Consider the following 124,415-nt stretch of genomic DNA (forward strand, 5'->3'; position numbering starts at 1 on the left):
CCCTGTTGGTCAACACTTCACAAGGCCAGGACTCAGCCAAGCATTTAAATCACCCTTTGAGTTCCCAGAGCCCCTGAGTAACACCTGCAGAAACAGTACTTTCTGCAACCACTATTTATTAGAAAAAAGTTTTCGTCTCTTCTCCAGTAACTTTGAACTATTGTCTTACAGCCTGGGATATAGTGGAGTCTCAAATACATGTTTTAAAATGGATGAGTGGATGATAGACGAACAGATGACTGAATGGATGGAAAAATGGATGGATGGATGGATGGATGGAGAGGTGGGTGGATGGGTGAACATATGAATGAATAGATGGATGAATGCATGCATGAATGGATGCATGGATGGATGGATGTACTGCTTTATCTGACATTGGATCCCCCAGCAGGGAGCCAGCCTGGTGTGGCTATGTGAATGTGAAGAAGTTACCTAAACTTTCTGTGTCTTGTGTCCTTATCTGTAAAAATGTCCATGATCCCTCTACCTGAAATCCTTGTGTATTTGTTAGGAGTTTACAAGTTTCCAGATTTTAAGAGGGCAATATAGTATACTACCACATTTTTTGACATCAACTAAATTATAAATTTTTTTTTTGTTTTCAAAGCACTTTGGATCTTAGCATTGAACATAAGAGAATGTGAATTTGTCCTCTCTTCCTTACGGTTCATTTAAAGATGATCATAGAATCACAAGCCCATATATTGGTTTACTTGATTACTTTCTGTCTTCCCCACAATGATAACTATAATCATAATGAAGGTGAGGGCCATGTTCAATATTATACACCTGACACACCACAGGTGTTTAATAAAGACAAGGGGTACAGAAGGTGGGAGGGAGGGAAGGAAGAAGAATCCTGACTTCTACATTTCCCTCCATCATGCTCTAGCAGCATCACAAGTGGATTCATGTTCTAAACTCAGCAGGCACGTTGATTCTTGTCTTCCTTAACCATCATCAGTGTGAACCCCCATTGGCCACTTCCTTCTTCTTGAAGCACTTCCTTGCCTTCCTTGCTTTCCATGACATGGCATCTTCCTGATTTTTCTTTTTTATCTCCATCTTCTCTTGGAGTGCTTCCTCATCCTTCTTGTCCCCCTAATGTCAAAAATGTATAAGTTTCTGCTCTCAAAGCTCCTCTCTTCTCCCTCCACAAACTCTCCTCAGGGAACCTCACCTATTTTCTGATGTTAACTGTCAGCATGTCTGCTGTTGACTTCCAGTCCAAGTCTGTCCCTGACGGAGAGCTCTCATGAGCTTCAGACTCACATATCTATATCCTCTGAGATGTCGGATAAGCATCCCAGTTCCAACATCCTCAAAAGAACCCACCTCGTTTTGTCTAAACCTATCTCTCCCCTTGTGCTCTGTTATGAACGGCACCATCATCCACCCCAGCTAGAACCCAAAGGGGCATCCTTTCCTCTCTCCTTAAATCAAACCAGTTCCCAATCCCCCCAGCAATGCCACAGCTACCATCCCTAAGCACACCTCTTCTTTTCACCTCCTTTTGACCACTTCCCTCACTCAGGTTCTTGTTGGGACTTCTTTGATTTACCACAATGATTCTCAAGAGGTGATCCATAGACCCTTCCCCGAGGCCCAAGATGCTTTGGGGATTTCTGCAAGGTCATGATCATGCATGGATAAAAGCCATTCCAACTGCAAAAGATAGAACAATGGATTTTAGTGTAACAGAATATTTTTATTTGTATGGTTTCTGTTCCACTTAGCAACTGACCTTTAAGAAACTACCGCTGGTTGAATTTTGATTTAGTGTTAAAGAATAATGTGCAGTTGTCTAAAAAGACTGCTAGAATACCCCTGCTTTCCCAGATGTAGGTCTTTGTAAATCAGATTTCCTTTGCATACGTCAACTAAGAGTACTTGCAACAGACTGATTATGAAAGTAGATGAGACTCCATTTGTCCTCCATTAGGCCATATATTAAAGAGATTTGAAGAAAAGTAGAATAATACCATTTTTTCTCTAAAGTCTTTTTGGCTTTTGAAAATATAGTTTTGCTTCATAAAAATGTATATGTTAATATGTAATGGGTTAATCACTGTTATTTTTAATGAATTAAGTTTATATTTTGAAAATTTCTAATTTGGCAAATAGTGCCAGACACAACTCATGAAAACAAATGGGGTCTTCAATAATTTTTGAGTGCAAAGGGGTCCTGAGACCAAAATGTGTGAGAATTTTTGATTTACTGAGACGGTCTCCTGACCAGTTTCCTTCTCTGCAATCCTGCCCCTCTCTGATCCTCCCTGAGCAAAGTGAGTCTCCTGAAAGGCAATGCCATCGTATAACTCCCCTGAACAAGCCGTGGGTGGGCCCCCACTTCCCTGAGGGTAAGACAGCCAGCAGGCTCCTTCACAATCCTTCAGTCTTACCTTCTTTAACTTCTCCCTCTCTCTTAAGTCACAAGTCATTCTAAGTGCCTCACATTCTCTTGTCACACTTGTTCACTCTCACTAGAATTTCGTTTGCATTTTACCAGCCCCTCTAATGAGTCGGTTAGGATGCTGCCAATCACAACAGCTTAGAAAAACCAATTTAGACTGAGCAACAAAGGACATTTACTGGCTTGTGTAGCTGAAGAGGTCAAAGTTAGGGTTGACTTGTCAAGGGCCGAGCAGCGGCTTGGCAGTGTCACTTCTCATTCGTCTTTTGCAGAATAGGCTTCATCATAAGACTGGCTCCCTTCGTGGTGCAGGATGGGTGCCCGAAAACTAGAGATACGCACTTCCTTGTCATGCCCAGTGGTTCACAGTCTTTCTTCTCAAGTATTGCACAAAAGACAGAGCTTCCCTTTGATAGGAACATGTTAAGTCCTTGACCCCTGATGACCAGTAACTTGGATTCCCCGAAGTCCACAGCAGATGACCCCCATGGATTCCCGTTGCAAACGTACTACCCTATCACTGACACTGACATAGTGAATAGACTGAAACTTCTTGAGTAATTATCTTTCTCTTGTTTGACTCTAAGTTATATGAAGTCAGGAACTGTCTGCCTTGTTTAATGTTGTGTCTCCAATATCTGATGTAATAAGGGCATGGTATATATTTTTTTTCTTTTGTTTTTTTGGAGGGGGAGGTAATAGGTTTATTTATTTGTTTTTATTTAATGAAGGTACTGGGGATTGAACCCATGACCTCAAGCAAGCTAAGCATGTGCTCTGCCACTGAGCTATATCCTCCCCCCTCAAGCTACCTTTTCAATGGAAGTCACCTCCTGAGCTGTTGGTTTCACTATAGCTCACATTTTCTACTAATACATTGTATATTAAAACAACCAATGAAGGAGCTTTATCTACATGGAGGAACCAAGGTGAAAAGAGTCACTCAGTAAGAAGGCTCCTTCCTTAAGTGCAGGTACCGAACTAAGAAGGACCAAACTGGGCAGATAAGGCCTGTTTCTACGGGGTTCCCCACTCCTTGTCACACAGCACCTGACAGAACAAGCATCTGTCTGAACACCTCTCCACGTGTCCCCAGTTAGTGACACATTCAGATCTTCTTATTGTGGTTTTGAATTTCATGATAATCTTCATCTGTCTGAATTAGGAACAAATGTCACAATAGGACTCAGCAGGAAGACCCACATTTCTGTCACAGACTGCAGCAAGGCTTCAGGCCAACTGGGGGAAAATCGATGCTAGTATCTGTGATTGTGTGGTTGCTCTCATTTCCAAAACACTTTGTGATGTTGCCCAGAAACAACTGGTTACCTGTTTTCTCACTTTGGGATGAAGAGCCTGCAGCCCTAAGTGGCAATAAGTCTATACCTATCAATAATTACTCTAAATATCAATGGACTAAATGCTCCAATCAAAAGATATAAGGCAGCTGATTGGATTAAAACAAACAAAAAAAATAAGATCCATCTATATGCTGCTTACAAGAGACTCACTCCACAGTTCAAGACACACACAGACTGAAAGTGAGGGGATGGAAAAGATATTTCATGCAAATGGAAATGATGAAAAAGGCTGGGGTAGCAATACTCACATTACAAAAACAGACTTTATTTAACATAGTATTGGATGTCCTAGCCATAGCAACCCAATAAGAAAATGAAATAAAAGCATTCAAATTTGAAGGGAAAAGGTAAAATTGTCAGCATCTGCAGATGACATTATATTATATAGAGAAAACCTCAAAGTCTCCACCAAAAAGTTATTGGAACTAATAAATAAATCCGGTAAAGCTGCATGACACAAGATTAATACATAGAGATCTGTTGCATTTCTATTCACTAATAATGAGTTATCAGAAACAGAAAGCAAAAAAAAAATCTGATTTAAAATCACATTATAAAGGATAAAATACCTGGGAATAAACTCAATTAATGAGGTAAAGGCCTATACTCTGAAAACTGTAAGACATTAATGAAGGAAATTGAAAATAAGACAAATAATGGAAAAAATACCCTATGTTCTTGGATTGGAAGAATTGTTAATATTGTTAAAACATCCATACTTCCCAAAGCAATCTACAGATTCAGTGCACTCCCTGTCAAACTACCCATGATATTTTTCACAGAACTAAAACAAGTAATCCTAAAATTTATATGGAATCACAAAGACTCTGGCTTGCCAGAGTAATATTAAGAAAAGAGAACAAAACTAGAGGTGTTATGCTCCCTGCCTTCATTCAGATTGTACTACAAAGCTACAGTAAATAAAACAGCATGGTACTAGCACAAACACAGACACATAGATCAACAAAGCAGAGTATAAATAAACCCACCCTCCTATGGTCATCTAATCTACAGCAAAGGAGGCAGGAATACGCAATGGAGAAAAAACAGTCTCTTTCATAAGTGGTGCTGGGAAAACTGGTCAGCTACATGTAAAAGAATAAAATCAGAACATTTCCTCACACCACGTACAAAAATAAACTCAAGATGGATTAAAGACTTAAATGTAAGACCTAAAACAAAACTCGTAGACGAGAACATAAGCAGACCATTCTCTGACAAAAATCGTAGCAATATTTTTTGGATGTCTCCTACGGCAAGAGAAATAAAAGCAAAAACAAACAAATGAAACCTAATTAAACTTAAAGGCTTTTGCACAGCAAAGTAAGCCATCAGCAAAATGAAAATACAACCTCAGAATGGGACAAAATATTCACAAATGATACGACCAGTAAGGGGTTAATATTCAAAATACATAAACAGCTCATACAACTCGATATCAAAAAAAATCTAAACCTAGGCAGAAGCCCTGGGTGGATAGTTTTCCAAAGAAAACATGTGGATGGTGAACAGGCACGTGGAAAGATGCTCAACATCACTGATGATTAGAGAAATGCAACAAAACCACAAGGAGGTATCACCTCACACCTGATAAAAGGGTGGCTTTTATCAAAAAAAGAAAACAAAACAAAGCAAAATCTGTGCTGGCAAGGACGAGAAGAGGGAATCCATGTGCACTGTTGGTGGGAATGCAAACTGGTGCAGCCACTACGGAAAACAGTATGGAAGATCCTCCAAAAATTAAAAATAGAAATTCCGTAAGATCCAGCACTTTGGGGTGTTTATCCAGAAGAAATGAAATTGCTCTCTAGAAGAGATGTCTGCACCGCTGTGTCCACTGCAGCATTATCCATAATGGCCAACACATGAAAACAACCTAAATCTCAATCAAACATGTGAGATAAATACATATATATACGCATATATATATACATATATACATATATATGCGTATATATATACACACATATATACCATGGAATATTATTCAGCCATAGAAAGTATGAAACTCTGCCATTTGCAACAATGTGGATGAACCTAGAAGGTATTATGCTTAGTGAAATAAGACAGATAGAGAAAGACAAATAGTTTATGTTACCATTTATATGTGGGAAAAAACAAACAAACAAACAAACAAATCAATATAACAGAACAGAAACAGACCCACAGATATAGAGAACAAACTGGTGGTTACTAGAAGGGAGAAGGAAGTGGAATGTGGCAAGATAGGGGAAAGGGTTTAAGAGATACAAACTACTATGCGTAAAATAAATAAGCTACAAGGGTAAGGAAATAGAGTCATCATTTTATAGTAACTTTAAACGTAATGTAATCTATAAAAGTATTGAATCACAATGCTGTGCACCTAAAACAGATATAACATTGTAAATCAACTACACTTCACTGTGAAAAACAACAAAAAAAATGCCCTGCAGCCCAAGCAGAAATAGCATGTACGGGTTGTCTCAGGTGGGAAAATGCGCCACCAGAGCAGTGGGCTTAGCCACCTGACAGGGCCAGCTCCCGGCTCCATCCTGTGCCAGCAGACGGGAGCCAACCCTGTTCAGACCCCACTGGGGACAGGCAGTTTATGGATATTGTTTCATTTCAAACTCAAAACAACCCTGCAGTTTAACTATTATCTTCCAAACTTGTAGATGAAGAAATGGAAGCTGAGAGAGACTAAGAAAGTGCAGAATTACAGAGCCAACGAGCACGTAAGCAGGGGTTTGGACTTGGGTCTACTTGGGTCCAAAGTCCACGTTCTTGTCGCAAACAGAGGGTGGCCTTGGGCTGGTTACTCAAACGCTGTACGCTGCTCTGAGGTCTGAACCTACTTCCTAAGAACACCGTGCGCATCAGATGAGACAGGAAAACCACTTTGTAAAGTGTAAGTCTATGCCCCCTTGTAAAGCATTTTTATTATAACGATGTCACCTTTGTCACAAAATTTGTCAGCATGAGTTCCCCACGAGGGACCCATGGCAGACTTCTGGATGAACTCCACGCCATCAGCAAAGGAGGCCAGCACAGCTTCCCGGTTTCAAGACTATAATTTGCAAAGGATCGTTTGTCTCTGCCATGTCTCTGGTCAGCTAGAGGCCAGCCTGCTGCCTCTTAATTGCATGGTCGGAAGCCACAGCTAATTCAGGACAAGCTAAACCATTTTAAGTCAATCCCAGAGTGCAAGAGCATCAGGCGGTATTCCCAACAGTGCCACGTTACAGAGAACAGTGAAAGGCAGAGCGAACAGAACACCTCGGGGTGTGGCGAACGCCCACCTCATGCAAAGACTGGATTCAGACGTGACTGTTGTGATTCCATTCGAAGCAGGAATTCCTTTTTCATATGACTTTCTGGAAATCATCTGGACAGGGCTCACATCCCACTGATATTTAACTTTATGAAGGCACGGAGGCTGGGGGAAAAGCATGTGGCTGTTAGAAAGGCACAGCCCAGCTCAGCTTGTGGACTGCCTTCTTCTAACTAAGGATCGGTGTCTGACTGGTCCTCCCTTGTTCATTATCCTGTTCAAGTTCTTAGGAAAAAAGGCAATCATCACGTAGCCTTTAAACAGAAGGCATCTTTTTGACCAGAATGTACTATGCTGTGTTTCAACACCTTGGACACAGGAAGCTCTCTGTTGCCTAAATGAAGTGAACATGCTATGGGGTGACATTTGTCAATTGCATTGTTACAGTCCTTTCCTCATGGTCCTCACTTCTAGAGGAAGCCGTGATGTTTGCTGAGGGTATCCTCCACACCAAGATCTCCACTTACATCCATCAGCTGAGTGATTTTTTTGGCCCACTTTGTAACCGTGCAACATTCTTTACTGAGCACCAATTAGGTGCTGACAGCCCCAGGATACGGGAGACACCGTCCCTGACCTCGGGGAACTCTTATATCAGGAGGGGTAAAGGGGCATGTAGACCTTTGTTTACAGCATTAGAGAGGATTCTATCATTTCTATCATAAAATTATATTCAGAAGACTACAAAGGCCAAATTTGGGTATTTATCCAAAAGAATTGAAATCAGGGTCTCAAAGGAGACCTGAACAGCTATGTTCATAGCAGCATTGTTCACAAGAGGCAAGACATGGAAGCAACTTGCGTTTCCATCAGTGGATGAACGGACAAACAAAGTGCACACAATGGAATATTCCTCAGTCTTCAAAAGGCAGGAAATTCTGACACACGCTGCAACATGGGCGAACACTGAGGGCATTGTACTAAATGAAATGAGCCAGTCACTAAAGACAAACCTGTATAACCCCACGGACATGAAGTACCTAGAATAGTGAAGCTCACAGAAGCGGAGAATGGAACAGGCTTGCCAGGAGCTGGAGGGCGGGGAGTGAGCGTTGTTGCTAAAGGGGTCGCGCAGGACGGCTGGGTTCCAGAGATGTGCAGCACAAGGTTGTCATACGGTCAACACCACTGCGCTGTCCACTTGACAATGACTGAGAAGGCGTGGGTATAGTACGTGGTTGTTTTAATCACCCCACAAAAGGCAGGGCAAGGTCAGAGATGACCTTGAAAACGCTGGGCCTCCACTGAGTCTTCCCAGGAACCTGCGAATGACAACACCATCCCATTTTACAGGAATGGGAGTCGAGAACTGAATTTCAGGTACAGGTGACACAGCAGCCCATGATTTTCTGTCATCCCCCAATGTCGCTTCTGCAGGACACAAAGTCCACATGACCCATCTTGGAAAATTCGCACACGGAAAATCAGAAAGAACAAAAATTGTTACAGTTACCTGTTGTTTCTGCAAACCCAAAGCTGACTAAATCAAGAATCAAGAGCCAGAGGGAAACGTACTAAACACTGAATTTCACCTACATAGATTTGTTCACTTAACCGCTAGTGGAAATTACTTTAAAATTTTTTTAACATTTTTTATTGATTTATAATCATTTTACAATGTTGTGCAAATTCCAGTGTTCAGCACAATTTTTCAGTCATTCATGGACATATACACGCTCATTGTCACATTTTTTTCTCTGTGAGTTATCATAACATTTTGTGTATATTTCCCTGTGCTATACAGTGTAATCTTGTTTATCTCTTCTACAATTTTGAAATCCCAGTCTATCCCTTCCCACCCTACTTTAAAATTTTTTAAAAACCTACAAGTTTCTAAAGCTGTAATGTGAAAACTATCTTCCAAACAATGATTTCAAGCAAATGGAGCCAATTTATAGAGTGAGGCTTCCCAGAACATGCTGCTTAAACTAAACCAAAAACAGCTTTAAACAGACAGAGCGCCTCCCAGCAGGCAGGAGAACGCAGGGTTCTTAGGAACCTTAAAAAAGGCCCGAAACACCGCTTCATGAAGAGATGTTTGTCTCCCCTCCTAAAGCAGTATTTTTGAATTTTTGTTCATTATTGTCTTGTTTGAAATTCAGGATGGTATACCAGTAAAACACACTTCTCTTGTCCCCTAAAGAGGAAACAGGAATTCTTAAAAAGGCCTATAAATAAGATGAGTGACCAACAGCGTGTCTGGGGATCGGCCACCGGGCTGTGTTCGGTGCTCTTCCTGGTGATCAGTCCATCACAGTGGAGGCGAAGTGTTCGCGGGGCGGTACTGCGTGAATGGCTCTCAACTGGGGGCAGCTGTGCCCCTCAAGGACGTTTTGGACCGTCATGATCTGGGGGTCCTACCAGCACGTGGGGGTCAGAAGTCAGAGACGCTGTTAAACGTCCTTCAGGGCACAGGGTCGCCCCCACGATAAATATTTAGTCCAAAACGTCCCTAGCGCCGAGGCTGAGAGGCCCTCTCTCACGCTGATAAATAAACCGCTCAGTCCTGCTCACAATGTCTCAGATCCACAGGGAGAGTGAGCGACTTCATTCCCTGCTGGGAAGGAGATCCTCGTACAAGGGGGATTAGGCAGGAAGCACGCTGCTCGTGGCTGGGAGATGTTTATTTTCAACTGTGGTATTTTTACACAAATGACATCAAGTCATCCAAAAGGAGACAGAAAGAGAGAACGCAGGCGCCCAGGGAGACCCAGCTCTTCTCAGAGCCGTGTGCTGGTTTTGCACTGTATCAGAAAGACAGCACCTCTCGGAAGAGGACCAGCACGGCACATTGTGAGACCTGAGAAGGCAGACGAGTCAAAACCAGTCTTCAAATCTCCACGTGAGTAAACTGTGTTCACTCACCATGGAAGTTTTGTGTATTTAAACATTTTAATATGTAATTGAGTTATCGCATTAAAGGTTTCACTTGATAGACAGCATAACAGGATTCAACTAAAATTAGAAAAAAAAATCAAGTCCACCAAACTGTAAGTAAGGAGGGAAATAATAGGAACTCGACCCGAGGGAAAACCTGTCACGTGAATTTGCACAACCAAGGTTGTCCCCGAGAGATGACAGCACCCGACCCAGGCCTCTCATCCCACCGGCCCGTGCGTGCGGGTGGCACGCAGTTACCCTGCCATCTCTGGCTGGTTTCAGGCTGTCCACCCATCCTCTCGTTCACACCGTCGTCCTTCCACTTCTTCAGTATTTTCGTGCTATTGTATCATGAACGTTTGAGACCCTTGATGTGTGTCCTATTAATCCGCTGCTGAAGAACTAATTACTCCGAAGTTTAGCACCTTAAGGCACGCGTGTTCGTGATCTCACAGCTTCTGTGGGTCTGGGAACGGGCGTGACTTATCTGGCGCCTCTGTTTCAGGGTCTCTCACACGACGCAATCAGGTGGCAACTGGGGTGGTCTGGTCTGAAGGCTTGACCGGGGAGCAATCAGCGTCCAAGCACAGCGGCACGGCTGTCAGCAAAATTCAGCTTTTCAAGGGCTTTTTTAAAAAATCCTCACATCTTCCTTGGCTGCTGCCCAGAGACACCAACAGTTCCTCGACAGACGGCTCGCTTCATCAGGGCAAGTTTGCGGAAAAGTCACAGGGAGAACGCCGACAGGATGTGAGGTCCCGTCTTCTGTAACCTAATCTCCGATGCGCCATCCCGCCACGTTTGCCGTGTTCTATTTGCTGGAAGCTAACCTTGAGGCCCACGCTCGAGGGGAGGGGACACTCAAAGGTGAAAGTCCTGGAGTTGGGTCTCACTGGGGGCCATCTAACGAGGCCGCCTCCCACGAGGTGCTGAGGGGGAGATGCTGAGAGTGTTCAACGCTGGGGGACCGTCTTCCCCTAGAGGCGGAAACAGGGACAGACTGAAAGCTCCCAATTTCCCTTTATTTCTTACCAAATGTGATGCTAAGCAACGCGTGGTTACAAGCACTGTTTCAGTCGCAGCCACTGAGCTGGTGTGGCTGTGTGCCAGCGGGGCGGCCATGCGGGGTTTTGCCTTCCACTGTCCCCCCACCCTGTAGGAGCCACCGAGGGACCCACGGAGCAAGGTGTGCGTGCGTGATGGGGCCGGGGTGGGGTTGCGTGCGACCGCATTCGTCACCTTCCTCGGAGCTGCTCAGAACGTCCAGCACGACTTTCCCTCCGTCCACTTGGGAAGCAGTGTGACAGCCTTCTCCATTCTTATTTATAGAAATATACACTCAAGACACAAAGCAAGTCAGTTTTCTGGGGATCTGTAGATGTTCTGTCTTCGCGCTTAGGGCAGGTAGGCAACCCATCTTTTTGGAAGTGTTTGAAACTATCCTGTTCAACAATACTCACCAGTAACCACAAAGTGATGGCCCTGTCTGCTTCCCAGGAGGAGGACACGGGGAATTTCAGGCTCTGCTTAGGGGAGGGGCCGGGGGGCCTCCCACACTTATAAAACCCTCCATACCAAAATCATCAGCAGGTGGCAGCCCAGGTCCCGGGGAGAGGAGCCGGACGCCTGGGTCCAGAGTGGAGCCCCTGGGAAGGAGCGCGGGCAGGGCCAGGGATGGAGTGAGTCACAGACAGAAGAACAGAGGGAAATGCTTGCCCACGCTGGCCTCACCTTCTCAGGAGCACAGCTGAGAGCATGTTCACCAGAGGCCGCCTGAGATGCCTGCTCCGCCATCGGGGGGAGGAAGGAAGAGCAAGTCCTCCCATGGAGGACAGACAGAGGCCCTTTACCTCTGGCCAGCAGACAGCCCCACAGGGCCAGGCACACAGCGATGGAGCACAGCACGGCTCCCCCCAGGGAAGAGAGGAGCCCCCCCTCTGCAGCGCATGGGAATTTAGTTGTTGCCCGGCCGTCTTCCTGGGGAGGTCAAATTATATCAAGCAGGAAACCTAGGGGTGCAAATTTAGGAAGCAGGGCCAGATACAACGACAAAGCCATGCGTTTGCTTATGGTACCATAGCTTGGAGGGCTCACGAGGCTAAGGACTTTGGATGGGCTGGGGCCGCTGCAGCAGGCGTCAGAATCAGGTACAGACAGGGATCCCACGTGTGTGGCAGCCGACGGGATACAGGAATCACCTGGTGCCTGGGAGCCCAGATCCCTGCAGCAGACCTCTCTGGCGGCTCAGGTAGAGGTAAGGAGGTGAGACCAGGGTTGCAGGAAGCCAGGCACAGCCAGGTGACTGTGAGCCCCACTGGGAACGCGTGCACAGGGCCTGGACTGGGGAGATGCACCAGCAGGTCTCAGCTGTCAGCGGCGGATCTGCACGAGTCTGTCCAGCACGCAGCTGTACCAGGCTCTGCCCTGGGTGGAGTTAGCGATGATAAGATCAGTAATGATAAATAAAGCATCCATCCCAGTCTGCAGTAAGCACCAGATGGGAGGTAAACAGGGGCAAGGGAAAGAAGGTAACCAGCCGTAGGAGGCACCAGCAGTGACCAGCCCATCCCCTCGCTTCTGGCCTGGAACAGCTCCCTGCACGACCAGGGCTCCTGCCTGGGGGCGTTCTCTGGCTGCAAGGGCGTGCTCAGCTCATTTGCAGGAGAGGCCAGAACTGCTGAGAGCTGTCGCCGCAGGAGTGACCCCCCAGCTGCCGCCCTCCAGGGGACAGTTGTGACACTTGTCTACATAACCACTCGAAGGGTTCTCAGCAGGCCTGAGCAGCATTTGCCCACAGTACTCCCTTCCTTGTTTCACTTCTGCAGCCTTCCCGGGGCTTCCGGGAATTGCACCCACCCAAATTAGCCACTTGCTTCTAAATTCTTATTTTGGGAGGTGCCTAAGTCAATGCCCTGCACGCCCCAATGATGCAACGCCAGAGGCCTAGTTCATGGGTTTACAAACTCTCCCTTGCCCCTGGGCACTGTGCGTGCTGCTCCTACTTAGAATGGACTGTGTTTGCTCAGCTGTCAATCTGGAAGCTTCCTTCTCACGTCCAGGGACTCAGCTTAGTTGCTGCTGCTGCCAGAGTGTTGGGGAAGACACTCGTGTTCAGGAACTCCTCCTCCTCACACCCCCCAGTCCGAGGCACTGCACACTCTATTACATATCTTTGTCTCCTCTGCTAGAACGTGGACTCCATCGAAGACATGACCACATACTTGCTGTCCTATTATTGTAGCATGTTATTGTTGTAACACAGAGTTAAGGGCTTCCTTTGTACTTAATAACCAGTTAGGTGGATGGGTGGATGGGTGGATGGATGGAAGGATGGAAGGATGGATGGATGGACGGAGTCAAGGTAGAACATGGGGATCTGATAAACACCTGCTATTTAGCGATGGCTCTAGAATTTCTACTTAGAAGGGACTTGGAAGTGGCAATTGTATTGGAAAGAAAATTTCTGCAATTCTTTCTATAATACTTTGGACAAGATTGAGAACATTATTCAGTTTCAAAGATTGGCAGAGATCTGGTGGAGATCATGCAGCTAAGGACCAGCTCCCTCTGAAATGAGTATTTTGTGCAACCACAGTCCGTGAGAGATTCTTCACTAAATGCTAGAGATAAAATGGGATGTGAGACTATGGGTGTGGCCCTCAAGGATCTCTCAGACTAGATGGGAAGGGATACAGAACTAGAAAGGGAAGCACGTCTACAGGGAAATCTATACTGAAAGCAGATTGTCCTGAAGAGGGACTGTTTCTCAACCAGTGACAACTGAAGCCATTGGAGAAGCTGGTGCTGAAAGGACTTAAAATCCAGCCCCAGAAAAATTGGGAGAGAGGAAGAAAGGAAGAGTGTGAACAAGGCACCGTGAAGAAAAATGTTCAGTGTGTTTGGGGGCTAATAAGGGAAGCAGAGAGCTTACGTGGGGAACGTGTGAAATGAAATAAAAGAAGCCAGTCATGGAAGTCGCTCAGAGGAAGGACTTGGGAGCCACAGTGTCCATTTTCAAAGTCTAGCTCTCCTTTCTCAGTCCTGGGCAAGCTGTTTCACCATGTTGTGACTCAGCTTCCTACTGTGACATGAGGTGACAGTGGCACCTGCTTGAGGGTGGGTGGGAGCACTCTGCACGGTACACGGTAGCGACGACTATGATGACCACCAGCACTGGTGTTTGTTACTGTGCACACAGCCAGGAACCACAGGAAGAGGTAGGAGAGGGGATGAAAAAGCACAGAGTGATCGTCTAGGGAGGTTCGTGGACCCGAGTCTGCATCCCTGGTGACCAGAGTGGGATGGGGTCGAGGCACTCACCCAGGCAGGAGGTGATGTGGATCAGCGCTCATAGAGGCACAGTGAGAATGGAGGGAAGCCCAGGGATGCGGGCAGGTCAACGGAGACCAAGCAGGCTTGAGGGGCGGCCTGCACATGAGGGTCAGGGAAGGGACAAGACTCAGGACGGTTGCTAGGCTGACGACAACTAGTTCCTCCTTCCGTGAGTGTAAAGAGTGCACAATAAATGCTGATAATTCAAAGTGAAATTTTCTGAAGTCTGGGAGGGTTATTCCTCCAGCTTTGTTCTTTTTCATCAGTAATGCATTGGCAATTCTGTGTCTTTTGTGATTCCATATAAATTTTAGGGTTGTTTGTTCTAGTTCTGTGAAAAATGTCCCAGGTAATCTGATAGGGATGGCATTAAATCCGTAGATTGCCTTGGGCAGTGTGGCCATTTTAACAATATTGATTCTTCCAATCCAGGAGCGTGGGATGTCTTTCCATTTCTTTAAGTCATCTTTAACTTCCTTAATCAATGTCTTGTAGTTGTCCATGTATAATCCTTTCATCTTCTTGGTCAGATTTATTCCTAAGTATTTTATTGTTTTTGGATGCAATTTTAAAAGAGACAGTTTCTTTACTCTCTTTTTCTGATATTTCATTGTTAGTGTAAAGAAATGCAACTGATTTCTGTATGTTAATCTTATATCCCACTACCTTGCCAAATTCTTTTATCAGCTCCAATAGTTTTTGTGTGGAGCTTTTTTTTCTATAAATAGTATCATGTCATCTGCATATAGTGACAATATGGATGGACCTGGAGATGTTATTCTAAGTGAAGTTAGCCAGAAAGAAAAAGAAAAATACCATATATAATCACTCATACGTGGGATCTAAAAAAGAATAAAGAAGACACTAATGAACTCATCTACAAAACAGAAACAGACTCATAGACACAGTAAACAATTTTATGGTTTCCAGGGAGAAAAAGGAGTGGGAAGGGATAAATTTGGGAGTTTGAGATTTGTAAATATTAACTACTCTATTTAAATATAGATTAAAAAATAAATTTATTTTGTATAGCACAGGGAACTATATTCAACATAGTTGTAAACCTTTAGTAAAAAAAATATAAATTAATATATATATGTATATGTATGACTGGGACAGTGTGCTGTACACCAGAGATTGACACATTTTAACTGAGTAAATTTCAATTGTTAAAAAAGTGAAATTAAATGCATTCTAGCCATCTCATGGTCCATCTCAGCACAAGGCTGCATTTTAAAAAAATCAATTCAGCCCCAAAAATAATTTAAAGGAGCTCAACATTTCATCCCATCCTACTGAGGATACTGTAAAGAAGGTACAGGCATAGTGCCCAAAAACTTTGTTAAAAATTCTCCATCCCTCTCACTTGCAACGGTTCTCTTACACCAGGACCAGGCTTGTTTTCCCAGGCTCTTATTTCTCTTCCCTTACTCCTTGACTCTTCAATTTTTGTGCTTTTGTTTCAAGTGGGGCTTTTGTTTTGTTTTGTAATATTTTGCTTTTTTCAATTTTCCTGTTCTCACATTTCCTGGATTCCACTGGTAAATACTAAAACAGTCAAGCCATGATGCTGATCCAAGGATCTTTTCTTTCTTGCTCTTCCTCTCCCCTACCCACCTCATGATGCTGGTAATAACAAACACTACCAGTCCCCATAAATTAGCATCTTTTCTTTCTCCCATCACAGAAGTAAACCCCTGGCTCTTATTTCACCTAAACTGCTGAGACCTAGACACAATCAAATCCAATCTGAATATTCGTGTTTACTTAACCTTGAATGGAAGCTGCCAAAAAGAAAAAAGTCCACTGTTCTTGTGAGCCATTTTGAACTATAGCCAAACTCATGATAGCAAAGTCAGTTTCATGCTTCCAATTGCCACTCAAATTGGGTTTGTCCAACCCTGGGAAAGCCGGGAAGATAAACAGCCAGGGACATTGGAGCTTTTAGGCTGAAACCAGTGGGCAGGGTATTAGGGAAATCCCTGGAGGGGCAGGAATGAATTCTCCATGTGCACAGAAGTGTGTGCGCACACACATGCACACACACACACACACACAGCGTTCCTTCTTCGTGTGCGCCAACTCTATGTGTTATGGCTAGTGCACCTAAATAATTCACATGGATGCGTTTTTTTCCAGCTGCACACCAATTACCAACAGAGTGAGTCAGCAGATTCCTGTTGGCCTCGTGGAGTTTCTGGATTGCCTTTGCTCCTCCTGTGCTGCGGACTCCAGCTGTTTGCTCTGAAAACCAATCAGCTGTCCCCTCCGTGGAAGTGTGTGGAGCATCTCCGCTGATGGAACACTCTTCTGGACAAATTAATTGGGGGAAGTTCTGCTACTGGAGGTGTAGGGGTCACCCAGACAGCACTCACGCGGGGTGAGACTTCAAGCGCTCCCCCCTGGATGGGGGCCCCTTGATCCCCATGCAGCACACACTGACCAGGGAGCAGTGACCCACCCCATCCCGCCTCCACCTCACGCACCTCTCTTAGCATCCTGTCCCTACCAAACCCGGCCAGCTGCCAGGCTGGAGCTGCGGCGACTCCCTGCACACAGCGGGGGACACAGCAAGCTGCTGGAAGCTTCCACTGCCTTTATGCTTGAGCCTGTAGCATGAGGTCCCCTAAACATGGGGTGGCTGGTGTCTAGAGGGGCCTCCACAAGGATGGACGGGCCCAGGGCCTCTTCCTATAGATTGCCACGGTGTGGGGGGGTGTCACAGGTCAGCACAGGGAGCCCCTCGAAGCTCTCGCCCTCGCAGGGACCTGAGCTGCCTGAGCAGGGTTGCTGCCCGATGCCATTGCCCCTGTGAGGGGGGGTGTCACAGGTCAGCACAGGGAGCCCCTCGAAGCTCCCGCCCTCGCAGGGACCTGAGCTGCCTGAGCAGGGTTGCTGCCCGATGCCTTTGCCCCTGTGAGTCACCGAGGGAACCACAGAGGGAGGTGGGCGGGATGGGGAATGCAAAGGCTGAATGCCCAGATGTGACTTCTCACCCGGAAAGTTCTCCAGGCAGCTGCTGACCCACTTGGGACTGCGCTTTGTGCATTGATGATGAACATTCTCAAAAGACCTGTTGTCAAATTCTTCTGCGATTTTGCAGTGTCAACAGACATGGTGCTCTGAAGTGGCAAACGAGGGCCAGCTTCGACAAAGCTCCTTTATCCCCCGTGAGGCCGAGTGAGTCAGACGCACTTGGAGAGGTGAAAGGTCCCAGAGAATCAGGACGCCCTCCCGGTGCTGGCAGGAGGGAAGCCAGGAGCCTGAACGTTCCCAGTTCGTCACAACTGTCCTGGGCCTGTCTTGGGGGGGGGGGTGTTAATATCACATCGAAGAATTTGTCTTGCTCCCCTAGGAAGCACTTGACACAGTGCAGTGAGGACAGAATCCTGCACTCACACAGCTGCAGGGCTGCCAGACTGAGCCACGAAGCACGACGCCAGCACAATTTAAATTTCAACTAAGCACGTTATTTTTTGGTGTAGGTATAGCCCAAGCGTACTTTCTTAGTATAATGATTTTTTTGTACTAAAAACTCACAGTGCTGACAACGCCACATGTCCAGTGCTGGCAGGAGGGCTGGTCGAGGTAGAGCCTTGGTAATTTATAGCTTCAATCATCACCGATTAAAATTTATAGCAGAACCTCCCCCCTCACCAGAAGCAAAGCTCATTCAGAGACCGTTCGGTGTCAGCTAAGCTAGAGGGCCCTGATTCTTGATTTAATATTGCCTGTCTTTGAAGTAAACTTTTAGGGTCTCTAATTCAGTAAGTTGTCACAGCATCGCATCCACATGTGGGTAGTAAAAGGAACAGATAAACAGATCTCAAGGTCACGAACTTAAGCTTAAAAAGGAACACTTGGGAAGGACTGCAGGGGGCATGAAAAATAAAACTGAGTGGAGGGAGTCTCATGTTAAGGATAAAGCTCAAAGACACATTTTTATGGTGTATTTTTATTACTTAGGACAATATTTACACACGCCTGTTACTCTTGCCCTGGGACTGGCCACTACAGGAAACCACCCCCACGGATTCTCCATTTACAAATTTTGTACAAGGCCCCAAACAGCGGCCAATGTCCACTGGAACTTCCAGCTCCAAGACCCACAACCAACAGGAACCCTGTTCAAAACCCAAAAAAGTGGTCCGGTGGCCTTGCCTGTCCTTTAGAGGACAGCCACACGGGCTTCAGACCAGCTCGTGAATGGGCCCCCGTGTGGCCGAATCCACTCCTGCACAGGAGGCGGGTAGAGACAGTTGCTCTGAGAAGACTGTCCCCTGTCTTTTGTCCCCCACATATTATGTCCCCCCAAATAGCCCCCACAGTCCAATAAATCGACTGCAGAAATATACAATGAAGGGGAATAAACTGCAGCTTGCCACTCGAAAATTGGCTTGAAGGTTTCATTAACAGTAAACCCGGGAGGAGCCGAACGAGAGGCCTCTGATGAAGCCCAGCGTGCCTCCCTCTCGGTGTCTGGGTCCCTTGGGAACTCCGGGGTGCGGTCGGGGCTCTTCCCAGCCCATTCCGATGGCCACGGTTTGCCACCTGCTGATTTGGTCATGAAGGGCAGGCACCCCTCTCTGCCTGCTGAAGGTAAGGCCTCATCCATCATGTGTTCAGTTCTAGGAGCCGCTGCACTCTCAGAAACAGAGACAGGCCCAGCCAGAGAGAGACAGGGACGGCACGGTAAGTCTCAGCCCTACGCCACACTGGCATCTTCGGCAAAACGGAAGACGAGGCCTCCAGAGAGAGAATGGGAGACACAATCGCTGGGTCCAGTTACTTAAATGACTGCACACAGGAGCATCGTTCCACTCACAGGGGCAGAGCCCGTCTCAAAGGGTGTCAGCTACCAGAACATTTCATCTTAAATTAGGAGTCATTAAGAGCAGTCTGAAGAAGACGAACAGAAATGCAAAACAGAAACAGACTCACAGACACAGAACACAAACTTGTGGTTGCCGGCGTGGAGGGGTGTGGGAAGGGACAGACTGGGAGTCCGAAATTTGTAGATACTGACAGGCATATACAGAATAGAGAAACAAGGTTATACTGCACAACACAGGGAAATACATGCAAGATCTTGTGGTGGCTCACGGTGAAAAAGAAGCGACAATGAATATATGTACTGAAAAACTGTGCTCTACACTGGAAATTGACATAACATTGTAAGCTAACTATAACTCAAAAAAATAAAATTTAAAAAGAAAGAGTGGGGTGAAAAGCAAATCGTCTTTGCAGAGCCCCTACCCAGAGGCTCTGAGATTCCGTGACTTCATTCCCATCTACTCTTCAGTTACAATCCTCTTTAAAATACCAGCCGCCCCGCTCACTCCCTTCTCTAAACTCACACAGCACTTGGCGCCCGGCCACGCATCTGGGCACTTCCCAAGTGCGGCCTGCACGTCCGGTCACCGTCAGCACGTGCAGGCGCCCTGACTGGGCAGAGGAGCCCGGACGACGCTGGCACTGGCCTCTGCTCCGAGGGGCTGGTCCCCCGCCAGGCGCAAGCCATGGCTTCACTCCCTGCCCAGCCCCTCGTCATCAACGCCATCACTCCTGCTATGTCTTTACTTCCAGAGGGATTAATCAGTCTTCTAGTTTGCATCCGGTGTTGACGAATAATCAGACGGGGGTACGACTGTCATAGTCAGCTTTCTGCTTTGTTGTTAATAACCATGCGTGTGTTACAAGGAATTGAAGGATTTCTGAGCCTCAGAATGAAACATTCTTCGTTTGACGCTTCCCTTCCCAAACCAAAGTGTTTATTCCGTCGCAGACACTAGCATGTTCCCGGGTCAGACAGGGTGACGACCCCGAGCCGTCCGGACCTGGGCTTGGGGGGGGGGGGGTCTCACCTCCTGGTGGGCCCAGTGGGCCCCAAGTGATGACGCTCAGCTCCTCCCGCTTTGGCCCCACCGAGCCGCCAGGACCCCAGCGCCTCCGTCCCTCACTCAGGGCCTGGGTCCGGGGCTCAGGGCCGCCCCCGTAACTCCGCCCTGGGGCCGTGGCTGCCTGCAGTCTGTCTGCGGGGAGGCGGAGCTCAGCGTGGAGCTGGCCGGCCTTTGCAGCCTACCTCCCAGCTGCCGAGGTGGCGTTCACGGGAGCTGCTTCTCCCTGGGCGGCCCACCCGCCTGCGGTTCTCCTCGCCGTCAGCACGAGCCGACGAGCCCGAACAATGGCGATGCTACCGCACTCTTCCCCATAGAGTTTCTTTCCTGGTCTGCCATGTTTACCACGTGGCCCTTTGCAGAAACCGCTTGTCGAGCCTGACCTGGGCAGCATTTCTGCGGAGCCTAATGGACGTAACTCACGAGTCAGGTTCCTTCTTCGCGGCCCTCCAAGCCCTCCCGCTCACGGCCCTGCCGCAGCGGGCACGCGGTCCCAGGGAGCAGACGCCCACTGCGCATGCGTGCGGCGCCTCCCGGTTCCGCGCATGCGCAGTGGGGGGCTCGCTCCCTCAGCACGCGGTGGTGTCGTCTTTCCTCTTCCGTCTCAGTCACCTGCTCCCTTCCCGCCACCTGGAGGGCGTTCAGGGGCCGCTGAGGAAAGCTCCTTCCTCCCCCTGAACTGAGCGCGCCGCCGTCCTGCGGGACCCGAGAGACGCCCTGCCGCCCAGTGTGTGAAGTCGCACTTGCTCTTTCGAAAAGGCGCTGCGGACGCAGGCCAAGCGGGAGACTCAGCAGCGAGCAGAAGGGAGGCCCGCCCCGCCTCCGCGCGTCGCCAGGGCAGGCTGCGCGCGCAGCGGCGCCGGGGCGCCCGCCCCGCGGGGCCGGAGCTGCCCGCCCGTGCCAGCGCCGGGCCGCCCAGCCCTGCTTCGGCTCGGAGTTCATTTTGGACGGCAGCGACTGGGCGTCTCTGCAGAGATGCCCTGATGACATCTGGGACCCTCATCTCAGCAGAGCAAGAAGACACCGAGGGAAGAAACCGGGAGCGGCGGGGACGGACCTACTCGTTGAGCCAGGAGGCGTTCTTAGGAACACGGACGCCAACGAGCCCAAGCACGGCACTGGAAGCTTGTCCGAGGACTCGGGAGAGCCAGCTCAGAACCCGCAGCAGCAGGGAGGTTCGGGGCCACGCGGCGGGGGGAGCCCCAGCTCCGGGGGCGTCCAGGCGCCGCCCCACCCGCTCCACGGCTTCTTCCGCCGGGAGGGACCTCTGCGCGGTGGCCCAGCACCGGAGCCTGGCCGGTGCAGAGCCCCAGGCAGGAGCCGCCGGCTGGCCCGGCCTTAACTCTGTGACCAGACTGGCTGCCGGAGAGCAGAGAGCGTGAGGCCGCCCTGCGCTTGCAGAGGAAGTGGGCCCGCCTTCCTTCCCCCGAACCCACACAGTATCAGATCCCTGCCCCACGGCGGGAAGATTCAGGAACTGGCTACCAACCTAACACCCAGCGATGACCCACCGCAGCCCATCCTGTCGGCCCCGATCACCCTCAGGCACCATTCTTGCCACACTTCTGCTGCACGGGAGGGAAGACTTCTGCATCAAACGCCACCTACTCCCACTGCGATTCTCACTCGTACAACCAGAAAGCAGGTGCGCTGCCCAAGAAAACCCCCAACGTCTCCTATGGCTGCCATCCAACACCAGTCAGTGGCTCTGTTGACAAGATACTTTCCATCCAAGCAAAGGGTTTGCAGGAAGTGAGACAAGAAATCTCGAGGGGGCCTGGCCACGTGGGGCTTCGTGAAGCTGTGGCAAAGCCCTTCTCTGGCTCCCAGAGCTGGGAGCCCTCTGGGAACGCCAAGCAGAGGTGTGACACGAGGGGACCTATCATAAAAGAGAAGTCTGTGTGGAAAACAGACCTTGGGGACAAGTGTGGAAACTGGAAGATCAGGAAGGAGGTCACTCCAGGGCTCTGGACACCACGTGTGACAATGGCTGGGACATAAGAGTAAGCGTGGGTGCAATAAGAAGAGGTCAGACTCAGGACATGTTTTCAAAGTAGACCTTGGCCAAGGCCCCTTGTTAAAGAGATGAGCATTCAGTTACTTCACCAGCTTCTCCCCAACACACACACACACACACACACACACACACACACACTCACACACACACACACCCTCTTCTCACACTCCTAATGCAGTTAAATCACAAATCACAAACTTGGGTTTAGTCAGTATGCCATATTTTCCCATTATGCATCTTTAAGTTCCATATTGTTAACAGCCAAGTCAGAGAGACTGGAACTGAGCATCTTGAGAGAGAAGCACTGTCCTTCATCCAGTTCTCAGAACTGATGCCAGCCCCTTGTGCAGAACCATTGGTAAACCAGGCTTAAATATCTTTATCCTCAGTCTGCTGGTACTAGAGTGCTCTCCTGGAAAGCACAGCTGTGCCTGAGCAAGAGCTGACAATGTGGGAAAATCAGGCATGGTGGGAGTGAGAAATGGGGGGTGAGTGTCGTTAGGGTGCCAGCAGTCCCACCCAGGATTTGCCACTTGACAGTGAGGGTTGGTGCACACTCTGAATTGAAGGAAAAATGAATCAGAAGATGCACAGCTCTTAGTAAGCAACTAAGGCTATGTGGTCACTTAGGGTCTGTATCAGCTACCTCCTGCTATGTAACAAATTCCAGCAAACTTAGCCTAACACACTCCAGTGCTATCTCACAGTTTCTGTAGGTGGGGTGCTGAATGTGGTGTAGCTGAGTGCTCTCCCAGGGTCTCACAAGACTGGGACAAAGGTACCAGCCAGGACTGGGGCTCCCGTGGGGGTCACATTCCTCTAGAAGCTCATGCAGTTGCTGGAGGACTTCCATCACTGTGGCTAGAGCACCTCCTGTTGTCAAGGCTGCAATGGCTCCGCTCTGTTCCAAATGCCACAGAGATGCCCTGGACTTTCTGTGGGGCTGCCGCTGACCCCAACCGGGACCCTACACCTGGTGGACATGCAGGGTCTCCAGCCCAGTCTCCAAACCTCCTGGTCCAGCTGGAGGATCTCTGTGTCTCAGCCCCTTACAGCTTCCAGGTTCCAAGTCAAACCACACATGTGACCAGACGTGGCGTTTGTTGTCTCCACATTTCAGAGAAGCCCAGCCAATCCTGTGTTTCCTTCTGAGTGATGAGGATGTGAGGACCAGCAGCATGTTCTTCCCTTCCCTTTGCAGAGGATGTGCTGGCATGACCCGCAGCAACTTCATTCACATGCCAGGCTTCCCTGATACAGCACCTGGGGCTCTCCAGAGAAACAGAACCATACCATCTCTACCTCTATTTCTGTCTCTATCTCTATCCCCACCTCTACCTCTGTCATATCTATATCCATCAATCAATCTAGAATGAGAGACTGATAAGCAATTGGCTCACTCAGTTGTAGGGGCAAAAATCAGTAGGGGCAGGCCAGCAGACTGAAAATTCAGCCAAAAGTTAATATCACAGTTTTGAGTCTGAATGTGAGGAACTCAGGCCAAATTTTCAAGTTGCAGTCTGGTGGCAGAATTCCTCCTTCCCTGAAAGAGTCCTCAATCTTTTGCTCTAAGGACATTAGCTGACTGCTTGAGGTCCATTACAGAGGATAACCTGCTTTAATTAAAGTCAACTGGTAGTAGGGGAGGGCATAGCTCAGTGGTAGAGCATGTGCTTAGGATGCACAAGGTCCTGGGTTCAGTCCCCAGCACCCCCATCTAAAAGAAGTAATAATAAATAAAGATAAAACCTAACTACCTCCTTCCCTCTCGGAAAAAAAAAAAAGGCAGGATAAAATTCTGGGCTTGAAAAAGACATAGAAAAAAATAAAAGGTAAAAATATAAAATGATAATACAGGTTGTAAAATGAAAAAATTTTTTTTAAAAAGTCAACTGATAGCAAATGTCGGTCACATCTACAAAATACCTTCACAGCAACACCTGGACTGGGTTTGACCAAACGGGCACAACAGCCTAGCCAGGTCGACGTATAAAGTGATCCCTCGTGAGACGTCCCTCTCTCTCCTCCTCAGGACAGCAGACAGTGGCTGCTGCTTCCCCCTCAGCACCTGCTTACATGCATGTTCCCAAGATGCTCCCAGTGTAAAGTGATGTCACATAACCTGTTTGGTGGGGGCGTGCTCCAGTTTTGTGTTGCCGTGAAACCAACTGTCCCAAAATAGTGGCTTGAAACAATACAGTCTCATATTATTATTACCTCCTTGGCTCTGGGTTGACCAAGGTTGGCAGGACGGTTCTCAGCGGGGTCTTTCACGTGGTTATCGGTGGGTGGTAGCCACCCCGACGGCTCTTCACGCCCACGTCTGGCTCCTGGGCTGGGAGCTAGAAAGCAGCTGGAGTCCCCCGACCACTTCTCTGTGTGGTCTCTTCACATGGTGGCCCCAGAGTAGCCGGAATTCTTACAAGACAGCTAGAGTTGCTAAGAGAGTAAATCTTAAATGTTCTCACCACACACACACACACACAGAGCTATGTAAGGTGATGGATGTGTGAGGTAATCACTCCACAATACATTATACATATCAAATCATCACTATGTACAACTTAAACTTACACAATATGTTAATTCTATCTCAATAAAGCTGGAGAAAAAAATATATATATAAAAGATGGTTGGAGACTCCCAGAGTGAGTGTCCTAAGGCACAGCCATGTGACCTCTTCTGTCCAGATCTCAGAAATCACACAGCACCACAGAGGCCCACCCGGGTTCAAGGGGAGGCCACATGGAATCTGAGGACATGTGTTCAAGCCACCGCAGAAAGCTTTCTGCTCTGTGATTTGACTCTGAGATTCACCCCCAGGATCTGAGTGTAATTGCAGGTCTCTGCTCCTGCGGAGCAGTTCCCTCCTGCAAGGAAGCTGCAGCGACTTCAGAGACGGGGGTGGATGCGAGCTCCTGCGAGGTGCCCCGAGCCTCCTCATCCTCCCGGGTACCCTGGTCCAGTGCTCGGTGGCATCGCTTCCCATCTGATGCTTTAGCGGAGGGCCCTTTAAATTCCATCGTTACTACAGTTTGGGAAACCACTGCGTCTAACTTTGCTTTTGATTTTTAGCTACTGTCGCCATGTGGGAACAAGAGACTCTATTAACACAGCTCAGGAGGATCCTGGATTGGGGCTTATGTTAGGATTTGAACTTCTTCTCCCATCTTCCCAGTGTCAGTAAAAGCTGTCACTCTACACCACAGAGCTGGAGGCCCAAAGGGCTAATATTCTATATACTGCCTTATAATGGCAGCTGTAAAGTCAGCTGCAAAAGCCTGGCTTTGCTGAGTCCTTCAGTCCAAGTGACCGCAGGCAAACATGTAAGATGTCATTTTCTGTTTAGTCATAGATTCTATTTCAGCTTTCTCTGCTTGTATACAAAACCACCCCAAAACTTAGCGGCTTAAAACAACGCTTTCCGTTTCTCACGGTGAGCTCACTTCTGCTGATCTTGGTTGGGGTCACTCAACGTGGCTAAATTCAGCTCGTGGATGGACTGGGTGCTGGAAGGTCCCGGGCACTGACCGGCGGCTGGGGCACTCAGCTCCCATCTGCATGGCCTGATTCTCAGAGCCTTCCTTGGGCCCCTAGAAAAGTTCTCAACCTTGTTCAGCGTCTTAATGGCTTTCTGCATCTCTCTCTTGTTGTACTGAGCACAGTTGCAGTTTAATGCTTATCATGTACATGTTTGTCAAACATCTGTCCTGTCACTCTGATGCGGATCACACAGGACAGGAGCTGCGGGTGTCTGGTTAGAACTGTATCCTCAGCGCTGATCACGGTGCTTGCCATTGAGCAGGACTGGAATACACAGCCACTGAATGAAGACATAAAGGGCGAAGATGCACATCCTTGTCCCCTTGTTTGGTGGCTGCGTGGCTTGACAGTCGGGGTTCTCATCCGTAAAGCAGGAACGGGCGTCACTTTCTTGTTGATATGAAGATGAAAGCAGAAGGTATACACACATGAGCTGAGCACATACTTCGGGTGAGAAGGATGTGGTCAGCCAGTCAGCGCGGGGTTAGTTACATAGAAGGATTGTTTAATATTTGACCATTAACTGATTCCTTCTGAGCAATTCAGAAACTACTGTCTGCTTCAGGGGAATTAGGAGGAAAAGGACTGGATGATGCAAAGAATTAAAAATAGAACTATTACATGATCCAGCAGTTTCACTTCTGGATATTCATTTGAAGAACATGAAAACACTAATTCAAAAAGATATTTGCACCCCATATTCATGGCAGCACTGTTTACAGTATCCAAGATGGGGAACAGCCTAAGTGACTGCTGATAAATGAATGGATAAAGAAGAAGTGGCATGTCTTTCATGGAGTACTACTCAGTCATAAAGAAGAATGGAGTCCTGCCCTTTGCAACAGCATGGATGGACCTTGAGGGCACTATGTAAAGTGAAACGCCAGGTAACGAAAGACCAATAAACCTATGACCTCCTTTATACGTGGAATCTAAAAAGCGAAACGAAGCATAGATACAAATAAACAGATTGGTGGTTGCCAGAGGGGAGGGGGGGGTGAAGGGCAGGTGAAATGAGTGAAGAGGCCAAAAGGTACAGACTTCCAGTTATGAAATAAGTAGGTCACACGGATCCTCAGTACAGCAACTATAACTAATAATACTATATTGCATATTCGAAAGTTGCTAAGAGTAAATCTTCAAAGCCCTGAACACATTCAAACTTGTGTAACGACGTATGGTGACAGATGGTAAACTAGACGTTATGGTGATTATTCCACAATGGACACAAATACCAAAGCATCCTGTTGCACACCTGACACTAAGATAATGTATCCATTAAGCCTCGATTTTTTAAAAATTCATTCATTCGTTCACTTTTTAAAAAAAGAGTAGAGTGAGTTTTAAACAGGAGTTGGGAACGAGTGGATTAGCCGTAAAGTCAGTATCTGATGCGGGACAACAGAGAGCAGACGCAGGCGAGGAGCGGCGACCAGGAGCCACGCCTGCGCTGGGCGTGAGAGCTCGCGGGCCGGGCCTCCCGGCGAGGAAGCGGCCGGTCCCCCGCGTAAGGGCGGAAACGCAAGCTGGCGTAGACCCTCGGGGGGACGGCCGCACAAGACCCGCCAGAAAGCGTGGCAGCCAAGCCCACCTCGGGAAGGCGCTCGCCCTCCGTCAGGGCCGGGAGCCAAGGGGTCGGAGCTCTCCCGTCGGCACCAGCAGGGCTCCGGCCTCACGAGCAGACTCTCGCTGGGGAGCCGCCGCGGACAAGCTCAGCGCTAACTGGCTCCAGCCTGGGCATGTATCAAGGCAGCCCTGAAGGTGAATTTACACGGCTACATGTCAATTATAGCCCAATAAAACAGAAAAACAGCTGTTACGAAAACCTCTTTTGAGACGAAGATAACAGAAGGCGGAGGCGAGCTCTGGCGAGAAACGCGAGCGGGCTGTGACGCCGAGACCGGCGCGGGGCGGAGTCACGGGCGGGGCCGGGCGCGGGGCTCCGTGGCGTGGCTTGCACGGGGCGCCCCAAGCCCGGGGCCTGGGGTGAGCGAAGTCCGCGTCTCGGGGGACAAGGAACAGGCCACGGGCGGCCGGGGCGCGGCAGGCGAGGAGCGGCGGGCACAGCGCCCAGGCGGGGAGTGCGCGAGGGGAGCCGTCCCGCCGCCAGGCCGGGGCCGTGGGCTTCGTTCTAAGCGTCGGGAGGGGCGTAAGCAGAACGGGTGCCTCACGGGCGAGGCAAGCGAAGCAGGTGCAGACCCACTTTCTTGTCACATGTCCGGTTTTGTAACTTTTTTTTTTTTGCCATGAACATATTCTTTCTGTAGCAAGAAAAAAATAAACAAGAGCTATAGAACACCAACCACTAACATCACAGTCGCGGGGCCGCCTGTCACGCGGGCCGGGAACCCAAGCTCCTGCTTCCCTGGTCCTCGGGAGCAATCGCCCAGAGCCCAAGGCAAGGTGAGTCCGAGGCCAACAGACGGGGCGTCTCAGGTGGGGGGGGGGGGGCGCCGGGTCCCAGAGAGGGAGGCTGGAAACCAAGGGACCACACCTGGGGCACCCGACGACCCCTCCCGCTTCCACCCCGAGTTCTGTGGCCGGAGACACTGCCTGAGGTGGGAAGGCCCTGCCGGGAGGCCCTAGCTTTGAAAGTGCCCCGCGATGTCACTTGTGTGAGCTTCCCTAACCTCCCCTGTGAGTCCCACATATGCCCAGAGGGAAACATTCAGGCCAGCTGTCCCTCGTGACCGTCGCCGCGGCTCGGCTGAACAGGAGTGTTGCACACCCGCACGTCACGTAGACATAGCTCTGCCAAGCTCCCTCCTTCTGCTTGGAAGGATCTGGGGTGGGATCTGCTTCGCTGACGTCCCAGTGTGCCCTGGACGACACGTGCAGCTGAAGGAAGCATTAATTTGGAATGTTCTGGAGCCCCTTCCAGCTCACTTTGAACTGTTCTCTCCAAATCATCTCCCCCCCCCCAGCGATAACCCACAAAATTACCTTACAGAAAACCCAGCTTCATTCCTGGCACTTTGTAAGGGTGGCAAGTCATTTGCATCCGGAAGCAGCTGGATGTGGGTGTCAGGGTCCCCATCGCAGAGGGTCCGTGAACTTCACCAGCCACGCTGCAGGGAAGAGCCTGGCGAGTGAGACCTTCTGCGTCTGGAGGACGGTTTCCCGAGGCTGATGGCTGGAGCCTGGGAGTTGTCCAGCCGGCCTCAGTGATGAACTCTCCCTGAAATGCCTGCAAAGGGAGCTGCAGTAAACTCACGTTCCTGCATTGACTTCCATGATAAAAATCAGAAATTCTTTCCCATGGAAAAGTTTTAGCCACGAGTGGCAATAAAATATTATACTTTAAAATGAGCTACTTTAGAATGAAAATTACAATTTTCCCAGGAAACCAACTAAAAATAAATCACAAAACACACACTGTGAAAAGTTTAGGTTTCCTGCCAGGAGTTACATTCACTTGGGCAAAACTCGTAAGAGGACAGATGTTCTTTATTTTAACATACTGAACGTTTAGCCATTTCTCTTGAAGGGGTTTATCTTTTGAATGTGACCGTGTGATCTTTTTATTGTTTCCCAGATGTATTATTTTAAGGCCTTTTTTTGGCCTTCCTTTAAGTTTTGCCATGCCAGTGGTCTCTAATTTTTTAATGTAATTTTTTGATGGTTTTTTGGGGGTGGGGGGATTGTCGGTATTTGCACAAAATCAAGTTTAAAAATCCAAGTCCAAAGAGATTTTAAGGTAATATCGTTCTATCTTCCACCATTAAAAGGAGCTCTCTTAGCAGCACCCCTGGCAGACAGCGACCAACTCCATCTGAATGGCCGTGAGGGACCCTGTGATGTCCCAGGGTGTCCCAGGATGTCCACAGCATTGCGGGGAGAACTGGCACCCAAGTGAGCTTTTCCCCACCCGGACTAAATGAAGTCTGCCTCCCCGCTGGAGTCTCTGGCTTTTTATACTGACATGGGACACGAGCGATGCTCACGACGGGACAGCCACAGGGCCAGAACTCAGGGGCCCCACATCTCAGGGGGCCAGAAAAGGCTGTGCTGGTAAGAGCAACGGGAGGCTAGCCCAGAGGCCGCCCCCCACCCCACCCTAGTGCACCAGCACCAGGGCTCTCAGGCCTGGGAAGTTCCAGGAATGAAGCAGGACGGTGGATTTCTTGCCGCCTGTCCCAGGTGTGCTGGGAAGCGAGTCCAGCACATCACTCAGACCCAGGTGGGCGCTCGGGGCTCTCTGTCAAGCAGAGACAGATGGCACTCGTGCGCCTCAGCCAGCTGGACAAGGCTCCTGCGACTGCTGTTCCTATTTCTTCTTCTTTTTTCTCTCTCTCTCTTTTTTCCCCCTTAACAAAGGTAGTGGGGATTGAACCAGCCCCTCATGCACCTCGGGCAAGCCAAGCACGCACTCTACCACTGAACTATACCCTCACTCCTCTCATTTCTCCATGTACCTCGACGTTATGACTTATTCCGAGAGCGTACACTGCCCCTTCCTGGTACCACTGCTTTCCACGGACAACTTCTGTTAACTGACGGCCAGTTTTCTTTCTAGAAACAGACTTCTCAGCGAGTTCCACCTGTTTCATCATTCTTACAGCTGAGGTCTCCTCTTGGCAAACCGTTCTCTTTTTTTTTTTTTTAAATAAAAACTGCTTTTTGTACCCAACTGTTGGGTGCAAAGGGGTTCTGTTGGGAGGGCAACAGGGAGAAACATCCCTGCCGGGCCCACCACCTGCCAATGTCAGGAGGCTGGAGGCGCAGGCAGGGAGAGGGCTGTGTCTGTGCTGCCCCAGAGAACGTCGGACCAGAGGTCCCTAAGTGGACTCCCCAGAAGAGCAGCGTTGCCCACCTGGGAACTCGTTACAAACGCAGGTCACCCAGTCGCCCCGCTCCCGCTGAGTGAGAGACTCCGTGGAGGACCCTAGGGGCCTGTGCTGTGACAGAGCCCCAGGGGTTCTCCTGCGTCTCAGGTGTGACAATCAAGCTCCAGAGGGAAGTGCTTCTGTCTGGTGGTTCCACCTGTCACATGCAGGTGACCGCGTACACCGGCAAAAGTCAGATCAGAGGTGACAGTCTCAACCATTTCTGTCAGGAGACCCCACCAGGATCTGACAGGCTTCTCATCCTGAGCAGCCTAGAATGTTCCCTCTTCCCCGGGACCACCGCCAACCTCAACCCCACCTGCCGCCCTCCGCGGTGTGTGAGCTTGGAGGGTGAAGCCAGGGGGCGCCCTTCCTCCCTGGTCTGCATGTTCCTTAGACTTTAATTTATATATTTTCACTTTCTGGACTTTAAGAAAGTATGTTTCTCATTCTTTACACACATCATAATTGAATAGTTGGCCACAGTGTGGAAAAATACACAAAGTGGTCTAAAAAAATCTGATTCTTTTTTTAACATTTTTTGTTGATTTATAATCATTTTACAATGTTGTGTCAAATTCCAGTGTAGAGCACAATTTTTCAGTTATACATGGACATACATATATTCACTGTCACATTTTAAAAAAAAATCAGATTCTTTAAGCCAAAAAAATAAAAAAGAAACCTTGTGAAAAGAATGACACTTTTTTCTTTTGGTGTTTTTCTCGTGCAAACAGCAAGGAAGCGCGTCTACCGCTCATGCTCTCCATTATTCCAAAAAGAATGGAAGGGGCTTAGAGATACAGCCAGCGTAAGAAGACAGACACCAAGGCAGAGGAATCAGCCGGACGGGAAGCTATTAAAGGAAACATTCTTCACGGAACAGCTTTCCCTCAGGGACGGCATTTCAGGGTCACTTAGTCACTCCTGTACGGTGTAACCCAGCCGTTCCCGGAGGCCTCAGGACTCCACAGCCGCACACGCACCCGTGAGAGCCTCGCAGAGCCAGCCTACCCCTCCTCCCTGCCGACCCAGCGGTGCTCAAAGCAGCCAAGGACAGGCCTCCTTCCTGCCAGGGCCGCCCCGCCCCGGACCCCAGCAGAGGCGCCACCCACCACGCTCTCCTGGCCTGCTTTCCCGTCGGCTGAGCTCACTCAGCTTTGGGCGACGCGTGTGGCCCTCTGGCTGTGCCGGGCTCGCCCCCTCTGTGACCTGTGAGTGTAATAAGTCTCTAACTTCTGTGCCTCTCCCAGTGTGACTTCCGTGGCCATGGAGAAGTGATCCTCAGAGGGGAGGGTACAGCTCAGTGGCAGAGTGCGTGCCTAGCGTGCACAGGTCCTGGGTTCCATCCCCAGCACCTCCATTAAAAATAAACAAACAAACAAACTAATAAATAAGTAAACCCAATTACCTACCCCCCATAAAACATTTTTTAAAAAAAGAAGAAATGATCCCCAGGACCCCAGCCAAGGGACCTGGCCCCTTTTCCACCATAATTGGTGACAAGGACAAGGTCACCTCTAAGCATGGGCAGAGGATCCCCCGACCCCCCCAGGGACCCTCACCAATTGCACGTGGCTAAGGGACGGGCTGTCCGGCTGGGACCTACCCGCCGGCCTGCGTGTGCTGCTCTGCACCGCCGTGCGCTACCTCACCCCGCTCCAGGGACACCCCACCCTGCCTCCACTTAGGCCACCAGACACCCGAGCAGGCCCAGCACTTACTCAGACCTCCCACATTTGGAGACAGCATATTCCACACCTTGCTGCCTGCTTCAGCTCACTCATCAGATTACCAGGAAGGCTCCTACGGTGCCCTGGGGGAGCCCCGATGAGCGTCTGTGGGACCAGCACGCAGGCTGCACAACATGCCCTACCACCACTGCCCGGGAGCTCAATGCTGTTCAGCAACGTGGGCCGCGTGAGACCACACCTCGGTGACTGAACCAAACGTGGCCTTGCTGGTGCTCAGAGGCTTCGGGGTCAAATGGCTTCCTTTGCCCCCAACACACCCATGGAGCGTCGAGCTCTGGCCTCCTGTGGGCTGCCAGCAGAGGCTGAGGCTCTTAACTGGCCCCAGTGAACGCACTGCATAGACTCCTGCTCTGCCCCGGGTGAGAGGTGGCTCCTGTAATAGTCAGGGCTCTCCAGAGAAACAGAGCCAACAGACACAAGGAAGGAAAAAGATGTATCATAAGGAACTGGCTTCCATGATGACGGAGGCTGGGAAGTCCCACAGCCTGCCATCTGCAGCCTGCAGGCCCCGGCAGCAGGCAGTGTAGCACAGTCCAGACAGAGTCCTGGGGACCAGGAGCACTGAGGGCAGGGCAAGACCAACACCCCAGCTCAAGCAGTCAGGCAGGACAAGCTGAATTCTTCCTTCTTATGCCTTTTTTCCCTACTCAGGTCCTCAACTGATTGGGTGAGGCCCACCCACCCTGGAAAGGACAATCTGATCTACCGAGTCCACCAGTCCAAGTGCTGACCTCATCCAGAAACACCCTCACAGACACACCCAGAAATAATGTTTAGCCAAATAGCTGGGTATCCGGAGGCCCAGTCCAGTGGGCACATAAAATTAACCATCACATCTCCCAGCAATGGCTCAACATGGCCACAGAAGCCTCCCTGCTAAAGTGGAGGTGGTACCCACCGGAAAGTGCCAGATCTGACACACAGGGCCTCTCCAAACTGTAGAAGGACGTGGCCCCCCCTGTGCTCAGCACCTTGTCCGCAGATTTACAGATCTTGACAAAGACACCTCTGCTTTTCCCTTCCTGGCTGGGTGGCGGGCTCCTTGGGACCACATGTCTGACATGGAGAGGGAGCTGGTGTTCTTTACCGATGGCATCACCTCTGTATGTGAGGCAACCTGTTGGTGAGCAGTGGGCTGCCATCTGGCCTTCACTTCCTCTCTAAAGATGGGTCCTAAATTCTGCCCAGTTGACTGAGTTAGAAGTTGTATTTCTGGCTCTGAAAATGCCATACATAGGCAGTCACCCTAAACTCACATATTCACCAAGTCGTAGCGTTGCCAGCGGACCAGTGCTGTGGCCTGGCCAGTGGCAGCGAGGAATTCTTTAATACAAGGCTGCTGGCCTTGGGGCTCTTACGTTTGGAAAGAACTCGCCCAGCCTCAGTTCCAATAGTTATCACACAGACACCTGCCCTCACCCACCGAGAGACACCGTCTGGCCAATCAGCTCTCCAGGATGCAAACTGTCTCACTGGCCATGGTCCCCTCAAAGGAGAGTCCTCATCCTCAGCTCTTAGGAGCACAGGTACCCTCAGGTCCCAGGGACATCCATGCCCTGGAAGAACCAACAGGACCGTGCGGACTCGCTCTGGGCCCCTCACGTACTAAAACGTCTGCTGAGGGCTGTAACGTCAGTGCCAGACTGAACACTGTCAGCTGCCCCAGTGGGGTGCCGCTCTAAGATATGCCCCCCCGGTGGCACACAGATTACGCAGGACGACTGCCATCTGCCTCTGGGGCCCCTCCTTATGCGTTAACGTGGATCGACTCCTTTATGGGACTTCTGCTGCCGTTTCCCACGCACAAGTCAACACCGGGACACCCACCCAAGGGCGGACTGAAGCTATTCTGGGGCCTCCAGGTATGACAGATCCAGGTTGACGGGCACGTTTCACCCCCAGACAGCACCCCAGTGGGCCCTGGGGCAAGGCGTCTTTGGAACCACCGTCCCTCATGTTGCCCACAAGCAACTAACTGAACGTCATGATGGACCCCTGAAGAGCTCCTGTTAGAGTCGGGGGGAAGGAACCCTGATGAGTCCATCACCACAGGCATTAATATGGCCAAGTTCACACCTCCTCGAGGAACACACAGCCCACACAGATTTCTCTGACCCCCTAAAAGTCTCCTTTTCAGTTATAAGACCCCTGTTATCTTCAACAGGGGATGACTGCGTCTGGATTTCATCCAAAAGCAAAACACCCTCAAATCAACCTGATTTCTCAGCCAAGTCCCCACCCCCTTCAGCACGGAAACCCGATCAAGGGCCAGTCAAAAGCTTTGACCCATTAACTGTCAAAAGCCCAGAATAAGGTCCTGCTTGCCTGGTCTGGACACACAAACATCCAGATGTGCTCAGGCGCGAACCCGAGCAGCTGCCTGTTTATTCAGGTCACAAGTGCTGGTTCATGCACCCAATCATGCAGTTTCCCGCAGGAGGCAAAGGTCAGAGCAGCAGTGGAACCGTGAGGCTGCCATCAAAGGAGATGGCGAATTTCATCCCCTCAGTGTCAGTCACACCTGGAAACGACCAACACCAAGGATGACCCTGCGCAGCCTCCCTCTCAGAGGCCTCTGGGGGCTTCGACAAACTGGGAGAGGGGCCTGTGGCCTCAAAACACCGTCCTGGAGGTTGTACGACTCCCTCAGACCACAAACTCTCGAGGCCCCACGGTAAATCGCTGTCGGTGCTCAGCTGGCTGTGGTCATTGGTCTCCATGGGTTTGGCTGGGAGCCCCTGGGACGGCTGGCAGACCCGCGGGGCTCTCCGTGACCAATGTCCGCTGCAACCAACTGGCCCCAGACACTCCAAATTGCGCTCCAGAAGGGGGCAGCTGGGAGCTGGACTGCAGGGACCACCCGTCAGGCCCACACGCCATCCAGCCTGGGCGGCTCGGAATCTACTAGAAGTGACACCGATGGCACAGACGTCCGGCCCTTACAGGGCAGGATACTGATCCGGAACACAGTTTTAACTGGCCAGAGGGTCTGTGGCTGGCTTGAACAGCAACCCCAAATCCATCCCCTCTGCAGACCACTCTGTTCAACTGCCCCTAATGTTGTTTGTAGAACTCAGTCTGTGGACTGTGTCCCCATTATACCCAGGGCCACTGTGTCAGCTGAGTGTACAGGTGACCAGAAGATTTATTCTCTGTGGATGGAATGTCAAGGTCAGACCATAAGAGAAGCTACCCAGGCCTTGGCCCATTATGTCCCAATGATCCCCAAGAGTTACTGAAACTTAGCGTCAGTTCAGACGCTTCTGGCAGGATTCCAACAGAGGTCTGCAGGCCTCACTAAGCTGCACCTCCACACGGGGCCCCAGGCTTCTGGCCGTGGACCTGGGAGGGCACTCACTCTCAGGGCAGACCCCCGCTCCACGCCCCCGGAGGTGACAACGCTTCATCCGCCTCCCCACTGGAACTGAACATGACGTCCTGACCCGCCTTCCACCTCTCGCCCACGCTGGTCCCCGCGGGCTCCTGTCAACCCCACGCTGCTTCCCCAGGTCCTGCATCACTGTCTGGATCCACACGATCTCCTGGGTTCTACTCCCCTGAGATTACAAAACGCCCGACCTTGGTGCCCGCGGCCTCCGCAGGCTCCACAGAACCGCGAGTCACTAACCTCACGGTGACGCCGCTGAAGGCGGGGCAGGCCCCTGTGGGGTGCAGTCGCCACCCGCGTTCCTCACATCACTTCCCCTTGCCCTGCTCCCCAGACCAGGCCCTCCCCATCTGCTCTTTTCATGGGGGTTGATAGACATGTCTCACAACTTCTGCTTCCCTAAGCTACTAGCCAGGACCCGGAGCCCTCCCACCGCCAACCCTCTCATGCACCGCACTTCTCAGGCTCCCGGCCTCCACAGCCGCTTCCCAGGGCCCCACGGCACTCACCTCCCTGCCACCCCAACCCCCTCGGCATCTGCCCAGACCTCAGGGTGGCACCCCACCGCGGAGGTGGCAGCACACAGGTTAACCCGATAGCTGGGTCTGCTGCACAGACGTGCACCTGCGCACACAGCACTGAGGCTGTTCTGAATTTGGCTAGATGGTCCCAAGTCCTGGGGCCGCAAGGCTTCCCTGGAGACGTGAACATCTGGGGAAAGTCAGGGCCTCCATTATTATCCAGCTGAGGGGACCCAAATTCCAGGCACCTTGTATGTTCGCCCAGATCCCTGCACAGTCCAGCCAAATGCCTCTGTCCTCCCAGACCCCACAACTGTCCATGCACGGGACAGACCTGGAGATTATTACGCCCTAGTTGCTGCCTCCAGGGGACTAGACTGCGGCCCCAAGGAAAATGCACACCTGCTGTGCTTTCCTTCCCCTAATGGTGTGAGCCTCCCCTTCACAGCTCGTGGCATCGGGAGCGCCCACGACATCTGCCCCATCGCACTGTCTCCGTTCTCCTCACACGGGCAGAGGCTGAGGCATGCGGCCCCCACACCTCCAGTCATAGGTTGTAATAGTGGAGGCAGCTGCAATGGGGGCAGGTGCTGCCCCCTCCCCGGGTCAAACTACATCAAATATCTCAGCAAGTCGACAGCTGTCTGCTGCCCACACAGAGCATGTTCCAGAAATACCCAGAACTCATCTCCAGTTCAAGAAGCCCGCGAACCTCTGGCCCAAAAGGTCACTGAGAGACCCGGAGCCCTTCGGCACCTGCTGGCCAAGGAAGGCAGGGTCCAGGCCACTCAGAGACCCTCCTGTGTGAACGTCAAGCGCTCTGGCGAGGACAGATACCCCTCCAGCCACTTGGAGAAGCTGGGAAATCTTCCAAAGCAAAACTGAAGGGTTTTGGTTTTTAGCAATTTTTTTTGGTGAAGTACAGTCAGTTACGATATGTCAGTCTCTGGTGCACAGCACAGTGTCCCGGTCACGCATACATATACATGCATTCATCTTCATACTCTTTCATTAAAGGTTATAACGTGATACTGAATATTGTTCCCTGTGCTGCACAGAAATTTGTTTTTTGTCTGTTTTTATATATAGTGGTTAACCTTTGCAAATTTCAAACTCCCAAATTTACCCATCCTATCTCCTTTAAACATAAAATTGTTTACCAAGTCCGCAAGTCTGTTTCTCTTCTACAGATGAGTTCACTAGTGTCCCCTTCTTCCTTTATTTCAGGTTCCACATATTGTGAAACCATGTCGTCACTCTAAGTGAAGTTAGCAAATTCCTTAGACCCTCAGGTACCAGCCCGGTGCGCCTGCCTCTGCCCTGCTGAGTGCGGAGACTGGCTGCACACCGGCTGCTGAGCGCCAGCCATCAAATCGGGGGAGCCCGCTTCTACCCTCTGTTTTCACACTGATTGTCCAGGACCTCGGAGACACGTCCTGTCTACACTCAACATCTCCCCCACTCGGTGGCAAGAAGAATCCATCCTGTTTGAGAGCCACTGAGGCTCAGGTGGTCAGCTGTAACACACCTGTGGCCTCGGGACTCCACAGCCACCCGCCCACCTGTGAGAGCCTCACAGAGCCAGCCTCCCCGCCTCCCTGCTGACCCAGCGGAGCTCAAAGCAGCCAAGGACATGCCTCCTTCCTGCCAGGGCCGCCCCGCCCCGGACCCCAGCAGAGGCGCCACCCACCACGCTCTCCTGGTCTGCTTTCCCGTCGGCCGAGCTCACTCAGCTTTGGGTGACGTGTGTGGCCCTCTGGGCGTGCTGGGTCTCCTCTCTGGGACGTGTGCGTATAATAAATCCTTAATTTCTACTCCTGTCCAAGTGTGACTCCCATGTGCGTGTAGAACTGATCCCCAAAGGACCCCAGCTAAGGGGGTTGCCCCGTTCACACAGCAGTCAGTGCACGGTCCGTTCTGGATTTTTCTCTGATTTTGCCTTCTCTAGCCAAGGCCCTCAGACGGCGAAGGGGCCAGGAAGTCAGTAAAAAGCATCCACATGCTAATTTTCATATTTCAAAAAGCCCAGAAGGAATCAGACCTGACCACCAACACGCTGACTGAGACCTTAAGTCTTCCTCTTGAAATCCTGTCAACTCTGGGCAACGAAGCTGCTCTCGCTGTGCTGCCGCCCAAGGCTCTGAGGATTCGTTAGAAAAACGAAAAACTATTAACTAACGCTTCTTTCAAAGCATAACAGTGTAAGAGAGAACAACAACAAAGGCCCACCGGACAGCCCGGGTGGGGCCCAGGCTCCCTGAAACCCCCTCCCCCGCAGCGCGGGGACGCAGGGCGGCTGGAGGGAGGGCGTCTGCGCGACGGTGCGTTAGTTTTCTCAGGCTGCGTAACAAAGCTCCCCAGCCTGGGTCTGAACCCACAGGCATGTACTGCTTCTCCCTCCTGGAGGCTGGAAGTCGAAGGGCAGGGCGGTTTCCCCGACGCGGCTCTCCGCGACCCCCACCTGTGCCGACAACGGAGGGGCCCCAGCCCTGCGAAACAGCGCCCTTGCAAGCAGCCACTGGTGCCAACAGACGTCTTTCCCTGCATCCTTCCCGGCAAGCTGCTCGCCCGCCCCGGGTGCAGCGGGCCCTGCTTGCGAGGCTGTGCTCTCCCCCTGTTTCTTATCTTCTAAGGAAAGGTCCTTCTTTTAAAGGAAATCTCCCTTTCACAACTTATCACACCCACGACTTGAGGCCTGAACTTTCTGTGTGAAAAGATAAACAGTGATACACGGGCTGGCATGTTCCCAGCCTGCGTCCAGATGGCCCGCCTGGGGACCCCGGCCTGCGGTGGGACGGGGAGGCGGCAGGGGACCGGACTCTGCAGAGGGGGCAGCTCCATTCCTCCCCCGGAGCAGAACCATAAACCATTAGCATCACCTCGTGACATCTGGGATTTGTTTTCAGGAAGTCCAGAGCAAAGGGAAGACAAGAAGCAAGTTTGGCAAAACCTTGATAATTTCTGAATCTGGATTGGAGGTGTCCTGGTTGGATGCCCCAAAGCTGACTCTAGTACAGGAACTGAGAGGTGAACAAGGCACGTGAGGGAGGCAGGAAGGAAGGCGGGAAAGGGAAGGAAGCCAAATGTGGGGGGCAGGGTTCAGGAGTGTCACCTGGGGCTGTTCTGAGAAACTGTGGAGGTCCCACGGGCCACCCCCGAGGGCAAGGGCGCGGGCTCCTTGTCCACCAAGTCCTGAGCCCTGGGCATCTGGCCTGCCTCACACCAGGGACAGAACCACGGGCATCTGAAGGGACTGTGTGCGCGGAACTCCAAAGCCCGAGGGGGGTGGGCGGGGCACCGCGGGCTCCGTCACGTCAGGAAAACATCGACCCTTACGTTATTTTCTCTATTTCTGCACGTCTGAACTGCGCTCGGGTAGGAAGATGGGCAGGCTGATCACCGGAGCAAGAGCTGCGGTGATAATTCACACTCTTCCAGGGAAGGAACTCGCTTAAATTCAAACCGGTTCACCCCCAGGACCGCGTTCCACGTTTGCTTGTCTTGGAGAGCTGTCTCCACCCTCGTCAGCTGGACTTTCACGCTTTATTTGCCTTTAAACGGAAGCAGAAGTGCATGTCCCTGTCCCGCCATCCCGGTGGCCGGCTGGCTGGGCAGCCGGGACGCAGCCCAGTCCAGCAAAAACGCAAGTGATGGGCGTCCCTTCGAGGCTGTCAAATGGTGTGGGAATTTCAGGTGCATGAAGCCAAGTCCTTGCACTGAATGAGCAACTTGCTCGTCGAGGAAACAAGAAATGCACAACAGAACAGTTAAGGGGCAACAACAGAAACCAACAGACAGGTTTCAGAATCTGAGTCTAATCCAGCCATCCCTGACCTGGGAGAAAGCATGGGCCCCGCGGTTTTCCAGCCTGGTGAGGCCCCGAGGACGGAGGTTCTCCGGCCTGCGAACAGGTAGCGTCAGGTCACAGGAACGAGGCGAACTTAGCCACCAGGGAGAGAAACCGGGGGCTTCCGACTTCTCTTGTTGGATTTATTGTCTTGGCCTGGGAGATGGCCTGAGCCAGAGGACACAGGATGGCCCACAAGCTGCTGGGAACACCAAACTAGGTGAGGCAGTGACTCCAGGTCAGAGAAGGAGACCCACTGCCCTCTTGCCCACCCCACTGCCCTCTTCCCCACCCCACTGCCATCCCATCTCCGCCTCACCCATCTTAGAACCACCATGTCTTCTGGGGACTCTGAGAAATTATCTTAGTCAATTTGAAGGGGTCAAAGAATTAATTGGAGATGCCCTGGGTAGCCTGCAGCCCTGTCCTTACTGTTTCTACAGCCTGTGAACAACCCGATACCATTCCTTCATCCATTCAGTCACTGTGATGGCTAATTGTCTGTGTCAGGTTGATTGGGTGCCCAGATATTTGGTTAAAACTGGTTCTGGCTGTGTCTGTAAGGGTGTTTCTGGATGAGGTTAGCTTTCAATCAGTAGACTGAGTGAAGCAGATTGCCCTCCCCCATGTCAGTGGGCCCCATCTAATCAGTTGAAGGCCTGACTGGCCCAAAAGGTGGATGAAGGCAGAGTTTGCTCTCTCTGTGTGACTGTCTGAGCTGGGACATCAGTTTCCTCCTGCCTTCTGACTGGAATTAGGCCTGGACTTAGACAATTGGTTGCCCTACTTCTCAGGCTTTAGGACTGAGGCCAGAACCGCACCACTGGGACTCCTGGGTCCTCCTGTGCCTCCAGCTTGCTGACCGCAGACCTGGGACTTAGCCTCCACAACCACATAAGCCAATTCCTTATAACAAGTCTCATAATACATCACCCCAGTGGTCCTGAAGGCAGAAGTGCTGCCCCCGGGGGCCCAGGAGGCAGAACATAGAACCAAAGAGGGTTATTCTCAAGTCTTAAGATCTTCTGGAGTCTTTCTCACCTTGTTTTGTGCTTGGTTGGGAACTGTCCCCCCTCCTTCTCCCTAATTCTCTCCTTTTGCATGGGGAGCATCTATCCTAGGCCTGCACCATTGTTGCACTTTGGAAGCACATAACTTGTCTGGCCTCACGGGTTCACAGCTGGAGAGGAATTTTGCTTCTGGGTGAATTATACTCAGGTCTAATTCATACCTGATTTAGACAAGTCTTTAGACTTTAGAGCTGATGCTGAATGAATGAAGGCTTTGGGGCTGTTGGTATGGAATGAATATATTTTGCATGGGAGAATGAATATATTTTGCATGTAGAATGAATTGTGCCCTCTCAAAATTGCTATGTTAAAACCCTAACCCCTGGTGGGCTGGTATTTGAAAATGGGGCCTTGAGGAGGTAACTGGGTTTAGATTAAGTCATAAGGGTGGGCCCCTCATGATGAGATTAGTGTCCTTTCAAGAGGAGACCAGAGAGCTTGCTCTGTTTCTCTGCTCTGTGAGGGCACAGCCATAAGGCAGCCATCTGCAAGCCAGGAAGAGAGATTCACTGGGGAACCACACTGGCTGGCACCTGGACCTTGGACTTCTAGCCTTCAGAACAGTGAGAAATAAATTTGTGGTGTTTGAACCACCCAGTCTGGGACGTTTTGTTATGGCAGCCCCCGCTGACGAAGACAATCACTTACTACTTACCCCACTCCAGAGTCCTCGGTCTCTGCAGTGCTAATGCTGGGACCCCGGATGGGTGCCCCATCATTCAGCTGCTGTAGCAAAATTTCCCACCAATCAGGTGACTTAAACAGCAGACATTGATTTCACACGTCCTGGAGGCTGAGAAGTCAAGACCATGGCACAGGCAGGTCTGGTGTCTGGTGGGAGCCCCCTTCCTGGTTCAGAGACGGCTGTCTTCTCGCTGTGTCCTCACATGGTGGAAGGCTCTGTGGGGCCTCTTTAGAATGACACTGGTCCCATTCCTGGGGCCCCCACCTCATGACCTTCTCACCTTCCCAGGCCCCACTCCTGACACCACCACACTGGGTGTTAGGTTTCAACATATGAACCTGGGGGGACCCAAACATTCAGCCTACGGCAGTGCTGCATGGCTCGGCCACATGGGACAGCACAAACCAGGCGGTGTCCCAAGCATGCATACCGCCCCATGCTGTGCTGTCTCCTGAGGGACCAGGACCCCCACCCTGTGTCTGGGGAGGCCCAGTTCTTGCTCTGAGCCTGCACCTGCCTGGGAGAATCAGTTGCCTGATGAATTTTTAACAATCAGATTGTGTTTTGACTAGAGAAGGACCTGAAATTCTAATGAATCTCTAGTGAGCTCTTATCCAGCAAAAGCTGTTTAAAATATAAAAATCACCCCGCATGCTTGGATCCTTTGTAAAAGTCCAGCTTTGCATAACGTAGTTTGCGTGGAACAGAGGATATCAAACACCACCTCCCCCCCATTTTCCTCTGTGAGGAAATGACTCAGTGGCTAGAAAAGCAGATCACTTTCCAGGCACGGGCCTGGTGCAGCCCGACGTTCTGCTCCAAGGGTGCTGACCATCAGACCTCTGCCTGTGCTGAGCCGCTGCGCCAGCTCACCTCCAAGTTAAAGCCTTTGTTCAGCCACAGTCGTCAGCTATGGCAGAGTGACAGAGCACTGAGGTTACACATTAAATTACACATTAATATCTGAACGCTACCCCTACCTTGGAGAGTCGCTCTGTCCGAAGCTGGATTCTCAAGCAGTAGGCTGGGAGACATGTTTATGGCGTATGCCACAGAGAAGCGTCCGATTGTTTTACTCTGTGAATATCACGTGTGCATTCGTAAGGAGGAAACCTACTGCCCGGCCCGAAAAATCTCCCCGAATAGTCCTGCCCAAGGCTTCCCTACACACGTCACCGCCAGTGCATGGAGGTGGACAGGATGTCCCGAATCTCAGGGCCAGTAGCCTCAGAGTCCTTCTGGCCCTACCAGCCACATAATCCTCACTGCCACGATTTTCACTGGCCTTCATGAATTTCACTGACCCCCATCATCTTCAATGACCCCACAATCCTCACTGACCCCCATCATCTTCAGTGACCCCACGATCCTCACTGACCCCCATCATCTTCAGTGACCCCACGATCCTCACTGACCCCACGATCCTCACTGACCCCCACGATCCTCACTGACCCCCATCATCTTCACTGACCCCACGATCCTCACTGAGCCCCGTGTTCTCATCAGCTCCCTTAGTCATCTGCCGCAGACCCTGGCTTTATTCCCCTTTGAGAATGTCACTTTTGCTGGGAAATGGGCATCTGCATATGGCCTTTTGTCTCCAGATTCCCCACTGGAGTCAAGAATTCGACCTTGGCTTCAGGAAGACACCACTCAAGATCGATTTTCAGAATGTAGCTCTTGACCCGGTTGCCCTGCCCCCCCACACAGCTGGGGGTGACAATGACTCAAGGCTCTGTAAGCATGGGACCAAAAGACACTGCTACCATGAGAAGCGCTCAACATCATTAATGCAACTGCAATCAAAACGAGACAGACTCAACGCCCCCAGAAGAGCTAAACATGCAAGACTGACAATTTGAAATGTCGGTGAAAACACAGGCACTGCTGGTGGGAGTGGGATCCAGGGCAACCCCCGTGGGGAAGGTCTGGTCCCTTCACAGGAACTTAAACATAAGCCTACCGTGCGATAGAGCAATTTCAGTCCTAGACAGTAACCCAGAGGTGAGAAAAACATGCATCCGCAGACAGGCTCCTCCAAGGACATTCACAGCAGCTCTATTCACAATAGCCAGACACCACCCGGACACCCATCAGGAGGAGGACATATACACAAGCCGTGAGGTGTGTGCCCAAGGAGATGCAAAATGGGACAAGCAACTGACACACTGCACAGCACGGATGACCCCCAGAAACATCGTGCTGAATGCAAGAAGCCAGACACATAGAATATGGACCCTGTGATTCTGCATCGATTAATTTCTTGACTAAGGAAAACTAACTGTGGAGGGAAAACAGTCAGCGGCGGCTTCTGGGGTGAGAAACAGAGGACTGGGAAGGAGCATGGGGGACGCTCGGGGCGATGCAGATGCCTGTGGGGGAAGCTCAGGTCACGCAGCTGGAAGAACCTGCCAAAACGCGCTGAATGGCCCACTTCAGATCTGTGCGTCTCATTGCGTGAAACTTTCCTCAAAAAAAGAGCTATCCATTAATACTACATTTTACTTAATAATGTACCTGCTGCAGCACTTAGGGAGAAAGGTGTTAATATCTGCAACGTGCCTTGAAATGCATCAAAAAGTAGCACGGGCTGGTGGACGAGGAGAAGAATATATGGATGGATACGTAACAGAGGTGGGTGTGGTGGAACTTTAATGGCGGAGTGTAGCTTGTACAGGTGTTCACTATAACCGTCTCAAATTTTCTGTAGTTCGAACATTTTCATAATGAAATGTTGGATGGAAGGGGACAGACATATCTAAGATGCCTCCTGGTTAACAGTTTCTTTTCCATCATTGACTTTCCTCTCTATGCCGTCTGCCCAGGTGGCTCCAGGGAAAAGTGGAGGATGGGCTGTACATAAAGTCCCTTCAGAGAGGAACGGGAAAGGGGGTGGGATGGAGTGGGAGGCAGATGAGGAGGGCACTGGGGGGGTGCCAGCCAGGGTTTGATCACTGACACAGAAGCAGTAGGAAATCTGTATTAAGAGGTCTGTCATAAGGAAATGATTCACGTGGCTTTGGGGTCTCATTGGACAAGTAGGAACTGTGTCAGGTAGACAGTGTGAAAGAGAGGGAACCCCCAGGCAGGGACTGAAGCTGCTGTCGATGGTGGATTTCTTTTTCTTCAGAGAAGCCTAGGCTCTGCTCTTGGGGCCCTTCAACTGATCGGATCAGGCCCACCAAGGTCATTCAGGATAATCCTTTAAGTTGTTACTTAAAGACAATTGATGAAAGACTTTAATCGCATCTACAACCCTCACAGAAGCACCTAGGTGGGTGCTTGATTGAATAATTGGGGACGTCGCTCAGCCAATCTGATGCAGAAATCTCTGGGAAGCTGTGAGTCAGAAAGATTTTGTCTCTGTTCTCATTCACCTGCAGGACATGGTGACCATCCAGACACACCTGAGGCGTCTCAGCCACACTTTTCCAGTTTCTTAAACAGCCTTCTAACCAGCTTGGGTCAGTATTCACTTGTCTTCCCTGCTGGCTACATTGTTAATGAGTTCACAATGAACTCAAAAACCACAGCACATGAGCCCCATCTATTTCATGGGAATTAGTTTTACAAGATGAACCAGCGGAAGCCCCAGGAGCCAGGACCAGGCCAGGATCCCGCGGCGTCTGTGGCCACCAGCAGAGGAGAGCTGGGATCTGACCGGCACTCGAAGTAGCTGAGCACAACCCGGGAAGGGGCTGTTCTAAGCTACAGGTGTGTCACTCACTGAAAGTTTTAACTTCTCCCTCCCACCTTGTGAGATGACAAGGTCAGTTCCAGGGAACGAGCTCCCCAGCCTTCTCTGTACACCAGACATGGCAACTGAAATGCACACAGCCACTGTCCCTGAAGGAGACTCACAACAGAGGTCCAGCCGCTGGTCAGTAAACACACAGGAAGATGTTCAGAATCATTAGCGACCTCAAAGCACAGAATCAGACCAAGGATACACCGTGAGGGTTTAGGGGAGCAGGCTCTGCTGAGTGCAAACGGGCACAGCTCCTCCGAAGGCAATCTGGTGACAGGCGCAAAGGCAGAGCCACGGGAGGTCCTGCCCTGGGCTCGTGGCGGGCTGCGCAGAGGTGTGGCCATGTCAGCATTTCTGGGAGCAAAAAAATGGCTGCATCCTAACAACCCCGCACCATGGGGAAGGCAGAAGGCAGTGGGGTCTGCCCCCGACGGACCACCAAGAAGAAGACAAGCAGCGCTCACGAGGACGACGTAAATCCACGAGAACGACGCTGGGAGCGGCCAGAGCGCGCAGCATCCTCTGAGTCACGCGGCTGCGGACACAAACGTGCGCGCGGATACAACGTCCTCTCTGTCGCCGTCACAGGGGGTGCACTCGAAGAACGTGCAAGACAAGATGGCAAGCTGCATCGGGGACTGGGATTGTGAGTCACTGCCGTCTCCTTTCCAAACATTCTGCGGGGTGGTTATTACTGCTTTTACAATATGGAAGAGAAATCACGAGCCTGCCTAGCTCATTACAGCTTCTTGCGGTTTCATGCCCATGGGATCCCCGAAACCAAACTTCAACCGAGGCCCATGAAACCCGAATTACTTTTTAAATTAACTGGCAGGAAACCTTGAACACATATTTTGCCTCCAATTTGGCTAATAGGAACCAGATGCCAGGCTTCAATCAAACTGCCGTTGTCTGGCGGTCTGGCACCCATTTATCCGTTTGCTCACTGAGCTAAAAATATTTGACTCAGTTGCACCTTTGGTTGGTTAGCACCTTGGATTCCTCAGTCATTGCCTGAGACATGCTCTTTCTATGTAATAAAAATGAACGTGCAAACATTAACATGGGGATGGAAGAAATGTCTCATTATTTTTTCCAAAATCAAATGAAATCTGAGTCAAAATCCCTGTCGCACTCGGCTGGTAGAAAACTCAGTCTCCGTCTTCATGGGAACCTCTCCCCAGCTCTCCACGGGGCCACGTGGTGGTCCTGGGAGCCTACTACCAAGCAGATTATTCTGAAAGGTCTTCTGTGTTTTGGTCAGCAAGACTCACTGCTTGTGTGGGTGGACGGCTGTTTCCCACAAAGCTCTGTCAGGGATCTGGGCCTGCCCAGCCCGGCTTCTCATCACAGCCCCTGGGATTCCCTGGGCTGGGAAATGTTTCTTCCTTCAGGGTTAGAGCTTCCTCTTTGTCCCAAGAGCCTGTCCCTCTGTGCCTACAGCCTCCTTCCTGGCAGATCCATGTCCCAAAAAGTCAAGTCTGGTTCTTAAACACACACACACGCACGCACGCGCACACACACACACACACATGCACACCAAGAAGGTGGAACAGCTGTGCAACTCATTTCCATCCTGAGAACGGCCCTGAGGCAAGGCCTTTGGGGGGATGGAAAAAGAAAATTAGGAAGCCAAAGCAAAAATTGTACTTTCATAAATTATCCAGTGATGCTGGTGGTTTTCTCGTTAGTATTGCAAGCTTGCCCCCCATGCAATGTGCTAACCTCTGGTTAACATGAGTAAACCAAGCGGCTACCAGTGTTGCTATATTAACCTTGGAAAAGTGAGTTACTCCCTCTAGGGCTCAGTTTCTCACCATGAAATGGAGCTAAATCATAGTTCACCTCAAAAGAATGATGCGGAGAAATGATGGAGACAACGGCGGGGAAAGTACAGCGCCCCACACAGGACGCGATCGGCAACCTTGGAAGAGCCCCTGGGTCCAGCACGAGGCGGCAAGTCCCGCAGGAGCCCGCCAACTCTCAGTCTAGCAAAGGGAGCTCTGAGAGCGGGCTGTTCCTTGTTTAAAAGCACCCAAAGCGCTAACAAGCAGTTCGTGGAAGAACCGTAACGGGATGACAGTGATCAGAGAAGGCACATTAGAGAAACAGGGTCACCTTTCTCTGCTGAGATTAGCAGGAATGCGGAAGACAGGTAGTGCTCAGGGCTCACAGGATGAGGAGAAAGGTGGGAGTGGAAATTCAAAGACCCTGTGGGAGGGCAATTTGGCAGCAATTTGACCACAGGAATGCATAGTTCAGAAATATCTGCACAAGTTCTCAAGGCTACAGGCATGAAGGCAAAAGGAGAGAGACCGTTTAGATGTCCATTCACCAGGGATCTTAGTAAATCATGGTTCAGCCATCCTGGGTGATGCCACACAACTCTAAAATGAATGAGAGAAACACACACTCAGGCTTATTCCATTTTCCTTTGCTCACAGACTGACTCATTTCCGGGTTAAAACAGCATCCTCTCTGTGATGGTTAAGTGTGAGTCAACCTGACTGGGTCTCAGGGGGCCCAGATATTTGCTCAAACATTTTTATGTCTATGTCTGTGAGGGTCTTTTGGGATGAGATTAGCATTTAAGTTGAAAGTCTAAGTAAATCAGATTGCCCGCCCTGACTTGGGTGGGCCACATCCAATCAGTTGAAGACCCGAGTTAAACAAAAAGACCAACCCTTCCTAGAGTAAGAAGGGATTCTCCAGCAGACGGCCGTCCGACTTCACGTGCACCATGGGCTCTTCTGAGTTTCCAGCCCGCCAGCTCTCACTGTAGATGTGGACCTGCCAGTCTCCATAATTACATGAACCAATTCCTTATAATAAATAAATACGTATTTTAAATATATATATATATATTACATGAGCCAATTACTGATAATAAATAAATGTTTGTGTATGCATCCTATTGGCTGTTTTTCTCAAGAACACTGACCAATACACACCCCTTTGCCGTGACTGAAGCACAGAGAAGCTACCACTTTGAATCAACTTGCAGTGTTGACATCCCACCACATTCATGAAGTGGAACCAACAGAACATAAACACTGGACACAAAACACTGTTTTGTCAATGGAAGGACACTAGGAACTGGCCAGAAATGATTCTTTAATTCACGTGCCGCATTTTTGTCATTGAAATCCCTGATTCTTGGCAAAACTAAATCTCCAGAGCACATGATAAAAGAGTTCATGACCTCCAGGCATGAGAAGGGATTCCAAGATCACTAACAAGCATGCGCCTGCCCTGAAAAAACCAAAACAGGACAGCGGTTAAGTATCTGGAAACGTTAACTCTGCTCCTCCACGCTCGTGACAAGAACACGTATTTGGCCCTTGGGGGTTAGTACGGTAGCCTGGTTATTTTTTATTAATGTTAAGGGCACACTGAAGAGGAGGAAACCAAAGGAGCAACTGCTTCAGTGAGGATGTTTCCAGATTAGCTCATCTATAAACGAATTAATTTCCTGGGGTCCAGACACCAGAGGCCCCCGTGGTATTAGTGTGGCGAGTGGCTTCGCTGTGATGATGCAGACGTGATTCTCGTGCGCGTGCCTCTTGGTGGGCAGGCGCCCCCTGGGCGAAGCGTTTCCTGAAACTTCCGATGTGCAGCCTTCCGGACGCACTGTGAACAGACTCTCCTCGTGGGCCCCAAGGTCCTGTCCACTTTCCCACCTGAGGTTCCTCTACTGTCTGATCCGTGTTAATCTGGATGCTTGAAGAGTGATGTTTTGGGAACACTGTTTATTTTCTGGAAAAGTATTAAGGAGTAGAACTTTTTGGAGTAAAAGGAATGGATTCCTTTCCTGAAAAACATTTCTCATCTCTATGAGCTGCTATTCGTTGGCACATGTGGTACTAAAAGTTTGGGTTTACAGTGACCACTTGGCACTTCAGGTCACCATGAGAGGCCACTGTGAACGGAGGGAATCAGTGATACACAAGAGGCCAGGGCGCTGGCTTAATCTGGGCACTTGTGCTGTTACTCACGTCCCAGGTCTACGCCAGTTTCTGCTTTGTCGCTGGTTGGCCGACCTCAGAGGGTGGCTGAACATCAGCCTGGGAAGGGGAATGTGTTCACGCGTCCATCACACAGGGCCTGGCACCCAGGAGGACCCACCACACTGTGGTAATATGGTTTCTACGTCCGGTACTTTCAGTCTCCTTTGGTTACTCCTGTAGCTCAAAACGATAAACTGCATTCCCACAGAATTATCACATAAAGCCTTTCCCACGTCTGTTACTTCACCCTGCTGTCCCTGAGGACACGCCTGTCTCCTAAAAGCGCAGTGCCACAGTGCTTTCTTTTGATTCAAGCCATTTTCTTGATTGACCCTATTTGACGTCATCACGGTTTCCCTGTTGAAAGTAAATTAACACGTATTCCAGGAGCATAGTTACATCTACAGAGAAGAGCAATTCATCAGGTGACCAGTGGAAGGTGCGTTTCTAAAAGATGGAAAGTCCTAGACCCACTCTCTTTCCATCTCATTCAGTCCCGCATTTCATTTTAGGAAACCATAAATTAAAGGGAAACAAGCGTTTTGTGACATCGTGACGTTACTGAGAAATTCAACCACAGACGTAATAAAAGAAAGGCAAATGGCAGTGAGACCTTAGTATCTGCCGATCGGATTGGGAGTATTTGAAAGACTGGCCGCACCCGGTGCTGACGGAGTCTGGCCAGTGCCCACCGCCACGCTGACGGGGGAGCATCCGCCGCCCCGCCGGAGACGGCAGGTGGAGGAGGGGCAGCAAAACGTTAACAGGCATCACAGGTGAACGGACGCAGGGTCTCGGGGTGGCTCACAGCGAAAACAGATGTGACAATGGATGTATGTACGTTCATGTACACCTGAGAAGTTGTGCTCTGCACTGGAATTTGACACAACATTGTAAAATGACTATAAGTCAATAAAAATGTTAAAAAATTTTTTAACAGGCATCAATTTCTTCCAGAGGATCACTTCTAGAATCTACTCTAAATAGACAATCAGACAAATCTGGGGGTGAGTAAATTATTTTCATTGCTATGTTGTTTTACAGTAATCTTAGAAATGGGGGAAAGCTACATCTTAAACTCAGCTTCACTCTAGATCTCCTCCCACCTTGGTGGTCTAAGCCACCGCCACCCCTAACTCGACATGCTCATCCCTCCCTCACCGATAGCAAGGTTCAAAACCCTTGAAAGACTGACATGCCACATCCGGTCTGGCCCCTCCCACCTGCAGTGCTGGCCACTGGCCACACTGGCCTTTTCTCTGCTCCAACAAACAGGAGAAGGCCGCGTCCCTCTCTACCGCAGAGCTTTCTCTGTCCAGAAGGCTCCTCCCCTTTTCACTTCCAGGTCCACTCCAAGTCCCCTGTAGGTCTTTATGAACCCCAGCTCCCCAGACCACTCTAGCTCTGTGCATTATGGCCTTACAGCCCTTCTGCTGTTCCTACAAAGCACTTACATGTTTCATGAAGCCAAGGGGCCATGTCCCTCCTGCCTGAACAGAGTAAATGCTCAGTAAACACCTGCTAAAATGATGGCTAAACTGCAGAACGAGGCTTTAAAAATGGTCTTAGCATCAGCCACATTCCACGCAGGAAGCAGGTGGCATCGGAAGAGGCTCAGGCAAAGGCCACTTCCCCTCTGCAGAGTCGGGCCCACGGCCGTTCTCAGCTGTGAAGGCTCTGCCAGGTGAGTCTGACCTTTCCACCACCGACAGTGGATAAAGAAGAGCCAAAGGGGATTGAAAACGAAACTCAGACTTCTATATCCACCTTTATCCACCCCACAGAAACAAAAATGCAAGGACATGTATGATTCCAACTCCTTGATGTTCTAGAAAAGGCACAACTATGGAGACAGGAGAAAAGTCAGTGATGGCCAGGGGTTAGGAGGGAGAGACGAGGGCGGAGCACCGGGGATTTTTAGGGCAGTGAAACCTCCATATGGTTCTGCACTAAGGGATCCGTGTCAGTACACATGTGTCAGAACCCACAGGATACGCGACCCCAAGAGTGAACGCCAGTGCAAACCATGGGCGCTGGGTGGCCACAACGCGTCAGTGCGGGTTCACCAGGCGTAATGAACGCCCCACTCCCGTGGGGGAGGTTGACGGTGCAGGAGACTGCGCGTGTGTGGGGCCAGAGGGTATGTGAGAAATCCCTGTACCTTCCTCTTAATTTTGCTGTGACCCTAAACTCTTCTTTAAAAAGTAAAGTTCTTTTTTAAAACTGCAAGGACATAAGCATTTCTTGCAGCACTGCTCCTACTGGCCAAAGGGAGGAACTCAAATGAATGCCTATTAGCAAAGGAATGGTTAAATAAATTCTGGTGCATGCACACCACAGCCATCAGAAAGGATGAATCAGAGGCATATTTAATGACTTTGGAAGATGTCCCTGAGCAATTACAGAGGAAGACCAAGTGCAAAATAGGGTATATTGTATTATCTCATTTTTAAAACAACAAAGAAAAGCCCTTTGCACCCATGTTCACACATGTGAGTAGGCATGTGTGCGTGAACAGCAGCAGTGGAAAACTCACGTGTGCCATGAAAACCAAAGACCGCGTCCTGTGGTCATACCTGCGCATGAGGCAAGGAGGAAGCTTGCAGGACAAGGGGGTGAGATAAGGAAAACACAAAAAGAAAATTTCTGAGAAGCAACATTGTGTGATCCATCCATGTACTGATTCCAAGTACGTGTGTTTGTATGTATAAAGGGGAAACTTTAGCTTTATATGTTCCACCTTCCCCTTGTCTCTCGCATCAGGCTCACAAGACAATGGCAAACTTGTTTTGATTCCTCAGAAACTGTCCTCTCTCTCTGCAAAATGCACAGAAATTGGCCAGATATCATTTCATAAATGGACTTCCAGTGACTGTTTTGGATAAGAAAATGTTCCTACAGTCAAACTGCCAACTGCCATTTGAATCTCATCAAATGAAATTTTCCCTTTTCTTTCTAGCCTGTGCTTTTCCTCGGAGAAACAACTCTATAAATGTTTAAAATTGGCACTGCTTTTCATGCTAAATAAAGCACGGTTGCCTAGAAAACTGACTCCAGCAAATTAAAAATCAATACACTTCGAGAACTAAAATAGGACGGAAAAAGCTGTGCTGCCCGTATGGAGCTGTCCAGGCAACGCAAAAAAAAAAATCACTATCATAAAAGAAAATTGCAAGAGAGAATCAGTCACCCTTGCACGAGAAACGTGACTGAGTGAATGAGCAACGTTAACCTCGTCTGTGTCTTCTTCAAGCAGCCGCAAGGGCAGCTCAGTGCTGATCTGCTGCCTTTGAATTGACCGCTCTCAGCGGCCCATCGTTCAGGACCTCCCAGCCTGAGGGTGAACTTTTCTAATTAAAGATCCTCACTGAATATCCTGAAGTATCATTTCAAAGTTACGTTAGTTTCAAAGCTTGATTCAAGATCCCCAATCCTATCTTAAAGAGTTTAAATACAGTTTACGTTTCTGTTATTAACTCTCCAAGGTTAGGGATGTTTAAAAACAAAAGTGCAGCGCAGAATATGGATTTTAAAAATTACAGTGGAATGATTGCTTCTCTCTGGCTCTCAGTTCCCACGGAGGGCGCGCGAGCCTCTGGAAGGCGCTGTGCCGTCCCCCCGAAGGCCGCCCGGACAGATCCGGGCGTGGCGAGCCGGTCGCTGCAGAGGCTGCCCCACGGTCAGCCCCGACGGCCGACCCCCGGCGAGCACAGGCTGCGGCGCGGCGGGAAGCGGAAAGCGGCCCTTCCGAATCCCTAAACACACACCCGCCGCCCAGAGCCCGCCGGCGTCCGCTCGCAACGGACGGAGCCCCGACTGCGGGCTCTGCCGCCGGTAAGACCCGCGGGGCCTGGGCGGCGGCTGCCTCGAGCCCGCGCGCGGCAGGAGGCCGCGGGGCCGGGCTAAGCGCGCGGGGCAGGCCGCCCCCTGGTGGCCGGTCCGGCCGGTGCCCCTCGGCAGCCCTGCGCCCGGCCGCGGGAGCTTGACGACAGGCGCCGCGTGTCCCTGGTGGCGCCGGCGCCTCTGCCTGCGGCATCTCGGGGGCCCCAGCGCCTCGGCACGTCCAGCTCACAGAGGGCGTCGGCGGGCGCCCGCCGTCGGGGCCTCACAGATGGGCCGCGGCCGCAGAGAACCGGCCGACGGCGCCTCCGCAGGGCCGGGCACCGGCACGGGGCGCCCCGCGGCCCGCTGCCTCCGGAGAGCCGCCGGGCCAGCCTCCCCGCAGGTCCGGTCCGCCCAGCAGCGCCTCTGCGCTGGGCGCACAGCCCGCGTGGGTCCCGCGGTGTGGGTCCCCCAGGGCGGCGGGCTGAGGGAGACGCGAGTCAACGATACCGCGACTTCCCCAGCGTCTTCTGGTAAAAACTATCAGATTCATTTCAGTATCTACTTTCATTTTTAAGTTAAAGCTTTGGACAATTTTCGTAATTTAAAGTTTATCATCAGAGGTGAGGAAACACTAACAAGCGATTAATCACTGACAGCAAATAAAACCAGCAAGCACGCATTTACAAAAGCCATGCGAAGCAGTGAGGCGGTCCGGTTTTACTACTTAACTGAAGGAAATACCCTTTAGCTCTTAATTTCTAATCATAACACGTTCTCATTTTGACATAATTTACGCTTTTTCACCCAATTACTACTCTGCCAAACAAAATCTGAATTCTCTGCTAGGCCTGGGATGACCTACTGCTAAGCGGGCAACATCTGAGACGTTAAACAGGCCACTCTCAGGTCTTTGGCTCAAACCATCGGATGCTTTGATCATACTTCGGCCATAACAGGAAACACCATTTTTGCTGCCCACGCAGATAACCGGCATCTCCCCAAAAGGAGCTTTCGTTAGGCAGGGCCACACCGACATGCAGGTGAAAACGAGGTCACGCAGAGTGAAGGGCAGAACCTCTGACACGAACGTCACCAGCTCTCCAGGCCCTGACGCTTGCCTCCATTCCCCCACAGAGAAGCAAGCCCCGAAGGACTCAGAATTCAGTCCTCACGTCCCGAACACGAAGCCCACGACTCCTCCAGGCCAGAGCCAGGCCAAGCTTTAAACACGTTCCCATCGTGGGAACTCGACAAGTGCTGCACGTTAACCACATGGAGAAAGGCAGCTCCAGAGAGGACTCATCACGTTCGGACATCGCCCAAAGAGGGCACAGTGCCCGAAGGCCCAGGTAAAGGGGTGCATTCTCCCTGCCCCAGGTTTAAATTGAGGGTTGAGAAGACCTAATTATCGAGCCCAGCTTCTCTCCTGCAGCCCACAGTTTGGATTTCACACATTCTTCAGAAGCTCAAAATGAGTCTACACCAGCTCTGCCTTACCTCCCCCAGCTCCACCCTATACCCGAAGGCTGACTGAAGGGTGGTTTCAGCAGAAGCTAACCTGTCTTCTGGTCCTGTTTTATTCCACCCTGTCCTCTGGAAAGCGACTAGACTCCCATGTGCAAGTTCCCAGTAAAGAACATTCCAGCCTTTATCCATGGAAATCTTAGAGCTGGGATGTGCCGGTGAGCCATTTATTGCTTAGTGCTAAAGAATCTGGGAGCACTTAACATTCAGATGACAGGTCTCCATGGGTCCCCTCCTCCCAGTCCCTCCTCTTGACACACCATGATTGTCCCCATGAGGTCAGCCAGGAGCCAGCAGATGCGGCCTTTCCTTCTGTTTCAGAAACTCGTGGCTCGTGCAACCTGGGAAAACTTGCCCACAGCTGCCTTCCAAGAGCATGGGTGAGTCAGCTCTCTGCCTCCTCCATCAACTGCCTGTTCCCAGAGGAGACACCCCGCCAAGGTCGCGGGGATCAGAGATTGGGGAGGGGTGGGCAGCCACCTCGCACAGTCCTGCCGGGAACTCACCAGCACTGAGCAGGCAGAGACAGAGCAGAGCTAGGTTCCCCCGCGAGGCTGCTGACTGAGGACCTCTGTTATCGCACTGAACTCTGACAAGCATTTCCCAAGAATGAACTGAGTCATTGGTCCCACTTCACACTGAGACTTGCAGCATATTGTAGGCACGTAAAATTCATTTTCTTTTTAATAAAAAAATGTATTTATATTCGTTGTGTGCCCGCCCTAAATTTATACACACTCCTCATTCTAATCCTCATCAAAGCCCAGGTAAGGAAACAGAGGCACAAATGGGGGAGGGATCTGCCCAAGTCCCGTCACCAGGAAGGGACAGGGTCTTGTGTCCAGCCCCAGAAGTTCTCCTCTTGGCTACCCCACCACTAATTCTCCAGCGGGTCCTACGCGAGTCCCCAGGCCAGCAGCGCCTGGGAAACCTGATTTAGGTGGAACACATCGGCCCCAACCCGTACTTACTCAGTCAGAAACTGGGGGTTGGGCCCAGAAGCCTGTGTTTGAACAAGCTCAGCAGATGATCCCGATGCAGCTGGGGTCTGAGAGCTGTGGGACTCGGCCTCTGCAATGGCGTTCTTCACTCTGAGGGTTTCAGGGGAGTTCTTGGTCAAATATCAGAAGCGAGCTGTGAGGGTCCTTCCCGGGAAGAAGATGATAAACAGCTTCCCTCTCTAGGACACTGTGTGCAAGATTCAGAACTCTAACTATATACATATCTGTTTATGACCATTCTTATAAGAAATACACTCACGCTGTGAAAACTGCACTTCCCTTGGAAGGAGGTTTACGTGAATGTGGTGATCAATCTGACAGAACGCAGACAAGAAGGGTCAAGAAGCACCCTACGCTTGCTGTCCCAGGCCAGGCCCTCTCTTTCCATCTCACTCCCACCCAAGTACAACCAGGCTCATCTCTCATCTAAATGTACCCTCGTCTCCTAGCTCGTCCAGCCATGAAACCCCATTCAAGGTGTTCTCCATGTGGAAACTGGATTGATTTTTCTGAAAAATATGAGCGTGCTCCAAACCCATAAATGATTCCAATACCGCTTAGGACAAAGGCTAAAACGCGTAACAATTGTACGGAACCACAAAACACCCCGAGCAGCCGAAGCAGCCTTGAGGAGGAAGAGCAACGCTGGAGACAGCACGCTTTCTGGTTTCAAACTACACGGCAAGGCTAGTACTCAAAACACTGGGGTACTGGCTTTAACAACAGACACATCTGTCAGTGGAACAGGTTAGAAACCCCAGAAATAAACCCACGCATACACAGTCAACGAATTTCTGATGGGGAGCCAAGAATATACAACAGGGAAGGGACAGTGTCTTCAATAAACGGTGTTGAGAAAACTAGACGGCCACATGCAAAAGAGTGAAACCAGATTCCCGTCTTAAATACACACAAAAACCAACTCAAAATGGAGTGAGGACTTAAAATAAGGCCTGAAACCGTGAAATTCCGAGAGGAGAAAGCAGATGGTAGGCTTCTTGGTATTAGCTTGCCAGTGGCTTATTTGGACTTGACACCAAAAAGTAAAGGCAATAAAAGTGAAAACACACAAGTGGGCTGATGAAGGGAGACGCTCCCACACAGCAAAGGAGCCAGCGGCAGATGAGAAGCCAACTAACGGATGGGAGCCAATATTTGCAAATCACAGACCTGATAAGGGGTTAATATCCAAAATATATAAAGCTCTCACATAACGCAATTACAAACACAAAAGCGATCTGATTGTAAAGCAGCCAGAGGAACAGAACGGATACTTTTCCAAAGAAGTCATGCACTTGGCCAGCAGGTGCTGGAAAGGCACGCCGCTTCATCAGGGAGATGCAGATCAACCCACAATGAGACGTCACCTCACACCTGTGAGGACAGCCGTCACCAAAGAGACAAAGGATGACATGTGCCGACAAGGATTTGGGGGAAGGTGACCCTTGTGGGCTGTGGCAGGAATATAAATCCATGCAACTACTATGGAACAGCACGCTGCTCCTCAAAAAATGAAAAGTAGAACCACCATGTGATCTCAGCAACCCCACTTCTGGGTGTTTATCCAAAGTAAATACAGTAGCATCTCAAAAAGACAGCACACTTCCATTCTTGTCGTAGCACTGCCCGCAGCAGCTTAGGGAAACAACCTGAGTGTCCATTAGCGCACGAACGGATAAAAGACATTGTATGTATATCACAACAATATGGGTGGAACTTGAGGGCATTATGCTGAGTGAAATCAGCCAGAGAAAGACAAAGACTGCAAGGTGTCCTGTATATGAGGAAAGCAAGAATGCAAGAAAGAAAAGAAAGAGAGAGAGGGAAAAAGAAAGAAAGAAAGAAAGGTAGGAAGAAGAGAAGAGAAGAGAAAAGAAGAGAAGAGAAAAAAAAGAAAAACGTCAAACTCCTAGAAACCAAGAGTATGAAGTGGCTGTCAGGGGCTGGGAGCTGGGGGGGTGGGGGGGTGGGAGAGTTTGATAAAAGGGTGCAAACTTCCAGCTATAAGATGAATACACTCTGAAGAGCTAATGTGTAACATGATGAGTACAGCTGATAACACCATACTGTACAATTGAACTTAAATGTTCTCTCTCCTCACACACACACACACACTCACACACACACACACACACACACACACACACAAAGATAAATACGTGAGCAGATGGAGGGAATCCCTTCACAATGTCCGTGCAGATCAGATCGCCACCAGGTAAGCTTTAAATCTATCTTACAATTTTATACATCAATTATACCACAATAAAGCTGAAAAAACCTTTAATGCCTGACAAGACCCCTGAAGAAGGCAGGACATGATCTGCTCATGCCTTTACCCCCAAAGACACTTAATATAACTCTTCTTTCTATTTATTTGTTCCAATCACAGTTTCTCACTTTCTCAAAGGCACAAGGACGGACATACTCAGGACCTTTGCGCATGCTCATCCCTCTTCTCTAAACGCTTTCTCTGATAACTCTTTAACCCGTTCATATCCTCCAATATTCAGCTCAACCATCACTTCAGGAAACCTTTCTGGATTCACCAGGAAATGTACAATATCTGACACCCAAATCAAAGACAGTAGGCATGCAAGGGAGCAAGAAAACATGCCACAAATGAAGATTAAAAATCAACCAAGTTAAACTGAGCTGAGTGCTAGCATTCGCAGAGAAGAACATTAAGCAGTTGCAACTGTAATCCAGGTGCCCAAAAACTTAACTAGAGACATGGAAGGTATTTGTTATTAAAGACCCAAACTGAACTTCTAAACATGAAAGCTAGGTGTCTGTGATGACAAATACACTAGGTTAGATGAATGGCAATCAGGTACTGGAGAAGAAACTTGAAGACAGCGATAGAAACTATTCAAAAAGGAACAAAAGGGGAAAATAATTTAAAAGGGAAGAGCAACCATGGGTAGGTGGGCACATTCAACCAACCCTCATGTTTCTTGTGTGAAGGTCTCATTCAGCTCCTTTCATCTGGGGGTACAGTTTCATCAAATAATTTTTAGTCATTATTTCTTCAAAGATTTTCTCTACTATCTCCCCCATTTATCCTTTTTAGAGACTCTAAGTTATTTGCATATAAGATTTTAAAATGTAAAGGAAGTTCCAGGCAGAAGGAAGATAACACCAGATGAAATATTAATTTACACAAAAGAATAAACAGCACTAAGAAAAGTATCCACATTGGCAAATACATGAGAAAAAAAAATATTATTTAAATCCCTTTAAAATAAAGTTGTTTAAGCAAGACTAATACCCATGTATTATGGAGTTCACAACACACATAAAAGTAAAATGTGCACCAACAATGTCACAAAGTCTGGGTGAGTGGAAGGGAGGATAACGTCTACTCCCGGAAGCTTCTTACACTGAAAGTGAACGTAACATCACTTGAAGAGACTATGATACGTTAAAGATGCACATTATAAACCATTAAGCAACTAACAAAATAATGGAACAAGGAGCTACAGCAATTAAGACAACAAAGCAAATGAAACAGAATCATTAAGGAATTCAGTTAGTCCCAAAAAGGCAAGAAAAGAGGGACGGGGTAGCACAGAACAAACAGGACAAGTAGAAAGCCAATGGAAAGATGAAAGATTAACCCTAACCGTATTAATGATCACATCAAATGGTTTAAACAACCCAATGAAAAGCCAGAGATTTTCATATTGTCAAAAAGCAAGAGCTAAGAAACACAGGAAATTCTCTTTAACTATAAAGACACAAAATGACTAAGAGGATCATGAAAGATACAGCATGCTAACACCATTCAAAGAAGACTGGAGTGGCTGTATTAGTACCAGGCAAAGCAGGTTTCAGAGTCAAAAATACTGTCAGGGACAAAGAAGGAGGAATTGATAATGACTGTATACACTTTTATATTGCTTGAATTTTTTTCAGTGAATGCATGTACTTATTTAGTACTTTAAGCATTCAATAAAATAGATCATTCAGTCCTAGAGAATGTTCCATGTGTTCCATTTATATGGAATCACAAAAGACCCAGAATTGCCAAAATAACACTGAAGAAAAAGAATAAAGCTGGAGGAATAACCCTCCCAGACTTCAGAGAGTGCTTCAGAGCTACAGGATCAAAACAGCATGGCATCGGCGAAAAAACACACATATGGACCAGCGGAACAGAACAGGGGGTCCAGAAATGAACTGACATAATTACAGTTAATTAATCTCTGACAAAGGAGGCAAGAACACACAATGGTGAAAAGACAGTCTCTTCGGCAAGTGCTGGGAAAACTGGACAGCTGCATGTCAATCAGTGGAGTTAGAATACTTCCTTACCCACACACAAAAATAAACTCAAAATGGCTTAAAGACTTACAAATAACACAAGACACTATTCACTTCTTAGAAGAAAACAGAGGCAAAACATTCTCTGACATAAATCTTAGCAACGTTCTCCTAGGGCAGTCTACCCAGGCAATAGAAATAAAATCAAAAATAAACAAATGGAACCTAATTAAGCTTATAAGCTTTTGCACAGCAAAGAAAACCATAAGCAAAACAAAAAGACAACCTACAGAATGGGAGAAAATATTTGCAAAAGATGAGACTGACAAGGGCTTAATTTCCAAAATATATAAACAGCTCATACAACTTAATAACAAAAAACAAACAACCCAATCCAAAAATAGGCAGAAGACCTAAACAAGCAGCTCTCCAGTGAAGACATACAATGGCCAATAGGCACATGAAAAAATGCTCAATATCACTAACTATCAGAGAAAAGCACATCAAAACTACAATGAGATATTGCCTCAGACCAGTCAGAATGGCCATCATTCAAAAGTCCACAAACGATAAACACTGGAGAGGCTGTGGAGAAAAGGGAACCCTCCTACACTGTTGGTGGGAATATAGTTTGGTGCAGCCATTATGGAAAACAGTATGGAGATTCCTCAAAAGACTAAAAATAGACTTATCTTATGATCCAGCAATCCCACTCCTGGGCATGTATCCAGAGGGAACCTTAATTCCAAAAGACACATGCACCCCAGTGTTCATAGCAGCACTATTTACAATAGCTAAGACATAGAAACAACCTAAACATCCATCGACAGATGACTGGATAAAGAAGCTGTGGTATATTTATACAATGAAATACTACTCAACCAGAAAAAAATGATAAAATAATGCCATTTGCAGCAACATGGATGGACCTGGAGAATGTCATTCTAAGTGAAATAAGCCAGAAAGAGAAAGAAAAATACCATATGAGATCACTTATATGTAGAATCTGAAAAAAAAAAGAAATGAATTTACTTGCAAAACAGAAACAGACTCTCAGACATAGAAAACAAACTTGTGGTTACCGAGGGGAATGGTAGGGGATAAACTGGGAGTCAGAGATTTGCAGATACTAACTGATACGTATAGAACAGATAAACCGCAGGTTCATGCTGTGTAGTGCAGGAAACTATATCCGATACATTATAGTAATTTATGGTGAAAAAGAACATGAAAACAAATGTATGTAGATTCATATACGACTGAAGCATTGTGCTGTACGCCAGAAACTGACACAGCATTGTGAACTGACTCTGTATATTTTTATCCAGTCCTGGCATCTCCCAGGTATCCTGGACCGTCACTGGCAGGTGGGCACAAATGGACTCACGTTCACATGGACACTGGGATCTCACTGGCTTGAGCAGGAGCGTGCACAAGACTCCCCTCCCACGATAATCTTGGGAGGCCTCAAGAAAGCGGCTTCCCAGCGTCCACACCCGTCTCGGCATTGCCAGCAGCCCTTGTCCCTGGCCATCTCTCTAACTGGAGCTCTACCACTGAGGTATCACTGCGCCTAGAAAGTGCCCACCACCAGCATCGGTCCTTAGGAGCTCAGCTGTCTCTGGAAGGTGGAAGACAAACACTCCCTCCCTCAGTGGTAAACTCACTTATGGGGTCTCAGGCTGGGTTGCTCAGCCCCTGGCTGTCAGTGAGTTACTGGGATGGCCTGTGGTTCACCCACACTCTCCACTAGATCGGGGAGCTCGGGCAGTTCAGCTGCAGCGGCAGCCATTCCACTGGCCCTAAACTCCTGTTCTCCACCCAACCACAGCAGACTCGGGCTGGCTGTGCCCTGGGGGCCTGGCCTTCATATACCCTCTTCCTGAAGTTAGGTGATTCTCTGCCCACCTCTAACCAAGGGATCCCAATACACACCTCAGCCGCACAACACACTGACCAGATTTCAGCTCCAGCCCAGTTTCCCCACTGCCTGAAACCAGCTTAGTGCTGAGCATTATTATCCTGGTTTAGTTTTTTTTAAGATAAACTAAAGCCTAGCAGCTTTTACGTGGCTTTTCAGAGGTGACATAGGTAGAAGCAGTGGAACAGGAATTCAAAACCTGATCTCTCTTGAGAGAACTTGAACATCTTTGTTCTTGTCATTCCTGCCTGTTGTACCCAGATGCCTGGTACCCTGTCTCACTTCCCCTTGTCACCTGGGAAGGCTTACTCTAACCTGTCGCAAGAGCAGACCCCAGGTGCCCACTACTGAACAGAGAGACTAAGGTAGGGGTGGAGGGAAAGGGCTAAGCAGGGGACAGAAGGAGCCAGCGAGCCTGGGAGTAGGGCCTGGTGTGTCCCTGAAGTCACTGGCGGGGAGAGGGGCTCGCAAGGTCTGTCTTCAGGGACTCCCTGCCCCCCCCCAGACGGTGCACCGTGTGGGCTGCTGGCGCTCACTGCCAAAGTCAAACACAGACAGGCTACGGAGGTGAGAAGAAACTAACAAAAATCAATCAGAGGTTTCCAGTTTCTCGTCTAGGGTGTAAGGAGCTTGGAAGTCATCCGTCCCATCCTCAAAACAAGAAAAAATGAACAAACTGAAAAGCAACAACTTCTCCTAGACCCATCAGAGAACTGAGGTCACAGGGCAAACCACTGCCCTGAGAACGGGAGAAACAGGCAGATGCAGAGAATCACACTTACGTGAGCGAAGCCCAGGAGCGGAAGCCAGAGCCAGAGCCAGCCGCGGTGCAGGAGACCTTACGCTGTAACATGAGGGGCTGCAGGCTCAGGGTGGATGAGCTGAGAACTAAGTCTCCAGGGTTCCAGTTGCAGTGAGGCCCACACTGTCAGGAAGTTTTCCTCCAGCATCCTCATTAGGGCCTCAGAGCGTGGAACAGAGGAAATGCCCGCCTGCTTCTGCTAGGGGGAGGGAGGACGTAGTAATTTTTACAACACCCAGAGCATTCTATTCTACTTAACAAAAGCCTGCCCTGGAGAGAAACTATTTCAACTAAATTTAATTTATGGGTTTTTTTTTTAACAGCCTAAGTGACTTGGAAGAAGGAAATCCCCAACTCCAGCCCCCCAGCCCTCCTGCCCCACCTAGCGGTGGGGTGTGGCACAGAGAAGAACCTGCAGAGGTCACGGCCCAGGCACAGACTCACTAAGGGACTGAGACCTCACTGTCCTACGGAATACACCCTACGCACCACCCACCGCCCATCACCTCGGCAGAGCCCCCGCACACGGGGGGCTGCAGCCACAGGAAGTGCGCGCCTCGGCTGATTTAAGAAGAAGTCTGTAGGGAAGCCTGACACGAGGGCAAGAGGGGCAAAGACAAGGGAACCACAGGGGATTCTGGTCTCTAACACCGACAGCTGTGCCAGACACAACATGAGCATGAGCCCGACGAAGGTGAAACCTCACCCTGGAGGCCAGTCTACTTCAGTTTCTTCTACTTAGTACATCGTGTCCAGCTTTCAACAGTAAGTGGCACGGCACAACCAAAGACAAAAAAGCAGAGTCTGAAGAGACAGAGCAAGCAGGAGAAGCAGACGCAGCATGGCAGAGACGCTGGAACATTCAGACCACGAATCTGAGACGACCGCTGCCACTACACTGAGGACCCTAACGGAAGACGGAAGCCACATGTGAGGACAGGTGGGCAACGTGAGCAGAGAGAAGAAAAAATCTGAGAATTAAAAGTAAGTGCTAGAAACAAAAAGCACTGTGACCAGAATAAAGAATGCCTCTGATGGACGCACCAACAGATTGGACACACCGAGGAACGAGCTTGAAGATGTGTCAACAGAAATTCCCAAAAGTGAAGTGTAAAGGGAAAAAATAATGAAGATAATAAAATAATACACCCAAGAATTGCAGAATAATTATAAAAGATGTAACATAGGAGTAACGGGAATACCAGAAGGAGAAAAGGGGATGCAGGACATATTTGAAGCAATAATGACTGAGAATTTTGCAATACTAACGACAGCTGCCAAACCACAGATCTGGAGAGCTCAGAGATCATTCAAAGAGGAAACAACACCAAAAAAATAATATATCTACAACTTTGGCATGTCATTTTCATACTGCAGAAAAATCAAAGACAAAGGGAAAATTCTTCAAGAAGCCAGAGGAAAAAAATACTTTACCTGTTAAACTACATTGGCTTTCTCTTCAGAAACTATGCAAGCAAGAATAGAGTGGAGGGAAATATTTAAAACGTTGGAAGAGAAAAGAATCCTAGAATTCTGTATTCAGCAAGATTATCCTTCAGCAGTGAACGAGAAATAAAGGCTTCTTCAAACAAACAAAATTTAAGGGTATGTTGCCAGTAGACCTGCCTTGCAGGAAGTGTTAAAAGAACTTCTGCAAAGACAAGTAAAATGATGTATGTTAGAAACTCGGACCAACATGAAGAAAGGAACAGTGCTGGGAAAAAAATAAGTGGAGATGACATTAAACTGCTTATTTTTCTTATTCTCACTTGATCAAAAAAGCAGCAATTTGTTTAAAATAATAATAATTACTCTGCATTCAGTGACCGGCTGTAGCTTATGGATAAGTGACAGCAACATTATGAGGCACAGGGAGGAAGAGCTGGGGATATTCTGGTGTGAAGTCCTGGCACCACCCACGCAGCAGTGCAATGTTATCTGACAGTGAACTTGGGGTGTGGAGAAACGGGAACCCCCTACACTGTTAGTGGGAATGCAATTTGGTGCAGCCACTGTGGAAAACAGTATGGAGATTCCTTACTGAACTGAAAATAGGGCTACCTTATGATCCAGCAATCCCACTCCTGGGCACATATCCAGAGAGAACCCTAATTCAAAAAAAAAAAATACATGCACCCCAATGTTCACAGCAGCACTGTTTACAACAGCCAGGACATGGAAACAGCCAAATGTCCATCAACAGATCACTGGGTAAAGAAGATGTGGTACAGAAATACAATGGAACACTACTCAGCCATGAGAAAGAATAAAATAACACCATTTGCAGCAACATGGATGGACTGGGAGATCATCATACTAAGTGCAGTAATTCAGACAGAGAAAGACTAGTATCGGCTGATATCACTGACATGTGGACTCTAAAAAAAATGACACAAATGAACGTATTTACAAAACTGAAACAGACTCACAGACAGAGGAAACAAACTCAGGGTTACCAAAGGGGAAAGGGAAGGGGACAGGGATAAATTAGGAGTCTGTGATCAGCAGATACAAACTACTGTATGCAAAACAGATAAACAATGAGGTCTTACTGTGCAGCACAGGGAACTATATTCAGTAGCTTGTAATAACCTTAATAAAAAAGAATATATACATAACTGTGTCACTATGCTGTACACCAGAAACTAACACAACATTATAAATCAACTATACTTCAATTTAAAAACATTTTGGAAAAAAGAAAGTGCACTTGTATTAGTGGTAAATGTATAATGCAAAATCAAGGGCATCTGCTAAAAAAATGTAAAAAAAAAAGTAAACTTGAAATATTGAGAGGAGAAAAGTGGAACTGCAAAATGCTCGATTCAAATCAGAAAAGGCATTTTTATGCCTTCTTTGTGGAAGACAAAAAGGAAACAAAGATCGGGGACAATAAAGAGAAAACAGTGACAAATACGGTAGATATTAGCGCAACTGTGTCAACCACCACGGTCAGTGGCAGTGTCTGCGTGCACCAGCCAAAACACAGAACTGTCAGAGGAGGTAAAAAGCCAGACCCAACGCACGCTGGCTACAACACGCAACCTTAGAGACACTCCAGTTCCAATCTGCACAGCACTAAACCCAACTCGTTAAGACAGGAATGGCTGTACCATGAGCCTCCAAGGGCCAAGAAACATTCACAAGCATTAAAAAAGCTAGTTAAAGAATATAATTTCTCACCAAGTACATAATGGGGTCAACCCACTGATTGTCTCTGTTGTTTGTTTGATTTGTTTAATTTTAAATGTTGAAATAATTACAGGTTCATAAAAAGTTGCAAAAATAGTCCAAAAGACCCTCTGTATTCTTCACCCGGGTCCCCAAGGTAGTTACGTATTACAGAATTATAGGACAATATCGAACCCAGCAAACTGACACTGGTACAGGTGTCCGTGGAGTTCTGTGTCATTTCGTCACACGAAGATTTGGGTACCGTCACCGCAGTCAAGACTGAGATTACATCACCACGGAGACCTTCATTCTGCCCCGCTGCAGTCAGACCCAGCTCCTCCCCAACACAATCCTACTCCCTGGCAACCACAAACTCCACAATTTTGTCATTTGGGGAATATTATATAAATAGAACTATGAAGTATGTGACCTTTTGAGGTTGGCTTTTTTCACTCAGCATAAAGCCCCTGAGACCTGTCCAACTTATTGCTGTAGCAACAGATGGCGCTTTTTTTGCTGCTGCTGAGCGGTGTTCCTGGGGTGCTAGTGCCCCCGTCTGTTTAACCATCCACCTATTAAGAGGAACCTGGGTTGTTCTCAACGTTTGACTATTCCAGATAAGGCTGCTGTAATCAATCATGCACAGACTGCTGTGTGGACAGAAGTCTTTATTTTCCTGGGATAAACGGCCAAGAATGTAATTGCTGGGCCACATGGTAAGTATATATTTAGTTTTTATAAGAAACAAGGAAACTATTTTCCAGAATGACTGTGTCATTTTGAATCCCACTAGCAATAGTATGAGAAATCCAGTTGCTTGGAATCCTCACAGGCATAAAATTAATTTTTATTTTAGCAGTCCTAATTGACATGTGAAAATTCTCACTGTGTTCCTAATTTGAATTTCATTAACAACCAGTGTTGTCGACATCTTTTCATGGCTTATTTGCCAAACATATGTCCTCTTGGGTGAAATGTGTCTTCATGTCTTCTGCCCATTTTCAAATCGAATTGCTCCACAGGGTGAACAGGAGGTTTGGTCAGGAGGCAAAGGCAGACGGAGGGGAAACCCCATGCCAGGGACTCCACTGGAATTTCCCCAGGAAATGGAAGGCAGGGCACAGTGAACAGTTCAGGACTGCCTGATCTGAACAATTCTGGTGGGTTTTAGGCGACAGGGGAGGTCTCCAGTCGCCTGATCCCGGAACAGTTTAGGCCAGGGGGCATATTAGCTCCGCGTGTGAGTCAGATAAATGGGCGACAGGCTCTGGGCTGTAGGTTGGCATGTGGAAGACAAGCTCCCCGGGAGCCCTTGGCCAGTCCTGTGCGGGGCAGTCTCGTCCTGGCTAGATGGCTTTTTAAGATCTCAAAACATCACAAAATACAGGAAATAATATGATTAATACACTTGCTGGTGCGTGGGCATCTGTCCGCCAGGCCCCCTCATCTCAGGACTCAGATGCCAGCACCACACAGACGCTGAAGGGGCGTCCACCTGCCGGAGGTGCAGACATCTGCACAGAGAGGGGCAGAAATCACCAACATTTATGAGGATTCTTTGGCTCTAAAGAATGGGCCAGCTGGATTAGGAACAATGTAATAATTCAGAACGACCAGGGTCGATGCACATGCACACGAGGGCCCGCAGCCCCGGGATGTCCCATTCGCAATTCTCATAGAGTCTCCCATGTGTATCCCACTGATGCCTGAATCTTCCTACTTCACACACACGTACATCCAGGCGCACGTGCACACACGCACGCACACACACACACACACACACCAGTGATAAATGCTGATGAATGCTTAATAAAATGCTGTCCGGGGGGAGGTAGGAAAGCTTTGATTATGGAGTTTCACAGTTTACCTGGTGTAGCTATTCTCAGCATGACTAACTTCGGTGTCACAGAGCTGGGAAGAGCTATGCACCACTGCCTATCCCAAGCTAGGACAAGCCACTTCCAGGGCACCCCATCCCCTTTCATGTGAACATGTGCACACAATCCAAGTGCACCCTGACCAACACCCTGAACTCTCACCCCAAATGAACAAACAAAACTACTCTAGACATCTCCAGAACATATTGCAGAACATACAATAAACACTAAACACACCCACACAACTGCTACCTGAAACCTGAACAGACATACACACCACTTCCTACTGCCTGGCTTTTATACAAACCCATACTCACCTTGAATGTGCTCCAATGTAAATCCATGCACACCACCCGTATGTGCACAGCAGACACTCTACAGACACACAGGCCCCCAAACCCACCCAGTGTGCAGTTGTTTCATGAACCACCCCAAAAAATACCCACACACAATCCCACAGTCCTAAAACACACACACTCCACAATTTCTGAACACACAACCCACACAGCCTCTGCTTCCAAATACACACACTGACCCTCTCCCGTCTCTCAGCACACACACCCCGGAAGCCCCATGAACCTGAACACACACAGTCACAAACAACTCAATTTACCAAATACACAGAAGACTGCCCCACAAATACGAAAACACACATTAACAACTCCACCAAGTTCTTCAACCATAACATCCCAGAAGTAACACAAAGAGGATCCCTGAATGCTTTAACACACACAAAGCCCTTATGCACACACTCGCAGAGTATCCACGAATATACACCCATCACACTCGCATACACACGAAACGCAAAAACATCAACAATCCGCTAACTGTAGCTACTGTGCACTCACGACCCCCACACACCCGTGGACACACACACACATAAATATTCCCAAACTCCAAATATATATGTCCCCCAAAACACTATACATCATCCTTGTATTTCCAGAATACAACATCACCACCGCAATCCCCAAACACAAAAAGCCCAGCATTCTGGGAAAACACTCAGACCATTTCTGGTAACCCCAAATCCTGGGAATAAACATGCAATTCGCCAGCACACGGATGGATATACCCACAAACCAGTGCGCACTTCTAAGAGACCAGGACACACCTCCCGCGTGCCATATATAAATACCCATAACCCCTTCCAGGCCTAAATGACACAGCTTGAGCCTCCACACCCCTAGACACTCACACAGAATCATCTCATATATCTCAGCATAAACACAGTCTTCCCACTCCCCAGTACTCACATAACCCTATTTCTATATCAGTACAAAAATACCCACTCCCAGGTGCAAATAACGCCTAATGAAAAATGCAAGCACACGCCCTGGAAAATATTCAATCCAATCCAATTCCTTGAAGACACACACACACTCAATGTTCGTTTCTCACCACGAGCCCCAGACACACCCACAACTACCCTGAACGCTACGAATACAGAGACACACCATCCAGTCCCCCCAAATACACATAAAGCTTCACACTCTCTGAATAAATATAATCCCACAGTCCCCACTACCCACACGGAAATAACTGCACCACATTCCAGAACGCAGATTCTTGTAAGCCCCGCACCACATAACCCGTTCATCTGCAAATACACAGCGTGCTACCAGTCCCACGAAACAGTCACAGACCGTTCCATATACTCATTGATTCTTACCTAACGCTGTGTTCATTTCTGCTGGACTCTTGCATCACTAGCCAACTGAAGACTGCAATTGCACCATGATTTGACAGCACCAGACTGCAAATAAATGTTTATGGTAAGTTGCAGCACACTTGCTCCAATCACTGACGAAACAGTGCAGTTTGGGCGTAAGAGTTAGGTAATATTTTTACTTTAGGAAGACACTGGTGAAACTGTAAGGATGAACGTTAGATCCTCCCTCACTCCCCGTCATGTTCCAGCGACCCGGGCCACATCCTTCCTGTGAATCGGAAGAACGTCCCTCCTTTCTGCCGCTCAGAAGGCGCAGGCGAGAACGCCCCTGGGACCCGCGCGCACGCCTCCTGCACCCCCGCCGGCGGCCCCGCGGGCGCCGAGCCGTCCACGCAGCCTGCTCCCAGCGGAGCCAGGAACCCGGGAGGAGCGCCTGCAGGGAGCTGAGCCCTGCGGGGCCGCGAGCCCACGCCGCGGGCGCCCCCTGCAGGGGCAGGGACAGGGACACAAATGACCCGCAGCGCGAACAGCAGCGCGGCGCAGGCACCCCTGCGGGGCGAAGGCTCCACGCACCCCTCACCTCCGCGTTCACAGGATTCGGCTTCGGAGGCCGCCGAGCGCGGCCCCGCCCCCCGCCAGGAACCCTCGCCCGCCCCTCCTCCCCGCGCAGCCGCCCCGCCCCCCGAGCCCCTCCTCCCCGCGCAGCCGCCCTTAGGACTCGCGCACGCGCTCCTGTCTTCCTGAGCGGCCCGCCTCCGCAGCCGCTGGGAACGGTTGGAGGATGAGGACCGCCTTCCGCGTGCCCGAGGGCCCCGCCCCCAGCGGGCGTGCGATGCGTGTAGGCGTGCGGCGCGTGGGAACTCTCTGAAAGTCCCTGCAGGAGTGGAAAGAAAAGGAGGGTCCTGGCACGGTGGGAAGTATGTCTGGCGACATTGCTTCATCATCTCCTCTCAAAGCAGCTCTTGGGGGAAAGGTACAGGGGAGTGGTAGAGCGCATGCTTAGCATGCATGAGGTCCTGGGTCCAATCCCTAGTGCCCCCTCCAAAAATAAATAGCCTAATTACCTCCCCCTCCTGCCAAAATAAAACATAAGTAATGCAATAATAAATAAATAAATAAATATATACTTAAAACCCAGCTCTTCTGAGATGAGCACTTGTGATTTTAAAATTGCAAACGTGCAGTGCATGCACTTAGATACCACCCTCACGAAGGAGTTTTGGAGCAGTCCACCCTAAGCACGGTAGCTTCAAGTTAGGGCAAGCGGCTTCATGCCTTTAGACTGCAGCTCCTTGCTTCTTGTTAATGCCTTTTTAGAACTGGTAGGTCCTTTTTCCTAGCTGGTCTGAAGGTTATAATTCTGGCAAAGAATTTTAGACCTGGGAAACACTTCTAAGAAATACTTTGACTCCATTCCTAGAATTTTTCCAAATGTATTTACTAGAGTATTTTTTCTTAGTGTGCATTTATTTGACAAGGACAAGTTTTTCAATAAATATTGATTCACAGATGTTTCCTTTGCAAGGTGTTTGTTATAACTTTGATCAAGACTTAATAATTTGGGTCAATTTCAATTGACATAGTGGTAGTATGGGAAAAATTTTATCCTCCCTTCCATAAATTTTATAATATATTGCAGGATTTCAGTTCAGTCAATAAAAAATAATAAATAGTAGCAGAATAAACTTACTGACATTGACTTTGTAATACTTTCAAAACACACTTCAGTCATCAGATCCTCTTTCTGGTCAGTTGCAAGTTCACAGCGTTTCTCACTCAGCAGTTTACCTCTGACGACTCCTCAAGTTTCACAACACTAAGAACCTCCAAGTGCACAGACTTGAAAGCTCCACAAGACACAAACCTGATACTTCTCTGTTTCTTTAATGTTCTGTACTTGAGTGGAAGATCAGCTGTCTTCTGAGGCCTGTGATCCATATCCAGAGATTATTTTCTCAGCAGTCAATGCAGGCCCCCAACCTCTCTGCAGAAAGTGAGATACCATGGGCCAAAGGACTTTCAGATACCCCATTCCGTGGCTGGTCTCCCCAAGTTACATTTGGGCTAATTTGATTATCTGCCTCTGTGGCCTAAGAATTTGATGTAGTACAAAAATGATTGCAAAATTGGAACCAGATAATTTTTCCACAGTGCAATTTTTTCTATCACTAGCCCTGAGAAGATTCATTCAAATCCTATGTCAGAGCCATAAGTGAGAATCTTGTAACTGACTGGAAAAGGGGAGGAAGCAACAAGGAAGCCTGCCTTTCTCGAGTGCATGGGTATATTTTGCCTCATCAGTGGTCTAGTATGAAGTTATTGGTTAAAAGTAAGGTTTTCCCATGATCAAAGTTCAAGTACTGAGAGATATCTCCAATTTGTTTATTCTTTCAATCCTCAACAGTGGCTTTTTTTAAATAATGTTCATCATGATTTTCCTTCGGTTCCTCTCACTGTCTCTTTTCAACTACGGTCAAGGTAGAGTGCACAGAATAGCTATCAGAGAGAATAAAAAGATTGGTGCATGTAAGAAGACAGTTCTGTGCTGCAGAGCACTAGGGCCTGGGGACTATTCCGGTGGGTGGGCGTTCTCTTCTAGAGGATGGTAAGGCACCCTGAAAGTATCCTACATGTATCATGTGTATATCATTGGACCCTTTCAGGTTGAGAGTTTAGAAAAAGCTTAGAAATCATGAGCAAATTGGACAGGAGTTGAGAAATGACTTTCGTACACATCTGTAACAGACGAGGGAAGAACCCTGGACATTAGACTCTCCCAGTTCACTGCCTTTCTCCTTCAGTGTAGCCACTGTCAAGATTTCATACAACACTGCCCTTTCAAGGGCAAATTGGTTTGTTTGTTTGCAAGGAGCAAGAAACTTCTTAAGCATGGAGTAAAGCTTGTATTCCAAGAGATTTGGTTGCAGTCCTGTGAAGTTTTCACCCCTCATCTCCCTTGACCAATTTCTTAACCATTCTCTTCTCACTCTGAAAAACGCAAATGCTCTTTCATATCATTTTGACACTGATAAACTAAGAGGCCCAGTGCTGAATGATAGCTCTTCCAAGTCCCGTATCATCAGAAGAAACTGAAGATTTGTGTGTGTGTGTGTGTGCACGCGCAACCGTGGTGTCTTGCAGTGGAGACATGATGCAGGCTAAAGTCTCTTTAATCCAAGTTCTCTGTCTTAAAATGAGTGGCTAATGATTTAGCTTACCATGTCATACCTTTTCTGTACTTGTTTTGGTCATACTTCTTTGGAAGAGTTGCCAGATAAAACACAGGATCTAGGTTTAATAATGAATTTCAGATAAACAGAGAACAAATTTCCAGTAAAACTGTGTCCAAAAATAATGCTTAGGACAGAATTATACTAAAACGCAATTTGTCGTTTATCTGAAGTTCTAATTCATTTGGGTGCCTTTTTTTTTTTTTTCAAAATCTGACCAGATTCTTTCTAGTACTTTGAATTTTAATTTTAAGGGACTGTAGAAATTCTTGATCTAGGAACATAGACCCAGATAGAAAGAGAGGAGTCATGTTAATGGTAACCCCGACACACACCCCGCATGGGCACCAGAGCCCAGGCCTCTTTCTCAGCATGGCCTGTGCCTCCCTCACCCCTCAGGTTCATGGAGTTTGAGGCGAAGGAGGAGATGGAGATCCAGCAGGTGCAGTGGATGAAGTGGGTGCAGGGCCTGCATTCTCCAATCCCACCGAAGCCAGAACCTTGGGGGCTCCCAGCCCCCAAAGTGGGCCCGCAGCCAGGTAGCCACCTGCCCACTGGAGCTGAGCGCAAAGGTAACAGGGACCCAGGGATGGCACTGTCCCCACATTGGTCCTTTCCCTCAAGGGGGACACTGGTCTTTGCACCTGAGCAGCCACCCGGAGGGGTCTCAGCTGCCCTTTGTCACTATGGGGTATTGACTTGGTCGGTTTTGTAACTCATCTCCCGCCTCCCTGCCTGAGGGCCCCACAGAAAGTCTGCCTGAGAAGTGGGCTCGATGGGGAGACCCTTGGAAAACTGGAGGTCCCACCCTCCCTCACACGTGGCTCTCCTAGGTGCCCCCACTTACCTCTCCCTCCTCACTCCCCGTCACTGTGGGTGAAGGTGCAGGTGGTCCTGACCCCACCCACGCCCACGTCAGTGTCCCCTAAGCACTGCCCTAGCCGACACGCGCGCTGCCTGGTCAGGAGCTGGACGCGGGAGCCCCTCACCCTCCTTTCCTCCTCCCGCTCTGCCGAAGCCTGTGTGCCCAGGAAGGCCGGCCCCAGGGCCCAGCCCGCCCACCGGCAGCCACACAGATCCCAGCGGCCCCGGGAGACCAAGGCACCCAAGGAGATTCCCCCTGAGGCTGTGAAAGAGCATGAGCACATCTTGGAGGAGCTGCTGGGGCCTGTCCACTCGGCCACTGGGGAGCCGGAGGCAGCATGCCCAGAGGACGGGACCTACCCGGACCCGGGTCTCCTGAGCTACATGGACCAGCTGTGTTCCCAGGAGGACTTCGTCTCCAAGGTGGGCTGGGCCTGCAGCCTGGGGGCTGCAAGGTTCCAGGGACTGGCACTCTCAGGACCCAGGACTGGGGCTCTGCCCAGGCCTTTGGGACTTAAGCTCTGCTCCTTGTCCCTGAGCTGTGCGTGTGTGTGTGTGGCCGACTGCCACGGTGGTTTAACACATGCCACCTTGTGGAGGAGCATGGGGTGGGTCTCTGCTGTGCACTTTTGCTCCAAGTACCCGTGGCTCACTGGTTACTCCTGGACGAGGGTGCTCACAGCCTCGTCCTTCCATCTTAGGTGGAGGCCGTCATTCACCCTCAGTTCCTGACAGACTTGCTTTCCCCAGAACCACAGCTGGATCTCTTGGCCCTAGCTGAGGAGCTGGAGCAAGAGGAAGGACTCGCCCTGGAAGAGGTGAGCCAGAGGAGGGAGGGACGCTCAGGGAGACAGGGGAGGGAGGGGCCCCAGGTAGAAGAGGGAAAGGAAGGGACACCAAGAGAACCAAGGGGGCAAGGGCCCAGGTGAGCGGGGGAGGGACGGGGCCCCAGAGCAGGAGGCCCACAGGGCTCTCCCCTGCCCGGAAGGCCTGGCATTGCGGGGGGCCCACTACGGACTGGGGGCAATGCAAGACCACAGGAAGGAGAGGATGGGGGTCTGGAGAGAAGGGAAGGACACACAGCTGGGAACAAGGTCCAGGAGGACAGCAGGAGTGCGGCAGTGTGTGTACTTTGATTAGATTCTGGAGACATCCCCCCTCCTGCCCCCCACTGCCGTCATGCCCCTGCCCAGCCCTCCTCCCCTCCCCCGCGTATGCGGGACCAGTCACTGTCCACCCCCTCCCACCAGCTGGTGCAGAAACGACTCCTGGCCCTGAAGGAGGAGTCGGGTGTGCAGGCACCCACCACTGACAGTGCACCCTCTTTGGACTCAAGTCCTTGTGAGTCTGACGTTGGCCAAGATGCCCAGAGGCATGACCAAGGCCAGCTAGGGGTCAGCGATGAAGACAGTCCACCAGAGATTGATTTTGAGGAACTTACAAGGCGTTACAGAACAGACAGTGGCCTGGTCAGGCCCAGACGCTTTATTGTCTCTGCAGGACGTCAGGGTTTCCCTCCACCCTGGGCTGAACACCCCCCTCGCCTCCCCAGGGTCAAAGGCGCACTGCACGGAGCCTGGGACCCAGGGACGCCTCCGTTCTCAGAGGGGCCTCTCCTCTTAGGGAGGCCCAGGGCCAGGGGACGGGTCCCGTGAGGACAAGGAGGAGGTCCCCAGCTGGGACTGTATCTCAGCCTGTCAGAGCTCTGCCCTGGGCCCCTCGAGATCTGTCTGCCCTGGAGGTCGGGGGGCTCCCCAGGCCCTCTTCCCTCAGAGAACTGGCGTCAGCCCAGCTCCTCCGCCAGCTGCCATGCCCAGGACGCGGGCTCTATGTGGAGGCCCGGTGTCTGCTGAGAAGCTGCCCAAGCCCGCCCTCAGGGTCCCGAGGCTCGCCCCTCACAGCGACAAGAGAGGACGTGCGACCCATTTGTCGCAGGGAGCAGCAGGAGGAGGAGGCACCAGCAGGAAGCAGCGGGCCAGCCCCCCACGGGGCCCCCAGGGGAGCTCAGGGGCTCCTCCTCACCCAGCGCTGGTCCCGGCTGACTTGGGGGGCAGGGAGGGAGGGCGGGGCCATCGGGGCAGAGGGAGGGGTAGGGAGTTAGAGGCTGGGGGAGGTGGGTCTGGGCAGCTGTGGGTGGGAGCAGCACCTTCAGGGGATATAAGAAAAATGGGAATAAAAATAGTTTTGTTCAGAAATGTTCTCAGACCACTGTAGTCTTATTCATGTCTGCCCTGCTCCACAGAGAGGGCTCCTGAGAGCAAGGATGAGGAGGTCCCAGGAGCTACGGGTCCATGGGGGGCTGATTAGGTCTTCCTCGCATTGACACGGGGACCGCAGATGCTCCTGGGAGCCCGCAGCTCTCACCGTCCCCAGGGACCCCCACATCGTCCTTCTTTCTCAAGCCTGCTTGGCCACGGGCCATGGGGCACCCCATCGTCGTCTGCACCCCTGAATGAGCTAGGGATGGAGAGCTGTTTTCGTGCCTTTCGTGCCTCCAGACGCTCGCCAGTTCTCTAGGATGGAGCCTGGAGGCAGCCCTGGTCTTTGGGGAGCTTCTCTGCTTCCCTGAAGCGGCCGATGGCAGGCCAGAGCGTCCTGCCTGGGCGTCCTGACCAGCGAGGAGAGCCTGGGCGTGAGGGACAGGACTTCCTGCCTCTCTGCCCCGTTGCACAGGGAGCCTCCTTGAGTCTCCTGGGGTTCCTGCAACCTGGGGAGTGGTGCAGGCAGCTCCCTCTGCATCCCAAGGCCACAAGGGGAACAGGCTGAGAGGAAGGTGGTGGGGCGCCTGTTAGAGGTGTGTAAAAGGGGAATGAGAGCGGGCGCTGCCGTGGGATGCGTGGGATTTCTGTGCGGGAGCATCTCGTCCATCTGAGGGAGGATGACCCATCTTGCTATGGCCTTAGGGGCTGACAGGTCTACAAAGACACCCTACAAGTATTGTTCCTTCCCTTCCCACCCATGGCTGGACACGTGTGTGAACTGGTGTCGACACAGATTGGTATTTGCTCCTACAAGGGAGACCTCCTGCACTGCTGGTGGGAATGCAGTTCGGTGCAGCCACTACGGGAAACAGCATGCAGGTTCCTCGAACAACTAAAAGTGGACTCGCCCTGTGATCCGGCAGCCCCACTCCTGGGCATGCACCCAGAGGGAACTCTAATTCGAAAAGACACCTTCACCCCAGTGTTCCTGGCAGCATGATACATGATAGCCAAAGTCCAAGGTCTGCCATTTGCAGCAAAAGTGTGAGTTCTTGCCACCAACTGTGAGAGAATCCACACAGCAGAGGCAGAGGGACCAGGGAACAGGTGCCTTATCGCTCAGAAGAGGAAAGGAAGGAAAGTGCTGGGGCAGGGAGGCGGGAAGACACAGCCCTGGAGAGAGGAAGACGCGCTTGGGTTGGGAGCCATCAGCCAAGATGGGCAGAGGGACAGCTCTGGCCTGGGTCAGGCTACGCGGGCTTTGATGGGAGGCTTCCACCCCCGTGTTCTCGTTCTGGGTGTGATGGAGCCAGTCAGTATTGGTTTGAGTTTTTCAGTCCTTCTGTGGACTTTTCCGGTTGTTGTCGTGGCAACCGTCAACTGTCATGGTGTTGGTGGGCGTGTCACTTAGCATGCTAATGAATTACAGTGAACGTCTAATGAGGCTCAAGGTCCCCCGGAAGTCACATCCTCCCCCATCTTGGACCAGGTTCTCACCAGTTCTTGTTTCTTCTCAGCAGCTGCCTCCTGAGGTTTAGGTAAGAATAACTGATTTCTATTCGAGGGAGGGGCGGGGTGTAATCCTGGCGGCAGCAGCTGTGGTAACAAAAAGGAAAGTTGCTTTGAACCAGAATGCTTGCAACCTGGTGCAACCAGCATCCCCTAGAAAACCATCTCCCAGGATTCTGTTCAGCCATGAAAGTTTTGAAGGGAAACGGGGGGAGTAAGCTCAGTTAACAGAGACGGTCAGAGTCACTGCCGCCCCCCAGTGCCTGCAGGCTTGTCCTGATCAACTGCTTGATCCCACTCTTCTGTGACTCAGGGAGGCCGGGGAGACATCAGCTTTTCTATAAACGAGAGGTGGGGAGGGGGCTCAGGGTCCCGCTCCCTTTCAGTTTCCCTCCCTGTTACACTTCGCGTCCTGCTCTGGTGCCATCTGCCACGTGGCACCGCCACACTCCCCCGGCGGTGGACACAGGGCCCTCCAAGTCCAGACGGGCTCTCGCGATTCTGTAAGGGTTACTGTCTCCTGGGGGGCCTGTGAGCACCTTGGCTCCCCTCTGCTGTAACGTGCCCGTTCGTGCCTTTGGCACGTTCCCTGCTGTCCTTATCTTGTCACCTGTGAGCTCCACGTAGGGGGAGCCTCTTGCTGCTTTCAGCCATGGTAAGTGTCTTTTCTTAGTCCCGTGGCCATTAGTTCTGTCGCAGACATAGTCGCTCCTTGTGCAGACAGTTACAGGGCTCTGACGACCAGCTGTGCTTCTGAGGTTCTGCCTGAGCAGCTCTGGAGTCAGCCTGAGACTTGCTGACACGGGACAGAAACTCCGTGCTTCCAACCCTCTGCTACCTGCCGCTCCGTGCCCCAGCCCTGCGCCTTCACCCCCGAGGGCTCTGCAGTGATCCCGGACACCCAGAGCCTCTGGGCCTTCCCAGCCAACACCCTGGCAGCCAATGTAGACGAGTGGGAGGGAGGTTCATCCCCACAGGGAACGTGGGTCCCACAGACGCATCCAGCTGGTCCAGCAGGGGCTGTCAGGCGGACGGTGCCAGGCCTATTTTTTTAGCATCTGCTCTGAGGCCAGAATTCACACTACCAGGTGAAGGTTTGTGTTCAGACTTCCTGATGATGAAGCAAAGGGAGACCCTGCGATGATTCCTGAGAAAGCTACAGGCCCCCTTTCTGCTCCGGGTTTCTGCCAGCCCCGCCTTCTTCTGGGGACCGTGGTGCTTACACAGGTGCCCCCACCTCACTCGAAGGACCTGCACAAAGGGGAAGGGGCTGTGCCACTCTGGGGGGAGGGGCCCACAGGCTTTACTGAGTCACCCGAAAGGTGTCTGACTCCCCAGTTTCTCCCACGCTGCATTCCTGCCCATCCCACCTCCCTTCTTAATCAAACTTGAAACTCAGGGGCTTTGCAGGGTGGGGCGGGGGAGTGGACCCGGCCTGGAGAGCAGCCTGGGGAGGGAGCGGGCCACCTGGGAACTCCCTGGGGGAGGATGCACCGTCTTCTTATAAAAGAAATTTTCACCTATTGAGATATAGGGACGTCATTCTGGCTTGTACACGAGTTATCTTGAATTTTATGCTAACTAAAGCAGCCTGTGTGTGGCCTATCAAACATACGTTGTACTTCTGCGTTAATTATTAAGGGAAAGGGCACATCGACCAGAAGTAAAGAACGTCCATGTTCAAAATAAAGATTAAACGCCCCTCTTCCCGGGATGCTGAAGCTGGTCCTCCTTTGGTGGTTGGACTCCCATCCCAGGGGCCAAGGCCATGCTGTACGTGCTGTGTATGTATCTGCTGGTCTGATTTTTCCTTTTTTGAAAACTTGAAGAAATGTACCCCCTGACTTGTTTCATGTTTTTGTTCTGACAAGAAATAAAACTGTGCTGGAAACCCTGCTTCTCCGGAGCAGTTTCTCAGAGTGCTCTGGGAAGCAAGCGGGCTCCAGGCTGGTCCTCAGTTTGGCTCAAATAAAACTCTTTTCTGTTCTTCTTATTGATTGTTTGTTGACGACTTTTCTTGACACTTTCTACTTATTCCATTTAGTTTGCCACTTCAGGGCAGAGGGCCTCATAGGCTGTTGCTCCGAAGCTGGAGTTTAAGTGGACTGGGCGAGCTGAGAGGCAGTCGTGCCTGGCAGGAAGCGCTGGGTATGGGGTGGGGTCCCGCCGGAGAGGTGGGGCCTGGAGCCCCTGCAGGCGCTGAGGGAGGCGAGAGCGCACAAGTGGCTGTACCTGGGAAAGAGCGAGCCCCTTTGCAGTTACTATTATCGCTGTTGCTATTGTTGGAGGGACAGACAGTGGAGGCTGGCTAGCCACGGAGGGCCGGCTTGGTAGGTGGCGAAGCACTGAGTCTCAGGAGGATTCCCTGTGGTGGCCGGTCCCCGGGGTCTCATTAGAGCGCGGCATCCCGCGTTAGCTAAAATTAGCCTCCAGTCTCCAGAGAGTCGCGTTGCTCCTGGTGGTGTCCACGCACTTGCTGCGTCACCTGAAGGCCCCCAGTCCCTGTCCCACACCCCAAACGCCACCTCGGGTGGGCAGCACAGGACTCCACGTGGTCCTAAAGGGAGAGAGGTCTCTGAAGGGCTAGCTGGACCCTCTCCCTCTCCTCTGCCGTTTCTGGGTTGTCCGTTTGCTGAGAAACGCAGCGTATTAGCTCCCAGCTGCTGTCTCTGCTCAGCATACAGTGCTTTCGGAAGGTTGAGCTCTGGGTGCTGTTACGGGCTGAGTCGTGTCCCCCCAGAATCTGTATGTTGAAGCCCCTCCCTACCCTCAGGATCCCAGAATGTGACTGCATTTGAAGAGAGGGCCTTTACAGAGGTGACTGAGTTAAAATGAGGTAATTAGGGTGGGTCCTAATCCAATATGGCTGGTGTCCCTGTAAGAAGAAGAGACTGGGATATAGACACACACCGAGGGAAGACCATGTGAGAACACAGGGAGAAGGCAGCTGTCTACTAGCCGAGGAGAGAGGCCTCAGGAGAAACCGCCCTGCCCACATGTCCGTCCTGGACTCCCAGCCCCCAGCACTGTGAGAAATCAATGTCTGGTGCTTAAGACCCCAGTCTATGATGCTTTGTTACACAGCCTAAGCTGACTGATACAGATGCTAAGAGGTTGAAGATGGGGACAGGGAGTCCTGTGAGCATGGAGTGACCTGCCACCTAGAAGGGGAGCCCCCCCAAGCCGGCGGTTTCTCTGGCCTTTTTCGAAGCTGGGAGAGGGAGGAGGGAAAGGGAGGCCTCACCAGGTGAGATTTACAAAAGAGCAGCCTGCAAAGATGTTTGCCACAGTGAAAAATGTCGCCTCTCTCCTGCAATTTGGAAGCTGCACAAACCTTCTTCCCACAAAGTCTGTCCCGTGGACCGGGAAAATCCCCCACCCCACCCCACCTGTCAACCTGGGGCTTCATTCCAGCCAAACGGTGACGGTGATTCTCCCAGGAAAACCCGCCTCAGGAGCACCACTCAGGGCGCGATGCTGGCCTCACAGAGGACGTGTGGCAACTGTGCTCTGGAGAAAAGGTCACGGAGCGATGCCCGCCCGCGGCGGGAAAGGGAGACACGCCGGGCACCGTCCCGGGCAACTGAGTCGTCACCCGCGCGGCGCTGCAGGATGGAAACGCTTCTAAATGACTCCCTGCCACGCGGAGAGTGAGGTCCTCCCTGCCAACTCACAGCAGACGGTCATCACCCCCTAGAGAAATCAGCGCAGCCTGGGGACGGCCTCGGACCTGCTTTGCGGAGGAGCAGAACTGAGGCCCTGATTGAAGGGCCGTGGTGTCGGGTGGAAAACCGTCCTGGCAGGTTCCGCCCACTCCAGTCTCCTCTCTCCCCTCGGAGCCCAAAGCTGCCGGAGATCCCCACACTCTGCCCCCCCATCACAGACCACTTAATGTCACATTTAATGTCTGTCATCCCAGAAGCTTGCCGAATGAATGGATTAAGTGTTAGTGTTAGTTAACATCCAAAGCCTTGAATTAAGGTAATGCATCCTTCCCCCAAACCAAAGATTATTGGTAACAAGTAAAATCATCACGATGCGCAGGTAAGCAGACTAAAGGTAGTGAGTCTTGTTTCAGACAGGGAAAACCAGGAAAAGAACACAGGAAAGAAAAGTGATGCGTCTCATTCCTCATCACTGAGAAAGCCAAACCCCAGACCGTAGCCTTAACCCGGGGATTTCTATTTGCCTGGAATAATAAAAGATGACGTAGGATGGAGACACGGTCCAGTGCATCGCTGGCCAGCCCCCTCCCTGTTACTCCACAGCCGGAAGGAGAGAACATTCTCTTTACCCCGGAAGACCGGCCCCTTCCTGCAGTCAGAGAGCCCCCCAGGTCGGCCCAGCCCCGCCCGAGGAGCGGCAGCGTCAGGAGGAGGAAAGAGATACACATGGAAACAGAGCCACTGAAACCAGCTCTAAGGGGGGGAACTGAGAGAGGGGAGACGGGGCGTGGGGAGCAGGGCTGTGCGGGAGGGGGGGAGGGTCTGGACGGAGCTTTGGGGAGCAGAAGCCAGGGGGCTTTTAGATGCGTAGTGGGGGGCTGTGGGACGGGTCTCCTTAATGACTTTTCAAATGACGTGAGTAACAAGTGAAATCTTCTAATTACTATGAGCCGTGGGTCTCTGAGGGAGCCTGCCCACGGGATACAGGATTACAGGTGACTTTCACGTGGAGTAGAGAGAGATGGTCCAGGCTTTTAGACCTGAGACTCACATCCAGCCGCACCCGGGTTAAAGTCATTCTTTCAGATCCCAGTCGGGGCACGTTCACCACTGCCCCCGTCTAGGTGTGAAGTGGCTGGGTTCAGCCCGGCGCCAGTGCTCCCGTGCTGCTGCTGCGACGACAAAGGCAGAGGGAGACTGCAGAAGTAACACTGAACACGCAGTTACCACTGTGGAGGCGTTGCAAAGAACAGAAGTTCATATTTAAAGGGAAAACCAGACTTACGCTGCATCTTGGCAGTTCACTAAATCAAACAAAATTTCTCAAAGGACTGGTCCTTGGGGGGCTGCAAACTTCAAGCGAACTCTTCTCAACCCTCAGGCAAACAGGCAGTTTGAACACTGGAGTGTAATTTCACTCCCCGACAGAGACATTAAAATGACAGCAAAGGGGTGCTTTAATGATGGGGAAACAAAAGAGGGACCGACCAGAAATGTCTAGGCTCTGAAAGTGACGGGGGGCGGTGGCTGACCCCGCAGGCCCACACGCGGAGGACCCCAGCCAGTGCTGGGGAAGTGGGGACTGGTTTACACCTGGGGATCCTCAGAGGCCAGGGACCCTGTAGTTCCAGGCGCCCCCTGAGGGGACACACGGCACATCCGAGGACCATGGGATGAGTTCCAGGGGTGCCCTGGGTGACCCACCTTGTCACCCAGGGGTGGCTGGTGGGCTCCCGTGGTTGGAGAGGAGAGCTGGAGGGGGGGGTGCCAAAGTGAAATCAGGTAACCAGGGGAAGATGCCCCCAGAGTCCAGGCAGCCGACAGGGGATAAGAGGACGTTTCCTGATCAACGTGACCAGCCTGGGAGGAGAGTCTCACCAACAAAATGGCGCCACAAGGTCACTGCAAAGGGGAGCTCACAGTTACCACCCACTGGGCTCCACTCAGCCCCCTGAACCCACTGGGTCCCACTTAAGAGGTGAGAAGACACTGCTTTCATGGATCTAGAACAAAATACAAGAAAGAAGGAGAGAAAGGAAGAGAAGAGAGACTCAGAAGACACGTGTGGGGGGTGTGTATGTGACTGTGGTGTGTATATGTGAGTGTCATGTGTGTGTGCACGCGCCAGGGGGAAGTACTGGCGTGTGTGGTATGTGTGCCATGTTTGTGTGTGTGGTGTTATGTGTGGTGCGTATGGTGTGTGTGGTGTGTCTATGTGTGTGTGGTATGTGTGGTGTTGTGTATGTTTGTGTGGTATTGTGTGGTGTGCCCGTGTATATGTGTGGTGTGTTTGTGTGTGATATGTGGTATGTGTCTACATGTGGTGTTGTGTGAAGTATGTACGAGTATGTGTGATGCATCTGTGTATGCTGTGGTGTGTGTCTATGTGTGGTGTGATGCATGTGTTGTATGTGTGATATGTATGATTGTGTGGTGTGTGTGGTGTTGCGTGTGTGATGTGTGTGTGGTACTGTGTGTAGTGTGTCTGTCTGTGTGTATGAGGTATGGTGTGTGGGGGTTTGTGTATGGTATGTGTGTGGTATGTAGTGTGTGTGTATGGTGTGTACACGGTATATGTTTATGGTATGTATGTGGTGTGTAGTGTGTCTGGTGTGTGATGTGTGTCTGTGTGGTGTGTGTGGTGGTGTGTGTGGTATGTTGTGTGTGTGTCTGTGTATATGGCGTGCACATGGCATGGTATGTGTGTGATGTGTGTCTATATGGTACGTGTATGGTGTGGAGTGTGTGTGGTGTGTGTGTATATGGTGTGGTGAGTGTGTGTGGTGTGCAGCGTGTGGAGTGGGTGTGTATGTGCATTTAGGCTGTGTGTCTGTGTGGTGTGTATACGGTGTGAGTGTGCAGCGTGTGGAGTGGGTGCGTATGTGTGTCTGTGTGGTGTGTGTGTGTGCTCTCCTGGCGGCTGCCCGGCACAAGCACACACCAGTGAAACCGTGGGGACCTCCGGGGTGGCCCATGGCCCTGCAGGAAGAGCGCGGCTGGGCGTCCTCAGGCTGCAGCCAGAACTGCCTGCTCATCACACAGCCTGGGTGTGACAAGAGATGCCACAACCCTGGGCTCCATGCAGTGACTTCAACACGGAGAGCAGTGCTTCTCTAATGCGGTGCACACGGACACCCGGGGATCCCAGGGAAAAGCGGGGCTCGGGCCGGGCCGGGCCGTTGCTGGGATCTGAGTGTGTGCCCCTAAGGTTCACGCGCTGCAGCCCCCCCTCCACAGTGTGATGATACCTGGGGGTGGGCCTCCGGCAGGTGCGGAGGGTTGACAATGCGTGAGGATGGGCCCCGGTGGGACAAGTGCCCTTAGAAGAAGAGATGTCAGAGCTCTCTCTCCACTTCCCTACGTGTGCGGGCAGAGAAGAGCCCTCGCCAGGAACCCACCGCACACCGCCGTGATCCTGGACTTCAGACTCCAGAACCTGAGAAATAATTATCAGCGGTATTTTGTGGGGGCGGCCCGAGCCGACCACGACAGCCAGGATGCTACAGGTCCCACCGCCCCCAGCCCGCACTTGGGGCTGTCGACAGCCATCGTGCTGCTGGTGGTCCACGACCACAGGAGGGCCTCAGGGGTGCAGGGTAAAGATGGGAAGCAAAGAGGACTCACAGGGAGCACAACGGCGGGGACCTTAGTGGGACACACACGTGCAGTGGCTTTACCTTTGGATGACAGGACTTTTCCGCCTGCTTTTCTGCAGTGAGCATATTTTGCTGTTGTAATACAAGTGGCCGAAGGCACCCGTAGAAACAGCAACCAGTTCCATTGTTCTCTGATAGAAGGTTGGAAATACTCTGCCTGAATTAAAAATTTAAAAAATAACTATAAGGGATGTTAGAATAGTAAACAGAATGTCTTCTGGGAACAACAGTGCCGCACAGGACACATCACTCTCCCAGCCTGAGCCATGCCCTCAGGGAGGAGGCACGTGCCCTGCAGGGCTGGGGCAGCTGTGGGGTGGCCTCCGCCTGGGACCCCTCCCTCCCTCCTCTGTGGAATGCTCAAGCCACACGCAACCCTGGAGCGGCTGCTGCTCCAGCCCCCGGGAGTCAGCATGGTGCTGGGGCTCCCTCATGGCGACTAATAAGCGTGTTTACCAGGAGGGGCGTACCTCTACTTTTTAGGAAGTCTGGTTGTGGTTGACACACACACATGCATGCACAGTTTGTGGATGTTGCACCTGCAAGAGATGCCCACCCACCCCTAAGAATGTACGATTTAAAATACAGTAATTGTGGGGGTAGGAATAGCTCAGTGGTAGAATGTGTGCTTAGCATGCATGAGGTCCTGGGTTCAATCCCCAGTACCTCCATTAGAGAAATTAAAAAAAAAAAAATACAGAATTAGATCTTATGTTTTCACCACAAAAAAGAAATGGTAACCACATGATGTGACAAAGATGGTAACTAACACTATGGTGCTGGAAAAAAATACCACGATTAGGTGTTTGGAGAAGAAAATTGCACTTTTTATACTTTATTTCTGGGGCAAATAATGAAGGAGTTAGTTCCACCAAACATGCCTTTAGTCAACCCCTGGACCCTGGTGACGCTGGGTCTCAGCCTCTGTGGTGATAATCTGACTGGGGGTGAGGGGGGGTCAATGGGACTTCACCGTGGGGTCCCCAGTCCTGCTCTAAGGAAGCCAATGGCGTGGCCTCACCCTTGTGGATTCAGCAGTCACATCCTGGGTTCAGCAGGTGGCCCGCACTGCTCCGCAGAGGGCCTCGTTAGGGGAACTCAGGGATTCCTGCGTCCTACAAGGGACACTTTTGCTCCAAATTCACAGCTGAGGGACCCAGCAGGCCAAGTGGGCGGCAAACGGAAACCGGGCCAGAGGTGGGTGCCCGGTATTTCACGATTTCAGTTGTGTGGATCAGAAGGCGGGTAGCCGTCTCCAGCAGGTGGACCAGCGAGACGAGAGGCCGGGGCGCTGGTAAAGGGCCCTGCTCACAGCCCTCGTGCTATCAGCAGATTGTGTGAGGATTTTGTTTGCCTGGATTGATCAGCATCTTTGAAGATGTGGAGGTTTGATCTTGAAGACGTGACTATGCAGCCTTGAGATTTTCTTTTATTTCTAAGATACTGTGATGCTATTTAAAGGAAGCGTAAGAAGAAAACAAAGGGAGAAAAAGTGCCCCAAGAAGACTCAATAAAAAAAAATGCCATATAACATCATTTATATGAAGAATCTAAAAAATTGTAACAATAATGATGACACAAGTGAACTAATTACTATTTTGATTTCTTGAATGTGTGTTAAGTGCATCTGACTGTCGGTAATTGGATTTCCGCCTTCTGTTGATTCTTATTTTGTGGTTGGCTTTACTCCTTTGATAACTGTGTAAGTTTAAAAAGCTAAAGACCTAACCTGTTCTTAGAAACAATAATTAGTACATATATGAAAACTAAAAAACGTGCAGGGTACTGTTTATATGTATTTACACGCAGTATAATGTGCATGTGCGGTCGGACTGTAATAATTCTACATAATAAAGCTGGAAGGGAAAAAAAAAACTGCCCCCGTTGAAAAACAGAACGGAGCGAGCGCGGTATGTCTCGAGCACTTCCCGCCTAAGGGCGCTTGGTCCGCCAGGAGAAGCAAGGAACTCGGGACTCCGGGTGCAAATAGGTTTGTTTATTAAAGCAAATAGATTCTGCAAACGTTAGTAATAAATACAGTTGCGGAAGCATGTCATTAAAATAAAGACGTCTCCAGAAAAAGTATCAGTAAATGCGTTTCTTTACCCGAGGGGCTGTGTGGGTGCACGTTTCGCGACGCTTTCCGGCGGCCAGGTGTGAAACCGCCCGCGCCCTCGCGGAGGGAGCGGCGCTGACAGCAGCGCGGCCGGCCCCCCGCACGGCTGCGGGGCCCCCGAGCCGCGCCCGCCCTCTACGGCGGCGGAGCGGGCGGCGGGGGCGGCGGGGGCGGCGGGGGCGGCTCCCGGCCCCGCTGGGCGTGCGCAGAGCGGTGCGCGCCGGTCCGCGCCCGGACACGCCCCAGCTCACCCGGAGAAGTTCTGGAAGATGTCCGCCGCCTCCGCCCAGTTCCGGAAGCAGGCCGGGCCCCGCTCCCGGATCTGCCTCCGCCCTTTGTCGGTGATGACCTCCCCGCTGGGCTTCAGGATCAGGAGCCTGGGGGTGGCGGTGACGCGGTACCTGGTCCTCAGCTCACTGCGGGGGAGGAGAGGGCGGCCGGGTCAGCAGGCCGGGCCGGCTGCTGCACGCGCGGGGGCCTCTTCGGAGCGCCCCCCGCCCGCCTGCTGCGCCGGGCGCCCCTCTGCGCCTCTTCTCTCCCCGCTGCCGGCCGGCCGCGCCCAAGCCGGGGCAGGCCCGGAGGAGGGGCCGCAGCGACGGGCCTGTTGGGCACCTGCGCAGCGCGACACCGCAGCCACGGCCACGGCCACGGCCACGGCCGACTGCCGAGCACCTGCGACGTGGCTGGGGTGCCTGAGGAGCGGAACTGCTTGCCTTAGCTGACTTTAAATTTAAGGAGCCACAGGTGGCTAGTGGCTGCCGAATCGCGCAGTGCAGTTTCACGCCCACAAGTAACCCCACGAATGTATATGCTCTCCTGCATCTCAAGCGGTTGAACTGTGTCAGGTACGTATAATGGTAAAAGTTTAAATTCCCTGAGCTCCAGAGAAGCGCAAAGCCTTGCTAGAGTTCCTCCCTGCGGACTCAGGGACACACCGGTCAGCGCTGTGCATGAAACCTGTCTTGGATACGTTTACCGTCGTGTGTAACCCCTCGAGAAGCCTTTTTACAAAACTACTTGTGTTCTTTTAGGGAAAGAAGTGTCCTCGTTCTCAGTTCTGCAAATCCTCATAACCCTCGAGGGATTACTGCCCTCAAGACAGGACAGCTGAGTGAAAATCCCGGTCCTGGACCACGGCTGGCTTGCCGGGGTCTTGCGTTAGCTGTAATCTGCTTTCCCTCATCTGTCGCCCTCCGGACTGCAAACTTGAGTGGAAGGAAGGATGCACCTGAGACCCTCCTGTTACCAAATGTCCCCCATGACACCTCTGTCAGGGTATTCCTGCTGCTGCCCGATATCCAGGTCCAAGACAAATCTTCATTCCAGCAGGAAAAAAAATAAAATAAAAAAGAAAAGCCACAGTGCCTACACCCAAGGAAGAGAGACTGCTCCTTGTTTCCAAACGTCTATGAAACAGTGACAAAACCAGCTATGTCCCCAGTCTTAAAGGGATCTTAATAAATTGTAAATAATCAATGGTACACAAGCCACTTAATCGGACCATAACATAATGCAGTTGGAAACCAGTAAGAAATAATTTTTGGAATGAGTTAAGAACGAAATAACCGTGTGTTATATATGAAACAGCCATGCAGACACACAAAGCAACTAAAGCAGGGTGACGCGGAGCACACCGTGGGCCCCCAGCTGCAGATGCAATGACGCAGTCGAGAGGGTCGTGTCTCAGACACTCACACCCGAACCTGAAAGGCCTCTAAATGGGTGAGTTCTGCGTTCAATTTGAGACGTTCAAAAAACCATGATGGAGCAAACACGGGAAGTAGAAAGCAGGCAAAGGACGGAGGCCAGAGATCACCGAACTAGGAAATGAATCAACGCGGGCTGAGCGACGAAACGAGACCCGTTCTCAGGAACGACTGAGAAGCAGAGTGAGGCTCTGTCAAGGCTGACAAGGAGAAAAGGAAGACACAGTTCTTATCATGAACCAGGCGAGGCTTTGAGGAGCGGGGAGGAGGTCTGAGTAGACTTTCGCTGCTCCAGCTTACCTTCAGAGTCACCGAGTGGGCCCTCAAATCCCCACCCTGGCAGCCTCTGCCTGGGGACAGCTGTAACCTTGGCGCCAAGCGGGAGAGGCACCCAACCACCTTCCTCCCCCGAAGTCACCTCCCTCTCCTCTGGGCGCTGTGTCTAGAGAGAACAGGCCAGGCCTTAGAGAAGAAAGAGCCTTGCTGCTGGTGCAATGAAGTGATAACTGAGCATTTCGACCATTTGGGGGAAACCCGAGAGCCTGGCTCCTCCTCGCCCTGGGTGCCGCTGCAGTGTTGGCTCCCCCCACCTCCACCTAATGCAGTGCATCCTTGTCCCTGGCACAACGGCTTCTGGGTTGCCATGGCAACTTCTGGCTCCAGTCTCTTTCCATCTCAGCCACAGGCAGATTGTTACCAAGCAAATCTCTCTACTTGCTCCAAGCATCCATCAAACAAGAGCCCTGCAGGCGCCAATCGCCGAACAATTCTGGCCCAACCTTAGGGGCTACAGAGAGACCCCAGTCCCAGACACACACTCCTAGCACAGCAGTGGCCTTGGGCTCGAGCTAGAGGGCACAGGCCTTTGGGCCAGAAATGCTCCTAGTGTCCCCAGGGGCATGAAGGAGGAGGAGGAACTACCAGGCAGATAAGTGGGGGCCCCAGGGTTGAGGGGATGTGGCATGTGTATGATCTTTGGAGGTGGGAGAGTGTGTGGAGTATTCTGGAACATCAGTTGTGCAGTCTGGCCAGAGCATGGGGGAAAGGGGGCAACAGGAAACAAGGTGAGTGTGGGTCAGATGTGGGAAGGGGGCCTGCAGGAGACATGGGCTGAGCCCTGTGGACCACAGGAAGTACTAGAGAGATGGGACAGGGCGAGACAGGGCCAGACCTGTGTTCAATGAAACGAAGCAGGTACCTGAACGAGAGTCCGTCAGATGGGACACCAAGGCCCGGGGGACCAGTTAGCATATTCTACTGGTCCAGGGCCTTAATGAACAAAGTATTAATGAGCAGGAAGATAAAGGAAGCACTGGAGAGTCGCAGACTCAGAGGATGCAGTGCCTGGATGGGGACGTCTTGAGTCAGGAGGGGCTGGGAACCTGGAGTGGGGCAGGGGTGGAGAGGCAGGCTAGACGCTGAGCATAAGCACCGGCCGTAACCCACCAAGTGAGTGGCTCTAACAGAGCGGTCCTCTATCCCCAAAAGGAAGCCATGGCCAGCTGTCTTTTCCATCCAGCCAAAATCTGTTGGCCTGAAGCTGAGGTGCTCCATCCACCTGGCCCATGGCCAAGGGCAGTGGTCAGACCCAGAGAATGCAGGCATGGGCAGGTCCACTCCAGACCTCCTTGGGGTCCACCGACATTCCAGAGCCCACGTGGGTGTGAGTGTCTTCAAGGAACAATCATAAAATCCATGCAAACCCACTACTGAATGGGGCTCGTGCGCCTGGGAGCACAGGACAGAAACTCCTGCTGGCGAAGCTGGAAGCTGTTACCTGAGTCTCGGGCCCTTAACAAAGGGAAGGAAGATGGTGGGATGGAACTGTGCCCATCGAGCCTGTTCCCTCACTCAGGCCTCTGGTCCACCTGCACACAGGCACCTGGGTGGGACCTGAGAGCGGGCCCTGTGCCCGCACTGCCTTCAGCTGAGGGACGTCAGTAAACACGGGCCTCTCAAGGCAGAAGGCGGCAGTCATCACCGGGTCTCGTGTGGGGCTGCACTGGGCAGCCGAGCCCTGTGCAACCTGGAGGACAGATGAGTGGCCCTCGGCATTCTCTTCCTGCAGGTGCATCTGCAGCAGAGCTGCCTCCGGCCACGCCCGGGCTAACCCCATGGGGGCCCTGTGATGGTTTATCTCCTTCTGAGCCTCAGGCAGGTCAGAGGAGATCCAGGGGACACTGGATGGAGCATTTCGGCCACTGAAGGAAGACAGCCCATGACTGACGGGTGCCTGCTGTCTGGGCCACACCTTCTCACAGCCCCAGCCGAACACCACGCCTTGCACACGTTAACAACTTCCCAAAAGGCTGTCTGCAGACTTCCCACCTTCCGTAGGTCTCGTTCATGGCAGCCATTTCCGCTTCTGCCCGTGATCTGATTCCAAAATGCAGGCCAGGATTAGCAGAATTTCGGGCATAGCTCCAAAAACTGCCCCCAGAATACTGCATTTCCTAACTTACGAATTGCAATGACAGGGTTAACAAAGTTGAGCCTGGGAAGGGGGAGGCACAAAGCTAAATTCTCCCCACAAAGCACCCCCAGATTCCTCTGAGGTCAGGATGCCCAAGCACAGTGCCTGCGCCCTGAACTGCTGAGCCCCTGACCCAGTAACCCAGAAAATCAGAGGGAGCGGGCACGTCCCCCACCTCCACCCCCACCCCCAGCGAAGCGGTGCAGGGGACGCCGAGGCTTAGTGTCCCCACAAAGAGGAAGCCAGAGCAAGAAAGGACAGGTTCCCGAGCCAGGAGCACTGGTCTCTGAGCCTCCACAGCGCATCTGTGAAACGGGCTACTGATGCAAAGCACTGACACGCCCGCTACTGACACGGCTCTGAATTTGCGCATGGGCTCAGGGCTCCTGCGTCACGTGACCTGTCGTTGTCCTCGGACTGCATACCCTGCCCACGATCACGCCACGAGCAGGTCCCAGAGCCCGGGCTCTTTGCCTCATTACTAACTACTAGTCCTGTCACTTTCAAAACTAAGTGTGTTCTTTCCAAAGCTGTGCGTAATTTGAACGCTAAGCAAATGCAAACTCATTTTACAACCACCACTAGACGTGAAGCTACATGAGTCTTTCCTCTGAGTAACACGTTCAGTTGGATTTATTGTCGATGAGACTTTCTCAGTCCTGCCAGTGAATGAGGCCTCGGGAAGCAGGCACCCCTGGGCCTCATATCTTACCCGACAGCACCAAAAGCATGCGCTGGAGGAAAATTACTCCTCCAGGGAACTTTCCAAAGTTAGCTCCCATTTTTAATTGTCCAGAAGGAAAGTCATCTCAGAATAATTAATCTGGGGGGAGGAGGATAATGTCACAACTGAATACTAATCCTCAGAGAAATCAACACATACTGCTTTAAAGCAAATCCAGAAATTCACCTCCCTATCTACTAAGGGGATGGTGGGGTGATGCACTTTGTGAGGGGCAAAAAACCTAAATCTGGACTCCTATGCCACAGGAGATCCCGGTATGCCAGACAGTGGGTGTCCATGCCATCTTCCCCTCTGCCAATCCTCCAGACAGCCCTCCTCCTCCCCCGACCCTCCCTCCTCCCCCCTCCGCCTCCCTCCTCCTGCTACCTTCTCCTTCCTCCTCCCTCCTCCCCTCACCTTCTCCTTCCTCCCCTCCGAGGAGCCCATGACCACAGCCACTAGAGCACTAGGCTCAGTTTCTAGCTTGTTCATAAACTCCAAAACCCAAAAGAGCTGAGGGGCTCTTTGTCACATCTTTTCGGAAGCAGGGGTGGGGCAAGATCCCTTCAGGGAGCAAAGATTTTTGTCACCTTTGACATCCGTCCCCTCGTAAGTCCAAGAACCTGGTTCTTCCTCCAGTTGCAGGAGCCAGAGATGCTTTTATGAAGTTTCAGTCACTGTCAGTGACGGTAAAACCGCAGCGTGGCCGGCACCGGGTTCGCCCAGCCCCTTGAGTCCTGGCCCTTCCCCCAGCCCGTGGCCCGCAGCCCCGTCCTACCGACCCACGTCAGTCAGTCCACAATCCCCAGCTCTGACCTGAGCGGCCTTTCTGAGTCTCCCTCTCCTTTCCAGATAAGGGGCCACAGCGTCTTCCCTGCGCAGCAGGGTGGGGCGTCCCCGGGCTGCTGTTCCCAGAGTGGTCTCCCTGGACCACAGCATCAGCATCACCAGAGCTCCTTGGAAATTCAGATTCCCAGAGCCTCAGACTCACCGAGCCAGAGACTAGGGTGGGCCAGGGTCCAGGCTCACCAAGCCCCCTGGTGAAGCAGGTGGATGAGCCCCATCTGCCAACCGATAGAGCCTCCCTGGGAAGCTGAAGCAAGTGACTTCGATGTAGCTGAGAGAGGGCCGAACGGATTAGGGTAGGGGTCGGGGTATCAAAGAGAAGCGCAGGGACCGGAATTGGGGCGCGGGTTGGGGGCGCGCCCGACGTTCTCCCAGCACCTCCCCACGGCCCCCACTCACTGCCGGTAGGGGTCGTGGAACGGCAGCGCCAGCCAGGCGCCGTGCAGCTCGCGCATGAAGGCCAGCATCTCCTGCGCGCTGCCGTCGGCAGACACGAAGACCACCTCGAAGGGCGCGGGTGGCCGTGCCTCGTCCACTAGCTCCGCGTAGAAGTCGCAGAGCAGCGGCGTGAAATCGCGGCTGGGCGCGCAGCGGCCGGCGGCGAAGTACAGCCCCACCACCTTGTTCTGCAGCGCCGCCTCGGCCTCCACCCACGCGCCGTCGCAGGTCACCAGGCGCCGCCCGCCGAGCACGTCCACCATGGCCTGGCGCGGGGACACCTGTCCGGGAGGACACCTGCGGGGGAGACGCCGGGCGGTGAGCACGGGCTCATGGACACCTGCAGGAAAACGCGGCGGAGGAGGGGGGCAGCGATCGCAGGCGGCTGGCCACCTGCAGGCAGACGGTCTCCTGCGGGCGGGCGGCGGTGTCTGGCTCCCTTTGCACCTCCGGGCACCCGAACCTCGGCACGAGGCTGAGTCTCCGCCTCCAGCTGGAGCTGGGACGTCCGCACTGGGGACAGGGGGTTCGTTCACAGATATCCGCAAACCCAGATGCGGCGACTGCAGCGGCGCCACACAGAGCACCCGCCTCCGGGGAGCCGAGCCGCCCCGCCCCCTCGCCCTCCAGCCCCTGCGCCCCGCCCCGTACCCCCACGCGCTCCTCTGCGCCCCGCTTCGCCTCCCACCCACCCGTGCAGCTCTCGGTCCGCGGGGCACGCCGCCTCTGCGCTCCCGGGCGGGGCGCCCTCCCCCCCGCCCCTCCCTCGCGCCCCAGAGCCCCTCCAGCCCCGCCCTCGCCCCATCCACCTTGCGCTCGCCCCACCCGGCGCTCCATCCCTCCCTGCCTGCCCCACGGGTCTTGCCGCCGCCGGAGGTTAAGATCGGTTCGACCTTCAGGAGGCAGGAATGGGGCGATGGGGAGACCTGGGCCCCATTCTTTCAGGGGGTTTGCCCTGCAGTACTACGCCCAGGCTGGGAGAGTGCCTGCAAGAAATCGAAGGCGGTTCGTAAAGAATTTTTCATTCGGAGACCCAGGGTATTAATGTGCCCGGCTCTGTCAGAGGCGGCCCTGGGGTTCAGCGGCGAGCGAAACAGCTTCAGCCCCCTGCCCAGGAGGGCTGAGGCACTCGCGTGGGGCGCAGAATTTGAAGGATTTAGCGCTAAAAAAAAAACCCTCAGTGATCAAGATAAGCAGTATTCTAATGCAGTATTTTAAACTTTCAAAATTAATGCAAAAGAGTTCATGATGAACAAAACATCAAACAGGTAAGGACCGGATCCCACCCCGTCCTTGGACGCCGACCGCAGTCCCCTCGCCGGGAGCCCCGGGCCCCGCGGAGGAGGGCGGGCAGCGCGGCAGGGAGGCAGCGGCGCGCGGGCCTGAGCCGCGCTTAAGGCGTGGTCGCCGGCGGCGGAGACCCGATCTTCCTCCCAGCGGCCGGCTGTCCCTCGGCTTCCCAGGGAAATGGGACGGAAGTGCGCGGACACTGTGCACTGCTAGCCCAGCCTGCCGGATTGGTCGTGTAAATGCGCTTGGCAGAGCCAGGGCTAAGGGGGATTTCTGCTGGAGGACTGATGCTGCTCCAGGAAGCGCGCTGCCAAAGCCCTGGTTCCCCGTCCTCTTGGAAGACTAGGGAATTTATAGGCGAATCGGAGAGAGAAAAAGAGAGGCACTATGAGCACTGTACGTCTTGCTTGTGGAGGTGCCTGACTTTTCTTAAAACTCAGAAATAAGATGAAGGTAGCTAAACTCTAAATATCATCAAGTCTGCATCTTGATCTGTTCGGCTTTTCTTCTTTTATCACGGCATGAGCAAAGTAGAGAACATTCCTTTAGTGATGGTGCCACCTGCCCACCGAGAAATCCCCGATTATTTGCAGAAATACTGTATACCCTCAGAGTGCTGGGGGAGGGGGGCATGCGCCTTCCTGGGAGAATGGCCCCACCCGGGTACCATGGTGAGGCGGGGACAGCCCTCCAGGGAGGTGAGATCCTGGGGAGAGTAGCAGGCCAGCACCCCTCCTCTCCAAGGGACCCTCCTTCTGTGGCCCCTCTGAGCATCTGTGTGTGTGTGTGTGTGTGTGTAAGCAGGGGACCTTGCCCTAAGAGCCCTGTCACAGGGACGCAGCTCAGCTCATTCTGCAGCTCTGAATCTAATGCATGGTCTCAACCAGTCTTGGAAGGAACTCCCCAGGGCCCTTCCTGAAGCATGATCTTGTGTCATTTGCCTCTGACTGCATCCCACTGGCTGATCCGTAAGGTGGGAGGGGGCTGCTGGTGCCATGAGAGGCAGAAGGAAGCCCAGGACCCTCTCCTTGCCTCTTCTGGAGCCAAGTCTCCTATACATTGTCCTCTGCTGAGCACAGGAACAGCCACCAGTGGAGTCCTGGACACAGGATTAGGAGGACTCCTAACCCCGGCTGGGACATCCGACATCAGTTCATCGCCCACTTCCTTCCAGGGCATCAAAGGGTGCCTAGGGCTCTGGCGTCTGCTAATCGGCTTTATGTGTCCTGGATAATCTCAGTCTAGCTGGGCAGCATTTTCACTCCATGAGGGCCTTCTCACACCTGCCTTCCCCACCCAGCCCCCACTCCCTGACACCTGCCACCACTTTAAAAATAGTTTGCAACTTACATACGCCACCCCATCATCCATCTCCTGCCTGAAGTTAAGGGCAGCCTTTTCCGCACTTCCTCCTGTCTGATAACTTCAGTTCTGTCCATGACTCTCCTTGCCCGAACTTTTGACAGGCTCCTCTGAGCCCTCTGCTCTACTAGGCCTTTCCTCGGGGCCCGTCCTTAGCCTGCCTCAGCCCATCTTAGCAAAGAATCCTGCTAAGTCATCCCCCACTGACCAGCCTGGCCTGCCTTCAGCACGAAACCTGCTAAGTAGCAAGAATAGCTCACCCCTGATGTCTCCTCTCAGTGGGTTTGTTGCTGGAGATTAGGTGGTTTTGTTGCCGGTGGAGGCAAGCAGTGCTCCAGGTTCTTGTCCCGTCCCAGAAAGAATTCAGAGACAAGATGTAGAGGCTAAGAAAAGTAAAGTGAGGATTTATTAAAGGATGGTTAGCACACTCAAGGGGAGAGCGGGCAGGCCCAGGGGAGAGGCTGCCCTGAGTTTCTTTGGCAAGTTAGTTACACAGGGTGTAAAAATGAATGGGCGGAATATTCATTGGGGAGGGAAGGGTCTGGGGTCGTGTTCCCTGATTATCATCCCAACTCCACCTTCCCAAAGGGGGGAGGGGCTTTTGTCCTCCTTTAGTCTGGATCAGAAGTGCCACGGCATCGGTGCATGATGGGGACTTCTGATCTGCAAGGCTAATTTTATTGAAATGAGGGCATAACGAGCAAAAGGTTACATTCGGACACTGGAAATTCCTGCCTTTTCTGATGTTTCTTTGTTGGTCTCAGGCCAAAAGTTGTGGCCTTTCATCAGCCCAAAGGTTCCTGCTTTTCTTTCTCTGCCCAGGGACCCCTGGTGCTTCCATGATGTATGTTTTCCAGCATTTGGCCTGTGCCCCTCCTTTCTGCCCAATTCCTGCCATGTGGTCTGTGTCCTCCTTTCTCTACTCATTTCTAGCTCTCTGCCTGCTCTAACATTCTCACACAGGAAAGAGATCAAGAGTGAGCCATAGCCAAGTGACTTTATTTGGGGAGATACACACCCCCTAGGCAGAGTACAGGCCATCCTAGAAGGCAGGAGAAGTGGCCTCAGGGTTTGGGGCGGTTAGTCTTCAGGGGCTGGGTAACTTCCTGTGCTAATGAGGGGGGGGGTTATTCCAACAGTTTGGGCGAGGGGTGGGAACTTTCAGGAACCGGGCCCCACATACTTTTTGTCCTTTTGTGATCAGCCTGAGAACTGTCATGGCACTTGTGGGTGTCGCATTAACAGCTAATGTGTTACAATGAACCTATAATGAGGCTCAAGATCTACTGGAAGTTGAATCTTCCATCATCTTGGGCCAAGTTGGTTCTAACCAGTTTATGTCCTATGCTCAATTGCTGTGTATTTTTTTTTAATGGTTGTGCCCTGCCCCCTCCCCCATCTCAGTTTTCCATCCAGTGACCCCTTGTCCCTTTTGTTGCCCATAAACTTCCACTCTTCCTTGCATTTGGAAATGAGCTCCACTCTTTTCCCTGTTGCACTAGTACTGAGTGAAACCTGTCTAAGTTGCCTTTAACTAGTGTCTGGCTCTGTTTCTTTTGAGCAGTTATCAAAGGCTGTGACACCTTAGTTGGCTTATTACCATGGCATCAGCTAAAGGCAGGGTGTTTCCAGAGCTAACACTGGCTGGGTACATGGGGTCATCAAAGGCTGTCTGGGGTAAAAAGGTACAATAAAATTATGGCTCTGCCTTTCTATGTTCAGCATGCAAGCTCCCCCCACTTCTGAACAAGGCTGTTTCTCATTAGAGAAACTATTCTTCTAAGCAGGAGTATTTGAGAAGTTCCCAGATCGGTGCACCTCTTCTCAGGCCCGCTTTTGCTGCTCCATGCTAAAAGAGGAGTTTGTGAAGGACGTGGGGCTCTGGGCTGCCTGACATGAAGTTGACTTTTTCCTTCCACTGCCAAAATGTACAAACGATGACTCATTTCTTTCCACTACCACTTATGAATACACAAATAGAGCTATGGAAACTTTCTGCTCTGATCAACATAGCAAACAAATAAGACATCCCAGTGTGCAAATATCACATTCTGAATTTCCTGGCTTTAAATATTCGTGCTTATGTTACTTATTTTTCTGTATTTTAAATATTTGTTCCCAGCGACTGGTATCATGAGGTCTTCGTGACTCATGTTCAAAATCGTGGTTGGTCCATGGCAGGGAAAGGGCATTGAAGTGACAGGCAGAAGCCTGGGTTTGTCAGTGACAAGCCGTGGGGCCATGGGCAGGTCATCCCAAATGGGCGCTGGCTTCTCAGAGATGACTTAATGGTTAGTGGCCAAAACAGACCTAGTGTCGGACTAAAGAAGTGCCCCTTGGTCCCACCAGCTTCTTCCCAGTAATGCTTTGAGGTGATTCGAGAAGCAGTTGGATTGCTCATCGGATGGCTTGGAACAGAAAGTGCAGGTGCGGAGAGAAGATGGCAGAGTGTCTCAGTCAGCTCGGGCTGCCATAACAAAGGACCACCAGCTGGGTGGCTTAAACGGCAGAAATCTATGTTCTTCCTGGCTTTTAGACCACCTTCCCACTGTGTCCACACGTGGCAGAGAGAGAGGGCGAGATCTCCCTTCCTTGTCTTCCGCCATCTTGTTTCTAACCAGTTCATGTCCTGTCCTCAATTGCTGTGTCATTCCTCCAGTGGTTGTGCCCTGCCCCCTTCCCGCCTGTCTCAATTGTTTGAGTGACTGATGATCTGAAAATTGTATTTGAGCTATTTCACTAAGGACTGCGAGCTTTAAGGGGCCCAGGTGCACTTCCTAGGCAGGGACCTAGAGGGACCTGGGCGGGACACCTAGGGAAACGTAAGTGGCTGGGTTTGTGTTAAATTTGGCTTAAACAAGTTGATACATGGTCTGAATAAAACTTTTGCTAGTGAAATGAGAGGCTCAATTATTCGGCTCTGAAGAACAAGAGAGACCCATTACAACCATTAAGTAATGCTGCTCGTCCAGGGGACTGGGGGCAGTGGGGGTGCAGGCACGAGACAGAGACTGATAACCTAGCGTTTTGATGTTAGGCTGTCACGGGGAGAAACCGAGACATGTAAGAAAGCTGAACTGCTCAGCCAGACTCAGAAGCAGCACACGTTCAGTCCGCCACACTGTCCTCGGACACGTGTTCAGGTCACATACCCTATCTGAATTAGGCTACCAAACTACTAACGAGAAATTGTGCCTCAAAGGCCCAGCAGCTCCCTTGCAGATGGCCACCTGTAAGAACACCAGCCGGGTTTGTGTGCTTGCAAGTGCTTGATTGGGAAGTAAAGGAACTCAACTTAATGACCTCTGTTTACAGCTAACGTGGGGACGTAAGAGGCTTCTCTCGAACGGATCTCAACCACGAGCATCCCAGCCCCATGGAAGGCACCAAGGGCCTTTCTTCTATTTGTCTCAAGAACAACTGTTTAACATAGAGACAATCTGTTCCCTGGAGGTTTGGTAGCATGTTCCTGATAAAACCACCTTGGCTTTCTTTTTTTGGTTGTGTTTCTGTGGATAGATCATTGGCTGTTAATTCAGTTTGTTTAATAGTTGTAGATCTATTCCGATTTCCTATTTTAGTCAATGAGTTTGAATCACTTATTTTTCTAGAAAACTGTCCAATTTGTCCAAGAGTTTGGTTGAGAGGCATCAAATTGTTCATAATAACTTTAAAAATCTTTGTCCATAATTCGGTCCTTTTTTGAAAAATTATTGCTTCTTTTTCCCTTATCAGCCTTGCCTGAATTTGTCTTCTGTTAACCAAGACCTGCCCTCACTCATACTTTTTAGTTCATTATTATTTGCTCATACATCTATGCCCATATCTATGTCCACCATCTTCCTTCCTTTGGGTTTATTTTCTTGGGTTGAATATTTAAGTTATTGATTTCCAACCACTTTTCTCTAATGTATAAATTTAAGGCTATATGCATGTCCATTGAAATACGGCCTGAAGACCATCACATAAATTTTGATGGGGAATTTTTGTTAAATTAAAAATACACCATAATTTTTATTAAGGAGTTTCCTTTTATTTGTCTTATTTAGAAAGATATTAAATCCAAGGCTGGGTTTGGATACTTCTGTTATTAATTTCTGATTTTACCACTGTATGATCAGAGCATGGGGTCTGTATGATATCACTCAGGTAGGGTTTATTGAGATAAACTTGGAGACCTGATAACCAGCTAGTGTTTGGAACTGTTCTGAGTATATTTGCAATAAAAAAAAAAAAAAGGACGTTCTATCTACCCCTTTTGGTGCAGGAATCCAAGCTCATTGATTGTACTGCTCAAATCTTCTATGCCCTCACTATTTCCTGTCTGATGCATCTCCTGATTTCTCACAGAACCATGGTCTCCGTGTTTCCACTGTGATAGCTGATCTGTCGATCATGTTGTAAGCCTGCCCACTTTGTTTCCTACATTTTGAGGGTGAGCCCCTATCTACACGTTAAGATCATGATACATTCTTTATAAGGTTCTCCTTTGTATCACCAATTAACAAAGCCATTACCTTATTCATTATTTTATTCCTGTTGATGCATTTGACCTTGAGGAATATAACTGATGTTCACACAGCCATGTCATCTTTTTCTGGATAGTGTTAGTCTATTTTATCATTTTATTTTAAATTCCTTTGCATTTAGCATTTGTGTGTGTGTGTGTGTGTGTGACATTATGTTTTAGTTGTTGGTTTTGCAAACAGATTGGAAATTGGAGTTCTTTCTTTTATGTATTTGTTTTTGGCTCCAAATTTCTTTTTCTTTCCTTTTTTCTTTTATTAATTGAGTTATAGTCAGTTTACAATGTTGTGGAACTTGGATTTCTTAATCCAGCCTTAGAATCTGCCTCTTGTACATGATGAGCTTAATCTCTTCATATAAATCATCACGACTATACACTTAGGTTTATTGCTGGCATCTGACTTTGTGCAAACGCTGTTTACCACCTATTGGTAAGCATCTCTTAGCCGGTAACAAGAGGTTTCAACAAGGGCTCTCTGTGTGTGAGAGGAAATACTCTTACTTTCATTTTTCTGAAAATGTCTCTTCTTCCTCCTTCTTGAATAGTTCACGTGGGTAAGTATCTGCTTTTTCTTGCTCCCCTCGCCTTAAATCATTTCTGTCTTGATGCTCTGAGGTTTTGTAACAGAAAAGAACAACTCTGACTCCATATTGATCTGCTCCTTTGGCTCTAACCCTGCGCCCTGTTTTCCAGGCTTAGTCCTGCTCGCTCTGCACCTTTTGTAAAAGAATGTTGCCTTTAGCCTGCAATTTACAGGAGAGCCTATTCTCGGGGCTCTGACCTTTAAGGATATTAACACTTTTGTACTTATATAAAGACAACAAGTCGCAGAATAGAAAATAACATTTGTCTTGCTCGAGATTTACAGGGACACCGTGATCTGACCCACGAGGACAGCTGCAAGAACAAAGAATTCCTACAAGTTTGCAACAACCAACCACACCCTCTTCCCTTTTTTCAGTGTAGAAGGAGCCTGTATTCTGACTGGAGCAGGATGGTTCTCCAAGACATTATTCTGCCACCCTCTCGGTCTGCTCTCTCTCCAAATGAAGTCGCTGTTCCTTGCCCCAGCACCTCGTCTCCAGATTTACTGGCCTGTCGTGCAGCGAGCAGAACAAGTCTGGACTCAGTAGCAGTTTTACCACAGTATGTCTCGATGCTGGTTTATTTATCTGCTTACTTCATTTGGATCTAATGATTTCTCTTCTGCCAGTTCTAGAAAATTCTCAGCCATTGACTCTGAGGATATTACCTCACAACCATGCTTTACGCAGGGTTAGGATGTACTGGGCACTGCTCCAAGCACTTTATGTCAAAGTGTGTTTTAAGTGATTCAACAGGCAGGACAAGACGCCACGAAAAAAATTAGTGGGCAGATTTAAGGGGAAAAAAATAGCACTTCTGGAAGTGAAAAATACAGTTATTGAAATAAAAAGTCAAATGCTTTCTTTTCTCTTGGGCTGGGTCATCCAGACGGTTCCCTGTTCAACGTCAGCCTCATACCGATTCCTCACACCACGCCACTGGTGTGAGCTCGAGCCCCTCAGTCACTGAGGGCACAGACGGGGGCTGGGACTCACCCCCTGCCTCAGGCCCGCGCTGGTGGAGGGGATTATTTTAATTTATCTTTTGCTGAGAGAAAAGCCTGCCCAGCGCCCCGGCTTCACAGAGGGCCCTTCCTTCCGACGTCGGCAGACGGGGGCCAAGGCCCCATCCCGGGCCCTGTGAATGTTTCTGAACGCGGGTCTGGCTGCTTGCCGCTCCGAAGTCAGTGCATGAGAGAGGCACTGCTGATAGGGAGGAAAGTTGCTCTTCAACAGGATGCCGGCAGTCCGGGAAGACGGTGGACTCCTGTCGCCCAGAGACCGTCTCCGAAGATGCGGCTCAGCCACGGAAGTCCTGAAGGGAACCGGGGCAGTTAATCACCGAGACGGGGGTCAGAGTCACCGCCCGCCCCCGCCTGCAGGCGGGCATTCCTTGTGAATCTTCCTTAGATGCTGTCTTGTTCACACAGTTTGCTCACGAGGGGACGGAAGGGGGAGGCAGGGAAGAGCTCTGCTCATCTCTTACCCTCTCACCCCCATTTCTACTTCTGTGATCTATGGAGGAGTCACCAGGTTAGGCAAGTGTAGTGCCGTCAAAAGATCTGAAAGCTGTGCTAAGGTCCGAGATGAACGGAGCGTGGGGGGCCTGGTTTAAGGTCAGTGACAAGAAAAAAGGCAGGCGATGACCAAGGGGCCTCTGGCAGGGAGCTCTTCCTGCCAAAAGCTGCCTGCACGAGTGCTGACCAGTCCCCAGGCCGCCCACCACCCCGCCCCCCAGGCCACCGCAGGTCCAGGCCACACGCGCACACCCACAGCCCCGTCGTCCTGGCTGTCGGGTGGTCGTTTCTGGCACGCAGGGAACTGGGACCTCCCCTCCTTCCTTCCACGCTCAGCAGTGCATCTTCAACTGTTCTGTTTTATCCAGTATCTTTGCACGTCCTGTAGTAAAGAAGGAAATCCCTTGTGCCATTGGAACCGACACCCCTTCATTTTGAAAGTTTGTCACTTTGTTTTTAGTAAGTTTACTGAAACTCTTGGGAAGAGCCCACCGTCATAGCTGGATTCTGTGCTGGATTCTGAGGCACTGAGCTCATCCCAGTTTATTGTAAGTGATGTACCCGGTCTGACGCTTCAGGTATCAGCGAACTGTTTGTTGTCCAAGCTGCTTCCTCCGGCTCCACCTGCCTGCCCCCGCCAGCTTCATCGGGTCCTCACTCTCCTCCCCCGCCCCTCACACACAAGCACGCTGCCTGAAAACTGTCAACTTCCCATGTAGAACACAAATTGGAGAAGTCGTTTATTTAAATATGCCCCTCCCCCCTAAGGTGTTCCTGTTAACACAGAGGAGTCATGTGCCCCACATTCCAAAGAGAGCCCCTGAGTCACCAGGGGGCAGGCACCCCCTGGGGCTGCTAAGATGCAGCTAGGTCCACCCTGCTTCTCTCGCCACCGACCCCAGGGACACACAAGCAGGGGACAGACCACAACCAAAGGGAGGCACGCTGTCCGTCTTGGCCTTGCCTCCTCTCGTCTTCAGCTGCTCCAAAGCCAGGTTCACAGCCTAAGCTCCTGCCCCACCAGAGGACAATGCCACTCCGCACCCATCTCCAGCAGTTCTTTTATTTTTCCTTTGCAAGATTTTTTAAATTGCTGTTTCATTTTGAAATAATTATAGATGCACAGTAAATTTGAAAAGAAGTACAAAGAGGCCCCGCGTACTCGTCACCCGGTTTCCCCCAATGGTAACATCTTCGTAACTGTAACCAAACCAGGAAATTGACATCGGTGTGACTCACAAATCTTACATTCGGCCAGGTTTTACACGCACTTGGGTGTGTCCAGAGGTCTCTGCAATTTTACCAGGTGTAGATTTGTGCATCGCTCCACCACCCAGGTACAGACCTGCTCCATCACCACAAACACCTCTCCCCTCCTCTCTCCACGCCCCCCCGCCCAGTTCCTAACCCCTGGCAACTGCTAATCTCTTCTCCATCTCTGAACCAGCACTTGTTTCAAAGACTCTGCAGTTGTCTCCAGGAGTTTGGGGCAGAGGACACATGCCCCTCCCCATCCTGCTGACTCCTTACTGTGAGAGAGAACAGCCCCCTTCCCTGTCCCCGAAGTGACCCCAGCCCCCAGGGAGGGAGAAGCCCTCTGGCCACCCCCACACCAGGCCAGAGGAGGACTCGGGGCGGGAGGGGGCAGATGTCAGAATCATCACGGACTGAAGTTGTAGACTGAGCTGGAAGACTTCACAATCGAGACGTTACAGATGGACATTGTTGAGGAACAGGAAAGAAGAATTCAGCATAAAAAAAAAAATTCTGGACACCAATCTGGAATAATCTATCCAATTAAAGATTTTCATTCTCTTTGATGCAAGAAGTCCAATTCTAGTAGTTTCTTCACTAGAAAAATTATGTGACAACATTTGAATTGAGATAAAGCCACCACAGAGATTTCTACCAAAAAAAAAAAAAAAGAGAGAGAGAGAGAATTTAGCACATGGCTGACACCAGTGATTGGAACAAAAATTAACGCATTTCTCTCCTGTTCCTGCCGAGTTTGCCTGGTTCATTATGAGTGGATGTGCCTCTCCATTCCTCTCATGACTATCTTCCCTCCCCGAGGTCAGAAGGACACGTATTCCTCTGCAGCCAGGGCGGAAAATTAGGTAACACTGCCCCCGTCACGCTGTGGACACGCCCCTGCCCACCTGCCTGGAGACATGCTCCTGTATCACCTCTGCTGAACACCAGCGACACGCCTGGATTTTACTGAAAGCATTTAAAGTATCTACTTCCACATTATTACATTTTCTCTTGAAGTTTGTTCACTTTTAAGTATCACTGTTTAACACGATTATTAGAATTTCTTTAACATTATCACCATTCTGGAAGAGTTACGAATTTATTTAGCCTGATTCTTTGTCCATGACTTTTCCCTGTTCTTTCACAATTTTGAGGTCTTGTTTTCCAACTCTGTTCTGGTCCTTGTTTGAGACGTTCTCCAGTCAGGTATGCAGTGAGTCTTTGCAGGTCTGGAAACACCTCTCCTTTGCCCTGACACCCAGGTATTCAGGTTGGAGCGGGGACTCTTGGACTCACAGGCAACGGCATTCGGAGATAAGTGAGTGCTTGGTCTATCATGTAGTGGAGGAGACGGAGAAGAAGGAAAACTTCATGCAGCCAGACAGTTCCTCTGCAGACGCCAGGGAGGCACAGAGCCAGCCACGCAGGAGTCACGTGGTGTGTGCCCCAGCCAAGCACGACCTCACGCTGGGCTGCTCCGCACTCGTGATGTCCCACGAGTCACCTGTGTCCTCAGTCCTTCCCATGTCCTGTGTCCTCATCCTCTTCCCCAGGGTCCTACGTCCCTCAGAGAGACGTGAGTCCTTGGGACAGGACCAGGGGTGGACATGATGCCTGGGGCTGCAACACCCAATGTGCTACAGACACAAAGTCAATCGCAGAGGAAGGCAGAGGTGGCCCTGCTGACCATCCCCTCATCTCCTTGCCTCTTCTAAGAACCTTCAGTTATGGGAGATGATCCATTCTTGTCTGAGCTGGTCTTTTCTGTCATTGTTGCGGGAAACATCCTATGTGGTACTTTAATTGTCTAAAACTGCCGTCATATACAAGGTCTCACGGCAGACACTCTTCCTGTTGAATGTGATGGCATCACAGGGAGACGTGTATGGAGACGAGGCGGCTAAGAGTCAGGATGCGACGGGGGGTCTAGTCAGACCTGCCATGCCCCCTCCCCATCCTGGGTTTGCTCTGGTGGGGACCCACCACTCCCTCAACGTCCCATGACAGCCCCTTAAAGGAGCCCCTAAAGGGGTCATCAGCCCATTTGAAAGGTGGAGATCTGAAGCCTGGCCCCCCTGCCCTGAATGGCAGGTGGGTGTCTGGAGGAGCTCAGCCCACAGCGGGGCGTGAAGGCAGAGATGAGTCCTCCATTAGGACGTGGGGAGCCAATCATTCAACGATTTCTTGTTAAGAGACTAGTTTCCAGTGAGAGATCTGGGGCTCCTCCGTACGTTGCGGTAACTGTGGGCTCGGGGTGCCCTGTCTGTTCTCTCCAGAGTCTCCAGCTGCAGGGTCCTTCAAGCCTCTAAGAGCGCGGACACGCGCGCGCACACACACACACACACACACACACACAGAGGGGGCTGCACCGCCACACCGATCACCACTTGTTTGGCCAGGACAGAACAAATACTCCTATGCGATCATTTTGCTTATAGAGGGTCGCAAACACAGGTTCCTTCACCCTGGGGGGAACCTTGGGCCTCAGGCTATGGTCCTGTCAGCTGGGACCACTGTTTGCAGAAGCCCATGGGCAGCCAGACGGACCTCGTTCGTAACTACAAATGGAAATCCTGCGATAGCCTTGACTGAAGTAACAAAGTGCACGGAGGGCTCTCCGGCAGACCACGGACGCAGGCACGGGCAGGTGGGGAGCCTTTATCAGCAAGAGCGGACATCACAAAAAAGTCCGCAAGAGAATCAAAACAGAAACACAAAGTGTGTATGTGTGTGTGTTACAGGAGACAGGATTCAAGCAGGTGTGGCTCTCGCTGGCCCCTCTGGCCTGGCCTGAGTACGTGGGAAGTGGCCATTAATTACCCTGCCTCAGATGGTTGTTGAGACCAAACTTCAGCCTGCCCGTCTCTCCCGTCTCCCATTCTTTGCCAGCCTCACTGCCAGCCCTCCAGTATCTCTAACAAATCAAGCCACGTGCTCTCTCACCCCAGGGCCTTTGCACATGCAGTGTCCTCTGCCTCTCTCTTCAATTCACTGACCCTATTCCCCGTTCAGGCCTCTGCTTAATGCTCTGTCCCAGCAAGTCCACTTTCAACCCCTGGACCCCGTCGGCCCAGGTTAACTCAGGTTGGGGATTTTCCCATGGTAACCAGCTGGCATAGTTACACGTGTGGCTGATCTTCGACAGCATATATTCCCATACAGAGGCGCAGGACAGTTAGTGCTACTTACTAGCAGTTTCAGTCCATTCTCCCCTGTGGGTGTGAGCTTCGTGAGAAGGGGGCTGTGGCTCCCCTGCTCAGAGCTGGGCCCCCGGAGGCTGGCATGAGCCTTCCGAAGAGGAAGAGCAAAAACCCGCCCTGCCCCTCGTCGGGCTGAGAGGGCAGCAGCCCCACACGACCAGCTGCAGAATTCACAAGAAAAGCATGTCTCACAGGACAGCTGTGCCCTGTCATGAGGCCCCCCCTCTGGGAGGGACAGTGGCCGTCACCCTCTGAGAAGCTTGATTCTCTAAAATCCCAGACTGCTAGACACTCGCTGTTTGGCATGAAAGCTGTGAGAACGAAGTGGCCCACGGTCCGCAGGGGACTTGGGTTGCGGACTCAGGGATGCGGCCCAGACGCACAGCCCAGGTGCCCAGCATCAGACCACGGGGCCCTGGACACACCTTCTCTCCTCTCTTACCTTTGTCGGGCAGACTTGCGTTGCCCTTTCCTCCTGGGCCCGAGCCTGTCAACCCATAACTTCCTTCCAGTTTCAGCTGAACTCTGCCCTGTCCAAATCTTACACAGACTCTCTTTCCTGGTAAGATGCCCAAGCATCCCTCTGGTGAGCAATCAGCTCACTGCAACAGGTCAGAGCACCGGAGGCCAGGTCTGCCCCGGAGGTCCCGGGTGAGAGGACACCACAACCGATGTGAGACGGAGCCCGTGCGTTGCCCGTGTGCCCAGCAGTCAGGCAGCACTCGGGCCAGCAAGCTCCACTATGTGACCGGGGCTGCAGCCTCTGTCTGTCTTCTCCAGGTTTAACTGTAGATATTTTTTAAATTGAGACATAACTCATATACTATAAAGTTCACCCTTTGTGAACTTTTAACTCAGTGAGGTTTTGTTTTAGTACATTTACAAGACTGTACAACCACCGCCACCACCTAGTTCCACACTGTGTTCATAATCCAGACAAGAACCCCCGGACCCACTGGACAGCACCCCCAAGTCCCACCCAGCTCCTGGCCACCTCCAGTCTGCTCTCCATCTCTGCAGATTCCCTGTCCTGAACATGTCCCAGAAATGGAAACTTACAACCCATGGCCTTGGGTTCTGGGCTCTGTGACTCAGCATAATGTTCCCAAGGTTCATCCAAGGTGTAGCTCGTTCCAGTGTTTCACTCCCTTTGTGGCTGCATAATCGTCCACTGAGTGGATAGACAGTATTTTCTTTATCTAGGCATCACCAACTAATGGACATCTGGGTTCTGTCTTCTTGGCTGTCATGAATAATGCAGCTGTGAACATTCGTGTACAAACTTCCATGTGGACACGTTTTCATTCCTCTTGGGTTTAAACCCCAGGAGCTGAGATGCGGGATCGTGCGGTTACTGTTTACAATTTGAGGAACCGCCAGGCTCCTTTCCAAAGCAGCTGCACCACTTGGCATTCCCATCAGCAGTAAACGATGGTTCCAGTTTTCCACACCCTCACCAACACTTGTCTTTCTGCTTAGAGCCATCTTAGTGAAAGTGAATACATTAACATTTTTTTTTAGTAATAAGTTTCCCCTCTCTCATTATCACACTGAAATGCAAACATCCCTCTAAGGACACAGTCACAGGCATGTCCAAGTATCCTCCGTGCTGTGGCCTGAGAGCTGTGTACGGAGCAATCCACTTCCTGTGCAACCTTGGAAAGCTGTTTATCATCTCTCAGCCTCAGTTTCCACATCTGTAAAATGGAGATGGTAATGTCTGTTGTGAGGATTTAATGAGGTAATATATGTAAAATCTCTAGAAAATTGCCTGGCAAATAGTAAGCGATTGTGTTTCTTCTTGTCACGTCAATGTAAGCTGATGCGGCTGAGCTCCTGTTAGCAAGAGAATGACTCCATCTGTTACAGCAAACTAGACAGGCCATAGTGATCCAGCTACTGTCACTCAACCTGACCAAGTGCCCACGACCCAGAGACAGTCCCTAACGACAGCCGCCAGGGTGGGTCCTGACCTCAGGTGTCTGCGCTTGACCTCAGAGTGCGGTGTTACAGGCCCGCGGGCTGGGCGAGATGGGCTCTGACCGCTGAGGACGAAGCCCAAAGGATAAACTCAGGTCGCTGCGTTCCCAGTGCCTCTCGGTGACATACTGCCTGGGGCCTCCCTGGGAACCCCAAGACTGGCCTGGAGGGCTGTGCAGGAAACACCCAGGCAAGCCTGCTGCTCCCTCTCAGCCCTCAGTCTCCCCCAGGACCCCTCCGGGCCTGGGGACCCGTTTCTCGGATGCTGCAACTGCTCAGCCCCCTCGGGGCCAGTACAGTGCCCATCATGGCGACGGCTGCAGCTTTTACCCCGGAGGTGCATCCAGCCAGCCCCAGGGGTGTCACGGTGTTACAGTCCCCTCGGCCTTGGACACCTCGCGTCCTTCGCCCAGGTCGCTGGGGCCCGTGTCTTACTCACCTGGCCTGACTAGAGCGCCCGGAGGCGGGCGACCTCTCCTGGGGCCCGGGGCAGCCCCGGGGGCCCAGCCAGGTTTCTTTCCTTCCCATCTGTGCTCTCAGAGTCAGACGGCTGCCACCTGTGTGCCTGCACACTCACCGCACACGCACATGTAACATACCCACAGGTGCACGTGCAGACACACACGCGCACTCACACACCGGTGCGCACCACACCAGCCCTGCTCTCAATCCCTGGGACCCGCAGAGAGGGGAAATGGGACAAGTAAGACCGATTCGCACGTGCGTCAAGCCTCTCCGTGGAACCGTGGGTGAGACACACGCTCCTCTCCCCAGAGCGAGAGCCGGGCCTCCCGCGGTGCGAGCCAGCAGCGGGCGGGGGCGGGGGCGGGGGCCGGTGACGCCCGCAGTGCCAGCCCTGGGCGCCGCGCCGCGGCGTCTCTCCACCGACTCCCCCCCCCCCCCCCGAGCTGTAGGCTGCAAGCTGCTCCTAGGTCCCCATCCCCAAATCCAAGCCACCTTTTATTCCTGAGAGATTCTTACTCAAGGACGCGCTGGTCGGTCCCTCTTAGTAGCGACCATATTCCTAAGGACTTTTTAGGAGCGATTATCAGATGTGGACTTTAAAAGGTGACCTAACACTCCTCGCCGAGTCACCGGGACCCGCTCTCGGAGGAGGCCTTCCAGCCCACCACGGCCGGCCCGGAGGCTGAGAGGGGTGGAGACGGTGCGATTTGCTCATTAACCACCAACTCTTCAGCGCTGTGACCAGTTTCTCCGGCATGAAGAGGAAGAGCTTACTGCCTAGGACACGCATTTGGCTTTATTCTCTTGCACGTAATTTAGACAAGAGGAGCCCTGATGTTCACAGGGACAAACAGGTCCTGCAGACACGAGCAAGCAAAGCACTTCCGAGACGGCCGCCACGCCGAGCTTCGGAGGCCGGGGCGCAGAGCAAGCAGCGGCCACGCACCCCGAGGTGGGCGGCGCCTGGCCGCCTCTCCCCGTTGCCTCAGACCTTACGTTCTCAGCTGTGCAGAGCAACCAGCTCCTAAGCGTGAGCGCTCCGTCTTCGCGACAGCGCGGGCGGTCTGCTTTTAGGGCTGGGATTTTCACGGAACATACAGTCTCAAATACCCAGAGCACGCTGGGCGAGCAAAGCGCTCGTGGCAGAACGCGGAGCTGGCATGACCTTGAGTTGTCCCCCGAGTGAACGTGGCCAGGGTAAGGACGGGGAGCCAGTCCCACCGGAGCCTGGAAGGTACCTCTCTTCCCTCTGTATCTGGACCCTGCTGCCTGGATCTTAAAGGAGCCAGCACGTCCACACCTCAGAGGAGATGGCGCCCTGTGGTCGCTGCCCACAGGGTCAAGGCTGGGGCTGGCGACGGCTGTCCACCCGCTCAGGCCACAGGACACCAGGACGGCCGGGGCAGCTCGCAAAGGACACGCGAAATGCCCGGGGGAGCAGGGGGCGTTCCCAGGTATGACCGTGGAGTGGGACTCCCCTGGCAGCGACGGCCTCTGGACCCCCACCAGCAGGAGCGCACGTGGAAGCCGCCAGGCAACAAAATGCAACAGACAGTCTCTCCAGCCAGGAACTCCAGCAGAAGACACCTGAAATCCTTACGGATTCTCATCCCCAGCGGCTTCCGTAACGTCTTGCCTCCATCCGGTCCCAGCCTGGGACTCTGGGCCCCAAATGACCTTCCCCCCCGGAACGTTTTATCCGTTCTCCCCCAAAGCGCAGGCGCCCACGCAGGAGAGGTCAGACCGCCGGCTGCCCTCTCCTCCCCGTGTCTGTGTGTCCGCCTTTGCCAGGGGCAGGGCGGCGGCGAGGAACACGCCGGGCCCCACACACGTCCCAGCGAGGAAAGACACGCCGCCCGCCCGCCACGCCCCGGGGACTTGGGCGCAGCGTCCCCACGTGAATCTGCCCTGGGGCTGGGCTGACTTGCAGGACTGCCTGCATAGCTAATTCTTCTCAAAAGACGCTTTCGCAAAACCCCACCGGACCACAAATGTACGCGTGACCGGCACTCTCCGGTCCCTCGCACCTGTGAGCTCTGGCACCTGCTCCAGCCAACACAGCGTCTCCAAGCTTGGTACACAGGCGCGCACAAGTCTGCATCCCACCCGAGATGGGCTCGGGAAGGGTCCTCACTGCGGGGGGCTGAGCTGTGATGGGGCCACGGTGGCGGGCTCCCCAGTGACACGGGCGGGTTCTCAGCCCAGCCTGCGTGACCTGGGAGGTCATCTCTCCACTTCCTTCACCTTCGGAGGGTGCGTTCAGCCCCCTCAGCATGGCAGATGCGTTATTTCCCAGCGGAATAAACCAACACTCAAAATTTCAGGTAACGAGTCACTGGGAGTGAAAAGTGTGTAAGATTTCGTTCTCGGCTGTTTTTGCTCTTTGCGTCTTTTGCTTTTCGCTTTGTTTTGGTTTTGGTTTTGGCTTTTCATACTCCCTTCCGTGCTGACCTTCTCATGGGCCTGTCCCCTCTCCCAGACTGAGCCCGCTCTTGGTCTCCAGCAGGACCACACTGTTAGCATCAGAAGGGCCACCTGGGGCCAAGGTGCTTCCTTCAACTTCTGGTCAACCTGCAGGCCTCGCCCACCAGCTCGCTCACCCACCACTGCTGCGGCCTGCAGGCCGTCCCCCAGGGCGCGTCTCAGCCGGGGCCCCGAGCCCCCCAGCTCTGCCAGTACTCGTAGCTTGTTCCCCAGTTTTCTCGCCTTCCTCTCAGCCACCTGACAAAAGGGTCCACTTGTGAAGTTGACCTTCTGGTTCCCATCAGTTGTTTTCCTAAACAGAGAAACCTTTAGTTTCTCACGACTTTTGCTCTGACGCTATTCCCCAGCACCTGACCCAGAGGACAAAGGCGCGCAGCCCTCGGGGAGGTGACCAGTCCCTCGGCAATCCACTTCGTCCAAATGACGGCATGTCCTAAGACACCACGCTCCTGGTCTAGCCCTGACTCTGGGGCTGAACACCAGAGCATCACGCAGGAGGGGGTCAGAAACACAGACTCTCCGGGAGCAGCCTGAACTAAAACTGGCAAACGCTCCCGCCCACCTTTCCTTCTTGGCAGAATTCAGGTCTCATCTCAAGAGTCTTCCAAAAGCTTTACTTCAGGTATAAATTACGTGTCATAAAATCACTTATTTTAAGTGAATAATTTTTTAAGTAGATTTAGGTTGTGTAAACATCACCACAATCTTCTTCAGCAGTTCCCTCAACACAAAGACTCCTGGTCCGCTGGCAGGTGGTCTCCAGCCCTGTCCCCGGCAACCAGTGACCCACTTCCTATCTGCATTTTCCCCACTTCAGGAAATGTCCTGCAAGTGGAATCATATGATGTGTGGTGCTTTCCACCTGGCTGCTTCTACTTTACACGTTTTTGAGGCTCATCCGTGCTGTAGCAGGTACCAGCTCACTCCTTTTCCTGTCTGAGTACTGTTCCACTGTATGGACATACCATGCTGTGTTTATCCATCCACCAGCTAAAACTTGGGGTATTTCCATTTGGAGGCTATTATGAACGGTGCTGCCACAAACATTAGTTTACAAGTTTTCTGTAGACGTATTTCCTTAGTTCTCCTGTGTATTTTCCCAGGAACCTAGGGTCTTCTGGTATATTTATATTTAACTTTTTAAGAAACTGCTGAATTGTCACCCAAAGGGGCCGTACCAGTTTTTTCACATCGTAACCAGCATTTGTCATTGTCTGTCCTTCTGGTTTTTATTTGCTGCAGTTATTCTGGGTAGGAAGCAGCACCTCAGTTTCCGTTTGTTTCCTTAATGACTAAAGATGTTAAGCACCTTTTTTGTGTTTATTGGCAATCTGTGCATCTTCCTTGGAGAGATGTCTGCTCCAATCCTTTGTAACTTTACTTGGACTGTTTTGTTAAGAGTTCTTCGTATATTCTGAATACAAATCTTTTATCGACATGATTTACAATTTTTTTCCCCAGTTTGTGGCTTTGTTTCTTACTTCCTTAACAGTGGCTTGTGACACGTAAGTTTTTAATTTTGATGATGTCAAATTGTACCAACTTTACCTTTTCTAGACTACCTTTTCTTTGACAAACCTGGGGTCGTGAAGATTCTTGCCTATAATTTCTTCTAAATTTAATAGTTTTTGCTCTTACATTTAGGTTTATGGTCCATTTTAAGTTAACCTTTGTATATTACAAAGGGTCTAAATTCATCTTTTTGTACATGCATATATATCCAATCCTTCCATCCTCATCTGCTCAAAGGGCAGTACTTTCTCCACTGAATTGCCTCAGTACTGCTAAGGAAAACCAGTTGGCCACAAATTTAAGAATTAATTTCAAGACTGTCAATTGTTTCACTGAGATGGCTAACTATCCAGATGTATCTCCATTCCAAAACCACACTATCTTGATTATTGTTGATTCATAGTAAGTTTTGATATCTGGAGTATAAATTCTCCAAATTTGTTTTTACTTTTCAAAATTCTTTTGGCTATTCTGAATCCTTTTACATCTCCATAAAAATTTTAGGGTCAGCTGGTTAATTTCTGCAACATAGCGTGATAGCCTTTTGACAGGTATTTCCATATTAACAATGGATCTTCCAATCCATGAACATGGAATGCCTCTCCATTTACTTAGTTTTTTTGTGTATAATCTCACTTTTATTAAATTTATTAAGTATTTTATCCTTTTTGATGGAATTAAAGTTGGATAGTGCACTGCTATATTGTATATAGAAATGCAACTAATTTTTGTATTTAGATCTTCTGTCTTGCAACCTTAATGAATTCCTTAACTCTAATGTTTTATGTGTGTATCCCGTAGGATTTTCAACACAGAATCATGCCATCTGCAAATAAAGATAACTTTATTTCCTCTTTTCCCGTCTGGATGCTTTTTTTTCTTGCTTGATTGCAGGGCTAGAACTACAGTATAATGTTGAATAGAAGGAATGATGGACGCCTCTGACATTTCCTGACCTTGAGAGAGAGAGTTATCCTTTTACTATGAAGCATGGTGTTAGCTGTTGTTTTTTAACGGATGCACTTCATCAGGTTGAGAAAATTCCCTCCTAATCCATGTTTTGAGTTTTGTCATGAACGGTGTTAACATTTTGTCAAGTCCTTTCCCTCTGCATTTTGAAATGACTTGTGCCTCTTGTCCTTCCATCTGCTAACACAGTGGAATACGTTCATTGGCTTTCTGATATTAAATCTCACTTGGTCACGTACCTCAACCTTTCTAAATGTCACTGCATTTGTTGAAGATTTTTGTGTCTGCATTTGTAAGGGATATTGGACCGTAGTATTCTTGGCATGCTTTTGTCTGCTTTGGCATCAGGATAACGGGGGTCCACAGCACAGACCTGGTGAGTATTCCTTCCTCTTCTATCTTCCAAGTCTGTGGAAGACTGGCATTATTTCCTCTTTAAACGTGTGTAAGCATCCACCCGTGAAGCTATCTGGCCCCGAGTTTTATTTTGTGGGAGAAGTCTAGTTTCTAGTTTAATCTCTCCACTTGTTATATATAGATCTAATGACCTTTTCTGTTTCCTCTTGACAAAGTTTCAGTAATTTGTGTTTTTCCAGGATTTGTCCCTTTCACTTGAGTTGTCCATGTGTTGGCATAATGTTGTTCATAGTATCCTTACAATTTTTTAAGTTTGGTAAGATTGGTACTAATGTGACATCCTTCATTCCTGATGTGGGTACCGTACCTGCTGTCTTCTCTTTCTCGGTCAGTGTAACTGAAGGTTTGTCAAACTCGATCCTTTCAAAGACTCAACAACTGGTTTCACTGATTTTTTCTCGTCTATTTTTGTTTTCTATTTCACTGATTTCCATACTAATCTTTATTATGTCTTTCCTTCTGTTAGCTTTGGTTTTATTTTGCTCTTCTTTTTCTAGTTTTTCATAAGTGGAAGCTTAGACTCTTGATTTGAGATCTTTTTAATACAAGTATTTACAGCTATACATTTCCTTCTGAGCATTGTTTAGCTGCATCCCGTAAATTTTGATATTTTGTAATTAACAATTATTAGGAAGTGATTCCATTTTTTTTTCCAAACACTCTGTAATGATCGTTTTTTTATAGTTTTTGCAAAACCCAACTCCCTTCCAGGAAGATAACAAGTAATTTAATATAAAACACAGGTTGTTAGTTAACTAATTCAAGCTCTGTATCTCAGATTCTGAAAAGTGTATGGAGATCTCTCTCTCCTCTATCTACTCATACAGACCAGTAATCAGGCCAATGTGAGTTCTCTGGAAAGCTAACATGGATGCATTTTAAGCCACTGCACACACACACCCACGTCATAATTCAAATGGTTTAAAGACAGAGTTCCAGCCTCTTAAAGACAAGAATTCAGTGAGAAACACACAGCTAGGTTATTCAGAGAAACTCCAAGGGTACATAGCAAACAAACTGTTATGAAATACTATTTTTTGTTTCTAAGATAGTTTCTTTTAATTAATAAGCATCTTCCAAAGTTACAAAATGACATCAATTCATTTTCCAAAGTTAAATCGACGTGTGTGAGGACCAGAGCGCATCCTGTAGGCGAAAATCATCTTGGCACAAGGTATTTTTCCCTGTCCTGCAAATTTTTTGTTTTGTTTGAAAACTATTACTGGGTATCCTTTCAGGAATAGAAGAGGCATAATCTAAAGTGACTTGAGTTTTATTTCTGATGAAGCTATAAACATCATTTGAATACTGAAGCCTGAGGGCTGTCTTCCATCAGCTAATGGCCAACAGCAGACAAGGGTCACCTGGCTGACGTCTAAGGTAGGACTCACAGCCTACTTCCTAAATGGGTGAAACACAGTGCCATGTGCTGATGATCTGAGCACCCTGGAAAACACAATCACAGCCCTCCAAACAGAACTTTAATCGTTTCCATAGTTCCAAAGTCTTTTAAGAATAAGATTCTTATATTGATATAAAACTTAATCTGGAGGTTTAAAAACAGGAAGATTCTGGTCAAGGTCATTAGAAATATAAAAGCATCTTCTCACCATCCCTGAGATACAGCCTTGCAGATATTAACAAAAAAGTCCATGATTTTTAACTACCCACTAAGATCCAAGATGTCAGGTCTCAAACCTGAGAGCATAAAAGCACCAAATTGCTTAGGGGAGGGAAGGAGTGCTTCTAGGATCACAGTGTTTCCGAGCACAGACGTTAGACTGTGTGAAGCCCAGGACTCTGCATTTTTAATGACCCCCACACAGATGATCCTGGAGCTGTTTCTCATACTCCACTCAAAGACACTAGCCTAAGATGGCTAACAATGGCTAATTCTTACTGAACATTCTAAAAGACCACCCATTTCTGATTAACAAAACAAGTGTGCAATAAATTCCTTTTTTTTTTTAAGCTCTTTAAGCCCTTTCTGCTCCATAAGAGCAATAACTTAATGGTGAGCTCCAAGTACAACGTCAGACGAGGAAAAAAGCTACAAAAACCCACCTTTTAAAAATATTAGGTAGTAACTGAATCTTCTGGAAAAGTTTGTTTGGGCTCATGTCAGACCATTAAAAATGTGTGAACTGTTGATAGGGCGAGGGAAGTAAAGGCATGAAAAAGACTGGGACGAACGTAGGAGAAAATGGCCATGTCGGCCAACGTCTCATTACAGTACCTGGTGTCTGCTTTGCCACCAACTCCGACAGGCAACCTGGGGCTGGAGCTGCTCTCTTCTCTGCAATCCTGGTCACCAGCGTAAGGAGATAAGGTCACAGGCACCACTCAAAGAATTCCCACTCTGGAAAATGAGAAGTGCTCCTAACTGCCGTGGCAAACCCCACAGTCAGACACGCTCTTCCTCGGCAGTCATGCAGGACCAGCTCCCAAGGCTATGAAGCCAGCCTGGTCATTCGGGATTCAGATCTGATACTTCTCTGTGCATTTCCCTCAGAGGCCTCCTCGCCCCCCGCAGTAGGAGTGAACTGAGATAGCAGTTACACTACAGATCTTTGTGCAAAAAAGGCAGTTTCCCCGCTGCGCCTCTTTCTGGAAGCAGACTGAGCGGGAAGGGGGTGGCGCTGGGTCAGGCGCCTGGGCGGCAGGGTCCTTGCGGTCAGGTGGATATCCTGACTTCTGAGGTTTGGGTGTCTTCTTAGTGCCCGGCAGACAGGATGCAGTCACGTGCACCACCAGGCCTGGGCCGCTCCCCGGACGGCGGATGCCTTGAGTGGTGACGAGTGACGGCATCACTACTCGGGTGGTCCGTGACACCAATCGCAATGCCATGCACATGCCGTGCAGGTAGCACTGAGGCCCTGGTGGAGGTCGGAACAGTGGAGACGCCTCCTGACTCCAGCGTGGGCCTCCGGCCCAGCACTCAGCTTCACAGACGGCCTGCAGGCACTCAGAAGCTGGCAGACAGCCGGACGTGGAGAGCCACTTAAAGGTGGACTCTCAGGTGAACCTGAGATGGATACGCTCAGAGCGTTTCTTCCAGTGCTTAAAGGTACCGTAGGCACTGTATGAATTTGCTTACTCCTTTTTTCAATAATGTACCTTCATGTATTTCCCTTTTCGGGGGATTTTCTGCTCAAAGTCACTCAAACCAGAACTTTTCAAAAGGATACTCTAGAGAGTACTTCCCAGTGAACTAGGAAGGTCTCCTGAAGAAATTCACGACACAAGATTCTTAAAAGTAACTTTAAAAAGTAAATAAACCAAGCACAAAATTGTATTAACATGATCCTTAAATAAGATACTTGATAAAGGTATGACTGTTTTAATCCTCAGACATTACGGTTTCCACAAAGTGCGAATGAATTTTGGTAATATGGTTAGTTATAAAACGAATTTCTTCTTCTTGGAAAAATTAACAATCAGCCTCAGATAAAGGCCTCTCAAATCAATTCTGAAAAATTTCTAATTTCCCTTCAGTTCAGGGCTGAATGAGCATATGAAGTATTAAGTCAAACCGAGGGTGCGTCCCACAGTATAAAGAAGACATTAAAATACCCTGGTGTACAGCACCTCGTGGAGCTCACAGTGGAAAAGAGTATGAAGATGACTATGTGCACGTTCATGTGTGACTGAAGAACTGTGCTGTGCACCAGAAATTGGCACAACATTGTAAACTGACTACAACTCGATTAAAAAAAGATTAAAGTATATACAAAGAAAAACCCTGGTATACAAAAGTCCCATTTTAACAGTTTCTTTTCTCAAAATATTTAAGATGTTCTGAAATCCACTAAATCCTACGATATCCACATCAGGAAAGTGATGCTGGTAAAGCTGGTCTTTTTTCCGAAGGAGATAATACAGGGCTACCATTAAGACAGGTGTCTAGACAAAGATCATGCCCAGCACCTCACCCCGTTCCAGCCTGGGCTGTAACTAGCACCGTTTCTAGGGGGGAGGGTACAGCTCAAGCGGTAGAGCACGTGCTTGGCAGGCATGAGGTCCTGGGTTCCATTCCCAGTGCCTCCTCTAAAAATAAATTAATAAACCTAATTACCCCCCACCAAAAAAAAACAACAAACCCAAAACAAAGAACTGTTTTTAAACAGTTAAGAAAACACCTGACAAACAATTTTCAAGTATTGTAAATTATGAAGATAGAAACTGAGAAAAAAGGTTTTGGATTTTTCTGATAGTAACAGGAACAACTGGAAACTTAACTTACAGTTCATGATAAAACCAAAGGACAAGGTGCATGCAGAGCCCGAGAAGCAGCAGGGGTAACACCCCAGCAGGCAGGCCCTGCTCACAGCCAAGCGGGTCCTGCTCCAACGTGGAGCTTGAGTTTGTGCTGCTGCCTCCTGGAAGCCCCTCTCTGGGGCCGGCCGGGCAGAAGCAGGCCTGGAGGGCGGCAGCGTATGGACGCTGTGTTGGCCAGTGGTCGGCGGGAGAACTGTGACCGTAAACTGAGAATATGCTGCAACGTCCATTTTGCTTTGTTTTCTCCCTCAAAAAGCTACACCACCGCTCTGGTGTCACAGGGAACTGAGATGTTTACATGGCAGTGGCCAGACACGAGCTCCTCCAGGGAGCACGGCACGGCAGGGGGACACTGGTTAGCGGCAAGTCCACCCGCCAAAGCCCAGGTGTGACCGTGGGTATGAGGCGGCATCTCGCTGAACCGGGCGAGCAGCGCGAAGCCTGCGACGCAGTAACACTTGGACACGAGCTTGCGGCTACCCGAATCACCCTGCCAGTTTAAACGCAGCAGAGCCTGTCACTTATTCTGAGGCATTTTTGCAAAAACAAGTCAATCCTTCCTAAGTGCTTTAAAGAAACAGGAAATTATACTACTATTCGGAATAAACAAGAAGCTCAAAGATGTTTAAAAAAAAATCATGCAAAGAAAGAAGCTGAGCACAGAAATGTTTAAAACAGAGAACGGAGACCAGACTGCAAAATCCCTGCCCAGGGCTAATTCTCAGGCCTTGTGAACCTGCCCTGCAAATTGTAGCTGCCGCACCCCCCCAAGTCGTAACCACCGTGTAACTTCACGTACTGGCCAATTTTAACCACATTTTAACAGTGACCAAAAGTTTCAGGAGCCATTTCAGTGAACAGCCTCTCCGAGGTGGCAGAACACCGTTATCAACTTACGTTATCTGGGAAGAAAGAGAAATCTTCCATAGAAAACCTTAAAAATGTACTATTTAAGGATGGAGGGTTTTCAAGGACAAAGTAACTATTTACGCCCATTTTGTTCCATAAAAGATTTTAGATAGCTTATGAAATTACTTGTATATATTCACATTTACAAAATATACTAGTGCAAATGTAATTTTTGCTACTATCTGAATAGCATTAAAGCTGAATTAGGTTAGAAATGGCTTGTTTATAGGCTACAATAAAGACTTGCAAGATATCAACATTTGATTTCCACTCTTAAAAAGTTCAACTAACCCTCAATTCCAGTTATAATTTCTAGACTGGAGGTCTGGAAGGTCCCCTAAATGTTATCCTTTTAGAGAAAGGCAGCCTGTCTTTGCTTTCTCAGAAGGACAAAAGCATGCTCTGGGTGCCCACACTGTCTACACCTCCCCAGGTGCCCCGTGGAACAACACCGGCGATGGCCTGGTCACCAGCAGCGTCCAGCTACCATTCCCTGACAAAGATGATGGTTATTTCTTTTGAGCACAAGCTAAAATAAAATGAGATACTGCTACAATTTAAATGAAGCAGCAGTCTTTACTTAAGAGCTGTGGGATCAATGTTAAATATCCGTACCAGAAATTTAATGAATGATGGGATGTCAAATACTAAGGTGAATTTTATCACCTGAACAATTTTTCCCCCCAGAAATAGAATCAACTTTTGAAACTCCTCCGAAGAGGGGCTGATTTCAGGTTATATTAGACAGAAAAAGAAACGGCAGTGATTGAAGACACGGTGTGTCAAGGCCTCACTCGGGGTGGGAACGAGGACAGTGGTCCTCCTCACTCTCCTGTTCACACAGTGGCTGCATTTCATCGGGCATAGCCGTCCCGCTTCAAAGACACAGCTTCCCACTTCGGCAGTAATACGTTCTGAAAGTGGACCTGCTATTTATATGACTCCGAACCATGGTCATTGGCTGACACGCAACTCCAGCACCACGTTTCACAAAAGCACTGAGGGGGCACTTCAGTTCTGACCCCTACGGCAAGGTGAGAACACACACCAAGTGCAGCTGCGGGTCTTCATTCATGAAGGTCAGCTGCATAGTCTCAGTCACAGCAAAATGGAATGTGTGGAACATCCCACTAACCTTTCAGCAGCGCTTTTTGTAACAACTTTCACATATGCTGGGAAATCCCAGTATGCTAGTGTTCTGAAAAAACATAAGAATGGAAATTTTCCCGACTGACATTACGTGACAAATAAAACTGATGCTTTGGAACTAAAAGCATTATCTTGCTACAGAAAAGGACAAATCTGACTCCACATCAGATCCGTTCCTTTGGCCGCTGTGCCCTGTTTCCTAGGCTTAGTCTCGCTGGCTCTTCACTCACATAAAGATAACAAAGTTGCAGAATAGAGAGTAACGTTTGTTTTGCTGGAGGTTTTGCAGGAGCACCATGGCCTGGCCCACGTGGACGGCTGCAGGAACAAAGGAATCCTACAGCAAGAAGTTTGCAACAACCAACCACAGCCCCTCCCGTTTTTTTTTTTTTTTTTTTTTGGAAAAAAAGGAGCCTGTGTTCTGACTGGAGCAGGATGGTTCGCCAACACATTAGTCTGCCATCCTCTCAGTCTGCCGGCTTTCCGAATAAAGTCGCTATTCCTTGCCCCAACACCTCGTCTCCCGATTTACTGGCCTGTTGTGTGGCGAGCAGAACAAGTTTGGACTCGGTAACTCTCTCAAACATCAAAAAATCAAAGCGAAACATGGCAAGGCCTTAAATGACAGCTGCTGTCTGTCTGTACAAGGCCCTGCCGCCCAAGGAAATGCCAGGAAGAAGGTGACTCGGCCCCTCCGTATCCAGCTCAGGTCTGCACCGTGCGCAGCTGCAGCACCACTGGAGGGGGCAGGGCAGGATACTCTCCCCACTTCAGACGAAGAAAGAAAGTTAGAAAGGCTGAATAATTTGCCTGAGATCACACGCACAGGAAGTGGGCGATGCACCCAGAAAGCTGGCTTTTCCCAGAGCTCTTTTTAAAACACTAAATTTATCCCTCCCTTTCATATAAAAATAATCAGTATTATCTTTAAAATGATTAGTCTCTGTAAAAATAATGCCCTGCCAGTAAGATTTCTTTTCCATTTCAAGCCTAACCATAAAAAAGCGTGGCTCAGTCTCAGTATGTCGGTGTGGATTGAATTACATTCCCCCCAATCCATCTGTTGGTCCTAAGCCCCGGCACCTCAGTATGTGCGTTTTGGGAGGTATGGTCTTTAAAGAAATGGTTCAGGTAAAATGAGGTACTTATACAGGGGCCTAATCCCATGTGACCGGTGTTCTTACCAGAAGAGATTGGGTCAGACACAGAAAGGCAGAGAAGACGGCCGTCTGCAAGCCAAGGAGAGGCCTCAGGAGAAACCAACCCGCTGACACCTTGACTGTGGACTTCTAGCTTCTAGAATTGAGAGAGAATAAACGTCTGCTGTTTAAGCCTCCCAGTACGTGGTGTTTGTTATGCAGGCTGAGCTGACCGGTACATATAGTATGTAGAGTATTATCAGAAAACACTTCTCAGTGATCTACCATGTGTGATTTGATCAAAGCATGACCTTTTTTATATTAAAAATATAATTACCAAATTTTAAAAAGGGCCAATGATGATGGCTGATCTATTTCTGTTTGTTTGTTTGTTTTTTAAGTGTGAATTCAACAGACATCTGGCAATGGGTGTTAGTTTCCTGGGCACTGACATGCTCTCCTCCACAAGCTGCTCAGAGGCAGTAATCCTACTTGCAGGACAGTGCAGACTGTGGACTCCACCCCTTCAGACATGTTTTTCAGCCTGTAACAGACTGCTCCCCTGCAGGACTGCTCTGAAAATGTTGACCAGAGTCCCAGAATCTTGTCCTTCTAGTGTGAAAAATCAGACTTGGGATAAATTAAGACAAACCCAGTGGTTAAAACTACTTGGCTACGGTAACACAGGACAACTCGAAGTAACATTTTGCTCAAAGCAGGTCCCTAGTACATAAGAGACACACACACAGGGTAAACATAACAAAGCATGCCTCTCGGGAAGGCAGCCACAGCCACCAGGGGAACGTCTCCTCTTGTTTTTCTAGTGGGAAGGCGCACAGCTCCTCACACACACATGCACACAGTGCTCAGGCGGTCACTCCCAGGTCCCTTACAAATCCTTTGGGAGACAAATTCAAGGCAAGAGTATTAAAGCTACCTGCACAATCCACAGTTGAAGACAATTCAGACATTTCAGCTGGATTTCAGTCTCCAGTTGTTAACTCTTCATGGTAACATCGAGGTTTTTAAATGGCCTTCCTTCTGTCCTTTTCACATCATTATCTGCTTCAGTGGTTCCAACATGAAGACAACAGAGTTTAAAAGCTGTATGTAATGTGCCAATCCTATAACTTCTAGGTGGTTCACATGTACTTCAAGCTCTTATGTTCCCCACCGAGTGTGAATTTTCAAAGCATAAATTGAAAGTAACGGAGGACGAAGATAAAAGAGGGAAGCAGGACTGGTGCCTACAATGCAGACGGCAGCCTACTCACCTATCGTTCACGGCCAACGTAAAAAAGAAATGCATGGAAAGGGCCCACACTTCTGTGTCACCATCACCAGAGCTGACGGATCAATGTGCCACCTAGTCCAGCGCCCTCACGGGAAAATCAAGAAGAATGCAATGTTATTTTTAGGCAAAATTACGTGCCAACACAGTATCTCCAGATCGTCTGCCACCCAGTTACCAAACCTAGTAAGAGTTTTAAGGCCAATATAAAGGCAGATGGAGACTGTCTGGAGAAAGTTTAGACTTACCTACTTCTCTGAAACTCAGCAGCCTAAAAACCTACAAATACATATGACAAAGGACAAGTTAATTACGGTAAAAATTAGGTAGGAGACTGTACTATGGGTATAAAAAGTCCAGGTTTTGTAAGAATTATTAACTTAATGACATGTTTAAAGTGTCTTTAGAATACAAAATAGTATCTACAGTCTTGTGAAAATCAAATTTTTCCAGTATAATTTCTCTTCAAAATAAAAGATTTTTCGAGGGGAAAAAAGAAAACTTTGGGTTGTAATTCTCACTATAAAGAGACATTGATTCCTATATTCCAGTGACTTAATATAAAACTTTTTATTATGCAATTTGGAAATAAGAAAACACTTTTTGTCATCAACTTATGAAATAAGATTATAAAAAATTATCCACAGAAATTAGACTACAGACTATTCAAATCAAATCACTTCACTGAAGTAATTTAATTCGGAGGCGTTACCACGGCAGCTGGGAGCCGAGGCACAGCAGTGAGGGCCTGAGTCCTCATGGTCTCTGTAATCCTGGAACAGGTACTCGACCCTCACCCCCTTCTTCAACTGCACAATGGGGAGAAATGTCGTGCTTTCCACACAGGATTAAGAATTAAATAAAATATTGGGTGGAAAGTGCTCGGCAAGGTACTTATTAAACCTTTTCCCGTGTTTCACTAGTGTCAAACGCATGTATTATCACAGAGCTATGGCTGTGCCAGGAAAACAAACGGTGGACAGCAGGCCAATCCCTGC

General features: G+C 50.3%; 1 protein-coding gene, 3 long non-coding RNA genes and 1 other non-coding gene across 6 annotated transcripts; 3 read left to right on the forward strand and 2 right to left on the reverse strand.

The window, feature by feature from the left end:
* Positions 1-23,855: 23,855 nt before the first annotated feature.
* On the forward strand, positions 23,856-23,929 carry TRNAP-AGG (transfer RNA proline (anticodon AGG)). Its single transcript has one exon. It is a non-coding gene; the product is annotated as a tRNA-Pro (tRNA).
* A 3,669-nt stretch (positions 23,930-27,598) lies between these two features.
* Positions 27,599-28,841, forward strand: LOC140690569 (uncharacterized). Its single transcript, XR_012065873.1, has 3 exons — positions 27,599-27,742; positions 28,024-28,159; positions 28,707-28,841. It is a non-coding gene; the product is annotated as an uncharacterized lncRNA (long non-coding RNA).
* LOC140690568 (uncharacterized) lies at positions 27,903-70,304 on the reverse strand. Of its 2 annotated transcripts, XR_012065872.1 has the most exons (5): positions 70,242-70,304; positions 69,662-69,745; positions 55,923-56,042; positions 28,700-28,943; positions 27,903-28,017 (listed from the first exon to the last, which is right to left on the reverse strand). It is a non-coding gene; the product is annotated as an uncharacterized lncRNA (long non-coding RNA). The 2 variants fall into 2 exon arrangements; XR_012065871.1 differs by lacking the exon at positions 55,923-56,042.
* LOC140690560 (uncharacterized) lies at positions 54,572-55,659 on the forward strand. Its single transcript, XR_012065860.1, has 3 exons — positions 54,572-54,776; positions 54,860-55,109; positions 55,273-55,659. It is a non-coding gene; the product is annotated as an uncharacterized lncRNA (long non-coding RNA).
* A 16,760-nt stretch (positions 70,305-87,064) lies between the features above and the next one.
* NXNL2 (nucleoredoxin like 2) lies at positions 87,065-93,654 on the reverse strand. The gene is made up of 3 exons (XM_072952578.1): positions 93,483-93,654; positions 93,051-93,386; positions 87,065-87,318 (listed from the first exon to the last, which is right to left on the reverse strand). Exons 2-3 carry the CDS (start codon positions 93,350-93,352, stop codon positions 87,150-87,152), a joined length of 471 nt encoding a protein of 156 aa, XP_072808679.1. The 5' UTR covers positions 93,353-93,386; positions 93,483-93,654; the 3' UTR covers positions 87,065-87,149.
* Between the last annotated feature and the right edge of the window lie 30,761 nt (positions 93,655-124,415).

This window comes from Vicugna pacos, chromosome 31, assembly GCF_048564905.1.
Source record: "Vicugna pacos chromosome 31, VicPac4, whole genome shotgun sequence".
NCBI classification, from domain to species: Eukaryota; Metazoa; Chordata; class Mammalia; order Artiodactyla; family Camelidae; genus Vicugna; species Vicugna pacos.

Bases quoted from the DNA above. Each gene is read 5' to 3' on its own strand.
- NXNL2 (XM_072952578.1), bottom strand. From the start codon at position 93,352: ATGGTGGACGTGCTCGGCGGGCGGCGCCTGGTGACCTGCGACGGCGCG. The intron at 87,319-93,050 runs GTGAGTGGGGGC...CCTCCCCCGCAG, and splicing joins TTCCACGACCCCTACCGGCA to TGAGCTGAGGACCAGGTACC.